The sequence below is a fragment of the Artemia sp. Qi Xiang Cuo genome, chromosome 9, assembly GCF_049724085.1.
Source record: "Artemia sp. Qi Xiang Cuo chromosome 9, ASM4972408v1, whole genome shotgun sequence".
NCBI classification, from domain to species: Eukaryota; Metazoa; Arthropoda; class Branchiopoda; order Anostraca; family Artemiidae; genus Artemia; species Artemia sp. Qi Xiang Cuo.
In genome coordinates, this window is record NC_142802.1 from 49,069,404 (window position 1) to 49,206,525 (window position 137,122).

General features: G+C 34.7%; 3 protein-coding genes across 3 annotated transcripts; 2 read left to right on the forward strand and 1 right to left on the reverse strand.

Moving 5' to 3' along the window:
• Positions 1-2,953: 2,953 nt before the first annotated feature.
• On the forward strand, positions 2,954-7,455 carry LOC148948743 (glutamate receptor ionotropic, kainate 5-like). Its single transcript, XM_089094072.1, has 2 exons — positions 2,954-3,089; positions 6,908-7,455. The coding sequence occupies exons 1-2, from the start codon at positions 2,994-2,996 to the stop codon at positions 7,205-7,207; spliced, it is 396 nt and encodes a 131-aa protein (XP_088950198.1). The 5' UTR covers positions 2,954-2,993; the 3' UTR covers positions 7,208-7,455.
• Positions 7,456-17,390: 9,935 nt separating this feature from the next.
• Positions 17,391-63,191, forward strand: LOC148948744 (aspartate--tRNA ligase, cytoplasmic-like). The gene is made up of 10 exons (XM_089094073.1): positions 17,391-17,619; positions 29,465-29,567; positions 37,450-37,633; positions 41,358-41,550; positions 45,702-45,855; positions 48,501-48,617; positions 50,028-50,217; positions 58,549-58,629; positions 61,301-61,412; positions 62,953-63,191. The coding sequence occupies exons 1-10, from the start codon at positions 17,457-17,459 to the stop codon at positions 63,114-63,116; spliced, it is 1,461 nt and encodes a 486-aa protein (XP_088950199.1). The 5' UTR covers positions 17,391-17,456; the 3' UTR covers positions 63,117-63,191.
• Positions 63,192-63,678: 487 nt separating this feature from the next.
• On the reverse strand, positions 63,679-109,076 carry pont (RuvB-like helicase pontin). The gene is made up of 8 exons (XM_089094074.1): positions 108,945-109,076; positions 98,794-99,067; positions 94,317-94,491; positions 78,556-78,758; positions 73,901-74,069; positions 70,899-71,097; positions 68,697-68,891; positions 63,679-63,920 (listed from the first exon to the last, which is right to left on the reverse strand). Exons 2-8 carry the CDS (start codon positions 99,061-99,063, stop codon positions 63,761-63,763), a joined length of 1,371 nt encoding a protein of 456 aa, XP_088950200.1. The 5' UTR covers positions 99,064-99,067; positions 108,945-109,076; the 3' UTR covers positions 63,679-63,760.
• Positions 109,077-137,122: the final 28,046 nt, after the last annotated feature.

Below are 137,122 nucleotides of genomic sequence, written 5' to 3' on the forward strand. Positions count from 1 at the left end.
CCTAAATTTAGGAAAATTACCCCACCCTAAGTCTACCCTTCTCATTGAGTTAATCATGTGTTTTATTCAAGCGAAAGCTATATCTTACTACCTTTTATTCAAATGTTATAGCTAAAATCACTAAATGACGAAGAAGCAATTAAGGTAAGAAACAATTATCTTTTCTATTTTGTCACTATTAAAAGTGCTAACCCCTCCCCCAGCAAAAAATCCTGGATTCACGCTCCCCTCCCGAGAATATAAAAGAAACTTTATCGAAAGAAAGCTTGAAAATAATCTGTTTCTCTTCTCCAAAAGAGCACATTGCGTCTGCGCCTAATTATTACAATTGCCTCAAAGTGTTTTAATTTTGACGGAGAAACAGTTCCTTTTGACTGTGGCTGCTGCGTTCGTAAACACAGAGGGCAAAGGGTGACAGCTAATTATAGGCCTCGCACTGGAGCTTTGTGTCAAAACCAGAGCGGGTTAATAACAACAGTGACGGAAGTCAATGGTCGCTTTTAGCTAGGATATAGAACACTTAAAATTGCATAAATTTAACGAAAAGATTATTATTTCTTTTTGCGAGAGTTTGGGGTTGTAAAACAATGGTGGGGGGGGGGGTTAGGTTTTGAGGGTAAAAGAAAATATTTTATGTATTTAATTTTGACGGAGAAACAGGTCCTTGGGACGTTGGCTGCCGCGTTCGTAAACACATAGGAAAAGAGGTGACATCTAATTTTAACCTCGCGTAGAGCATTATGTCAAAACCATTTGAGGATAATAACGAAATTGACTTAAGTCCATTCAATATTTGTTAGATGACATATACGAATAAAATTTCATAAATTTAAATAAATTAATTTATTTATTTTTTATAGGATTATTGTCATAAAAAAAGGGGGTAGGTATGATGGGGGGTTCGTAACGAAAAACTAGCATATTTTCCATTTTTTATCGAGTATAAACATCATATAGTGACGTTTGTATAGGGGGGGGCCCCTGGAACCGAATAGTTTAGAGGGTTACCACCGAAAACAATTTTATTTTTAAAAAAAAAAATGAAAACACAACTTACATTGCTAATTGTGGCTGCCAAGGCTTCAAGTTCATCAATAATTTCATGTGTTCTATCCATTGTGCTCTGGAACTTTCTGATAATTTAATCACGTTGCATGTCCGTTATATATGAAATCTCATGGGTGAATTTTAATGTAACGGGGAAAATCATATACAAGCAGGTCTCTGATTGGCTGGGAAGGAGGATGTATCCGACTCGCTGATTGGCTGAGAAGGAAACACGTGATCTAACTGTTTCCGGGAAAGTCATAACATTGCCGAGAGCAACAACAACAAATACTATTTCTGGACACCATGACATTCATCCCTCGCATGCACTTGTCCAAAACAACAATAATAAATAAATCCCTCGGGCCTAAAGATTAAAGAAACCATAATGTTTCTTAATTCCCCCACTCGTGAATTAATAATTTCCCCTAGTGATTATGTAAATCGTGTTTACAGGCTAGGCTCACCTAAAGATCAAAGAAGACATATTTGTTTATTAATTCCCTCCTCGAGAATCAATAATTTACCCTCGCTATACTGTAAATCTAAGTGAGAAAATTCCTGTTTTTTCATTCTCACTGAAAAAACCATATAACAGACATGAATTGCTGTTGACATCCATAAATGTGACAAAGTTCCTGTTTTTCAAATTCTCACTGACAAAAACCATTAAACATCCATGAAAAACATCAAATAAATCGACCAACACACATAACCCTCCAAGAAAACAACCATAAATGTGACAAAACTCATGTTTTTCCAAGTGAGAAAATTCCTGTTTTTTCATTCTCACTGAGAAAACCATAAACCACGTGGTACGTTCTGTAGTCAATAAGGCCATTCTACTATAAATTCGTATAATAGCCCTGTATTGGGATAAATCCTAATATGTAGGTTTATAAATAACTCATTAATCTATATATTATAATTTCCAAGCATAATGTGTATGCTCTTGGGATAGTATCCCCATAGGACGCTTCGTGGGTGCCAGAGGACCATTGGAATTCCACAAGCTTACTATGAGCTAGGCTACAAACAGCATTTCTGGGGTCCATGGACTTCCCGTTGTGTTTATTGAAAATAAAAATCACACATTTGTTTTATACCACCTTGCTGCGGATCAATAATAAAATTGGAAAAAAAGTAGCCAACATTTTGAAAAGTAATGCTACTTAGTAAAAGGTTATTATTTAAAATTAACACAAAAGAATGACTTCGGATATGATTTTGCTTCACTGGAAGTACTAAATCGGACGTAAAGTCACTTTGATGGGCACAAAAAAGCTTTAATTAATGCTGATTCGTATTTTGAATTTACAATACAATTTAAAAGCAAAATCGAAATAAAATATGTGCAAACCTGTAGAATCTTTTGGCCTAAATCAGACTGGACAAAATGAGGAGCATTAATTTTACTTACTTGATGCAAGACCTGAAGTGCTTCAAGAAAAAATTCCCTTACCGATTCTTACTTATTTTTGGCCTTTAAGTTTTAGATAAGGTATTTGAATTTGTAAGTTGGTTAAGGGTTTTACTATTAATAAATTCATCATTTAATGCCTTTTTTAGTAACAATGTCGATACTCTTGACTTTTTCTGAAACCAGAGTCTTACTCCCTCAATCCGTGACCCTGCCTAAAAGTACAAAGGCCCGTTTAAAATTATATAAGGTTATTTTTGGTCACACTAAGTTAACTCTGTGTACTATAATGCTCAGGTTTTTAATATTGTAATGAAAAGACCCTCATCTAAACATCACCCAAAGTAACATGACACCATCGTTTTATTCTTTTTTAGAAGTTGATGACTAATTTTGTTGTAAGAAAAGAATTTATAATTTGGGTTGCTGGCCCGAATGCCGAAACAGGTTGTTTTAAGTTTGTAATTTGATTATTTTCGTATTTACTCTTTTATTTTATTTTAAAGGTTCTCCCTATCGAAGCATAATGAATGAAGCAATATTAAAGCTCCAAGAAACAAACAGACTCTTGATTTTGAAGAATCGATGGTGGAAAGAAAAAAGAGGAGGGGGTCGATGTAAGGTAAATATTGATTTAAATAAGTATAAAATAATGATTGGTAAAATAAAAACCTTAGATGCTGTTTCAGTTTTATTTTGAAAGATGGAAGTTTTCTAAGAGTGGGGAAGGGGGCGAGACTGAAGAAATTCCTTTCTTTAGCTAGAGTTTCAAGATGTTCCTCGCCTTATTTTCCATTATCCTAGAAATTTCTGAGCCTTAGGGGTCTTAGTATTCTTTCAGGACTTAGTTTTAAGAGTCTTTGCTACCTAAACAAGATTTGCTTCGATTGACGAAAAAATGACACGTTTAATGTAAACTATTTTGGCTGCAGAGATCAATGGAAGCTTCTTCGCTATAACAAATAGCCATAGAGTACTATTAAATAAAAAAAAGAAGTTTTTTTAACTGAAAGTAAGGAACGACGTTAAAACTTAAAACGAACAGAAATTATTCCATATAAGAAAGGGGCTGTCCCCTCCTCAACGCCTCGCTCTTTACGCGAAAGTTTTTTATTGTTTAAAAAAAAATAAGAGTTTTGTGAAAGTCAAACTTTAGCGTAAAGAGGGAGGCTTTGAGGAGGGGACAGCCCCTTTCATATACGGAATAATTTCTGTTCGTTTTCAGTTTTAACTTCGTTCCTTACTATCAGTTAAAAAAACTTATCTTTTTTTATTTAATTTTTGAATGTTTTTGAGTTAATGCAGGTTTTGATTTTGGCTCACCGTATATGAATAATTAAAACAAAATTTGCATATTAATTTTACTTTTATTTGGTTAAATGGCTTTCTCGAAACTTGTTTAATTTTATTTACAAACTATTTTATTAGTAATAAATATACGTAACTTACGAATTAACTTAAGTAACGAACTTTTATATTCATAAATTTTTAACACGTATATTAGGGGGCTCACCCCCTAGTCAATACCTCGCTCTTTACGCTAAAGTTCGAATTTTTGTTCAAGTCTTTAAAAATGACCGCATAATCACAAATGCCGTTAATTAGAACATATTGCTAGTATTCAAGCAGTAAAAAATCGTTGGCTTTAAAGGCGTAACATCACCTTTATGGTGAAGTGGTGAACCCAATCATGTACGTAATTTTGTCGGTTCGTTTTAAGTTTTGATGTTACTCCTTATTCTCAGTTGGAAAACTTGTTTTTTTTTATATTTATTTTCTGATCTTTTTTTTTAAATAATGCTGGGAAATCCCTTCCCCATGAAAACTTCCTTCATGGAAAGATCTTCCCACATAACCCCCGACCCACCCAACCCCCTACTACCAGAAAAATTCCCCCCTGAAAATGTCTGTATACTTCCTAATAACCAATACTATATGTTAACATTCGGTAAAGTTCATAACTTTCAGCCCCCCCCCCCGGGGACTTTGGGGGATTAATTTATCCTAAAGGACATAGTTATCATAGTTTTTCATATTTTTATCATATTTATCATAGTTATCATAACTATGTCCTAAAGGACATAGTTACAATGCTGAACAAAATGGCTATCTCAAAATTTTGATCAGGTGAATTTGGGAAAAAAATGAGCGTGGGAGGGGGCCTAGTTGCCCTCCATTTTTGTTCACTTAAAAAGGGCACTAGAACTTTTAATTTCCGTTCCAATGAGTCCTCCCACGATATTCTAGGACCACTGGGTTAATACGATTACCCATGGAAAAAAACAAAACAAAAAATACAAATTAACACACATACGTGATCTTTCTTCTGGCAAAAAATGCAAAATTCCACATTTTTGTAGACAGGAGCTTGAAACCTCTACAGTAGGGTTCTCTGATACGCGGAATATGATGGTGGGATTTTCATTAAGGTTCTACAACTTTTAGGTGGTCTTTCCCCCTGTTTTTAAAAATCAGTCAAATTTTCTCAGGCGCGTAACTTTTGATGGGTAGGGTTAAACTTGATGAAAATTATATATTTGAAATCAGCATTAAAATCTGATTCTTTTGATGTATCTATTGGTATCAAAAAACCGTTTTCTAGAGTTTCGGTTACCATTGAGCCGGGTCGCTCCTTACTTACAGTTCGTTACCACGAACTGTTTGAAAGCTGTATCATTTCTGTTGTACAGTTGTGCTGTGGTGCTTAGAAACTAATAAGTAGCAATCCTAGTCCTTGAATAATCGAGAACTAAAGAATGTAGTAATTTTTAATGGAAGGAGATGGATGTGCCTCAAACTTATTCAAAAATGGCATTTCTTATTGCTCCGAGAATCATTGTTAGTCTTCTGCGACAGTTTTAAAAATTTCATTTGTGTTTTAAAAAAAGACCTGGAATTCAATTAAAAAGGATGTCAACTTCCACAATTACAGCCAAATACTCTTCGCAGCCGAAAGCAGCCTGAAAAAACACAATTCAGTGGATTTATTGGTTTTAATAGCGTTTTTTGTTTTCTTTCTTGACAAGTAGTGCCACTCTCAGTTGCCCTTAACAGATCACTGAATAAATTATCTGCTTGTAGGCTATTCATAGATTTAAGCTTTAACCTAGAAGTATTTTTTCGGGGGGGGGGGAGGGGGTGACAGGAAGGTACAGACACTCATAAAAAAGCGTAGAAGTTAATGCCTAAGGATTGTGCCAAAATTTGGTGAAACTATTTTTGACCCCACATAGATAATTCTAGTTCCGACTTTTGAAAGAGCTTCATTGCATCTGTAAAAAGCTCAATGCTAATAAAATGGTTAGATCCTCCTCATTTTTTGTTTACTTTTCATCATATGTAAGCAAAAGGTTTAGTTAAGGGCCATAGAAGCAATCAGCAATAATTTGGTGGCAGTAGTCTCTTTGACGCCTGGTGTGTCGTCTGTGTGTGTGTGTCGTCTCTGTGTGTGTGTCGTCTCTATGTTTGTGTCGTCTCTATGTGAGTGTCGTCTCTGTGTGTGTGTCACCTTTGTGTATGTGTTGTCTGCGTTTTTTGTCGTCTCTGTTTGTGTGTCGTCTCTGTGCGTGTGTCGTCTCTATGTGTGCTTCGTCTCTGTGTGTGTGTCATCTCTATGTGTGTGTTGTCTCTGTGCGTGTCGTCTCTGTGTGTGTGTCGTCTCTGTGTGTGTGTCGTCTCTGTGTGTTTGTCGTCTCTGCGTGTCGTCTCTGTATGTGTGTCATGTAGTAAAATTGTAGTAAAATTACCTATGTGACCCCACATAGATAATTCTAGTTCCGACTTTTGCAAGAGCTTCATTGCATCTGTAGCAAGCTCCATTCTAATAAAATGGTTAGATCCTCCTCATTTTTTTGTTTACTTTTCATCATATGTAAGCAAAAGGTTTAGTTAAGGGCCATAGAAGCAATCAGCAATAATTTGGTGGAAGCAGTCTCTTTGACGCCTGGCAATTATTATAAGACTTGTAATGTGTTAACTCCTGTGTACAGGTAAAACCTCGTTTTCTGTTTTCAGTATTGTTCAAAAGGGTAGTAGACCAAATCCAGAAATGGATTTAAGATATTTAATATACCAGGGTTGGTCTAACAACAATCTTGAAGGTGTACTAATTACCTGTTGTAATTTAGTAATTATTCTTTGGCGAGAAAAATATCTTTAAGCTGGTTTTAAATATCTTTAAGCTGGTTTTAAAGACTGCAGTAATGCAACTAAAAAAAAATGATAAAAAATGTGCAGATGCGCTGTTTTCCCTGCTCACCGGCGCTATAACACATAATATTGGTGATAGTTTATACTGGTGAATTTTTTTGCATGAAAAATATAAATTCGTTGTTTATTTTTTGTAATTGTATTACCCTTCTTCTCCAAGTCCCAGTGACCTAATCAAGTCTTTAGGCTACCTTTAATTTCTACAAATAATGACTTCTGTTTTGTCCTCAGGACGAAGCTAGTGGAAGTGGTGCAGCAAGTGAGCTAGCCCTTGCCAATGTTGGTGGTGTTTTCTTAGTTCTTGTGTGTGGCATGTCTGTTGGTGCAATAGTCGCTATTCTGGAGTCACTGTTCAAGATATGGAGAAACTGCTCTAATGACAAAACGATTGACTTCAAACGAGAATTGAAAGAGGAAATGAAGTTTGTTCTCAAATGTGCAGGAAACACTAAGCCTGTTCGTAGACGAATGAATGATACGGATTCTAAAAAGTATTATAGAGCCAGTAGCAGTACAATTGACCGAATTTAATACTCTTCCCCATGTGCCATATCCATCGGCACGTTTGTAGTAAGCTTTAAACTGATAATTTAAATAATATTGGATGCTCACTTAGTAAATTTTTTTTCATAAGAATGCTGATTGTTTCATGCATGGGCTTTAAGACTGTAAGAAAAGAATCAGAGACAGTTACCAACATGTAAATACAAGCTTCTAAGGTTTTGTTTTTAATCACCATTTTGTTGATAGTAACAATGTGTTTGAAATAAATGAAATCTATCGTATCGTCCGGTGTTTCTTTTTTTCTATACTTATTTTCGTTTATAGGTTAACTACATCTATAAGCCAAAAAACTACAAAAAAAAACTCTACAGATTGCGTAGGTTTTATTGAACATTTCTATAATTAACCCCTAATCTATAACTGCTGCTGCGCTACGTGAAATTTATAAAAACTGAACTTGATGTGATAAAAGAACAGAAGGAGTTAAATACTTTGATATCCTTTGAGCAATTAGTTTGGACCTTAGCATGCAAATATTATTTTCCTATCATCTTTTGTTGGGGAAGGTGAGGAGCAATAAGACTGAGAGATTGTTCATTGGAGGTCTGCCTGTATAGTAAATGTTTTTTCAAGGAGAAGTAGAGAGCAATATTGAAACTTAAAATCAGCAGAAGTTGTTATAAATGAAGAGCCTTCAAGTAAGCTCCTAAATATCTTTCTACAATTTCCCAGTCAATTACTAGCCCTGGTGAAAAAAAAATAAAATGAATGACAAAACTCAAACTTTAAAAGAACAGAAATTACCACAGATAAAAGAGGAAATGTTTCACTTTTCAAACACTCCATAAGGCTTGATGAATATTTTACTGTGCTCAAAACATGCTACCTGTAAACCAGATAAATTAAACACAAATTAAAGTGAACTACTACTACTACCAACAACTCACCGCAGCACCAAGCCGCCTGAGGACAACACAGCTACGCACGCTCCTCCTCCACCCCAATCTACTCAAAGCCTCCCTTTTTACACCCGCCCACGAAGTTCCTATTTCCTTTAAATCTTTTTTTATAACGTCCTCTCACCCCAGACGAGGACAACATGCTTTCCGTTTAGCCCTAGACGGTTGGCCGGAAAGAACAATCTTTGGCAATCTGTCATCCTTCTTCCGCACAACTTGCCCTAGCCACCTCAACCTTCCTTTCATTATAGCCCTAGAGAGCGTTATTGAACCACATTTTTCGTATAGCCTATTGTTTGAAATACGGTCAGTCAGCCGGGTACCCAGAACAATCCTTAAGCAATTTATCTGGAAAACATCTAGCAAATCTTCATCCGCTTTTCGGAGCGTCCATGCTTCAGAGCCATATTTGACCGCTGTCATCACTGTAGCTTCTAATATTCTAGTCTTTGTTTGCAGACTTATTTTCCTATTCTTCCATACTTTTTTTTTAACTGTGAACATAACACCCTGAGCCTTGTTTATTCTACCTTTAACATCTTCACTGTTCCCACCATCTTTGCTAATAATACTACCAAGGTAAGTGAAGCTGCCCACCTGATCAGTCTTTTCATTACCCAACGTCACCTTTTCATCTTCACTTATTCCTAGCCTTAGTGACTTAGTCTTCTTAACATTAATTTTCAAACCTATTCTAGCACCTTGAACTCGCAAAACCTCTAAAAGTTCATTCAATTTGCATAATCCAAGTTCAGGGGACTTTTTCCTCCCCATTTGATTCCGTGGTCTCCCATTGCCTTTCCTGTGCTTCTTAATAAAAAGTCCATCAAAATAATCCGTATAAAGAGGGATAGAACACAACCCTGCTTAACTCCTGATTTTACACAAAACCAGCTGCTAACCCCATTTCCTACCTTAACCGCAGCAGTGGTATTCTCGTACATAGCACTAATCACTTTAATGTATTCGTCTGGTATACGATACAAGGATAAAACCTTTACTAAAGCTCTTCTATCAACAGAATCGAACGCTTGGTCATAATCTATAAAACTAAGGACCAAAGATGTTTGACAACTCAGGCACTTCTCAATTATTAACCTAAGACTGAAAATTTGGTCGACTCATCTACTCCCCTTCCCAAAACTGCGCTGTTCTTCTCTTAAAACTTTATCTGCAGCACCTCTCAGTCTAAAAAGTATCATATTACTAAGTAATTTGCTACCTGCAGAAACCAGACTAATGCCTCAATAGTTATCATATTCACTTTTATCACCTTTCTTATAAAGTGGCTTAATTAAGGTTTTCCTAAAATCGATAGGTACTTCCCCTTTTTCAAAAATCATATTCATAATCTGCAGTAACTTATTTCTAACCTCATAACCACTATATTTAAGAAACTCATTTACCACCCTATTAGCACCTGGAGCCTTATTATTTTTTAATCCTTATAGTACACACGCTAATTCTTCCTCACAAAACAAATCTTCCTTCACATCCATCAAGTTTACCTTAAAAGGAAAAGAAAATACGAAAAAACAGGAGTCGGGCTACTGCCTCAAAACCTCCTAAGTACCAGAGCGTCCTTTGTGCTCTACTGAAAGGAAAATATACTATAAATTTTTCTTTTATTATTGTAACATGGAAAAATTCAAAGGCGCATTTTTTAATATATTACCGTATACTAAGCTATTGGCCTATTTTCATTAGTTCTTTCTAGTTGTCTTGATCACTACAGATTAGATAGATAAGATAGCCTACTTATTTAAAAAAAAATTCGCTATCACAACTTTAAAGGGCGAATTTAAATTTAACAGAAAACAAGTAAACAAAACGAGGCCAATCAACAAAAACGGGACAAAAAAATAAAAACAACTTAAAAACCAACGATACAAGTAAAACTGGTACAAAATGAAAAACTTAAACTGCCAGAATGAATAAATCAAATTCATAATCATTACTTCACATTGTCATTTTTATCAAATTTGTCGAAAAAGTATAAAAGTTTAAATGGGTCATGACATAATAAAAACAAGTAGAGGACATTAAAAGGGAAAACGTGTAAACGTTTGGGCAACTCCTGTACACAAAACATGGGCAACGTCTCTGTATGTAATAAAACATGCACAGATTTTTATTGTGCACTTTGTTAGTCTATTGTAAAAACACAAGTAAAAAAAAGTTGAAAATCTAGAAACGTCCCTTATTCCCTTAAGGCAAAATTGGTTTCTTATAGCTGGTCGAATGCCTCTTTTACAGGGGAATTTCCGTTTCTGAAGCATTGTTATACAAAAGGTAATCTTCACCGTAAAGAGTGGGGTTTTAGGGGCAGCTCTCCTCGCATTTAGGATAACTATGAATATGATATAAAACGCAGACAGAACTTACTTTTTTAAACAAGTCTATTAAAAAAGTAGAGAGTGACACTGAAGTTAAAAAAAATACAAAGTTTATACTGCAGACCTAAAGAAGAAGGGATGCTCCCCATTTCCAAAGATTTCCTGTCTGAAAGCTTAAGTTTATCGTATATCTTACAGAGAGAATGGATAGTATCTTTAATATTTTAAAACTTTAATTGAAAGAGAGAAGGTCTAGGGGGATGGCATTTCTCCTTATACCATAATGGTTTATATTTTGTTTTCAGTTTTAACTTCACTCTTTTAAGTTTATTTTTAGTTTTTATTTAATATTTAATTAAACTTACAAAGACTAGGAAAAAGACTAAGAAGGTCTAGGGGGATGGCATTTCTCCTTGTACCATAATGGTTTCTATTTGTTTTCAGTTTTAACTTCACACTTTTAAGTTTATTTTTAGTTTTTATTTAACAATTAATTAAACTTACAAAGACTAGGAATTTGACTGAAAAAGATAGATTGTTTTTGATTCATGTAGACCTTTTAACTAGCATTGCGAATATCCAAATGCATCCCAAGGAAGAAAAAAAATCTCACTGTTGAAATTTGTATTCAGAATAATTTATTATAATCATGGATTTTACTGTTAATCTATTCACAAAGAAAGCCTTGTAGTGGATTCTTATTGGCTTGAGGAACCTTTAAAGAACAGACGGATGTGAACCTGGAGAATTTGTAATTATATAACGTATTTGTATTCTATGATCATCTATATTCTTGTTAATTCCATCGAAAAAATTTTCCAGTGGTTTTTCATTGGGTTGAGGAGCTTTCCAAGAATTGTTGGATATGAAACTGGAGATTTTAGACTTTGATAACGTAAGAGCTAAATGAAATAATTTTATAAATATAGTTTGCTAAGTAGTGGAACATCTCTTACGGAAAACAGACCTACAAGGAACCGGGAATATTATTAAAAATATTTTAAGCTAAACTTAAGCAAAGGTAGATGAGAAAAGAGTTTGCGCTAGAAGTTTCCAAGAGATTTTACGAGAATTTTAGCAAACTAAGGGAAGTAAAAAAAGGCTGTAAAGTGTGAATTAATCAGATTTGAAATAGAGAATCTGGATAAAATTGCTTAGGTTCTGGAAGAAGAAGCCAGACAGCACAATAGTAAGATAGGGGACTGGAATGTTAAGATATTGTCCCAGTAGATAGTAGAATGGAGTCTCTATTAGTTCTAAGGAAAGTTATAAGGAGACATAGGCAGAGTATTTTGAGAACGTCTTAAACAGCGTTATAATTGAAGGAAATGGAGAACTTTTAAACCGCGTTAGAATTGAAGGAAATGTATAAATGAATTATATATATATATATATATATATATATATATATATATATATATATATATATATATATATATATATATATATATATATATATATATATATATATATATATATATATATATATATATATATATATATATATATATATATATATATATATATATATATATATATATATATATATATATATATATATATATATATTTATATATTGTGTTTGAAGTCAAAGCACAAAAACATGGATAAGCCTATAGTAAAACACAAAGGCTAGAGCTATTCTTGTATTTCCTCTTAAAACGCTTATAATAAAAGCCCCTGCCCATTTTAGCCTTACTTAATGTAAGCCATGAAATAAAATGGTGTTGTTTGATATTGTAATAATAATGTTAATATGTATAAAAATGTTGTATTTTGCTTAAATGTATGTAAGTTATTTACATTAAAATGTTTATATACCAATGTTATACATACAGCATGCAATTTACTTTTCCTGTCACTCCTTAATTTAAATTAAATAAAAAAAATAAGTTTTTTCAACTGAAAGTAAGGAACGACATTAAAACTTAAAACGAACAGAAATTATTCTGTATATGAAAGGGGTTGTCCTCTCCTCAACGCCTCACTCTTTACGCTAAAGTTTTTTTATTGTTTAAAAAAATGGAGATGTGGGAAAGTCAAACTTTAGCGTAAAGAGCGAGGCGTTGAGGAGGGGGCAGCCCCTTTCATATATGGAATAATTTCTGTTCGTTTTAAGTTTTAACGTCGCTCCTTACTTTCAGTTAAAAAACTTGTTTTTTTATTTATTTTTGAACGTTTTTGAATTAATGCAGGTTTTGATTTTGGCTCACCGTACATGAATAATCAACACCAAATTCATATATATATATATTATCTGTTCGTCTTAAGTTTTGATGTTGCTCCTTACTTTCAGTTGAAAAACTTTTTTTTATTTAATTTCTGATCTTTTTTTTAAATAATACTGGGAAATCCGGCGCCTCCTTCATAGCAATGTCCCTTCCCACATGAAAACTTCCTTCATGTAAGGATCCTCCCACATAGCCCAGACCCATCCCCCCCCCACTACCAGAAAAAATCCCCTTGAAAACGTCTGTATACTTCCCAATAACCAATACAATATGTTAACAATGGGTAAAGTTCATAACTTTCAGCCCTCCCCCCGGGGACTTTGGGGGATAAAGTCATCCTAAAATACATGGTTATCATATTAACGACCATGCTGAGGAAAATGACTATCTCAAAATTTTGATCGGGTGACTTTGGGAAAAAATCGGCGTGGGAGGGGGCCTAGGTGCCCTCCATTTTTTTTCACTTAAAAAGGGAACTAGAACTTTTAATTTCCGTTCCATTGAGCCCTCCCACGATTTTCTAGGACAACTGGGTCGATACGATCACCCTTGGAAAAAAAAAATACAGGCATCCGTGACCTTTCTTCTGGCAAAAAATACAAAATTCCACATTTTTAGAGTTTACCGTTATTTAGAGTTTCGGCTACTATTGAGCTAGGTCGCTCCTTACTTACAGTTCGTTACCACGAACTGTTTGATACTTCAAATATCTTTTTCAATTGTATGTTTCCACCATAAACAAATATAACTCAGCAATGTTTCAATGCTTTTTGTTTGTTTTTTTTTGGGGGGGGGACAAGTTGAAATTTCTGGTCCGGATGTCACAAGACCTTGCTACGCCACTGGACAGTACTATAAGGATTAAAATCAGTAACAGGGGCAGAAAGCATGTTAAACGAACTTTCGAAATATGGCGTCAACAATGTTACATATAAGATACAGAAGATAATAAAAAAATATTTTTGATAAGCGTGAAGTATCCAGTGATTTTAGTAAAACGGAAATTCAACCTTTTTAAATGAAAGAGGATAATGGTGATTCTGTTAATTACGGAGGTATTAACTTGATCTCTGTTACCATGATGGTACTTGGTACACCAAGAGATTATGTGGGTAAAATTTTAAAGAGAAAAACAATGTGTTTTAGGAAGGAGGAGGAATGCATTGACCAAATTAGACTACTAACAACTTTGATTAAGAGTTGTCTCTTTGATAAAGGGGCATTTGATTTAGTTGATGGAAAACGTTAAATAAAGGCTCTATCTTTGTATGGTATACTATATAAGTGTATTAAAGGGATCGATGTTATATAAGAGAAAATATTGCTGCAATTAAGATAGAAATGGAGGTTAGCAGTTGAATTGGCGTTGAATCATTATTTAGTCAAGGTTGGTTCCTATTTCCGTTTACGCGGATTATCTTTATGCACTCCGTCCTACTGAAAACACCAAAGGCTAGCATGATTTCACTTTCTTGGGTTGTATCAAAATAGAAGTTAAGATGGTTAAGTTACATTTTACCGATGAATGATGATAGATTGCTGAAAATTGTGGTTTTTGGCCATTAATCTTGCGTCAGACAAAATCTGGTCGTCCCCAATTAAGTATAATGAAAAGAGGTCATAAAAAGGGATTTTAAAAAATAGGAACTTCATGAGAATAAATAAAAAATGAAGATTTGAACGAGATGGGAGTGGATGAAGAACTTATACAGTTGTGCTATCCTCAGGTGCCTTAGTGTTGTAGTAAGTTAGTAGCACTGGTAGCAATAGTAGGAAGTTGGCCTATCACCAATTTCTATTCTTCTCCCACGATGCGTAACTTCTGTTACGGAAAGACAATGCGTAGCTGCGACTAAAGCATTTTATTGTATTCCTATAAACCGGACATAACAGGAACTGACAACAAAAGTTATGCCTTGTTAAAAAATAGTGAGCTCGTATTTTTATTCGTCATTTTGGTCGATCAGTTTTCCTGGTGGTCATAGAACACAAAATGAAAATTAAGCTGTAAAAACCCATATTTTGATGAGAAAAATTATAGAGTGTGGCGCTGGCTCGTGTACCCATTTACTGAAGAAGTCTCATTTTTTCGATTTCTGATGATATTTGGACAGTGTTACCACATTCAATTATGTTACGCCAAACTAGTTCGTTTTGATATCCACTAGTGTAAAAAAAAATAATTGCAACTGACCTGTGGCTTAAAATTTGGTCATTTTTATGTTGATCTGGCTATTTTATTTGGCATGACTTGCTTTTTCAGGTATTTTATTTAGCGATCTATTTGAATCCAATACTTCTCATGGGATAAACCCATGGTGTGATGTCTATGCGCATGAAAGGTCAAAATCACATTAACGTTTCTACCCAAACTCTGTTGCCAAACATCGTCCAACTATATGGAGCAGGGTTTTCGAATTTTCGTAGACATGTGATTCGACCTCATTGTCTTTCACTGACAATACAGTGAGAAATTTTCTCATGAGCTGAATTATACTGTTATAACTGAAGGCACAATGTAATAGCTGTTATCATGGTTGCAAACGAAGTCCAGTCCATAGCAAGCAAAAATTTAAAAACGTGTTTTGAAAAAAAAACTGTCAAGTAAGGAAAAATTGCCGTCTGAAGCTGATTCAGGAATGGTAACGGTTATATTGGCAAACTTTAATTGTAAAATTTAAATTTAATAGCATATTCAATGAGCGGGGAATTCGAAAAATAGCCTGAAACCTTTCAAAATGGTGTAAAACTATAATGGAAACTGCACTGCGAGAATTACAATAGCAAAAAAAACAAACAAAAAGAATTAAAATCCCCCACCTTGATTAGACAGGAAGGTCTCTTTTTTGCATGGAAGGTAGTGATTTTTCTCTTTCCTTCTTTTTTTTCACCGGGGGTGATCGTACCTTAACAGTGGGCGTGGAATAGGAGAAGAAGTTCATTTGAAAAAGAATTGTCATATTTAGTGCCTTTTGTAAGCAACGCAAGATAATATAAAAATAAACACAATGTTTTACAAAACCCTCTTTTAAAAAATTAGAATATGATATCATGTTTGAGTATGTTTGAGTATTACTGTCAAGGCTTATTAAAACTAAAAGAAAAAGAGAAACGAACGCATTAACCACTGTAACAAAAAAAACAGAGCATGAGAACGAAGCAATATATGAAAAAAGGGGCAAAGAAAAAACTCAGGAAAGAACACAAGAACAAATACAGAAAAAAAGAATATAATTCACATAACACGATAAGACGGAGTAGAAGAAAAAGAAAAGAAGAAAAAAAACACATGAACAAGAAACAAATTCCTGCAAAAACTCTTGTCATAAGAATGAGATTTAACGATAAAAATATAACATGAAATAGAAACAAATTTAAATATTAATGCACTAAATATGGTCATGACGCCCAAATACAAAATTATAAAACACTATTGAATTAGAGCATGACACCAATCATTCTGTGAAGAATTAATTTTTTGTTATGTTTGACAATTAATTCAGAAATTGCAAGATCAAGGTCAGCGAGTTTAAATAAGACTTTGCAAAGGGGAATCAAAACCGTAATAGGTCGAAATGACAAATATTCTGGACTCGGTGTTCCTTATTTTGGGAATTGGGATAAGGTCTTCAATACAAAGAGTACATGGTACAACTCGTTGTGTAAAAATAACATACATTAAAAGTGCTAAGTGCTGAACTAAATGTCTCCTCACCAACTTTTAAATGTAAAGCATTGATGTTGTCCACAAAATTGGATGACTTGGCTTTAAATGCCTAGTGACATCTTAATTGATTGCGCGGTAATGACGATCTCTCTATTAGGACCAGGAGCGAATATTCAGCATTTTTATTGGGGGGGGGGGGGCAAGAAGGGTCCATATCTGGATAGTCAAAGGTAATGGGATGTATAATATTTTTTTTCTCCACATTATTGGGGGGGGGGGAGCAACTGCACCCCCCTTGCCACCCCTAAACGAAGCCCCTGGTTAGACTGATACCCTCTTTTGTCCTAACATTGCTAGAGTTTACAATGTTTGATCATTGCTGTTGTAAATCTTTTTAATATTTATGATAAAGTGATGTGAGTTACTTTTATGAAGAAAGTAGAGTTAATTTATATATTAAGACCATGAGATATCTAAAAGATAAATATACCATTTTGCACATCATTCAATTTCCTATTTAAAATTAAACAATGCAAATTCAGTTGGTAAAGTTAGACAATCCTAAAATTTCTAAATTCAGAAATTTAAAAGACATAGATTTGACTTAGTTTTTGATTATTTTGGGATCTAGAATAGAATATAAGGTCTTAAAATCTCAATATACGAAATCGGAACGTCAAGTACATGAGTTAAATGTTGTGCTCTATGACAAAGAGTGTGGGAAACTATTCTCTAGTTTTTAGTTTCCCATACTCTTTCATGGGCGCCCATATGGGGGGGGCAGGGGGGGGCTCTCCCCCCTGGCTGAATGATGCTGCCTTATTTTTATATTTTTGTTCTGAGATTTCTATTATATAGCATTAAAAGTAGCAATTAGACGAAGTTTGCCCCCCCCTGGAATTCAGCTTATGGGCGCCCATGTACTCTTTGCTCTGTGATGTAGAAGCATTGACGGGTTCATTTTTCGCTTGTTTTTCATATGGTCTAGTTTACTTTTCGGTTGACGTTTCGGTAACACTGCCTTTACGCAGAAGATTTGAAGAATTAAGCCTGAAGTGGATTGAAAACTAATATTAACAGGCTATGGATGATCCTGATATTTCCTCTGGCCACTATGGAGAATTGCCATTAAATCAAAGCCAATTGAAGACCCTAAGGAAATATTCAAATGTTAAGGATTTAAATAAGATGGTAAAAGACACTCTTGTGTGGGTGCGAGGACGCTTGCATACTTGTAGAGGCAAAGGTACATTTATTTATTTTAAATAAAAATGGAGTGAGCCATAGGCTTGCCTTGTTACAATAGACAAAAAACAACAGTTGGATCCCTGGGTATTTATTGGTACCAGAATAACAAATAATTTCTATAGACTGAATACATTATGGAGGTAAAAATAGAACAAAATTATGATCAGCCTATACTTCTTAAGATCACTGAATAAAACAGCTTTTACAAATTCCATAAATATGGACATCCACCACATGGCTAATGTGGGAGTAAAGTTCATTTGTGATGCAAATGGATGTTAGGCTAGCCTATATTTAGATTGGGGGTGCAATTCTTGGTATATATTAACACATTAGGGGGGTGGGGGCATATATTCTGTAAATATATAGGCTCTTAGAAATTCATGAATTTCTTAGAAAAACTAAAAAAAAAACAAGCAAAGAAGTGAAAATAAAGGCTCTCCCCTGTAAAATGTGTTAACTAGGATTACTCCACATAATATGGAGTAAGAATTGTTTTCTTAATAGATTTCCTTTTATCCAACTGGACTCCTACGCTTAAAATACTGGTTGGCTAATTTAAAGATTTGTATAGGATAGATATAGCCTATACACTGTCAAATTAGCCATCTGGTGGTTTCCCCATAAATATTATGGTTCAATATACTGCCTTTCATAAAAGAGGTTCCAACCAAAGCTGGGTAAAATTTTTACCAAATCACATTATTGACTTAGGACTAAAGTGAATATACCACTCAATCCCCTTTTTATGCTCTTTACAAATATAATAATCATTTTTGTCAGAAATGAATTTTACCCCCCCCCCCTATATATACCAATTTGGGTGTATAGCCTATTTGCACATTAGGGGTGGTGGTGGTTAAAGTTTAAACTTACCTCCCATTTACATCAGAAATAATATATACCTCCATACCCCTAATATGCAAATATATACTCTGAATTGGTATATATAAGGGTAGGGGTAAAATTCATTTCTGACAAAAATGATTATTATATTTGTAAAGAGCATAAAAAAAGGCATTGAGTGGTATATTCACTTTAGTCATAAGTCAATAATATTATTTGGTAAAAATTTACCATACTGCCTTTCATAAAAAGAGGTTCCAACCAAAGCTGTAATGTCTGGGCTAGGCTATTCTTGAAATAATATGGTCAGGTAACATGTTCCATGATTTAATGGATTTATTTACAAAAGAATCCTTTCCAACCTTTCTTAAAGGCCTTTTCTGGTAGGCTACAATTCTAAAGAGTTATGCCATATGGGGAAATAATGGCTGAACTGAAAGAAATAACTCAAATATAAATTATCAATACCTTTAACAATTCCAAATGTATAAACTAGTTCTAATCTATTGCTCCTGAACTGCAGAGATGGTAGTCCCAAACACCATAGCCTACATTCATAAGGTAAATACTTCAAATAAGGAACAAATTTTTTGCACTTTTTCAATAAGCTATGAATCAGATTTTTCTTGTTGGATACCAAACAGATATACAGTTTTCAACTATTGGTCATGTCATTGTTTTTCAGCATACTGCACAGTAAAGCTTTGCAGGCTAAGCCTTCTAAACATTCTTTTGATATCAAGCAAACTATAGTTTGTCTAATGTGATACAACTAATGCCCGTTTATCAAAACTCAATTGGTTATCAAAGATAATACCAAGGTCCCTAATAGAATCAACCAAACTTATCACTATATCACCAATGGAATACTGGTATGCTACTGCATTCACTACATAGCATTTTTCCTGATTAGTAAACATTGAATTGAATTTAAATTGCACCAATTAACCAAATCATCCTGTAGAAGAGCCACTTCAACTAGGGAAGGTAAGCCTCTATAAAGCTTTACATCATCTGCAAACATTTTGATTCTACTATGTTGAATTACCTGTGGCAAATTGTTTATAAATATAAAAAATGAAACTGGTCCTAAGCAACTACCCTGAGGGACTCAACTCAAAACACTACACTGGTTAGACAATGAAGTCATTAATTACTTCCATAAATTGAGTATTACAAGACCTATTTTTCCCAAAACCATGGTGTGCTATATGCCAAAGGTTATTTTTTTTTTTTAAAAATAATTCTGGACCATGTCAAAAATCAGCTTTTCCATAATCATAGAAAACAATTTAAGTGTTTGAAATAGGATGATAATTATTGAATTCTGACCTTAATCCACCCTTATGAAGATGTTTTATTACTGCTTTTTTCCATGCAACAGGGCATTTACCAAACTCTAAACAAAGGTTAGAAAGAGATGCAAGAGGACTGGCTAAGCAAGAAACCATTTCATGCACAACATTTGAAACATTATCAATGATTTCATTTGGTTATATCCCTGCTATTAATATTAGTACTTGTATTATGAGGACATTGTTGAAATGTCTGGATAACCTATTTTCAAATTATATGTCTGGTAATCCAAGTGTTCTTATAAGTGATACTTCTGATCATTTTGATGTATTTGCAAGTTACTCAGTAAGTGTTGATAATGAAAAGTCTGCAAAAAGATGAAAAATCTCAAGCTGATGATGGTCCTTGATAAAGATGCACTTCTGGAATGTAAAAATGAGCTAGCCAATAAGGAATAGATTATGGAGTTTTCAGTCTTGCAGATATTGACTCTTAGGTTTAGGTGTCTTTTAATTTAGAGAATATTCACTCCTTCAAAATTTAGATTCTGGCAAGATTGCACTACTGAGCAAGCAAATATATATTTGACAAACATTATTAATATTGTTTTAGATAATGGATATAAAGTGGCAACTGTATTTTTAAATGTTGCAAAGGCTTTTGATATGGTCAGTCATGATATTCTGTTAATGAAGTGTGAAAATTTTGAGGTTAGGGGCCCAACTCTTTCGTTTTTATGTTCTTTTTGTCTTGTAGAAAACAATATGTTCAAATTGGTAATATGGATTCTGATGAAAATTGTATTGAGTGTGGAGTACAACAGGGTTTAGTACTTGGACCCTTTTGATTTTTATGAATGATTTTCCACAGTCTGTAAGTAAACTGAAAACAAGAATGAGTGAGATTGTCAAAAAGGATAGTGTGGCTACAGTACCTATGTTTGATGATGATACTTTTTTAGTGGGGATTGCAAAGTCAGAGAGGTTGCTCCTAGAGAGTTTAAGAGAATTGCTAAATGAAGTTTCAAGATGGCTGAGGGTGAATTAGCTAAAGGTTAACCCCACTAAGAGCACTTTTCTTGTATTTTCAAGAACATCATATTTTTATATATGATGAATATCAATAATGTTTGTCAAATATATATTTGCTTGCTCAATGATGCAATTGTGCCAGAATCCAAATTGTGTAGGAGTGAATATTCTCTGGTATTCCAGTTACTGATAAATTCTGAGCAAAAAGCATTTTTCTAGTATCCTAGACATAAAGGGTAAGACCAAAACTGGTTTATAATTTTCAAAACCACCAGCATTCCCTCCTTTATGTATTGGTAAAACTTTTGCTTATTTAAAGCAACTCGGAAACACTCTCTCTTTTAGACACTGATTAATTATTGAAAAAAAAAGTTGGAGCAGTCACCATCATATATATTCATCATATATAATAATATGATGTTCTTGAAAATACAAGAAAAATGCTCTTAGTGGGGTTAACCTTTAGCTAATTCACCCTCAGCCATCTTGAAACTTCATTTAGCAATTCACTTACACTCTCTAGGAGCAACCTCTCTGACTTTGAAATCCCCACTAAAGAAGTATCATCAGCAAACATAGGTACTGTAGCCACACTATCCTTTTTGACAATCTCACTCATTCTTGTTTTCAGTTTACTTACAGACTGTGGAAAATCATTCATAAAAATCAAAAGGGTCCAAGTACTAAACCCTGTTGTACTCCACACTCAATACAATTTTCATCAGAATCCATATTACCAATTTGAACATATTGTTTTCTACAAGACAAAAAGAACATAAAAACGAAAGAGTTGGGCCCCTAACCCCATAATTTTCACACTTCATTAACAGAATATCATGACTGACCATATCAAAAGCCTTTACAACATTTAAAAATACAGTTGCCACTTTATATCCATTATCTAAAACAATATTGGTAATGTTTGTCAAATATATATTTGCTTGCTCAGTAGTGCAATCTTGCCAGAATCCAAATTTTGTAGGAGTGAATATTCCCTAAATTAAAAGACATAAAAGACACCTAAACCTAAGAGTCAATATCTGCAAAGACTGAAAACTCCATAATCTATTCCTTATTGGCTAGCTCATTTTTACATTCCAGAAGTGCATCTTTATCAAGGACCATACTCAGCTTGAGACTGCTCATCTTTTTGCAGACTTTTCATTATCAATACTTACTGAGTAACTTACATCAAAATGATCAGAAGTATCACTTATAAGAACACTTTGATTACCAGACATATAATTTGAAAATAGGTTATCCAGACATTTCAACAATGTCCTCATAATACAAGTACCAATATTAATAGCAGGGATATAACCAAATGAAATCATTGATAGTGTTTCAAATGTTGTGCATGAAATGGCTTCTTGCTTAGCCAGTCCTCTTGCTTCTCTTTCTAAACTTTGTTTAGAGTTTGGTAAATGCCCTGTTGCATGGAAGAAAGCAGTAAAAAAACATCTTCATAAGGGTGGATTAAGGTCAGAATTCAATAATTATCATCCTATTTCAAACACTTAAATTGTTTTCTATGATTATGGAAAAGCTAATTTTTGTCCAGGTCCAGAATTATTTTGAAAAAAAAAAACCTTTGGCATATAGCACACCATGGTTTTAGGAAAAATAGGTCTTGTAATACTCAATTTATGGAAGTAATCAAGGACTTCATTGTCTAATAAGTGTAGTGTTTTGAGTTGAGTCCTTCAGGGTAGTTGCTTAGGACCAGTTTTATTTTTTATATTTATAAATAATTTGCCACAGGTAATTCAACATAGTAGAATCAAAATGTTTGCAGATGATGTAAAGCTTTATAGAGGCTTACCTTCCCTAGTTGAAGTGGCTCTTCTACAGGATGATTTGGTTAATTGGTGCAATTTAAATTCAATTCAATGTTTATTAATAAGGAAAATTCCTATGTAGTGAATGCAGTAGCATACCAGTATTCCATTGGTGACATAGTGATAAGTTTGGTTGATTCTATTAGGGACCTTGTTATTGTTTTTGATAATCAATTGAGTTTTGATAAACAGGCATTAGTTGTATCACATTAGACAAACTATAGTTTGCTTGATATCAAAAGAATGTTTAGAAGGCTTAGCCTGCAAAGCTTCTCAGAACCTGAAGTCACAAAAAAGTGAGTGTAGAACAAATACTAATTCCTTACCATCATAAACTGGCAACATTGCGGATTACTGAGGATCCACAGGACAAATTATGAGCTGATTATTTGGGATTGAAAACTAAATATTTGCATTTATCAACATTCAAAAACAGATCAACATCCCAAAACATCATAGAAATATGTTGCACAGATAATGCCAAAATAGACTTGGTCTTGCTTAAAACTAGCAGGTCATCCTCATATGCAATATAGGACACATCAGAAAAATTACCAAAATACAAAGGCTTGACTCCTTATAACACATTTTGAATGCAAGCATTAAATAAGGTGATAGCACTCCACCCTGTCGTACTCTAGACTGAACTGGTATATTACCGTAGTACCCTGTGCCAGATTTTAAACAAAGAAACGAATTACTATGCCAAAATTTAAGCACATGTATGACAGAAGGGTTCACTCCAAACTCTGACAAAGAGTGCCACACTTGTGCATGCCAAATACTATCAAAAGCTTTAAATAAATCCAAAGCGCAAAGATGTAATTCATAACCTTTAGACTGAGCATCATAAAGAATTGAAGCTAAACCCTTATGCGCGTGTTTGCACCCAATACGAGGTTGAAACCCAAATTGGTTTGAGTCTTTTGCAGTTTGTTCAATGATATATGGGAGCAGAACATATTCAAAAATCTTACTAATATTGCGAGCAACAGTGATGGACCTATATGAACTGTAATCAAAAGGGTCTCTTCCATGTTTAAGAATCAAAGTTACCATTGTGCAAAGGAAGGAATCAGGCACCATTGACAAACATAAGTGGAACTGAAAAAGTTACTGAAGCTGAGCAACTAATGTCAGACAATCACAACATAAATGGTGAGCACTAATCCCATCAAGACCACTCGATTTAGACTTAAGTTTAAGCATACAATTGACAATACTTTTAGTTGATATAGTAATAACATGACGTTGCAAAAGTTTAGGTGGCAAAAATTTAGAAGCTAAGCACTGAAAATGATAATGAACACTGTACTCAGTCTTACAAAAAAAAAAAATTATAATGCCTAAGCCAAGACGAATCTGGGATAACATCACTGGTCCCTAATGAATCAAATTTAGATGCATTAATGACTTCTTTCCATTGTACTGCACTTTTAGGGAACTCAGCACCATTAGGCCATATCAAACCAAACGAAAATACTATTTAAACTCCACTTTTGTCTTATTTACATCAAACACTTGGCCTTGCAAGGGCCACCCACACACAATCCAGATGTGAAGCCAGAGTTTAGCACGATTTTTGACTGCTTTAAGACCTAGGTCTTCTTTCTAAATTGAACTTCGAGTTTTGAGTTTGACCTGGACAAGGGGGACAGCCACATTTTCAGCTTGTTTTACGCACTCATCTAAGGGGAGGTAATAAATATTCAGTTGCACTCTGGCTTGTGGCGAATAAAAACTCGTGCACAGTAGATTAAAAGGGATCTTGATGCAGGACAACAGAGCTGTTAGGGTAGAAGTATATAAAGGCGAATTGGCTTTGCTCCTCTCTCGTTTCATACACCATTTTTTATAAGTAGTAGCACAAGGATAATTAGATGGATCAGCAGTTAATGTCACAACAAGGGAAAGGGGAAGGTGGTCAAAATCACGGTTGTCTTTGAACAGCACAACGCTATACCTTATTTTTTCAGTTTATTTTTCTCTGGTTATAGTTTTGAAAATGCAATTCCCATTATTTGAGTAGAATTTTAAGCAATATTAATGGTTTTTTTTCTAAATTTAGGAAATTTGTTTGTAGATATTTGAAACCACATAAATTGGGATCAAGCAAAGTTTGTGAAGCTTTCTTGTGCTTCATTTAAGCAGAAGATCTATTTTTCAAGGTTTCACTTTTATAACACAAATATATTTAAAGTTCATCAAAGGTCAGTGTTTCGCCTAGAGGGAGAAGGAGTAGAGATAGGTATTTCAAAATACCTTCCTGGGACATACTTTAGTCTATAGATCTGTCCTGGAAAGTTTCATTTTCCTTATCTAATTCCTTTCCAAAATTGCAAAAAATAGCTTGTCTAGAATTTTACCAATCTCGTCAAAACTAAGATAAGCCTGTTTAATTCAAGCATCTACAGAAACAGGTCAGTTTTCTTTAGTATATCTTAACCTGTTTTCTCTGTCATTTTCACTTTATTTGGGAAAATTGGTGGTAAATTTCTACCAAATCATATTATTGAGTTAGGAATAAAGTGAATACACCATTCGATGCATTTTTTTATGCTGATTACGAATATAATAATCATTTCTATCGGAAATTAATTTCAGCCCCCCCCCCTATATATGCCAATTCAGGGTAAATATTTCTACATTAGGGGGTGGGGGGGTGGGGGTAAAGTTTAAACTTACCTCCCATTTACATCAGAAACAAAATTTGCCCCCCCTAATGTAGAAATATATACCCTGAATTGGCATATATATAGGGGGGGACTGAAATTCATTTCCGATAGAAATGATTATTATATTCGTAATCAGCATAAAAAAAGGCATCGAGTGGTATATTCACTTTATGCGTAAGTCAATAATATGATTTGGTAGAAATTTGCCAAATTGGCTCCAACTTTGCCCTCCCCCCCTCCAGGATTTTGAAAAAAATTATGTCCCTATAGGCTATAGGGGTGGAACCCCCAGCACTTTTACAATGCCAAACCTCTTAAAACTAAATACTATGATTCAAATTTATGGTAAATATTTAGTGACTGACATCTTCCAAAGGAAATATTCTATACAAATAAAAGTATTGTCATTAGACTCTTTATTTCATGCTATTTCCAAATATCATGCTTTTTTTTACAGTATATCCCCCCTCCCAAATGGTCCCGATATTGCCTTGGGAATGCAAAAAAAGAAACACAGTAAAGGTCCAGAGAAGTGGCTCTCCAGAAGTAAACATATTAATAAAATAAAAGTTGAAGCCCACTGTTTGATTCCTTATTCTGTCGCTCCTTTTCAACACAATGGTCATTCCAGGACTCTAATAATATACCCCCCCCCCCCTCGCCTGATGGACCCATATGTAGCCCTAATAGTATCTGTCTTTGCTGTTGTATCCATTGTTTGATCTGCTGTATAATGTATATCTGCTATGTCAACTTTAATATATCCAGTTTAGCCTGATTGAATTTTAGATTAAAAAATACTTTTTGTAATGAGTTAAAAATGTAAACAATAATGGAATCAAACAAGATAATTTGATCAATATGAATATGCTACATATTACAAAATAAGAATTCTATTGTTATCTTTTAATGGGTATATACCCTAAGGCTATATATGGGACCATTGGGGGAGGGAGGAAATTGTCATAAACATCTATAAAAAAGAGCACAAGATTAGCAATATGAAAACTCCTCTCTTTTTGTTTTAGCATGTCTCTTTCTGGAGAGCTGTTGCCCTGCACCTTTACTAGAAGCACTAGAACAACAAAATTCTTACTTTATGATATATAATATGTTTCTATTCTTCATATTATCATATCTCCATCCACTATTATCCACTTTTTAAGTCATTTCAAATAATTTTTACATTCAGAGTTCTATTGCTCTGCTCAGGCAAAATAAATTTCATTAAGTCAGGAACACAGAAACTCAGTTTTTCGAAGAAGAAGGTTGTCAAACAGTTCGTGGTAACGAACTGTAAGTAAGGAGCGACCCGGCTCAATGGTAACCAAAACTCTAGAAAACGTTTTTTAAAATAAATGCAGGTTTTGATCTTGGCTCACCGTAAATGAATAATTAAACAAAATTTTCATATTAATTTACTTTTATTTAGTTAAATGGCTTTCTCGAAACTTGTTTAATTTTATTTACGAACGTTTTTATTAGTAATAAATATACGTAACTTACGAATTAACTTACGTAACGAACTTCTATATTCATATATTTTTAATACGTTTATTAGGGGGTTCGTCCCCTAGTCAATACCTTGCTCTTTAAGCGAAAGTTCAAATTTTGTTCCAATTCTTTAGAAATGACCGCTTAACCACAAAGGCCGTTAATTAGAATAAATAGCTCTTATGAAAGTACTAAAAAATCTTTGGCTTAAAGAGCGAGGCATTGACTACGGGGTGAACCCAATTATATATGTAATACTTTCTGTTCGTTTAATGTTTCGATTTTGCTGCTATTGCAGTTGAAATACTTGTTTTTTATTCTAAATATATTATCTTTTTTTAAATAATGCTGGGAAGTCCGGCGTCCCCTTCATAGCAATGTCCCTTCCCCCATTAACACTTCCTTCATGGAAAGATCCTCCCACATAACCCCCGACCCCCCACCCCCCCTACCCGGAAAAATATCTCCTCAAAACGTCTGTGTACTACCAAATAACCCGTACGTGGTGTTAACATTGGTTAGAGCTAAAAACTTACAGCCCTCCCCCCCGGGAACGTCGGGGAATTAAGTCATCTTAAAGAATATACTTGCAATATTTTTAAACATGTTGAACGAAATGGCTCCCTAAAAATTTTGATAGGGTGACTTTGGGGAAAAATTTAGCGTGGGAGGGGGCCTAGTTGCTCTCCATTTTTTTGGTCACTTAAAAAGGGCACTAGAACTTTCAATTTCCATTCCAATGAGCCCTTCCACGATATTCTAGGAAAACTGGTTCGATACGATCACCCCTGGGAAAAAAAAAAAAAAAATAAACACGCACCCGTGATCTTTCTTCTGGTAAAAAATGCAAAATTCCACATTTTTGTAGATGGGAGCTTGAAGCCTCTACAGCAGAGTTCTCTTATACACGAAATTTGATGGTGTGATTTTCATTAAGGTTCTATAACTTTTAGGGGGTCTTTCCTCCTTTTTTCGAAAATCAGCCAAATTTTCTCAGGCGCCTAACTTTTGATGGGTAGGATTAAACTTGATGAAACCAGCTGCAATACTGAGTTCAGCTCAAGATAAATATTAAGGTCTAGTGGCCACTTCTGAAGGGAACATGCTAAACAAATAAAATAGTACTGTTACATTCCTAATTTATGCTCTCTCCAAATACCATGGTTACTTTTCTGGCAATACACCTTACCCTTTGATGGTCCCAGATATAGCCCTAAAGATATATTCTCTGTTGTGTTGAATCTTGTGATAATTAAATAAAAAAAAACAAGTTTTTTAAACTGAAAGTAAGGAGCGACATTAAAACTTAAAACGAACAGAAATTATTCTGTATATGAAAGAGACTGTCCCCTCTTCAACGCCTCGCTCTTTACGCTAAAGTTTGACTCTGTCTCACAACTTTATTTTTTAAAACAATACAAAACTTTAGCGTAAAGACGAGGCGTTGAGGAGGGGACAGTCTCTTTCATATACAGAATAATTTCTGTTCGTTTTAAGTTTTAATGTCGCTCCTTACTTTCAGTTTAAAAAACTTGTATTTTTTATTTAATTATCACAAGATTCAACACAACAGAGAATATGTCTTTAGGGCTATATCTGGGACCATCAAAGGGTAAGGTGTATTGCCAGAAAAGTAACCATGGTATTTGGAGAGAGCATAAATTAGGAATGTAACAGTACTATTTTATTTGTTTAGCATGTTTCCTTCAGAAGTGGCCACTAGACCTTAATATTTATCTTGAGCTGAACTCAGTATTGCAGCTGATTATACATTTAACAGTCAATGCTGCCAGAAAACAAGACTTTAATGTCTTCTTGTGAAGTTTTTTTTATGTAGCCTAGGGCTATATCTGGAGCATATTAGGCGGTGGAAAGGGTTGTAATTGTCATGGTAACAACCATGATATTTGGAACAGATTCTGTGTATTATAAAGTAAGAAATTTCACTGTTTTAGTTTCTTCTTTCATTTTATATATTCCAAGGGCTATATCAGGAACCTTCAGGGGGAGAGGGGAGTGTACAGTGCCAGAAAAGTGACCCTGATATTTAGAAATATCATAGAATAAGGAATCTAATAGTACTAAGTCTATTTATATAGCCTAAAATGTATCCTTCAAAAGGAACAAGCCACCAAATATGTACCACATGTTTCTTTCATAAGGATAAATTATCTAGGAAACTATCAAACTAATCAAAACAGTGAATATTTAGTGGTTGACCACTTCCGAAAGAATCATGCTAAACTAATAACATTAGTACCATAAGTAACCCCAAATAGTCCTGGTGTTATGTCTCTCAAAAATGAAACAATACCCATCCATCCCCTCTGCACAATAGTCAACTTGTTGCTGATCCTGAACTGAAAGTTGAAATTCTCTACCAACAATTCTCCCCTGTTTTTTCCTCTGATTGCAGTAACTCCTCCCTCCATCCCTAAATAAAGTAGAACTTGAGATTGAACCAATTTCAATTACCGTTTCTTGTGTAAAGAGCTCATTAACTTATATATACATACAATAAGCACAAATGCTGTTTTTTCTTCTTTTTTTTTATGTGTAGGGCTCCTGCTGCACATTTTCATTGAATTTTATTCAGTATTGAATGCTTCCAAAAAGAGTTGCATTATTCTAGTATAGTGAAGCTGATACCATTTCACTTTCAGGCAAACAATGTTTTATATTAATCCGTCAGCAAGCTTATTCAATTCAAGGAGTTTTGGCTGTTGGAGAAGGTGTTAGCAAGCAAATGGTCAAATTCACTACTGGGTAAGTTTTATTATTAGTATTTTTTTTCTTTGGATTCACACATAATTTATGGTAATTAACAGTGAAGACTTTGGAACAGTTATTTATACCCTCTTTGAACACCTTTTGACTTGGACAAACTATGATTATACATATTATAAATGCTATAATGTTATTTAAAGTATCAAATAGAAGCTTATTTTTAATGATAGATAAACAACACAGTTAACACATCATCTTTTCATATTTGGAAAATGCAGAAAATAACAACGAGGGAAAAGAAGAAAGGTGAAGGAAAGAAAAACATAATATAGTTATAAATTAACAATGATTTGCATCTTTGTTATATTGACCTTTAGTGCACAATAGCATGAAAGATCAAAGCACGAATATAGAAAGAAACTGAGAAAGACTTGCAAGTTTCCATATCATGGTTATCATGTACACTTCATATGCTAAAAAATGTAAACCTTCTAAAAGGGAAAAAATCATTTTTGCAATAGTCTTTTCTTATGGGTAATAAATAATATAAAATAAGTTGCCTGGGAAATTTTCATAGATACATCAGTGTAAACCTTAAAATGAAAAGTGGAAAATCTGGAATGAGCATGACCAAATTGTTGCGGAATCAGATTTATAAGGATATTAAAGAAAAAAGAGCTTTTATGATATCTTTTTAACAAAATCTTTGAGATCTGTATTTCATGGAAATGTAGGGGTGGATGAAATTTTTTTTTCAAAATCTTTTTTCTCATGAAAAAAGGGCATTTTTCAATGAAAATACCCCAAAAAGGGTTTCCCAAATCTAAAGGAAGGGAGAAGGGAACTAGGGGGTCAATTGCCCCTATTGACACCCCTGAGACAAGTACATATATTTTATTAATACAGGTGCTCAAACTGATTGCTATTAGAGTTTTAACAGCTTTGTAGTCTGCCTTTTGTACTCCAACAAACCTCTCCAATTATTAATTTCTTAAAATTTAGCCTACAAACAAATACAAACACCAGGGCTGCCACTGAAAAATGAGGTATTACCTAATAATAATTTGACACACAGTTTGTGTATAGCTGTCCTTTTGTAACTTTGTCTTGTATCCGTTTTTATCTGTTCGTGTGGCTGTGTGTGTATATCTGAGCGTGCACGTGTGTGTTTACACTTTTGGTCCTTGGGATTTTTCCAGAGTCTTGGTATTTAGTCCTGAGCATGGGATCTTGTAATTTTTTTCCTAATTGCTTACTATCTTGGGATTTTTCTATATTATATATTTGGCTACGTAAGAATAAATGTAGCATATTCCTGTTGCAACCAAGAAGAATCAACATAGATATATTTGAACTAAACAAATTGTTAATTATAATATCAAAAGTTCTTGATGTACTTCCATCTTCTTCAACGTAATCCATAACCGTTCGAAATAAGATGTGGAGACAAGACACCTTCCTGAGCTATACTTTTAGCTGCTGAAGCCTCTGACAATCTTCCTCTCGTTTAACAGTTATATACTGAGAACTATCAAAATGGAACCAGTAAAACATGTAAGCATTTAAACTGATCATTCCGTAATTGCACACGGGGGGGGGGGCGGCATTCGCCCATGAAATTGGTCCACAAGGGCTCATTAAAAAAAAAAGAGTCACCAAAAACTGCACCATTTCAAGAATAATTTCATTTTCTCAGGTGCACAGTTTACTGGTCTTAATTTGTCACTATGCTGACCATTTTGATTGGCTGACAAGATGTCTTTGAGTGGGAATCAATGCTTTGTCAAATTCAGTATTTGTGGCTTTGATTGTTTGTGATTCGATTTTCAACTTCAGCTTCGGACATCTCAAATTTATCTCAACTCCTCCTTATTACTAACGCAAATAACTCTCAAATGCATGCTTATTTTCAAAGTTCGTTGCTTATATTTCTGGAATCCCCGTACCTGGGTTAATATTTCTCTTTGTGCGCATATAATAAAGTTACAACCGTCGATTTAGAATGGAACTACTGCCAGCAATAAAAAAATGTAGGCGGTATAACCAAATTTTGAACAATGCTTGGGTAAATGATCCAAAATTTAAAGATTAGCTTACTCAGAACAAAGAAAGCAAAGATGGAATTTATTGCGAATGTTTCTGCTTCATGCTTAAAAAAGCTAACTGGTTTCATCCCACGAAAAATCAAAATAGCGTTAAACATAAAGACAAAAGGAAAAGGTCAACAACAACTATAAACATGACTTCTTGGCAAAAGTATATATATATATATACACCAAACATTGCCCTAAAGAAAGTATATGAAGTATATATGTTTTTGTGTATTATTTTAGGACTATTTGTTTTATTCAAACCTTGGGATATCTTGCAAGTAAATCTTCAATATTGTTTAGTTCTCAGTGGTAGCCTGGATGTGTGTGTATCTTTACGTCTCGAAGTCGAGAGATTAATAATCAAAGTTTGGTTGGAGTGCAGGAGGCAGACTTTAAAGCTGTGTAAATTTTGATAGGTACCAGTTGGAGCACCTGCATTGTTATAATAAATGAACATTTAAGAGTTCTATTTCTTTTTCGCTTAGTTGAGCTGGCGTGGACCTCAACACCAACTTGGCAATAATTTGCATCAGTTTCACTTTTGATTGCTAGAAGAATTGAGTTGAGTCTTTAATTAAATGTACAATCTCAAATACATGAGTCTTATAAAATATGAAACAAAATGTCTATGGGGACTATTATCTCTAAAACAATTATCCCGTCTGTTGGTGTAAATTCAAAAATCTTGGGGTGGTGGGGCAAAACTGACTTCCCAATAAAAGCCAAATGATGATTGTGATAAATGATGGAAATCATTTTCACCGAGTGTCATTTCACCATCGTTTTTATATGCTACAGCATTTCCAATTGCTTTTAAGGTATCTGAATTTGGATAATTTTCGTGATCTCTTTAAAGAGTGGAGCAGCTGACCTAACTTTCTTTAGGGTAAATTCTGGAATGCTATTTTTTCGCTTAGGTAAGTTGGCGTGTACCTCAGTGCTGATTTCGCAATGTGTTGCATCAGTTTTGCTTTTGATTGCTAGAGGAATTAAATTAAGTCCTTGATCAAATATGCAAATATTAAATATAATTTATCTCAAATCCCAGAGTCTTTGGGACAGCTATCTCTAAAAGAATTGCTCAATTCATTGGAATAAGTTAAAAAAAAATGGGTTAAGGTAAAGGTACAAGACACACTAACATGCTATAAGATGTTTTGCTATTTAAATACTAACTCATGGACAATAAACAAAAAAAGAAAAAGGGAGAGAGAGAGAAAGGGAAGGAGACAGAGAGAAATATTGGGAATTATTTCAGCAAATAATAAGAATTTAAATGGATCACTTGGGAACTATCCCCAACAATTAATAATGATATTATAGAAAAAAAAACTTATACAATACTACTAAAGATGGTGGATGCAATCAAGAAGTAATTAGTAGAGCAGCCGAGACCCATAGTGTTTCTCAGTTGGTAAACTTAGAAATGGTGGATTTCAAGCAATTGGGTGATGCAGGCTCAGTCTGTATAAATTACTGACTATCATCCTAAAATTAAAGTTCTTGCAAATTATAGAGTGGTCCCTTCACACTGCGTGATAAAAAGTCGAAAGCAAGTTTTGATAGTCACAGGGGATAAACGGATAGAAAGGAAAACACATAGACGGACAAATAGATACTTCGGCAGATTGACATATAGTGAGGGAGGGATCCTACAAGAGACCAAGTAGAAGCCCACAGTAATGCTGTCCTAAAGAAGATTGATCCTGATGACACTAAAGCTATCAAAATAAAGGCAAAAGGTCGGCTGGTTGAAGCTTTGCGAAGTGTTGCCAAGGCTGATATGAGTGAATTTGTCTCAAATGACGCAAATAAAACTGGAGGCTTGCCGCAATAGGTTAAATATATTTCAAGGTACAAAAGTTATGCTTGGATCAAATATCATTGCAAGAAGGGTTTAGTTAACGGTGCAAGTGAAACAATAACAGAAATAATTTGTCCGGGTTTTCATAGAGCACAAGTGTAAGAAAATGATATACCGAGTGTTTGCATATATTTTGGAAAGGATGGAATTCGACTAATAGAACCGTAGTTTGTTTTTTTCCTGCAAAAAGAAACTATAAAACCCTTGGGAGAAGACGACTTCCATCAAATCTCTGTCAGACCTGTTCAGTGCATAAAATGCAAGGATTTGCAATAAAAAAAAAAAAAAAAAAAATGGAAAGAATGTGGAAAAGTAAAAACGGAAACAAGCGTATCAACCAAAACCGTAGTTCTGGACTCCCTACAGTTTGGCTGGATTTTTCACGATGATATGGTCAAACCAGTAGTGGACGACCTTCAAGAGGTTCTCAGAGAGTATGACACCTGGGTACTGTTTGTACTATGAAATCAGAAGACAAAAAGTCAAAAATACTTAATGGAAGTTGTCTTCTCTCAACGGTTCCATATTTAAACTAACTTGCGAAGGATTTTTTGCAAATAGCCAAGCATATGTCACCTTGGGCAGATAGCGATGTTTAAACCGATTGCGAGTTCAAGAGCTAGACTGTAGCGAGCTTTCAGAAAGATGCCTTGAAACGAGGAAGCCATAAAAGCGATTTAATTATTCAAGATCGCCCACCTTTTTGGGGGAACTTTATTCTTATTTCTAAAATTGTGAAAATTGCATGTGCTAATAGATTTTAGTGAGCAACTTTGAAATTAATACATTTTGCATATTAAGAATCAGCATGAATAATAGATATCATTGTTGCCTATGCTATTTTTAAATTTTGATTTTTGGAAATTCGGTTTCTATTGGCAAGGGGGGTCCTTACTTATAGTTTATTACTGCCAGGTGTTTGATCCAAGACTTTCTTAAATGTAAAAGAGCGTTAATACGTCTTCCTTCAATCCTTTCTTTTATCACATTCAAGTTTAATCCCTGGGATTCAATCCTTAGTAATTGACCATTATCCGTGGAAAAAAATGCAACCCTCCATATAGTTATTTGGATGGACAGTCTGAAATATAAAAAAAAATAATTGTAGGTTCATCATTTACGCGGTTTGAAAAGAAAATTCTTCGAACAAATCTTTGCCCAGAAAACAAGAAGCTAATAAATATTGTATATAAGTAGAAAAATTAAACATAGTACTGTTCACTTCTCAGTTGGAACAAGCTCCTGGTAGGGCCTCGTAATCTACTATAATCTGTTATATTATAAGTACCAGGAGACCAAGCATCGCTCGTTCCCAGGTACTGGTACGTGGCAGGCTTGTATATATTTGATTCTGGCTGTCGCTTGTCCTCTAACGGCAGATTTCGTTATGCTTCCTTTTCAATTGTGATTCGTTGTGATGCTCCTTGTCGCATGTGTTTAAAATTTCTTTGGGATTGGGGTTCATTAAGTATCATCATTATCTCAGATATTTTTTCCATGACTTTTGCTTTAGCTATCCAGACCAGTCTTGTCGAGTTGGATGGTCAAAGTTGTTGGACAAAATTAATTCTGTTGGATTTGATGTATTCACATTGAATTCGATATTGACTGTCCAATTGAATTATGGACATTATTCTTTTTATTTTATTTTTTTTAGTTGTGTGACGCTATTTGCTCTTTCTCCAAAGTTATCATGATGCAAATTAGCCATTGTTATAACTCCCAAAACCCTGTAAAGAATGACGAAATCCGTTCAAAGAAGCCTTCTCCGGATCTTAGAGGACCATTGGTTCGATATGATCACCCCTCAGAAAAAAGGAAGCTTTCCTAAGTCTTGACCTATCTAGTCAGATCGTTTTTTCAGGTCAGAAAATGTTAGTACGCCTATTTTCAAAAAAGAATTTCGAGTCTTTTCTGAGAAATATATATATATATATATATATATATATATATATATATATATATATATATATATATATATATATATATATATATATATATATATATATATATATATATATATATATATATATATATTATATATATATATATATATATATATATATATATATATATATATATATATATATATATATATATATATATATATATATATATATATATATATATATATATGTATACTTATATACATAGACGCCTTGGCAACTCAAGGAATTACTTCTGTCTTGTTTTAAAGTCGGTGGCCAAAAAGTGCCACATGTCATTGTATTTTCCAATAGATACTATTGGGAAAGTGATTGGAGACGCTGGGCATCCGTGAACAAGTGCTAAATTGAGAGAGGAATTTGGGACAATATTTGGGGGCGCCCACCCGGCCAGAGTCTCAGGCAAGTAACCCAAAAATTTTAAAAATTTGTGAAAAATTCAAATTTTTTCAGAATGTTGGGCTAAGCTTAGGCAACGAATATGTACTATTTAAAAGACAAAGATGGCTTTAAATGATTGTTTGCCTGTTATTTCAAGCAAATTTATGGTCCTATGTCAGTTTTAAATTCTTAGTCAACCTTCTTAAGACCATAGGCGGGTGAGCCTTGTTTGCCTCTTTTTGAAGTCTTGATCAGCATGCCTAAGACTCTAGGCAGGCATGCCTTTCCAAAAACTAACCTGACAAGTATGTGTCCAATAAGAGAGTCATGCATACTCCTGTCATTTACTCCTGCCCCAGCCATTTAAAGATTTGCCTCTCAATTACTTGGACTATCTGTCTTGACTTTTCTCTGTCCTACAGTTACCCAGCGTCTTGCTGCAACCTATACAACCTATTGTAAAATACTTGATAACTTCAATTCAATATATATATATATATATATATATATATATATATATATATATATATATATATATATATATATATATATATATATATATATATATGCATACTTATATACATAGACGCCTTATATATTAGTAACATAGACGCCTTGGCAACTCAAGGAATTACTTCTGTCTTGTTTTAAAGTTGGTGGCCAAAAAGTGCCACATGTCATTGTATTTCCCAATAGATACTATTGGGAAAGTGATTGGAGACTCGTATATATATATATATATATATATATATATATATATATATATATATATATATATATATATATATATATATATATATATATATATATATATATATATATATATATATATATATATATATATATATATATATATATATATATATATATATATATATATATATATATATATATATATATATATATATATATATATATATATATATATATATATATATATATATATATTTGATACTATATACAGACGCCTTATATATTAGTAACATAGACGCCTTGGAAACTCAAGGAATTACTTCTGTCTTGTTTTAAAGTCGGTGGCCAAAAAGTGCCACATGTCATTGTATATGTTGCAAAATATCCAATCTAAGAACGTCACATATCCAAATTTTTTAAAACCGCTTTTCAGGAGTATCTGGGAAAACCTCGAACCTGAAATTTAACTTATATGTATCTTTTAATTGCGCTCGAATTTTTAAAGGAAAAGGATGATTCATCTTTGTTTGTATATTCTTTTGTTTTTGTATATTTTTTTAGAAAGAGAAAAAAAATTAGAAGTGTTATTATTCTATATTTTTCAACTTGGCACCAAATATCCTTAGACAGACATGCAGTAGTATTGAATTAATTGCACTGATGTTTAGCATCTTTTAGTTGAGAAATGTTTTGACTTTGCTCTCGTATTTGTATGATTGCTTTTTATTATTCTCAATGATTGAAGCGTAATTTTTTATTCAGTTTACACTTTAAATTATAATTAAAACTAAGTTGTGTTTCAATTGTAAAATGATAAATTGAATTTGTACAAGAAAGTATCCCCTTCGTGGTCTATTATATTTGGCAGCACCTGCATTCTTGTAAGTTTTTCATTAATCAGTTGTTAGGCTATTCCACATTTTGATTGGGGTTTCATGTTTTAGGATCACAAAAGAATCGATTATTGATGTTCAAGGGTATGTAAGAGCAACTGAGCGAAAAATTGAAAGTTCTTCCCAAACTGATGTTGAACTTCATATCACTGATATCTTCGTAGTTAATAAAGCTGAACCAAGACTGCCATTGCAAATAGATGATGCTGCCAGACCAGTAACAACTGTTGACGAAGTAAGTGATTTTAATTGCAATTATAGAACATCCCCCCTTCCTATCATACTCATGAAGTTGAGTTGGATATCCATAATGTTGCTTTTCGCTATTGAAGAGGAAATGTCTAACCAGTAACAACTGTTGACGAAGTAAGTGATTTTAATTGCAATTATAGAACATCCCCCCTTCCTATCATACTCATGAAGTTGAGTTGGATATCCATAATGTTGCTTTTCGCTATTGAAGAGGAAATTTCTAAGCTATAATTCCGATGAAGTTAGATGAGTGCCCTCGATTGGTAAAAATCGCAAGGCATGCTTATTGGGAAGTGATTTTTGAGCTTGCTAGCTAAAAGGTCCAACTGTCTCTGGTCTATGGTGATAAGCTGTGGCAATAAAAAAAATTGTTAATTGCATTCTCAGGCGCAAAATTTGGTAATGAATTGGCTATAATCAATTCTATAGTTGGTATCTGCGTACAGGAGACAACTCTGAAATTTTTCATTATAGTCACAATAGTTTTACAAGAGATGTCCAGAATAAACATTTTCAGCAGGTGGTCAACATGCTCGAGAATTTTGGTATCAGCTAAAAATATTCCTGTTGATGCTGAAAGGGAATCCAGTGAATCCAAATGTGATAATGTGATTAAAGGTAAGAGAGAAATTCTGAAAGGTGATCAATAATAACTGTTTTGTTCAATTGGGAAAGACTTTTTGGTGACTTGTGTGTAATGTCTGCTTAAAATTGATGCCATAATTGCATGATAAAGGCTCCACCCTCTAGCTCAAAAACCAAAAATATTATTATTTATCCTAGATACACTTCACGTTGAATTAATAAACTCGCTTCTTATGGTATCCAAACATATTTCCAATGCATTCCAAGCAACGTGGGTATCTTTGTCAATCATCATGCTGATGAAATTGCAAAATATGCTCTCAAATGTGACCATATGAGGGGGTGGCCTACCCCTCAGGAAGATATTACTCACTGGAGGATGCTGGTTTCCTCTAAAATGGAAATCCTCCGAAATCGTCGTTTTTCCGCTCCACAATCCATCTGGATCTGGATTGGATCTAGTTTAAACTTCCGTGCTTTTTATTTTTTAATTCCCCGTTCCATATGCTTTTCTCTCTCATTCTTGTACTGCTAAATTGTGCAGGATGACCAACGAAATTATTGAATAATGCTAGTTTGAGTGTAGTATTCAACACAACATGAATAGGATAAATTCAAGCTACTAAACCGCTTTCAAATATTGCAAGCTAACACTTGCTTAGAGCTTGGTGGATCAGACCATTTCAAAGAGCTCTAAATTAGGAATTCGTTGTCATGTTTAAATGTCAGGAGGGAAAGGGGATATCTCAACGCCTCTAGATCTGTAGTTAGATCATACATCTGTACTGCAGCAAGACCAGGGGTATAATGAGAGGGCTAAATAGAGTTAGCTCGAAATTGGACAGAAGAAGAAGAAGACGTAGGATCATTAAATTCAGTTTCAAATCGAGTCCAAAATCAATGGAACTTTCTGGGTGGTGGTTCCTGGTCTCAGCTGATTTTAAACCATCACCAACATTAAGAGCTATTCAAGGCTTTTTTTAAGTAAGTAGTATGAAACAATACTCACCAAGCTTTTTTTCCTTTGGTGTGTTTGTTCTTGCAAACTTTGATAAATTAGCTTTTGCTTATTGAAACTGATTCGAAGGTTCTTGTTCGATATTAGTAGCCCATTTTGTGAAGAGCTTCGAAAAAGAGCTACTTGAACCAAGTGGATCCGTAACATAGAGTAAGGGAGCCGCCAAAGAAAGGAGCAAAATTTTTTAATGTTCGGAAGGAAATGGCACAGCAAAGTGCCACTTTATAATGCTATTTTGGTACATAGACACAAATATTTTCAATATACATTAATTTGCATAATCCAACAGAGAGCTTTTTGGTTTGGGTATTCGGTGATTCCAGTAGCCGCAAGAGCCGCTCCAGTCAACTGTTCCATTTTAGAATCACTTTAGACAGAAGAAGTTTCCTAGCTCCTCTTCATCTATGATCTCCTAATGACTTTTAGAGATAGAAAACAGTAGGGGGAAATGTTTTGTTGCGGTCATCGAGTACCCCGTTATTAGTTTTCTGTCATTAGTTTTCTGATTGCGCAAAATGTTCACACTATCAATATTTTTGGGAATTGAAACGTTTATTGTGGCAGTGTAATGAATAAGGCCACAGTAAGGACATCTTGCTCAATACATAATGTTATAAATTAATAAAGTTATAGCTATATAAGTCCAGTGCATTCTGTCACTCGTCACTTATCTTTATGGCTAAGAAACCGGTTTTCTCAGATCTTAAATTCAGAACAAAATTCTTGAGTGTCTTCTGAATAATTAGCAAGTGCCTTATATGCTCCGTGGGTTATGGGCTGATGATTTGAACTGGTGTTGATGAGTTGCAACGGATGGGAGCTGCTCTTTTTTCCTTTTTTTTTCTTTTTTGTTCTAAATAAAAAAAACGACGGTGACAAATTTGATGATATATATATATATATATATATATATATATATATATATATATATATATATATATATATATATATATATATATATATATATATATATATATATATATATATATATATATATATATATATATATATATATATATATATATATATATATATTGAAGTTTTAAAACACCATCCAACGGTAGAAACAAGGAATGTTTTAGGCAAAGAGGGTTTTGATTTATAACAATTCGTGACTTGGTGCATCAGCACAAACACCTTCTTTCACCCTGACCTGCCACGAAGGGACTTCCTCCTATATCCAAATATACAAAAATATTCGGATTGAAAGTATTTAGAGAATGATAAAGACGTCAAACAAACTGTGGCACAAACTGTTTAAAAAAAGAGGCATAAGCTGAGTGGTATTACGTTTTAAAGCTTAAAGTTTTCTCAAATTCAAGCTAAAGCTTCTAACAGTCACAAATAAATAAATAAAAATTACGCTTTCGCGCCGGCGAAAAACCTATGACGTGTTACCGTCACGCGAAACTCCATGTAAATACTTGCCTATTATATCAAGTATTTAATTAAAACTATCATAAATAAATCAAATTGAATAACTAGAATAAATATCATGTAAACTCAATAATAAAAAAAAGAAATAAAATAACAGAATTCAATCTGATAACAGATAAATATAAAAGAAAAATAACAATAACAAATCCAGTCTCTATTACACATCAATACCCAACTCCCCGCCAATAATCAAATCTTTGATGGTAGAAAAGAAAAAATATTGAAGTCCGAAAATCGGTTGCATGTTACCATCTCAATATGTTTGACAGCTTTGGTGACTGCATTGAAAACAGAGTTAGGTAATCGAACTTTTTAAATAAATTAATGTTTTTATTAGTTGTATTGAAATACTCAATGTTGTCGAGACGACCGTCTAATTTTATGACAATTTTTTTTTATCTTTTGAAATAACGGATGGTGCTGTGGCATTGGCTATCTAATTTTTGCACCGTAATGGTATGCTCCCAACTGTGGTAAGCCGACCTGTGTTTTGATTTTGCAGCTAGCTGAGTATTAGCGCTTTCTTCTATTTGTCATCATTAACACGTAATATTAACTTTAAACACGAAATAGGCGACGCATTGTCATAGAAAATTATTTTAGTTTCCATAATCCATAGTTACTATATCATCATAATTATATGTAACCCATGGGCCTTTTATTTCAGGACAAAGAAGCTCTCTCGATAGTTGTAAATCAGGACACGAGACTGGATAACCGTGTGCTTGATTTAAGAACACCAACAAACCAAGCCATTTTCAGATTGCAAGCTGGCATTTGCAAGTTGTTTAGGGAAGCACTTGATGGAAGGGGTTTTGTCGAAATTCACACCCCGAAGATTATTTCAGCAGCTAGTGAAGGTACACTATTTTTTCTATCTTCCTTTTCCATGTGACATATTTTCATTTGCGCGCATCAATGTTATGTTTAGGTTGGTCGGGTCAAAGCTTTATTTGTCTTAATGAAACTATCGTAGCTTTAGCAAAACTAACAAAAGCTGTAGCACTTCGTATTTAAGATATAACAGAAATGTAATATAAAGAAAGCCATCAAATTTGTCATCAGAGGGGTACCTTAAGGTTCATTTTTTAAAAGAAAGGCTTTTAAGGAAGCAGTGTTGTTATGGAAACGATTGTTTGCTATTTTATTGGATCTATTCAAAGGAAGAAAATATACAAGTTACTGCCTCTACATATTCCGAGATTCTATAGGAAAAACACATGGCTTACGGTGTTTGGACATGGAAAATTGATTGGCTGGTTGGAAACAAGATAATTAAGTGTTTCTTATTTAATCATAATGTTTTCGGTACTAAAATTTCAACACCAGGCTTTCAGCTAAAATATAATAAGAAAATTTTATAGATATATACATTAATGTAGATATTATCATCGTTAAATCCAACCCCGCCTAAGTTGACCAATTTGATAGCATCCCCAGTTTGTCTCAGACTTTAGGATAACCAAAAGAAACTTAGTACACATATAACGCAACAATGTTTTGCACGGTTTACTTCTTTTTGTTTGATGCTGCATTACATCTAATACTCGATGTAAAAAAAAGTTTTTTTTTCACAATCTATTGGTTTCACAATCTATTGGCTTGGCTCCCTCAAGCTTGCTTAAAGTCTAGCAGCCCTAGCTCATTTATATTTTTCTTTCTTTTTTCTCTCTTGGTTATTATTAAAACCAATAAATTCTCTCACGAACATCAATTAATTGTGTGGCGGGCAAACGCTTCTTTTTTTTTTTTTTTTAATCTTGATTAGCTGTCTGTTGGATCATTCTATTTTTCTAGTTTATTAAACAGCACAACCAAGAAGCAAAATGAAACTGTTTCAGGTCCGAAATTCAACTTCTTAGGGGTCTTGGGATGTCAGATACATATGGAGCATTGAACTGTCTCCTTGAGGCATGAGGCCATAATTTTTGTATCTCTTTTAAATTTCCAGGAAGTAATAGAACAGTCAACCTGGAAACCCCAAGCTACGAACTTTTTACATTTTCCTGGCATTTTAAGTTTTTTGCAAAAACTTACTGAAGTTGTGAAAGCATATAAAGCTCGGGTCCAGAAGTAGATTAAAACAAGTCCAGCTGTGATCAAAAATATAGTTGGGGAAGGAAAGGCTGGTTTTTGGAATCCAGTGATTTGGATAGCTACCTGAAGGTGTTTCGGATCTCAACCGATCTTGATTAGGAGTCAAACCTTTTATCCTAGCTGTGCCTTAGGTGTCTCCCGACACAATCTGATCCCTGTGGGAGGAGAAAGTCGATGCCTAAATTCTTTTCATCAGGACCAAGGCCGTATCCAGGGGGGTTAGGGACCAACCCCCCCCCCCCCGAAATGTTTGTCCGACTCGTAAAAATCGTAAAAAAAAGGAATATAACTAAATTTTTGATGAGTTTTTTTTAATTTTCTTTTTGTAACCCTCCCCCCCTCTCCGAAAAAAATTCTGGATACGGCCCTGATCAGGACATTTACCGGAAGGGATTTTTGAATCTCGATTAGCCGTAGTAGGAAGTCAAAGCTGGTGTCGTAGCTATGCTTTTACGCAATGAAAACCTCACCTCTTTAGGTGATGGAAGGGGTGGGAAACGTAAATTCTTATTGTTAGGACATCTAACAGAATTCGTTTTTGGATCTCAGCGAGACGTCTTATTTGAATTTTGGGTGGTGCTAAGTATCCTATTTGTATGCTTGGCCCTGTTTCTTTTGGTGAGGTAGGGAGTTTTTTTTTACCGTAGTATCTACCCGAAAAGATTTTTGGATATAAACGCAATAAGAAATAAATGTAAATGTTCAAGTTGGGTTAAATTGTATCATCAGTTTACTACAAGAAGGTATAGAATTTTAACTAAACTTGGTGGAAAGAAAGAGCTAATGTCTTGGTTTTCTTTTTGGGATGAGTGCCAGATCCAATTTTTGTAAAAAATTCTTGTTATGGGGACATCTAGCGAGAAAGAGTTATGAGATCTTAACCAAACTCGGTCTGGGGTAAGATTAACTGACGCAGTTATGCCTTCTCAATGTCCAGGGTTGATTCAACCCCACGAGTGGATAAAGAAGAATGTCCTAAAGTTCTTGCCATGTGCGTCTTTTCTAGAAGGGAACATAATATTAAATCTAAGTCCTTTGGAAGTAACAGGCATAATTGTGATTTTTATGGTCTTTTCTGCGGGGGAGAAAGGGGAGAGATATCAGATTTTTTTTTTTTCAGCCTAATTAATATGAGGGCATGCAAAATTCATTAAACCAAATTTTGTCAGCAGCTACAGTTACGGAAAAGTGGTGTCTGTGCTCCATTGAAGATCTTGTGTTAAAATGGCTACATTCTTGTCATTCTCATCCAGATGATTGGCTTATTGGGTCTGAATTAATTTTGCTTGGGATTAGCAGCTACAATTTTTGCTGCACCTTTAGAATCTAATCAGTTCTATTAGAAGGCAATGGTGATTGTGCTGCTCGGCAACTTTTGAAACTTGGGTCATCTTTGCTGCAACACTTCACGGGGCCTTGGCATTGGAGGTCTAGTTTTCAACCAAGCAGTAGTAAAAAAAAATATGATAAGTCGACATCCGGTGAATTCCGAAATAGGGATATTTAACAAATATTTCGGACACACACCAAGCGACTATGTGTTTTTTGATCAGTCAGCTTTGTCAATCTTATGCAAGGTTTGATGGTGACAGGCTTGGTTAGGTTATAAATCTCAGAAATGGGTTAGAAATTAGGTTAGAATCACAGAAATGCTCAACAAGCATCATAAAGTGTATGGTGAATGTCAACGAACACATAGTCGCTTGATTCATGTCTGATATATTTGTTAACTATCCCTATTTCGGACTTTCGCCGGTGAATGTTGACATTCATCAGATTTCGATCTTTCACCGTAACATATACATAATATTTTTAAAAGTTTTTTATGAGAAAGTGAACCAAGTCCATCTTACCAACCTGCATTGATTTTTTAAGTTTCGCCAACTAGCACGACATTGCACTGTAGAACCGCACGTCAATTTCACTTTATGCTAATAGGGATTTCACCTATGAGCATAAAGTTAATGCCATATAAAATTATTTCTAATATTATTATTTACCGGCAGCAACAGGTTTAATTGAACTGATGTAATTATTGAACAATTTTTGTTCGTTTTAAGTAGATTATCCATCTGTGTGGTTTGTGACTGTTGTTTAAATTAGATCTCTTGCTTGTTCATCCACTTGTAATAATTCATACAAAGCTACAGATTTTTATATTATTTGTAGTAATATTTTTTGACTGGCTCGCCTGCTGCTTCTACATTACTCTATTATTATTTTTACTTTTGCATGGGCTGGTTTGTGGAGCTAGCCTCTTCAAAGGTCTAGTGAGATGTATGTGGGATAATAAATGGTTGATCTCGAAGACATGACAATATGTAGAAAATATATATATGCTTCACTTAAATCTTACATATATCGCGTCTATGACTCTTAATGTAATGTACCAGTTACCGGTATCTTTACTTAAAATACAGATCTTTTGATTTACTGTCCATCCAAATTCTATAAGTAAACACCAAGGTTTATTGCTCGCCCTCGTGGGTTTGCAAATTCATAACTTTTAAATAAACAATACTACCAGCTAATTTTAAATGACCCAACGTAGATGGTATTAATGAACCATTAACCACCACCCACACAAACTGCTGAAAACTTGATCATTTACTAAAGGCCCATTCATAACGAAAATTTTACTACTACCGAAACTTAGCTATCGCTAATTTTAGCCAATCAGAAATTTGAGCAGATTTTTCTTACCAAAACAGAAAATCTTTTGAAAAATCTGGTTGGCTCGAATCAGTGCTTGCTAAATCTCGGTATTAGTAAATTAGTGGTAGATAGCATGCCAATAAGATAGCGTGAGAGACAGTACGAAGGTAGAAGATGCGTTGCCTCACAACAAGGAGAGAATAAATGTAAATGATTTTTGCTAATAGGTAATTCTGAATTTTGAACCATTTATTTGTAGGCGGTGCCAACGTATTTGAGGTGTCTTATTTCAAACAGAAAGCTTATTTAGCGCAATCTCCTCAGTTCTACAAGCAGATGGCAATTGCTGCAGACTTCGATAAAGTTTACACAATTGGAGCTGTATTCAGAGCTGAAGATAGTAACACCCACAGGTTTGTTCAAGTTGCAAATTATTACTGATCTAGAAGACGATTTCTATAAATCAGTGGGATTTCGTGGTATTGCTACTACTGAGTTCATGGTCAGGTGCTTAATGTTACGAAAATAGATTGAAAGTATACGTATGCTGCGGGGGGGGGGGCATTTCTTGTCTTGTGTCTGAAATCTTAGACTGTATTTTTTTTACTGATTTTTACATAAAATCCTTGATTTGTATTTTTTTTTATTTAAGTTACACATAAATTGCTTCTTTTGGCTCTTTTGATAAATAAGCTTGGCTGAGTTGTAATTCATACATTGATGTAGTATTTGAAAAAATTAAGTTTAAAAGCAAGAGTGCGGCCAAAGACCCTACTTTGATCTTAGATCCCTGCCATGCCTTGAGATACACGGCATCGACAAAATTAAGATAACAGGGCATTGACAAAGAAGAGTCAAGCGTCCCTCAAATATGCTTTTGCGATAAATCCCTTCCACCCTTGGGGACTAGATGCACGTGTTTGTGTTTATTAGGGCATTGTGGCATATTCAATGGTGTGTATTTTATCTTCGTCTTTGCCGCGTTCCAACTATTTGCTAATAGATTAAGAACATGGGTATTACGTTGTATTTCATTTGTGCTACATGCCCCAGATCCTTCTATCTTTTAGGTCGTGATCATACTGATGACTAGAGGTTGCCCGGTCATTTAGCTTCTTGTCTGGTTAGATGCGTGTTCGTCAATATTATTGGCCATTGCTCAGCTGCGTGCAATGTTCCTTGTTCTCATAAAGGGCCTTAATTAGTTTCCCGATTTTTTCCCGGATTCCATTTTAAGATTTCCAGAGTGTATCTCTATGACCATAGTCGACCGCTTTTCGAATTATGAGAACCAGGTATGGAAAAAGTTTCGAAGCTGCCAGTAGCAGAATTCGACAGAATTCTAAAAGCTGCTAAATCTGCCAACAAATTTCCCCAGGCTATGAAAACTGCCAAGTAGCATTGCTACTACGCTACCCCACTTTTTCCTTGGCGGATAAGAACACCAGGTGCATTTTCTGGTCCCATTTGCTTGGCCCTTCTAGTATCATTTGTATGGCAGAAATGAGATCTGCACAGGACCGACTTAGACGACTGTTGGCTGGATGTGGCTTTGGATGGCAAGTGACGCGAGTTTTCTGGAAAAAAAACTTTCAGAACGTCCTCAAGAGTCTAGATCCGGATGAGCAGCGCAATCCTGGCCTTGATACCAGCTGTAATTGGAAATTTTAGTATTTCAGCAGAAAAAAGGTTTCATTCGGCCTTATTCCTGAAAAAAAAGCAAGGGTATGCTCAGTTAATCTAGTAGTCGCATAAATGTGAGAAATTGAGCGTTTTTAATTAAATTGTTATCAAATTATAATCGATTTTAGCTGATAAAAATAGTCGTAGTCGAATCGTAACTGCCTGCTAGTTTGATGGGTTGCTTTTAACTTGTTAAATTTTAGCATTTAGGATCGCCATGTTAAGAGGTTTTGTCGATGTATATATTGTTATTAAAATATATTTTTTTAGAATTTTCTTACTCTTGACAAGGGTTGCTCTTTACTTAAGTTCGTTACCACGAACTGTTTTAAAGAAGCCATGTCTTTTTTGTTTGAAATGACTTAACACAGTAATAAAAGATGAAACACCTCAAGTAGGTCCTCTTGAAAATTATTTTCTTTTTTCTCTTTTCTCTGTAGGTTGGTCTCGTGCTTAGGATCATAGAATGTGCGCTTTCTTTCTAAAGAAAAATATAGGTCATTTTGAACAAAGTAAGTTGAAAGGACCTTGTTAGGAGTATTATTTTACTAAACTCTTTTTAAAAGGGCATTGAAAACGAGCTGACTAATGGATAATTTTGCTGATTTTGGTAGAAGAAAGGCATATTACCCAATAGGCTAGTATGCATTTTTTTTTATTTGCACTTGAAATTTGTTATATATTTTATGTACATACGTTATTTTTTTTTAGCATTTTGATTTTTTTTTCTTTATTATTTTTTTTTTTTGGAAGAAACAAAATATTAAAAAAAATTAATAATCAAATATTTCGCTTAGTAATGTATAAATATCTTACTTCAGATAAGGAAATACAAAAGGCTGAGAATCTAATGAAGAATTTCGGCCCTAATTTTAGGTTTCCTCGTGTGCTTATTTTTATAATTTATTACAGTTTCAAAAGAAATCTAAGTAATTAGTCATTTCATCATAACAAGGACAGTAACTTCGAAGAAAAGAATACTAATAGTAAACACAAAAATATGAATTATTTTTTGTCAATTGCTTGGTAGCTTACAATCAAAAAGGGAATACATCTGTTTTCTCCATTTCGTTTTTAGTTTTTTTTTTATAAAATGAACCACCTGCGGTGTCAATTGGGGATAATTTTGTTTTCCTCCCCCCTTCAGATTTTGAAATGTAATTTTTTGTTGGGGGGGGGGGGTCATTGAAAAAAATTGAAAAAACGAGACATTTGCACCATCCCCCTTAAATAAAAAATACATTTTGCCTCTCTCCCACCCACATTGATTAAATTTAGCTGAAACGACGCTGCTGGGAGCCTCGCATTTTTGCCTTTGTCAGTTATACGAATAAGGTTGGTGTATAAAGCTGTAAGAGTTTTTTGTTGTTTTCAGGCATCTAACCGAATTTGTGGGCCTTGATCTAGAAATGGCATTTAAACAGCATTACCACGAAGTTCTTGATGAAATTGGGGCCCTCTTCATTGGAATTTTTAGAGGATTGCAAGAGCTGTAAGTATTTTGTTTTTAGTCGATTTTTAAGAGTATATGAGCGCTTTACTTTTTACTACGGGTCTATGCGTTTATACCCCCCCCCTCCCGTGGAAAATACTCCAGAAATTTCCCCCGCAGAAAATACCCCTCCCCTCCTGTGGAAAATGCCCCCTGATAATTTCCCCCTCCATGGTAAATAAGTACCCCATGGAAAAAATAAGTACTCCAAAACGTCGATCAGATGTCCTAAGGGATAGGAAAATTTCCGGGGGGGATTTCAGGTGCGGTAAGGGTATTTTCCAGGGGTGAAGCCAAGGCTCCATTTTACTACTGGTCAAATGAATCGAGAAACTGATTAGAAGCAAATATTTTGCTATTTGGTACGGACGGACTTATGTCCGTACCAAATAGCACTAACAGTGTGCTAAACTACAAGTGCCACTAACAGTGCAATGTTGCCCATCAGAATTGGAAATTTTCAAAAGAAGCTTAAATAGAGTTTATTTTATCTATCAAGTTAAAGGTTTATGTTCTTAAAATCCTACCGGAAGTTTTCTGAAATTAGGCATATCCTTTGGTTTTTAAACTTTATTTTTGATTGTACAAAACTTAGAGGTAAATTTATCTTTCGAACATATGCTAGTTTAAAAGATCTGTTTAAGTTTCACAATTGCACTTTTTTGGTAAAAGTGAATTTTTTTTTTTATCTTGAGCGGTGTAACGCAAAATGAAAAAGAGGAATGATGTCAATATAATAGTTAACTAATATCTGTACTTTGATTTAGTTTTATTCTTTTTTGTGTAGTGCTAGATGGGGTTGGTTGTTTTTTCTCTTTTTTTTAGACCAACATAGAGTTTCCTATCTTATCAGTTTTTAATAATTTTTGCTCCTAACATACTTCGTTTGTGAGTATTGAAGTCATCACTGCATTACAATATTACTAGGAGATCAGAAGAACTGATTATCTTTAACCTTAACTGAAGCAATTGTTCTGAACTATGTGGTAGAAAATGCATACGGAACAGATAATTCACTAAGTATCAAGGAAGACCATCCATAGTCATGTCTGCACAAAGGAGGGAGGTAGATCCCCCCTTTTTTTTAACAGAATGAGTAGATTGACGTAATAAATATAAATTTGTTAAGAGTTAGACTAAAAACAGAACCCTGTATGTTGTCAACACTGTTGAAATCATTTTGATTCAGTGCAATTCAGTTCATGCCTAGGTAATCCTGAAGAGGAAGAAAACTCCCTGTACTGAGAAGAAAGAGGCTCCTTGGTATCCAAGAACTTCTACAAAGATACGTGAAACTATGTCATCACGCTCAATAAACCTTCGATTTCTTGACTCGACCTCCAAAACGAAAAACGCTGAATATTGGTAAAAAAAAAAAGTCGTAACTTATCCATTTATTTGTTGTTTCAGGTACAAGGATGAAATTGCGGCCATCTATCGTCAATTTCCAGCCGAGCCATTTGAGTTTTGTGATCCCCCTCTTAGACTTGAATATAGAGAGGCGGTGGAAATTCTGAGGGATGCTGGCGAAGAGATGAATGATGAGGACGATTTATCGACCCCTCAAGAGAAACTCCTAGGCAGGCTTATCAAATCGAAGGTAAGTTGATTCAAAGACAGAATAGGAAGAACCGATGCCCTAATCCAAGAAATTTTATATTTTGCATTATGATAAATAAAAGTTCAAATAGGGATAAAATCCTTTTAATAGACCTTTTTTCACAAACAGTGATAGAAATTGACAAAAAAATACCAGATATCTCGGTCACATATGCAGTGACCGTCATCAGTTGTAAAACTAAACTAAAACAATTTAAAACAGAGGTTTATATTCGATCGTATATAAACTTTTGTTTTAAATTTATTTTAGTTTACTTTTGCTACTGATGACGGTCACTGCATATGTGACCGAAATATCTGGTATTTTTTTGTCAATTTCTATCACTGTTTGTGAAAAAAGGTCTATTAAAAGGATTTTATCCCTATTTGAACTTTTATTTTACGTCATGGAAAGGCAGTGGGGTCTCCGAAATTATCTTTGCATTATAGTCTGATTGATTTCACTGCTATAGCAAGAGTTTCCTCTTTTTCGGTTTTTTCCTCTTGCCCCTCGTTTAGTGTTGTAACCAATAAAATTGGTCCCGGTAAAATTGGGTATTTTACCGTAATTTTACGGACCCCCGTAAAATTGGTATTTTACGTATTTTACCGGTATCTTACGTATTTTACTGACATTGTAAAAGGGCTTGCAATTTTGACAGCACAAAAGCGTAAAGAGGTTGGCAGAAACAGACTTGGATAAGATTTTGTTTTGTGTATAGCTGCATCACACGGTTTAAAAGGAGGTCTGTCTGATTTCAGTCTCTTGTTATCAGAACAATAAAGTGTATTATAGTACAAGTAATTATAATTTTAAAATGGAGAACTACTAGCTGAAATAGAATTACATCAGTTCTGTGAGCTGTTTAAGACAGACAGGGCTACAAGTAGGATTGACATATGACAAACAAGAAGAAAATAATACGATTAAACAGCCGTGGAAAACGAGGGTAATGTCAGCCAGTGGACAGAAAAGAAGCGAAAATGACAGAAGCAGATATTTTGTCAGGGACTTCTGCCCTAATGTCTTCAGTGCTAAAAAGAAAAGAAGGAAAACTAACCTTTTAAGGTAACTCGTAACAGAGCAGAAGAAAGACTGAATAAACAAACCAAGCCAGAATAAATGAAAGACTACATGCCAATTAGATTGGGCAACAAATCTCTGCTTAGTGATTGACTTACCTTTTCTTCTTACCTAATTTTTATTAAAAGTGTGATCAGATGATCTTAGTTGAAACTGAAGAAAAAATGATATCTGAATCCTTTAATTTTGAGTTATTGTAAATTGAGTTTATAGGAATATCTCCATTAAAGCAAGGTCTGTATTTATAAATTTTTAAGTTCAATTGTCTTCCTAAAAGAATGTGGAAAGCCTTTTGCTACAGATATTGAAGTTGCCTCAATAAAAAGAACTAAATTATCTGGATTTTCAACGATGTAGAGGGCTAAAGCAGGATCAATATCCTCATTTTTATATTAAATTTCACATTTCACAGAAACCTTGTGTTCATGCCTTCGTTCTCCCGGGAGCCGGTGTCTACCCCCCCCCCTCCACCGAATAATACCCTCGCGGAGAATCTCCCTCTATTTCCCCCTGGATAATTCCGGATCTTCATTAGAAGGGAAATTGAATTCTACCCTCTTATTTAGGTCAAAGGCAATCGAATAGCATTGCCTACAGTGAAGACCCACAAGGGTTCAAAGTTATTTTATTTTTTCCCAGAGGCACTTCATGTGGAAGGAGTGGTCGAATAAACTTTGGAGGGGGCTTAGTCAATTGGAAATTGAATGTTCCAGTGCCCTTTTCTAAGACTTAGCCTAGTTTTCAACAGATTACTATCGAATGAGTTGTTACTGACTACAGTGTCTTTAAGAAATTCTTATTCTAGTTTAACGACTCATGTGTTTCAGCAATTGTTTTGAAAAAATCTTAAGATAAATACAGAATTAGTTCTAAGGGAGAGACAAGGGAAGGGTGGCGGTAGAAATTGATGCATCATCATCAGGCATGTATCCAGGACTTGTGTTGAGGGGGCCTTTGGACCAGACACAGTCACCTAGATCAGAATCTGAGTATGAAGGAGAGGAGGTAAATTTGCCAGCAGATCCTCTTGAAGATGGTCTTCAATGACTCTGAAAATGACTGAATGTCTGCTATCATGATCTGAGTATCTCTTGAAGATACTCAGCAGATCCTCTTGAAGATGGTCTTCAATGACTGTGAAAATGACTGAATGTCTGCTATCATGATACAGCGCTTAGTTCATCAAAGTTACCGAAGTGTTACAACCACTTTATTACTTGTATTCGGTGCTTTTATAACTAAATGAAAAACAACATGTATATGAAATGAGAAATGTGGCTGAATGTGGCTATTTAAATATGCAAGGCTGTTAGGGTAACATTTATTAAGTTTAAATGTGGAAAAAATTCCGAATATGATTTTCCTCCCAATAATTTTTTTTTTTTTTTTTTTTTTTTTTTTTAATGGTGTCCGAAATCAGGCACTGTCCAAGTGCTGTGGTATTACCCTCGGCACAAGATTACCAAAGGGATAAACTAGACTTTTAATTAAATTGATGATGGGGCATCACCTTTATTAAGCCCAAGAAAGAAAAAAAATCCAAGTACGTGCCTGTGTTATGTACGCACCAATATTAGCTTCCTTATTTAGCTAACTAATTTTGATAAGATTTTACTTTTCCTATTTTAGTTTAGCTTTTTTCTTTGTAAACTTTTTTTTATATAAACTTTCCATTCTTTTGGTAGTCTCAAAATTACGCAATGTGTAATTGTATTTTTTTTTTCAGGGAAACTCTTGGTTTAAAAAAAAAAAAAAATTCCGGGCTTCGCAGGAACTTTTCCATTTTTAGTGGACGGTAACCGCACCGGTCGTGCTTCCATTGCACCATTGAGGCCCGATGATTGATTTGCTCTAAATGATATTTTGTATGCAGCTCTTGTGTTCATATATGATAATCTGTATGCAAATGATAATGTGTTTGCTGTTGCCCTTACTCCTCGTAATTTTTGCCCTATTGATCAATGACGTTAATTCACGAAAATTAGGGGGCAAGGCCGTTTCTTTGGGGATAGAGGGCTTAACCCCCTCCCCCCCCAAAAAAAAGTCCGACTCGTAAAAACGTAACAAAAAACCATGTAAACAAATTTTTCATGAATTTTTTTAAGTTTTGTGCCCCCCCCCAAAAAAAAATCTTGGATACTGCCCTGGAAGGGGGGGATATTTCTTAGAAGAAAGGAAAGGGAATTTCGTTGCGTTGTCAATCTCTTTGGCGAAAATTCAAAACGAAAACAAGCATCATATCAATGGAAACACCCCGAAAAGATTTGTTTTAATTTAGGGGGGTGCAAGAAAAATCCCTCCTCCTCCAATTGAAGCCACTGCCATTGATGTATGCTACTTCGTTATAATGAAACTTATATTTGACTATATTAGATTTGCTCCAAATGTGGACACAAAACCTGGACTTTTAAACATACACATCATCAAAACGACGACACTTTATCGGGTAAATGATTGCTTACTTTAATTCTATTAGTATTTATCCTTTTCATTCTTCATTTTGAATTAAATAAAAAACAAGTTTTTATTAGCTAAAAGTAAGGAGTGACATTAAAACCTAAAACGAACCGAAATTATTCCGTATATAAAACGGGCTGTCCCCTGCTCAACGCCCCACTCTTTACGCTAAAGTTTTTTTATTGTTTTCTAAGCAGAGTTTTGAGAGATTCAAACTTCAGCGTAAAGAGTGGGGCGTTGAGGAGGGGACAGTCCCTTTCATATATGGAATACTTTCTGTTCGTTTAAGTTCTAATGTCGCTCCTTACTTTCAGTTAAAAAAAAACTTGATTTTTTTTATTTAATTTCTGAACGTTTTTGAATCAATGCAGGTTTTGATTTTGGCTTACCGTACAGAATAATTAAAAGAAATTTGCATATTAATTTTACTTTTTTTTGGTTAAATGGCTTTCTCCAAAGTTGTTTAATTTTATTTACGAACGTTTTTATTAGTAATAAATGTACGTAACTTATGAATTAACTTACGTAACGAACTTCTATATTCATATATTTCTAATACGTATATTATGGGGCTTGCCCCATAGTTAATACCTCGCTGTTTACGCTAAAGTTTGAATTTTGTTCCAATTCTTTGAAAATGACCCCTTAATCACAAAGGCCGTTAATTAGAATAAATAGCTGTTATGGAAGTATTAAAAAATTTAGCGTAAAGAGCGAGGTATTGACTGGGGGGTAAACCCAATCATATACATAATAGTTTCTGTTCGTTTTAAGTTTTGATGTTGCTCCTTACTTTTAGTTGGAAAACTTGTTTCTTTTTTTAATTTAATTTCTGATCGTTTTTTTAAATAATGCTGGGAAATCTGGCACCCCTTCATAGTAATGTCCCTTCCTCCACAGACACTTACTCCATGGAAAGATCTTTCGACGTAACCCCCGATCCCCCCACCCTCCACCACTAGAAAATACCCCCCCCCCCTGAAAACGTCTGTATAGTTCCCAATAGCCAATGCTATATGTAAACATTGGGCAAAGTTCATAACTTGCAGCCCTTCCCCCCGGGAATGTGGGGGATTAAGTCATCCTCAAAGATATAGGTATTATATTTTTGACCATGCTGAACAAAATGGCTATCTCGAAATTTTTATCGGATGACTTTGGGAAAAAAATGAGCGTGGGAGGGGGCCTAGTTGCCCTCCATTTTTTTGGTCACTTAAAAAGGTCACTTTGGTCACTATAACTTTTAATTTCCGTTCGAATGAGCCCTCCCGCGATATTCTAGGACTACTGGGTCAATATGATCACCCCTGGGGAAAAGAAAAAAAAACAACAAAAAAACAAATAAACATGCAGCCGTGATCTTTCTTCTGGCAAAAAATACCAATTTCCACATTTTTGCAGATAGGAGCTTGAAACTTCTACATAGGGGTTCTCTGATACGCTGAATCTGATGGTGTGATTTTCATTGATGGTGTAAATTTTGATGGATAAGTCTGAACCTGATATACCTTATATATTTGAAATCAGCATAAAAATCCAATTCTTTTGATGTATCTATTGGTATCAAAATTCCGTTTTTTAGAGTTTCGGTTACTATTGAGCCAGGTCGCTCCTTACTCACAGTTCGTTACCACGAACTGTTTGATAATTATATATTTACACCATATAGTTTAGCCAGAAGACTGCATTGAAGAATAGATGACCTTTACGTATAATTCCAGAGATTATGGTAGAAATTGAGAATAAACCTATCAAAGTACTTTCTGTTGGAGGCGGGGGCGGGGGGGTTACAAAAGAACTGAAAAAGTGCATAATTTTTTATATGATTTTTTTTTACGTTTTTTCGATTCGGAAAAAGATTTGGGGGGGGGGGGTTGATGTTTAAAAGAACGCACTTTAATCATCAACTAAGTGAATTCATTCTTCATTGACAGATTCGTTAATACAAAATGGTGTCCGAAATCAGGTACTGTCCAAGTGCTGAGGTATTACTCTTGGCACAAGATTAACAAAGGGATAAACTAGACTGTTAATTAAATTCATTAAGAGGCATTACATTTTTTAAGCCCAAGAAAATTAGAATCATTAAAAAAATTCATTAAAAGCTGAACCTGATGCTTCAACATGAAACGTTCAACAGGTCTTGTAGCTACAGGGCAACTCTAAAACACCAATTTTACCCTATATTTCCTAGGGAATACCTTATTTCACCTTCTTTTACCAATTTTACCTTATTTTACCAATTTCATCAATTCTACTAACCGAGTTTTTATTTTACAGTCATTTTACAACATTATCCTCGTTTACAAATATCTTCTTTCTATCTCTTTCCTTCTCCCTCTTCTCGTGTTTTAGCTCTGCTTTCACTTCTCCTCTCACAAGCTAGGTTCTAGGATGTTACATTCTCTTGTTTTATTTATTTTATTACTGTTCTAGTATATTAGAATAGAACAGAACATGAATTATTGGCTAAAATAGCACAAAAGCTATCATAAGCACGTCAGAACAATTACAATAATAAAACAGATGTTAGGGGATAAAAATAAAAATAAAATCAATTATTAAAATGGAAATCAAAATGTGCTAAAATAGCACAAAAGCTACCATAAGCATGTCAAAACAAATACAATAATAAAACAGATGTTAGGGGATAAACATAAAATAAAAAGTTAAATCAATTATTAAAATGAGAAACAAAATAGGGGACAAAAGAGTTTTTGTACCCCATGGTCAACATTTGGGGACACAGGTCCAGTTGGGTCTTTGGAGCTTCACGAGCATTGAGTCTTGTATTAGGAAGGATTGGGGGATTTCTTTAAAGGGTGGGATAAAACGTCGATGATAGTCAGAACTAAGGCACTTGTCACCAAAGTTCATGGTAAGGATGTGACGTCGTGATTCCAATGTAGTAAGTTCAAGTCTAGCCAAGCCTTCATCGTATGTAATATAGGACATCCCCAGTATAATTTTTATTGCTCTTTTTTGAATACTTTCAATTTTAGAACATTGGTCTTCGGACTGATTTTTTATTAAAGGGGTGAAATTTTTGTTGTATTTAGGTTAGAAGACGACCATTAATGTGACTTTGGGGATGGCTATCAAACCAGTTATTATTTATTCACTCGAGATTAACGTCACTTGTAAATATTGTTCCAGCCAGTCGGATTTCCGCTTATTTACTCCTACTCGAATTTATTCTTCGATAAAAGATACATTGTCATTGCCTCGTGTCAAGGCTCTTTTTCAGTGCACTGTTATTATTATGACCATAGAAATGAATAATGAGAATTCGAATAAATGCATCCATTTTTTGTTTTTCGCTAAATGCAAACGATAGTTATATCAAAAATTACAGTTAAATATAAAATATGGATGTCAATATATTAATAAAGGTATATAATTAACAACTATATGGTGTTAATTAACTCCTTATTAACATATTAACAAATTTTTCATGAATTGTTTAAAGTTTTGTGCCCCCCCCCCAAAAAAAAATCTTGGATACTGCCCTGGGAGGGGGCGGGGGTATTTCTTAGAAAAAAGGAAAGGGAATTTCGTTGCGTTGTCAATTCCTTTAGCGAAAATGCAAAACGAAAACAAGCATCATTTCAATGAAAACACCACGAAAAGATTTGTTTGAATTTAGGGGGGTGCAAGAAAAATCTCCCTCCTTCTCTAATTGAACTAATTTTAACTATTTTTAACCTAATTTTAACTTGTTAATAAATCTAATATATATATAGATAATAAATCTAATTTTAACTCCTTATTAACATAATTAACTCCTTATGGTGTTAATCATAACACCATACAACTGTCGAACAGTTGTCGACAGTTTTTTGTGTGTAGAGGGGGGGGAGGGAGGCTACTAGGTGCTTCAATTGGAACATCTACATTAGGACAGATAAAAACTAGACGGCAATTTTCGTTTGTGTAGAAATTTGGAATTTTCAAAATTCTTAGCGTGTGCAGTTTACAACAGTCATTCTTGAATTCTAACGGACTGTAAACCAAACCATCTTTATTCGAAGTAAAAATAGTGTTTTTAGGTAATCATATTATGATAACGAATATTGAACGGAGTATAGAACACTAATTTGTTGCTTTTGTTTCTAGTTTAGAAGGAGAGTGATTGCCAAAACTTTGTAATGGTAATAAAACTAATGGAGCTTAAAAAAAAAAAAAAATTTAGCTTGCATGTTGCTCAATTTTATTGAAAATAAGATATTCTTTGAAAATTCCTTTCATTTGTCATCAACTTGATTCCCACTGAAGTATTGAAATGAAAATTGTCTGTCTAGAATAGGTTCATTAAAGAAACTCTCTTTTTCAACCATTCAGACTCTCTTTTTTTCAAGCTTTTTCAAACTCTTTTTCAAGAATTTCATTTTATTGAAAATAAAGTGTTCTTGAAAATTCTTTTCATTTGTCATCAACTTGATTCCGACTGAAGCATTGAAAAGAACATTTCCGTCTAGAATAGGTTTATTAAAGAAACTCTTCTTTTCAAGCATTCAGATGAGCCTATTGGAAGAACGTTGCTTTATTTTGACAGGCGATAAAAAAAAAAAAAATAATAGAAACGTTTGAATTGCAAAATCGTGTTTTAGGTATATCGTCCTATTTTAAAAAAAAAATGACTTTAAACGCTTAACATAGGCATTTTACTGTAAAAATTGATTCCATAGCGTTTTTTAGGAGAAATTGTGTTCAAAGAACACAAGTTGTTTAAAAAAAACGTATATTTTAACCTTGGAACATATTATTTATCTTTTTTTTCCTTTTTTTTAGTACGGGACAGATTTCTATATTTTGGACAAATTTCCATTGGCAGTGAGGCCTTTTTATACAATGCCAGATCCTAACCATCAGGTAATTGTAATTTTATTATTTTAATTCTACTCCTTGTTTTTCTTACTTTTTTTTGGAAAATACGTTACAGCTTGTACAGAATTATCAAAAAAGGGAATTGGCTTATAAACTGGTATTACGAGATAGATTCTTCATTGTTAGCTCTTATGGGTATATCCAGAAAGGGTTCAGGTCTTCGGACCCTGGTACCAGTCATGTATGCAGGCCTTTCAACAAAATCCTCTGATTTTACAGCGTTTGCCTTTATTTCCCTGTGATTCTCGTGTTTTTAAGATTCTGTTGAACTCCCCCCCCTTCCTCTCCAGTGTGCTGCTAACTGGTACATTTCGTTATTACCGTTTTTTCACCTTTTAGACAATAAAAGACAGTTTGATCTATGTAGCAATCTTGAATAAGTGAAAGATGCAGTTTAAAGAAACTGGTGGTATGTCAAAAATAGAAATTCGCTGGTGATCAGGGACATGGAGGAAATATGGGAAATATAAGGCAATTTTTACCTTCGATTCCAAAGAAATCAATATTCTGTAATGTTTAGCCATAAGGGATTTGGAGATATACCTTCAGAAAGTTCTGGGCAAGCGCTTAAAACTCGCAGTAAAAAATGAACTTAGGCCAGATAAAGCATGTTCAGTTTACTAATTTTAACGTTAAGAGAATTAATGACGATGGAAGTGTCATAATGAGTGATGGTGTAAACCTGTGTCCTTCCAGACGAGGATTAGAGTCTTGGTGTAGCAAATCTTTGGGATGGGAATGAGTGGCGTAACTATTCAAGCTCAGCCGCCGTGAATCAGTGGAGCTTAAGGTTAAAAAAATTCCGACGTAGCATCTGAATTTCAGATGCTAGGTGAGTTAGAAAACGCCTGGCTCGGCTGAAAGCGATCAGAAGAATAAGTTGTCCCAGTGATGAAATTAACTGTGGTGAGGAGGCGCGCAAAGGGGCCCAACTATGTTAAATTGAGCCTTAGACGTTTGCACTACCAGTTCGAAACAGCAATCTTGTCGAAAATCGAACTAAATGTGAAACCTTTAAAGAAGCATGGGGGGCAATGGAAAGAAAGTCAACCTGATTGTTTTAATTGGCTAAGTGGAAACTTACAAAAGTATAGCGGGTCTGCATGGAAAATGTTTTTGGTACAACTATTCTGCATATTAGATAGATAGATAAATAAGTGCATTTTAAAGCCAAATATACGGCCATGAACACAGTAAAATAACATAAATGAAAGGCACAAATAATATAAACTTTGATCAGCGATCGTCATAAACCACTACATTAGGCTAGTAATAATTATCCAGAATTTCGCGATACCTCGCTATTCTTCTGTAAATTTTTAGTGACCATATGCCTAGAAAGAATTGTTTTCTGGCTTCAATATGTCCAAACACTTAACCCCATCCCCCTTATATGCAAATATATAGCCCAACTTATATGTTTCCCATATATTCTGTCACTTGTCTCGCGCTAAGCTGAAAAAAACTAACGAAGAAACCGGTTTGTTCTCGAGTTTTATACAGCGTAAACTTGAGTGAGTGGCCCATAATACAAAGTACAAAAACTCTTTCCCCCTACGAAAATTAAAAAATAAAACTTAAATAAAATTCTCAAATTTGGAACACCTTATTTTTCACCGGGGGGGGGGGGGCTAAAGGCCGGCCACCCATAAACAGTACATTAGCACAGTATATGGCGTCGAGATAAATTATTGGTGGCAATAAGCATTGTTTGAATATTTTAAATATTCTCTTTGAATAAATTTAAGTTAAACCTCTTGAAAAATGTTCCAGTAAAGCTTTTGATAGATAAATCAGTTTGATTGGAAAAAAAATACAGTAGGAAGAATTGCAAGAATAATCGATTTTCTATATCCTTACTTTAGGCCTTAGTTCCTCATGTGCCTTCAGAGGCACCTAGAGCATCAAGGAGTGCCGCTAGTCTGACTCATGTGAGCTGACACCAACACGTCATCTTACTCGGATTCCACAGATGCATGGAGATTTCGGTGGTCGGTGATGTAGTTACGTTTGAGGGTATGAACACCATAGGTATCCCTCCTTTAAGAGGCCGACTTTCCGGCATCCGAATGGCATAATCTATGTACCTCCATTTGTGGTATTTGCTGACGTATGTAATTAATGGTTGTGACGTAAGTTCTCTGATAGTCGCGTCACTGTCTCTAGTCAAGTTTTTCTTCTTCTTTTTTTTAATGGAAATGAAGGTTCGGGTTTTTCAGTGAAAGTTTTCGAACCTGATTCTATAAGCCGATACGAATTGAATAAAAACAAAAATAATTTTGTAACAAAAAAATAATTAATGAGTCAATCTTAGGTTATATTTACGACAAAACTCTCAACTACTCCCGTCCTTTTAGGTAGCTGTGGCCAACTTTCAGGAACATATCAATAAATCATTGCTCTACCACATGTTGGCGGCAAAGCTTTAGAGCTAATTTTTTGGTAGTTGGTTGTGGCGATAGTAAATCATAAATTGCATTGGTTAAAATTAACAAAAAAATAGCTTGACTGGATTAGAAATACTTAAATATTTTTAATTTAGGGATATCACATTGTATTTCATGGGTTTGTGTACAACGAGCTTTAAAGATATAAGAAGGTGACGTATTAAAATAATCAATCAGTTTTCTCTCTTTTTTTATTTTTACTTTTTCAGAAATGGTCCAATTCCTATGATATTTTGATGAGAGGAGAGGAGATAATGTCTGGAGCTCAAAGAATACATGATTCACCAATGCTTATAGAAAGAGCTAGACATCATTCTGTTGGTATGACATCTTTCTTCTTTTTTTTTTAATGGAAGTATAATGACTTAATGGAAATGTTCTCCTCAACTCATTATCATTTAATGAAACTTATAAGGAGTAGTTGAAGATAGAGGCATAGTAAATTGTGACTATGTTGACTGTATCAAGGTAGTCGTCATATGATAATTTTTCGGCCTATTGGATGTTCTACGTTTCCTAGTTAAGATTTAAATTTATTTGTATATTCAGTTGAGCCTTTGAATTATCAGCCCTTCCATTTCAAGTTTCAAAACGAACGGCTTCTAAGAAGTTTACTCATTAAAATTTTTGTTTCTACATTCTCAGGTAAGGATACAAAATGAAAGGGTCAATAGGCTGGTATCATTTAAGACTGTAGACTCATTTTCAAAGATTTTTTTTGTTCGAGAAGAACCAAATTAATATTAACGCTCCTCCAAAGTTGAAGCAAATTTCATCAATTTTCAAGTTAGACTTGAAATACTGTTCGTACTTGCTAAAAATCTTAAGTAGTAGGTATGTTACTATGAATGTCCGAAATCTTGTTAATGTCGACATTCACCAGTGAATATCCCATATTTCCTTTCCTCTTCTTGGATTTGATTAGCTTTTCCAACCAGCTTTTTCAGTCTTATGCAAGTTTCGATGGTAGAAGTTTGGTTAGGTTAAATTAGATTATAAATCTCAGAAACGGGTAAAAAACCTAACCTATCACCATCAAACCTTGCATAAAACTGAAAAAGTTGACTGGTAACGCTGACTAAATCCAAGGAGAAAAAGAAAGTATTTCGAACATTCGCCAATTTCGGACATTCACGCTAACAGTTATACTTGCAGAATAAATGAAGATACTATTACAACTAGTAACAACTCTGAAGCACCAAGCCGCCTCAGGCCAACACAGCTACGCACGCTCCTTCTCCATCCCAATCTATTCAAAACCTCCCTATTTACACCCTCTCAACAAGTTCCCATTTTCCTTAAATCATTCCTTAGGACATCCACCCCCCTCCATTCAGGGACAACCTGCTTTTCATTTGACCCTAGAATAAAAAATTTGCTCATTGCTTTGTTGCCTCATACACATATTGTTGGTCTAGCTCTCTTTGGCTGAGTATTTGCTATAGTATTCTTCGTCTCATAACTAAGTGACCTGGTTTGGTTTTGTTTTAGTAAAGTTTTTTATCTTTGTTTTATGTAATATCTGCATGATGTAAACTAAAGAGTTGGTCAGGTGATTTGACACTAAAACCTAGAAAAATAAGGAGGTGGACTTATTCAGATTGGCATCGGAACGCTTGAATAATGCCCATATTTTAAAATTTACCAGGAAATATAATTTCTCCGTCTCTTTTTCTCGCTTATTCGAGCTCGATCCTAATATTTACTAATCAGTGAATAAAAATATGTCTGTTTCTTGATTAAAAGAGTATCATTCACAGCAAAGTAAAAATATCTTCAGGGCCCATAACATATGATTCTACTAGACTGATCTGAAGAAAAGCACAGAATGAATTGTGAAACAAATTTATTCTCGTTTCAGATTTGGAAAAGGTGAAGGGTTACATTGATGCTTTTCGATATGGCTGCCCCCCTCATGCTGGCGGAGGAATTGGCTTAGAAAGAGTGGCAATGCTCTTTCTTGGACTGGACAACATCAGAAAGACGTCAATGTTTCCTCGTGATCCTAAAAGGCTCACTCCTTAAATATGTTGTTTGTTTGTTGGGATGCCATTTTATGCAAGTCACTTACACTGAATAAAAAATGTGTACCAGACCTTATATTTGTTTCTATAATTTCAGATAAGGACTGATGGTATCGCTATACTTCCCTCTGAAGTGCAAAGATATGTCTCAACAAACCCCAAAGTTTCCCACGAGTTTTAGTGAACTCGCCTACTGATTACTGCACCAGTATAGATTTTGAAACAAATTTATTTTAGTTTAAGATTTGGAAATGATCAAGGATTATGAGGTTTTCCGATATGGCTGCCATCCTCATGCTGATGAAGGAATTGGCTTAGAAAGTCTTTCTTTTGGGGAGGAATCCCATTACGATAATATTAGGAAATACACATACTGTGACAAGCGAAATTAATTAATGCAAAACACCTTATACAAGTTCTTTTGACTCTGTTCAGGAAAATAGACAGACGTCTACAACATGTTGAGGGCTGAGCAGAAATAAGTTCACCTAGTTGAGACATACTGACGTAAATTCTACCAAGGAATGAGGTCATCTAACTTCTCACCTCAGCTTCACCCGTACAACATCTTGAAAGGATTAGTTCGTTGTTTTTTTTTGTGTATAGGTACAAAAAACTTCTTTACAAAAATTGTAACTTTTAAAACTATTTCATGTATTTGTCGGATGACTCGGATAGGATCTTGGCCGATGCTTTGGCGTCCAAAAACATACCGGACACTTCTTTAACGTCATCCAGTGATATATCTATTCTTCCATTAATTTTTGAAGTCAGTGCAGCAGGTGTTAGCAACTGCACCGCATACCTAAAATAAAATAAATTACCCAGTCTTTTTAAGAAATATACATAAATTGGAAAGGTGAAGAAGGCTGTAAGTTTCAGTTTAACGAAATATATAGAGAGAAAGTTACACCCTTTCCTCCTTTTCAATTATCTATTAATTTTATTTTGTAGATCTTTTTCTTTTTTCAAATTAGCTGTAAAAAATTATACTTCAATTTCGGACTCTCTTGCAACCAAAGGATTTAATAGCATTTTTTTCAATCAACTTTCTGTGAAAGACTTAGACCCCGGCGCCGCGCCGGCGGATCGACCAGACGCCGCCAACGAGAGGCCTGGTTGACCGCCGCCGAAGTGTCACTACGCCGCCGGCAGAGGTGGCAGCATTCGGCTGACTGAATCAATTTTGCGGCAATTCTTGATGCGTTAACCGCAAAGTCAGAGCTTTTCTTTCTCGTGTGGTTTAATATTTTGATTTTCCTGATTAGAAATCAAGCAGGGCTTGCACTATCCCCGAATATTCGGGTATTTCCCCGAAAATCTATGCGTCACCCCGAATAAATTTGGTTCCCCGAATCTCCAAAAATCACTCAATCACGGTGCCACCCCTAGCGATTTATCACCAGTGACTTTCCCTGCCAAATATTACTTTGTATACCATAATTCTTTACTACTCTCTTGTTCGTTAATTTTCGTCTCTTTTGTTACTTTGCATTAAAAACCAGACAGATGCAATTGCAATATACACGGTTCTTCAAAAAAAGTGTCGGTGACAAAAAAAAGTATCGTCTTTATGAAATAAGATTAAATCATTTCGAATGGAGTTTCCCAATTGCTATTTCTTACATGAATCGTAGTCAAGAATTTTACTTTTAAGTTGAATAGATTGTATTCACTATAGTACAGCTTCAGTTGGATTCTGAGATTAATAATCGGTCGGCTAGTCATGCTGTTGAAACGCAGATGGGCTGAATTTTGTTTTATGCCGCACATATAAGATATGATTTCCTAGACGCTTGTTGCGCAACTGTTAGGCACTCGACTGATTAAGGGCAATGCGAATTCTTTTCTGAAATATAGTTACTCTCCCCCCCCCACCAAAAAAAAATCTTCTATTGAGACAAAATTTAGCTATAGACTAAGCTATGTACAAGGTTGGGGAATTAAGATTGAGACGGAAGTTACCCTAAAAATATCATTCATAAAAAAATGTAAATTATTGCCTATAGGGGGGGGGGGGAACCGGGCTATCATTTTTAAATGATAATACCTCATTTTTTTTAATTGAAGGCAGGGATGCCAAAAAGATAATTATTTTTTTCATTTAAAGTGGAGACGGAAGAAAATGATAGCAAATTCCCGGGGAAACCATTGAAATATTCTGATAGACCCAGGGCCCCATAATGGGACTTGTTCATTGTCTTGGGTATTTTGCGATTTCTCATAGGCTACAGGCCAAATTTGGCTTTTGTGTGTGCTCCCTTTTAATTAGATTCTTTGGATCTTATTCAATGCCACTGCGAATCTATGACTCAGTTTTCCAATAATTTGAGGTATATCTGAATAATTTCGCCATTTTTGTTGTTGTCATTGTACTCTTACTCATAACCTCAATTTTTATTTTCAATTAACACTAAGCTGTTTAAACGTTATTTCGCGTGTTTGTTTGAACCATATAAGTCACCTAGTTAATTATTAAGTACATTAATTTTTAAATGTAGAGTTGAGACGGTATCCTATCAAGGTGGTATCCAGAGGGGGGGGGTATTACATTTAAATGATAATATCTCGATTTTATTTTTATTGAAAGCAGGGATACCAAAAAAATATTTTTTTTAATTTAAAGCAGAGACGGTATCCTATCAAGGTGGTAATTTTTGTGAACATTTGGAAATCAAAGCTTAAACTCAATAACTGATACTAAGTCTCCTAACATTTTGCTTGGATTAAAAGTGACAAACTAGGAAGAAAATCTCAACATCTTCCTGGAGCTACTTCAGTCTGCGTATTATTTCATTTAATTACATTTAAAACGGATGACCTTTTCATTTTTGCCTGAGAAAATAGCTGGCACTTCATTTTTCTTCATACCGAATAAACCATTGAGTGTTTTTTGTTTTATTGTATTGAAGTCTCAATTTGATCTTTTAGATGCAGTTTATAATTTAGCTGATATTAGCTATTTATGAGTTTACAATTTGGAATGAATACTCAAAAGAAAAAATGAATAATATCCAAAAGAGCAGCCAAAAGCAATAAAAAAGCAGCAGTTCAGCATTAGCCTACATGATATATATTCTATAAAGAAGACAAAAAAACTTAAGAATGTATTTTTTTTAAATTGTTATGAAAAACCAGTTTTTAATACAAGGAAGGCTTTTTAGGAATCCAAAAAAAAAAACAATCAATGTCAATGTCGCCCATTTCAACTGTTTTAAAGGTGACAAAACAGATATTGGCAAAGGGTATTATGAAAAAATTAAGGTTCTAAGTTCAAACTTATATTCAAAGTTTTAACCAGATAACTGACGTATTTTGTGATATGGTATTTGAAGTTTTGTATGCAGTAATGCTCGATGAAAAAAAAAACTACTAATTTTGATAATTGTTTATGTTAATTATACATAGCTAATAGATACTTCAACTATTATGCAGGGGTTCTGCAACGCCACAGCCATTGTGTTTCTAACAGATGTCTACTTCTCTTGATGAATAACGAAGAAGACCAGTTTCCAGCCAGCGACTTGCGAAGTTTTAAACTCATAAATATGCTCGAATCTGTTGTAAATTTAAGCTGTGATTTGAGAAAGACTGATGAAAACATTAATGTTTGCGGTCAACATTGATCGCGCCGGCGGCGCGCCGCCGCTCCTGTTTTTGGCCCCGCCGCCACCGGTCTTCCCTCATCGGCGCGGCGCCGGGGTCTAGAAAGACTGAAGGTTGGAAATTATTTAAGAACATTGTTTATCAAAAGGGGGCTCTTCTATTAAGTTCAGTTAAAATGAGGAGAGGATTAAGTGAGGATTTTATTTCAGAACCGAATATTTATATATTGAAAACTTATCATTCGAAAACCCCTCAATAACAGAAATTTGACATGAAGAACAGAACAGTGTTAAAATTATTTTCTTAAATTAATATTGTATTCTTAAAAATGTATTATGTAAGCAATCGCTTTCTCGAAAAACTTCCTTTAATGTTTTAAGGACAGTTACTTAAATTACGGTTAATATTTTAATTTAATTAAAGATAATTTAAACAGCTTGGTGAAAGAAACTTGAGAGATTTACAGTATTCAATTATTTTAGTTGACTCCTGAAAGATCTATGACTTGCTTTAAAATTGACAATCTTTCCAAAAGGCGATATTTTATAATACGTCAATGTTTTCGGTCTTACACCAGGGGGTAAAGTTATTTAGAAAGACCACAACTTGAGCATATTTCTATTTTCTCTGTATCAAAAGTACACTTCCAGAGTAAAATATTTAAAAACCAATAGCTCCAACCACGCAGGTATTTTAACTTCAGATTTTCATTAATCCACACAAACTTGACAAAACTAACCATTACTTTTTTCGCCAACTTGCTCTATCAGTACACGTTTTGTTGCAAATAAAAATAGTCTTTATCGTAATTTTCCATTAAGTACATTAAGTCTAAAAACAATTTCATCTTTTCTATTTCGTCGTGAACTCACCGAAAAATTTAACTCTATATACGAATGTAAGGCAAGGCTTACTGTCTTCCAAGTTTCTTTGGTAATTCTTTTTGCCTCTAGTAGATAGTTTCCTAAACATAAATTAAAAAATTAGCACAAATATCATTCTAAATTTACTGGTGGTTGTTTTTAAAAGATGTCAACCGTCTATATTTTTGGTACAGTGAAACAATTTAAGACGAACTATGCTTACTTTAGTTCCTAAGACAAGTTTTCCATAAAAGATTCATAATTCCCTTATGTTTTGTTCCTGTTTTCAACCTAATTTGACTTTTCTGTCTTTTGAAGCTATTATAGCGAAGAAATCAAAATTTTCTTATGGAACCTCCCCTCCCTCTCTTTGATTTTAACAGGATATACATTGGTTCTTTAAAAAACAACACATTTTTCTTTTATAGCCCAAAATTCGTCGAAATCTAACGTTCCAATATAAGGGATATGTAATATTGTAGCATAGATAGAAAAAGGTCGCACACACATGAAAATATCCCTAATTTTCAGCAAGGAACGTGCCCTTTCAAAACTAACAGCGGCTAGGTTACTAGGAGTACAAAATGTCACAACACCAGTTTCGCCAAAAATAAAGATCATTCTTATGTTTATATAGATATTTTGATTCTAATGTATTCCAAGGAATTTTGTCTGCACAATCATTAAAGACAACACCTTCATTCAAGCATATTTTAAAAAATATCGGTAACCAAGCTGTTTTTCCTCTCACTCCGCACTGACTCTTCACTATGAAAGTTGCCAAACTCTTTTTGGCATACTTCTCAATTTTATCTTCTTTTCTACTACATAGTATAGGCCGAAAAACGTGTGCTACAATTAGATTTTTCTTTTCATCGATTCCCCATAGTTACTTTTAATATAAAAAAATATGAGTATCCGACTGTTTGGTATAAAGAAGAGTTCATGAAGGAGGGGGGCGTATATACTTTGAAATTTTATTTTCCTACCTAACGTTAACTTTTTTGCGCTTTGTGGTGTTCCAAAATTTCCCTGGGTGGAGGTCCACCCCTTATATTCCTCATGCACCGATGTAGCGACATATTGTAATTAGTTATGGATTAATAACTCACCTTAGGGTGGAATCCACGCCAATTTGACCAAGGTATTGAATGGCATCTTCCGTAATGGCCAGACCTTCCGTTTTGGCGCGAATAATAATAATCTCAATAATTTCTTCAATTGTATATGGCATAGTTCGAAGGATTAGGAGTCGGTCCAATAAATCACGCGGGACTCCATGTGGAGCAAGTATATCTTCCGTTCCCCTAAACGAATAATTAGAGGATTGTAAGATATTTCTTTTTTTTATTAAAAGAAATCACCAATCTAACCACAGGGAACTATGTACCTTGTTACGCTAGAGAGTTGCAGTAAAAGCATTTTAAATCAGGTGCTTGGATAATCGTGCCTTTCAGCCCATCTAGCTAAAAAGTATAAGGCTTAATATAGATTTTTAAGCTTTGACAGTAGGTTTAGAGACGCAGATCTTGTGTTTTCAAATTTTCAGCTGCCCCCATGGAATATTATGTCGAAGAAGAAGGATAACATATCGTAGTAAAAATACTTTAGAAGAAAGACGTGCTAAAGTTATTTTTTTAAGCTCTGACATTTACTTTATTCCGATACTGTGCCTTAATCAGGATAAATTAAAGTCGCAAAATTTTTACAGAACAGTACCGAAAAGTTGCCTCTCCTTTTTTCTCTTGATTATTAAGCTCTTCCTTTTTCCTTTGATAAAAAATGTATCAAAAATCGACTTTGAACGTCTGAGCTACGAAAAGGATAGGAAAGGTGTGTTATCAAGTAGAAAAAGGCTCTGAGCTAACTGCTTCTATACTTTGCATAGACGAGATTTAGCCATACTTCTAGGTATAGCTTCTTAAAGAATATAGCAAAAGAATGATAATTTACGCATTTATTTAATTTGTTTGAAAATTAATTTACAGAAAATATAAAAAGGATGTAACAACAAATGAAAAAAATGGAACGACGAGCGAGAAGAACATGTAAGTATAGCGTAATATGCGAGAGAAAAAAATAACCGAAACCTCAATTATAATTCAAACATAGATACTAAAACACAGGTGACCGGCTTTTTTTATGTTTTTCACTAAGTTTTGGAGCTGCCATTTCTTGTTCTACCATGCTATGTTTATTAATCAATAGTGAAATGCGTGTCCACAATGGTATACGCAGAAAATAGTTGGTAAAATCGAAAAAGTGGAACAAAATTTTGACTTTGCCAGCATAGCATATAGGATTTTGTTACAAATGCCCGGCTGGAAACGACAGATTTAATGAGTTTTTCAATCCCAACTTCTCTCCTCTCGATGGTACTAATTCCTTTGCTTTCCTAAATTAATAACTATATTTACGTATCCCCTACTCTTGCAAAGAAAGATTGGCCCCTTTTAGCGAGATACCGTAATCTCTTTATTTCGTCCCGCTTTAACGGTTTCTACAACTTTAATTGTTTGAATGACAGATTCAAAACCTGCCTGTTTCCATATCATCCTTTTGTAAGTAGATATTGTACAAAATCAAAGAGTATAAAAAAAAGAAACAGAGATAAAATGTTTGTACAAACACAATCATCTTTTTTTTTCGTTTCCGCCGGTATTTCAAACCAGTTATTTAGACGTTAGTATCCAGTCTAGTTATTATCTGTCATCAAAGTTTTAAACAATTACTGAATTTTTTCGGCTCAATGAAATTTTTCTTTTCACCAAACTCATTTTTTATAAAGCCTGAGAAGCAAGTAGTATCGTAGATATTATCAAAGCCTTCACTATTTTAGGCAGTTTTAAATTCACATCTGAAATAGTAAAGGTAAAGAATACGGCACTGAAAAGGACAGGGTTAAAAAATAACTCTTGAAATAGGTCAACTATACGAAAATTATACGGAAAGTCTGAAGAATCTGGGAGCAGGGAGCAAAATCTCCCATTTCTCTCTCCTGCGCAGATACCCATTCAATTCTGCCAACAAATTTGTTGGTTACTGATAACTCCTTTTGGTATTTTGTGGGTGATGAAAAGCAAAGATTCGCGTCGAATTCAATTAGCTAACGTCGCTTCACAGCCCCTCCGTCCCAACCTTTCAACGCTATCAAAAATATTCCCAAAATGAAACACGCCTATGTATAATTGCTAGGCCTACACCCTAAGATATATTTTAGGATATATAAAATACAAGTCTCCATTAATCTTTGTCACTTTCTAGAATTAGACCTTAATCCCCGTAGCGGTGAAAAAACTACTAAGGAGCCTTACCGAACAGTACAAACTCCTCTATTAGTTGCAAAAATGACAATTGGAGCGATTGTGCTTTCTAAAGCTCTTTGAAGATAGGTAAAACATTCTATATCCAGCATGTGAACTTCATCAATGAAGAGAACACCAGGTACCAGTTCAGCAATACCCTGCTCAATGTACTTATTCACAACTTTGTTGATTTCTCGCCTCAGTTTATCTGAAAAGTTGAACAAGAACAAATTTAAAGCTCAAATAGATTAGGAGTGACATCTCAGAAATCTGTCCTTGATTACAAAGTTTACAGAGATTATACAGATACAGGAATTTGTGGGCTTCAGCGTAAGAAAATTTTGATAGGTTGCTATAACTGACCCTCTCAGGGTAGAAGGGGGAAGTAATAGGTCCACATTCCCTCCCCTCTATAGAAATACGAGAAAAGTTAAAAATCAAAGTTGTCGGTTATTTTACAACTAAAATTATTGTTTCCACAAAAGTGTCCTTCCAAAAATCTGCTTTATTTCATGGAAGATATCCGAAACTGGCGTGAAAACATTGGGAAGAGAACCTTGAGTTTATTCTCTCCTTTTTATACCCAATATTTCAGAAATTCAGGGAAGTAAAGTATGGTTCACCTAGGGATCAGAAAATATTCATAAATCAGGAAAAAGCCCAATGTGCAATTGGTATCACAAAGTCAGGTTGACAGTCCAGAGCATCTCAACCAAGACTTTGGCTACTACAGCAAACTCTTGACATATCTCCATAAAGTGTCTGAATGTTCCTCCACACTTTTATTGGAGACTAAAGACTACAGCACCAAAGCCCACTCTAAGGGCGATGTGTGTAAAATCTCGGCTTTTCAGGCCCTGCAGCTCCTGTGCTAGCCAGGTTACCAAAAGCCGTATTTTCCAAGACTGTGACATTGTTTTTCAAAGATTATGATATCAGTTTCAATTGATTGTCTTGGATATATAGTGCATTATAAGGGAAACTCTTTTAGAAAAGAGTAGTATACTTCGGGTCCAAATGATATTTACACTCCATTCCATAAACTGAGCAGAACAACCCACGGTTAACGTTCTTTTTCAACTATATCAAGAATCTATACAGGCGTCTTTTACTTTAAATAAATTGCCTTTTGTTCTTGCTTTCAGAAATAAGTAGACAATGAAGCTTTTCCTATCGAAATTTCTCATGCCAAGTTCCGAAAAGCTACTATAAATCTCCGTTTTAAATAAACAACACAAATTTATCAGTATTACTAACAGTAAAACAACCAGAAAGTCATAACTCACTTTTGTTCTCCATTGTGAAGTCATACTTCGCAATTTAACTTCTTTCATATCCATTACAACACCTTTTACAACCGAATCCAATTACATAATTTTCCCGTGATCATATTTTATTGATGAAAACGGAAAAATTGATAACACAACAGATAGTACATTTTTGACGTCAGGAAACGAGGGTTAGGCATTATCCACTGAAAAAGCCAGTGTGATAATGGGCTTTAAATCTAAATAACAAAGCTAGAACAAAATTGACGGGAAAATACCGCGGAAAACGCTTGTTTGCAATTCAGAATATTACGCAAGAACGAACAACAACAAAAAATATTCATTTACTCATGAATCTGATATTTGAATTTATGGCGAAAAAAATTTTTCCCACCAATGTCCACACTATAAACCCTATTATCAATATTGAATATTGCAATTTAAGTTGTAAAAACCACCGACACTTGTCCAGATAATTAGTTTTGCACACCCATTTTGCAAAGTCTTTTCCTTGGTTATCTTAAAAGGGAAAGATATATCAGAAATATTTGATATTCACAATATAAAAAAAAATTATATTTTTTAAAAATAAATAAATATTAGATTTCTAATAAAATATTACAAAAATATATATTAGAAATACAAAGAAAAACTAGAAAAAATAATGCAATGTTGCTCTCGCCCCTGTGACCCCTGTGACCAAGAAAGTTTCTCCGTATTCCCACATGTTAGACTTAAGACAACAATGGTTTCTTTCCGAAATACGAAGGCAAGTATGTATCAAGTATGTATCAAAACCATCAAAAGCCGATACCAAAAGAAGGTAATCTGAAATGAAAAGAAAATTACATTAGAATAGCAGAAAATTAAATTTTCATATTCTTAATATAATCAGAAACAATCTTCTTCCGTTTTTATAGTTGGATATCTCAGCCTCTAGAGCCCTTCCGTTGCTTTGTTTGGTCTTATGACGAATTGCCATGTTTTCTGCAGGAAACTTTCTATCGACGAAATTCGGAGTCAAATCATTTTCTGGTTTGTTCTAAGTCAAATCATTTTAGTACTAAGTCAATAGCAAGTTGGCGATATCACATCTCAAAGGTCGTTAGATTCAGTTGGCCTAGTCCTTCTTCATAAGTGGAATAGAGAGGTTTGAGGAGAACTTTAATAGCTCTTTCTTTGACGGTTTTAAGCTTATAGCATTGGTGTTAGGTTAAAACAGGGTGCCACGCAGGACAAGCATGTTCAAGACCAGGTCAAACATATAAATATAAGTTATCAAATGATATGCCTGATTTAGGAGCTGAGATCAACTTTTAAGCAACAGGCAACGTGCTTAAAGGGTCTCTACCTTAGATCAGTATCAAACCATGCAACAATGATTTTAGAATTACTTTTGGATCTTAAATTTTTCAGCAATACGAGAAGGAAGTCTAGATCATTTTAAGGGGTTGTCATTCACTAGAGGTTAAAAACAATCACGTCAGTGAACTTCAATCCCACTTGGGTTGAATAAAAATCCCTAGTCAAATTAACACAGATATGTATCTAATAGACGCTTAATCATACTGATACGGTTACCTTAGATACTATAAGGCTAAGCTTCTATTAGAAAGTGACAGCTAAACCATTTCACACTCACAAGAATTACCGAAGTTTTTGACCGAGACAGAGAGAGACAGAGAGAGAGAGAGAGGGAGAGACAGGGGTGGGGGAATAGGTCAGAGAGAAAGGCTATTATACCAGTAATTTCTGTTTTCTTAGGCTTCATAAGCTGGCCCATCATTGAAAGAATGTCCTGGCCTCCTTGGGGTCTTGCGTTGGCAGAATCCAGATCATGCAAAGTAACATCTTGAACAACTTCTTTCTTTTTGTGCGCATCTCCTTTTGGTAAGGGAACATACTCTTCTGCCTATAATAAATTCAAGAAGAATAAGTTAATATCTAGGCGAATAAATGGCTATTCGATTTACAATTTTCAAATGCGAGAGCCCATTGTTGTGCATAAAATAACATCAGGGGGCTTATAGGTACTGAGCACCTGAGAGAAAATGTTTCCATTACTAATTTTTGCCTTCTCAATGATTGATAATCAAAGAAACTTGTATAGGGCAAGCAATATTATAAGTAGTTGAGCAGAGAAGTTGCTGAGCTAGGTCGATGAAGCTTTCAGAGATTTTCAGGATTTGGTACTTTAGCTAATTCCTGAAAAATTTATTCGCCTGGCTCCCCTACCGTCTTCAAAATGCAAATGAAATTTTCTCCAGAAAGCAACTGTTAACCCTACTTCGAAAAAACAACAGTGATTTTTTTCCAATTTTTACAGTAGAATTATTTTTCCAGCATAAACTGGCGAATCTAATTTTTAACAAGAAAAATAGAAATAGAAAAGGAAACTTGATTGTAAAATCTCATGAGACAAAACATTAAAAATGATTCGTTTTAACTTAGACGCGTTGAATTAAACCTACACCAACCGTAAGCTTAATGTTCAGAGGCCAATGTAGCCAAGTTCATAATAAACAGTAACAAAATTCAAAGCAAAGATTAATGGTTGGTCTTGATTTCATTGGGTCAATTATCTGGTAGAAAAAAAAAATCCTTTGGTGTTTCAATATATCCTTGAGTAAGAAATATTTTTAGGCATATTTAAAATGGATTAAGGCCAATTGGTTTCTCAAAAATTCTGTATCTATGATACAAAATAGGGAAGAATGTTCCTATACCGATGAACATCAGCATTTTTTCCTGATTTACTTGTACTATAATTTTTCACGGAATATCCTCGTGACTGGATATAGTCATGAGCCTCAAAAATACTTAGCACTGAAACCTTATACAAATGACCCCTGAATGGCTGATTTTTCGCCCTATGCTATACGGCAACACTTTTGAGTCCAATACAAATAAAGCCATCTGGTTAACAGATTGTACTACACTTAGATTTATCCAGATTCCTCGTAGAAAACTTCTGCTTAACCATTAGTTGCAAGAAAGTTCTTAAAATCTCTCCAATCTACGAATTAAGCCCCCCCCCCCAAAAAAATGTCTTTGACAAGTTATCTTATAATTTTTTTATATTTTCCGTATAATTCATCTACTTTTGCTTTTTTTTTTAACTTGGTACTTCCTTCCTTTTTCTTGTTAAGCCTAAATATTGAGATATTAATAACTCGCTAATAATTAATTAATAATTTGTCTAATATCCAATATTAAGAAAGTAAACAAAATTATAATTGCTTCATATTGTAAAGGAGAAAATAAAAATATTCCCCGTGTAGAATGAGGGAAGAGTTATTTCGATTCAGGGGTCGGGGGGATGGAGTTGGGTTGTTTGGGAAGTATGAGAAGGGTCGAGTTACCATTTGGGGAAAGAAATAAGTACATGGATGAGACAAGGCTGCAAAAGGGCCTTATCCTAGCCCAATGTATTAGCCCAGGACCGAGAGAAAAGGAGATTAAGAGTTGCTGCCTTATGCGTCTCAAGGCATGAAAGGACTTAAGTCTAAGTATGTAAATGTAAGTAATGTGGGGTGGTATTGGGGAAAACCTCTTCATTTAAAAGGGTCAATCTTTACCTGTATTGATACAAACAGAATCAACAAAATTTCCCTCTAGCCAACGGAGAGCAGATCTCAATGCGTCAACGTAAGACTTAAGTAACTGGACAGAAACACAAAGTAGCACAAATATATTTCGACAAAAATAAGACATATCACTGAAACAAGCTGAAAAAAAGAGAAAGAACAGAGAAAAAGTACAGATATCGTCCATGTTTGAGTATAAAAAAAATCCAAAATAGAAAACTAAATCTATCATTCGTATGTCCCCAGACCCCAACAAGGAATGATCTTCAAAACACATTTTCTCACTGGCAAACGATCCTTTAGAACTATTTCGGCAATATCAAATATATTTGCAACGGAAGGGATGTGGTATGAAAACATTTGGGAATTTAAAGAAATCGGTAGAATTGAAGAAAGATTTTTTTGGAAAGTTTTATCGATAAAAATGCATTGAAGAATAATGAGGAAGGATGACTTTGAGGAAATTCTACAGCTGGGGGAATTCCTGAGCTCAGGACTGAACCATAGAGCTCTATTTCTACACGTTGATGATGGATTGTACTTGCCTATTTATATATTTGATTTTAAGTACTTTCAAATGTTGGTTTCTTCTTTCTTCGTTTTGACACAGCCTTTGTTGGCTTTTGCACAAACAAATTATCATTATTTAGAATTATTATGATTAATATCCTTGAATATATTTTACTTCCTCATTCAAATATTAGCATAAGTTTTGGATCTACAAATTTGGTTTTCCATCTGGTATTGGTTGTCAGCATACACACTGGATACTTTCTTCTGCAATAAAAAATAGTCTAGCTGAGGGATCTCCACTCAGTGCCCGCCTTGGTCCTATCAATAACCTTCGACAGTGTGGTCCATAGTCAGATATTTTATTTATCTTATTAACAATGGTGTAAGTCCTCATTCATTTTTCTTCTTCGTTTTTTAGGCGAGAATTCCATTCTCTGTATTTATAAATTCATCCATGTTCCCTACTTCGTCCGCTGTTCGTTGTGGGTTGAGACAGGAAGGGATTTTGACTCTTCACTCGACAGAGGACAAGCGAGTTCATCACGTTCCTTTACCACAAACACCAAAAAGATATATCAAATTGCATAATAAGAGTCATTTATAGCCCACAGAAAAGATTTAGACATTTCCTTTCCTTTTTTGGGCGGGAGGGGGGGGAGAATTGCTTCCCTCGCTGTACCTGACTGTCACCCTTTTTTTCCAAATCAAGACCACACGATTCTCCCTTAATAAGTTCCTGCAGCTGTTTAAAGCAATTTGAGAGAATATCTACAGCTAACTCTTCTTTTTAGATAACTAAGTTACGTTGAACGGGGAAATTGGCGGGCGTTATAACTCATAATGAAAACAACTTCATTTTTTTCTCAAAAACTAAATGCAAGATTTTTAGCTTTTAAGCAAAATACCTTTACTGGCATTATAAGCTCTTTTGAGTCAAATGGTAATGCCTTAAAGATCCTTCGACGTCTGGCTTTCAAATTTTGAATCTTTGTTTAATCAGACATAGTACAGACTCTTCTGCATTCCGAATACACAAATTTTAGGTTTCCATGCCTTTATCGTTCACGATACTCATATCAAAGTTGACAAAAACAAGAACACCGAACATGGTTGAGTGATATCGGAACAAAAAAAGCTATCTGCTGTACAGCATCATCCTTCCCTACTAAATTATTAGAGCAACAAACTAAGGGTACATTCCGCGTCACGATCTCAATGAATGATGATTAGTTTTGTTTATATGCTGAAATGTTTTCCGCGTCACCAAACTTAAAAAAAATAGGCCCTACCTATTAGTAATTTCTGTTCCGCATTTGTAAAATAATTAGTTATTTTTAATCCTAGTCGGGAGTGGATTAAAAACGGGCGGGACAAAATAAGTCTTAACCAAATAGAGAGCTGATATAATTCTGTGCATAAAACATTACAATTAACACAGAATCTTGAGATTAATGTGTAAGAATATAATTTCTTATAGATTGTGTTTTATATTCCTTACTCAAGAAGTCTAATTGAAATGTTATACTTTTATAGGGATATCTACAGTGCAAATCACACTACTTGACTCAAAATGAGTTTGTTATTGTACCTCACCCAACATCTTCTGACATTAGCCAACTTGTGACTAAAATTCGACTGAACCAAAAGGATTTTCATTGATTAGGGTAACCACCAAATTTTTGGGAATGCCATTTAAAACATTTTAAATGAGGGACTTTTTGCTACGCCTAGGCTTATCTTGGAAAGAGGAAGTTAGGTGAAGGTAGGCTCTTTGGTAAACCTAATATGGTAAATCTCGAGTTTTTTTTTACATTACTTGACTTGGTACAAGGTTAACATAGTACTCAATATGTGAGGTCCCCTTTCGTCTTCAAGGACCTTGTGAACTGTTACCAATGTTTTATTCTTTCAAAATACAGTCCAAAATGGGCTGTTTGCCGTTCGGACCGTAATTAAAGATGACTAAATAAGGAAAAACGTCACGAAGCCCAGCCTCTTATCATCATTAATTATGACCACTCAAAGTGGAATACGCCATAAGTAGTAGCGAGGATGGAAAAAGTAAAGTACTAAAAAACATTCAATAACGGTATTTTACCAACCTTTACTTTTTATTGAATCAAAAATAGCCGTAAAAATTTTCATGATAATTTTTTGCGATCACAAAACGTGTTTAATGTTACAATTGACAAGTTCTGACAAATTTCTGTTGTTACAAGTTGTGAAAACCGAAACTAAGTATAAGGCTGGGAGTTACTGAAATGCCGAACTATATTGGCAGATAATCTTTAATCCTACCTCCAAGTCAAATTCCGTGGAAAAGGCATCCGACCTTCCTTGTCGTTTAACTGCTCCACTATTAGCTTCAATATAGATAACATCTCCGGTGTCAACTCTTTCCTTTTGTAGAGCTTCGTATATAGAAGGGTCTAATTTCAATTGTTTTGTTCCCTTAGCAGTCTTTAATCCCACTATTACGTGAGCGATCGTCTTTCCATAGCCTGAAAGGACAAAAAAGTAAAAAGAGTTTATCACTAAATAAAACATGAGAAACAACAAGATAAAACATAAAAGAAACAAAAAGATACAGAAAATGAGCAAAATAATACATTATTTTGCTACGACCAAAACAGTGTTGTAACTGTAACAGGAAAAACAATGCAACTGAAACAAAATCAATCGCGCTTTGACGAGTTTCTCCCTATGACACCTTTCCCCAGCTTGATATTTTTTTCTACTCTACATGTTTTTCCTGAATGTCCATGAACAATGATTTCGTGTTTACTTTTAGAAACTTCTTTTTAAAAACCCTAAGCACTCTATTATGAGTCTGAGTATCTCTCAATAAATTTTTTTCATGACCAAATTCCATTTTTTTTTCTTTAAGGAAATATAGCAGACAAAAAAATAATTTAATTAACCGCACCTATAATAGCTTATTGAATTATGTTTATTGTTACTACTTTCTTGAGGAGTATAGTAAATAGCCTCTAAATATGGTACCAATCAAAATCTTTTTGTCTACAGGGCAGGGTGACATATTTGTCCAGTGGACAATTTTTTGCATTTCACTGGGATTGTTTTGCATATTTACGCCCGGCTTGGTGCAACGCAATTCAGCAATCCCACGTTGAATATCCTCAAACTATTTTAGGAATATTTACAAACAACAGACAATATTTCGACGCAACAGTTATTAAAGTGCGTGTACATGAAACTAAATCCAAATCCTTTCTGTTTACGGGGATTTGATACCATAAACAGCCTATCTTGTCCCTTAAAAAAATTTTTGTTTGTGTGGCCGGACTATTTAGAATTGACTAGGCAGTCTAGCCATAACTAGTAGATATTGGATAAGAGATCCGAATAAAGGACAGAAAAATTAAAGTCGACACCTACTTTCCCGGAAATCTTAGAAAAATCATTTAACTTCTCTCCTTTTTTAGCCGGAGGTAGAGATGATCACATTTAACCAATCTTACATCACTAGAAATTGTTGATTTTGTTTTTTCGACTGAATGTTGCAGAATTTTCTTTAATTTCAGGAAAGGGCAGTCCCTAGAATTATTCCAACACACCTGTTTGGAAAACACCAAAAATCAGCTCAAAGGAAGTATCATTTGAGTAATTTGACAGCTTTGGGAGTTTCATATTGTGCTACCTGCCTTGATAGAAGACCTTGCAAACACAAGATGCATATTATTTACGCTATATGTACATTGAATAGACAGCGCTTCGCTTGAAAATTAGTAAAAAAAACTATAAGTTTGTTTATTTTGAACTAGCCCCTCGTTAGCTTTTCAAACTGCTGCCAAATTTAACATCTACAATCAATTTTTACCAAACTACATTGGGAGTTTCCCGTGGTGCTGGAAAATTCACTAATGATCCCTTTGTCTTTGAGACGGTTAGCCGTCGTTGAGACTCACAAATTTATTTTGAAGGTATCGAATGGCCTTAATACACTGCTTTGAGAATTGAAGATCTTCATGTTAAGCAAAAACTAGTGTCCTAGTTGTGCCTTTAGAATTTGTTGAACACAGTAGGAATTATGATTGAGAACTGGATGGTGTAAGTAGTCCCTAAATGCTCCTCACCTGGGCATGATTGTCCGGAATTGTCAGATATTGACAAAAATTGGCGGGTAGTGAGAGCTGTTGTTTTAATTGTTCCTTTGGGGAATCAGAATCTGACCTGACCCCTGATGGAGTTGGTGACCCCTCGGAAACCTTGGGTCCCCTAGATGTAATCAGACTCACACGATGTCAGACCAAAGCGTCATGCCAGGCAACAATACTCTAAAGAGACCCTTATTAATTTTGTAGAATTGGAGATGTGGGCAAGCAATCCTGTACCTTAAAAGAGATGTCAATAACTGAAGTCCCAAATTTACCCTTTTTAGCATTGGAGGAACTTGTTTTTCCTACCAAAGGAAAGAAATAACATAAATCCGAGGACATTTGTTGAAGCCAATCTTTGAGACACCAAAGCAGGTGAGCCAGGATCGTATCCAGTATTTTTCTTAGACGGGGGTGGGGGGTACAAAAGAGTTTTTTTAGGTGGGGGGAGGGGGTTTACAAAAAAACTTTAAAAAATACATCAAAAAGTTTTTTATATTCATTTTTGTTGCGTTTTTACGAGTCAGATAAACATTTCGGGGGGGGGGGGGGTCAAATCCCCCCGGGATACAACCGTTAGGTGAGCTGAAATCTACACTATGTTTCAGAAAGGAGAATCTTAGTATAACAAACCTGTCCATAGTAACATATATTTTTGCTTTATTAACTTCCTCACAAATGTTATTAAGTAAATCTCCTGCTTTGCTAATGATACCTCTAGAGTATTATTTGGCCAAGACAGATCATCCAAATATCTTGAATGATTTGAATATCCTAGTGAGGAGCGAGAAATAAAATTAGCCCCAAAAGAATAAATTGTGGCACACCACAGTTAATCAGTAGGTTATCAGAAAATTTGCCCAGGTACATGGTTTTTTGCTTCCTAACGGTGAGGAAGTTAGCAAAAATTTTTATTAGAAAGGTCTACTACAGAAATTCATCACATAGTTTTGTCAGAAGCATACTGTGTCTAAAAAGGTCAGACGCTTTTCGCAAGTCAATTGCAATAATGGGTAAAGATATTACCGGTAAGTCTAGTCCTTTTAGAATCTTGACAAGTACAATCGCCAGATAATGCGATGCAGGGGTGCGGGGGAGGCTCCAAACTGGGCGTTCTCCATACGAGGGGGTATTCTAACTGTTCATACTCTTCACAAAAAGCTGGGGTCACTGTTCTAGAACAGAGTACATTGTCAAGCTTTAATTGACTAGCTTGTGCATATTGTAAAAATGATATTCGGTTTCCTTAGTTTTTTAGAAGTCGTTTAGCAAAAAAATGAGAAGAACCCTCTGATATATAATAGGAAACGTGGAAAAATTGGCAAAAATACACCCTTACCACGTTTTATAATACAATATTAGTACTAATATAATAAAATACATTAATTAATAAAGTGAATTTTTAATTTATTAAAATTTGGATTTTATTTATAGATCTAAGTTTTGTTGGATCTAACCTGAAATTTTTTGAAATTAAGTACATTATTTTGTTTTTATACTATTTATTGTTGATTGCAAAATACGTAGGGCTAGGTTAGTAGCCAGAAGATAGGCTAGTTAAAAAGAAATATAGACAATAAACTAAAATCATTTGGAGATCTTTTTCGGCATTTGGGTTATAAATCCGGCTTTTTATTGATTTGTAAAAGTGTAAAAGGAACTAATGCATTACACAAAACAAAAACACATTTCTCGACGAATTCTTAATTCGCTTAGATTCCCAAGATGTGCGCAATAGGGAGTACATGTAAAGGAGAAAAATGCCTTTGAAAAAAAAAAAAAACATTTTTCGAAGCAATCGTAATCCTCTTAGCCTCCCAATAAGTGCGCAATAGGGATTACATGTAAGAGACTAATGCCTTAAACAAAACCAAAATCTTCCCAAAATCGTAACCAACCACAAATCGTTCTAGACAAAACACGTTTTTCGACACATTCGTAATTCACTTAACTTTCAGATAAGTGGGCAATAGGGGTTAAATGTAAAAGAAACTAATGCCTAAAACAAAACAAAAACATATTTTTCGACGAATTCGTTAATTGATTAGATTCCCAATACGTGTGCAATATGGATAATATGTAAAAGAGACAAATGCCTTAAACAAAACCAAAATCTTTAAAAAATCGTAACCAACCACAAATCGTTCTAGACAAAACACGTTTTTCGACACATTCGAAATTCTCTTATCTTCCCAATAAGTGCGCAATAGGGATTACATGTAAAAGAAACTAATGCCACAAACAAAACAAAAACACATTTTTCGACTAATTCGTAATTTGCTTAGATTCCCAATAATTGTGCAATAGGGATTATATGTAAAAGAGACTAATGCCTTTAACAAAACAAAAATAGATCAAAAATCGTAACCAACCACAAATCGTTCTAGACAAAACACGTTTTTCGACAAATTCGTACTTCACTTAACTTTCAAATAGGTGTGCAATAGGGTTTACATTTAAAAGAGACTAATGCCTTAAACAAAACAAAAACACTTTTCTCGACGCATTCATAATTCGCTTAGATTCCCAATAAGTGCGCAACCGGGATAACATGTAAAAGAGACTAATGCCTTAAACAAAACAAAAATCGTTCAAAAATCGTAACCAACCACAAATCATTCTAGACAAAACACGTTTTCCGACAAATTCGTAATTCACTTAACTTTCAGATAGGTGTGCAATAGGGGTTAAACTTAAAAGAGACTAATGCCTTAAAAAAAACAAAAACACATTTTTCGACACATTCGTAATTCGCTTAGATTCCCAATAAGTACGCAATAGGGATTACATGTAAAGGGACTAATGCCTTAAACAAAACAAAAACACATTTTTCGACTCATTAGTAATTCTCTTAGATTCCCAAGAAGTGCGCAATAGGGATTACATGCAAAAGAGACTAATGCCTTACACAAAACAAAAACACATTTTTCGGCGCATTCGTTAATTGCTTAGATTCCCAATAATTGGGCAATATGAATTACATGTAAAAGAGACTAATGCCTTAAACAAAACCAAAATCTTTCAAAAATCGTAACCAACCACAAATCAATCTAGACAAAACACGTTTTTCGACACATTCGAAATTCACTTAACTTCCCAATAAGTGTGCAATAGGGATTACATGTAAAAGAAACTAATGCCTTAAACAAAACAAAAACACATTTTTCGACAGATTCGTAATTCGCTTATATTCCCAATAAGTGTGCAATAGTAACAACATGTAAAAGAAACTACTGTCATAAATAAAACAAACCCATTTAGAACATCCTTACAAATCGCAAATCAATCATTAAAAAACACTTCTTCCGAAAAATTCTAACTTCACTTATCCTTCAGATAATTGCGTAATAGGGATAATATTTAAAAAAGACTAATGCAACTAACAAAACAAAAACACATTTTCGACACATTCATAATTCGCTTAGATTCCCAATAAGTGTGCAATAGGGATTACATGTAAAAGAGACTAATGACTTAAACAAAACCAAAATCGTTCAAAAATCGTAACCAATCACTAATCGTTCTAGACAAAACACGTTTTTCGACACATTCGTAATTCGCTTAACTTCCCAATAAGTGTGCAATAGGGATTATATGTAAAAGAGACTAATACCTTAAACAAAACCAAAATCGTTCAAAAATCGTAACCAACCGCAAATCGTTCTAGACAAAACACGGTTTTCGACACATTCGTAATTCGCTTAACTTCCAAATACGTGTGCAAGAGGGACAAGACGTAAAAGAGACTAATACCTTAAACAAAACCAAAACCTACCAAAAATCGTAACCAACCACTAATCAATATAGACAAAACACGTTTTTCGACACATTCGTAATTCGCTTAACTTCCAAATAGGTGTGCAATAGGGATTACATGTAAAAGAAACTAATGCCTTAAACAAAACCAAAATCGTTCAAAAATCGTAACCAACCACAAATCGTTCTAGACAAAACAAGTTTTTCGACACATTCGTAATTCTCTTAAATTCCCAATAAGTGTGCAATAGGGATTATATGTAAAAGAGACTAATGCCTTAAACACAACAAAAACACATTTCTCGACACATTCGTAATTTGCTTAGATTCCCAATACGTGTGCAATAGGGATAACATGTAAAAGAGAAAAATACCTTAAACAAAACAAAAATCGTTCAAAAATCTTAACCCAACGCTAATCATTCTAGACAAAACAAAATTTCCGACAAATTCGTAATTCACTTAACTTCCAGATAAGTGTGCAATAGGGATTACATGTAAAAGAAACTAATGCCTTAAACAAAACAAAAACACATTTTTCGACACATTCGTAATTCGCTTAGATTCCCAATAAGTGTGCAATAGGGATTATATGTAAAAGAGACTAATGCCTTAAAGACAAAACACGTTTTTCGACACATTCGTAATTCGCTTAACTACCCAATAAGTGCGCAATAGGGATTACATGTAAAAGAGACTAATGCCTTAAACAAAACAAAAACACATTTTTCGACGCATTCGTAATTCGCTTAGATTCCCAATAAGTGTGCAATAGGGATTACATGTAAAAGAGACTAATGCCTTAAACAAAACCAAAATCTTTCAAAAATCGTAACCAACCAAAAAAATCGTTCTAGACAAAACACGTTTTTCGACATATTCGTAATTCCCTTAACTTCCCAATAAGTGTGCAATAGGGATTACATGTAAAAGAAACTAATGCCTTAAACAAATCAAAAACACATTTTTCGACACATTCGTAATTCGCTTAGATTCCCAATAAGTGTGCAATAGGGATTACATGTAAAAGAGACTAATGCCTTAAAAAAACCAAAATCGTTCAAAAATCGTAACCAGTCACAAATCGTTCTAGACAAAACACGTTTTTCGACACATTCGTAAGTCGCTTAACTTCCCAATAAGTGCGCAATAGGGATTATCTGTAAAAGAGACTAATGCCTTAAAAAAAACAAAAACACATTTTTCGACACATTCGTAATTCACTTGGATTCCCAATAAGTCTGCATTAGGGATTACATGTAAAAGAGACTAATTCCTTAAACAAAACAAAAACACATTTTTCGACACATTCGTAAGCTGCTTAGATTCCCAATATGTATTCAATATTAGTTACATGTAAAGGAAAAAAATGCCTTACACAAAACAAAAACACATTTCTTGAAACATTCGTTAATCTCTCATATTAACAATACGTGCGAAATATGAACAACACTTAAAAAAGACTAATATTTTTGACAAAACCAACATCTTTAAAAATTATTAAAAAACCACTAATCAATCTTGACAAAACACGATTTTCGAACCATTCATACTTCACTTAACTTCCAGAGAGGTGTTCAATAGGGATTACATGTAAAAGAAACTAATGCCTTAAACAAAACAAAAACACATTTTTCGACAGATTCGTAATTCGCTTAGATTCACAATAATTGTGCAATAGGGATTATATGTACAAGAGATTAATGCCTTAAACAAAACCAACATCGTTCAAAAATCGTAACAAATCACAAATCGATATAGAAAAAACAAATCTTCCGAAAAATTAAAACGTCACTTAAACTTCCGATAGGTGCGTAATAGGGGTTACATTTAAAAGAGAATAATGCCTTAAACAAAACAAAAACACACATTTCGACAGATTCGTAATTCGCTTAGATTCCCAACAAGTGCGCAATAGGGATTACATGTAAAAGAAACTAATGCCTTAAACAAAACAAAAACACATTTTTTGAAACATTCGTTAATTGCTTATATTCCCAACACGTGCGCAATATGGATAACATGTAAAAGAGACAAATGCCTTAAACAAAACAAAAATCGTTCAAAAATCGTAACCAATCACTAATCGTTCTAGACAAAACATGTTTTTCGACACATTCGTAATTCACTTAGCTTCCCAATAAGTGTGCAACAGGGATTACATGTAAAAGAAACTAATGCCTTAAACAAAACAAAAACACATTTTTCGAAACATTCGTAATTCGCTTAGATTCCCAATAAGTGTGCAATAGGGATTATATGTAAAAGAGATTAATGCCTTAAACAAAACCAAAATCGTTCAAAAATCCTAACCAACCACTAATCGTTCTAGACAAAACAAGTTTTTCGACACATTCGTAATTCACTTAACTTCCAAATAGGTGCGCAATAGGGATTACATGTAAAAGAGACTAATGCCTTAAACGAAACAAAAACACATTTTCGACATATTCGTAATTCGCTTAGATTCCCAATAAGTGTGCAATAGGAATTATATGTAAAAGAGACTAATGCCTTAAACAAAACCAAAATCGTTCAAAAATCGTAACCAACCACTAATCGTTCTAGACAAAACACGTTTTTCGACACATTCGTAATTCGCTTAACTTCTCAATAAGTGTGCAATAGGGATTATATGTAAAAGAGACTAATGCCTTAAACAAAACAAAAACACATTTTTCGACACATTCGTAATTCGCTTAGATTCCCAATAAGTGTGCAATAGGAAATATATGTAAAAGAGACTAATGCCTTAAACAAAACCAACATCGTTCAAAAATCGTAACCAACCACTAATCGTTCTAGACAAAACATTTTTTTCGAAACATTCGTAATTCTCTTATCCTCCCAATAAGTACGCAATAGGGATTATATGTAAAATAAACTAATGCCTCTAAAGAAAAAAAAACACATTTTTCGACACATTCGTAATTCGCTTAGATTCCCAATAAGTGTGCAATAGGGATTACATGTAAAAGAAACTAATGCCTTAAAAAAAACAAAAACACATTTTTTGACACATTCGTAATTCGCTTAGATTCCCAATACGTGTGCAATAGGGATAATATGTAAAAGAGACTAATGCCTTAAACAAAACCAAAATCGTTCAAAAATCGTAACCAATCACTAATCGTTCTAGACAAAACACTTCTTTCGAAACATTCGTAATTCGCTTAACCTCCAAATAAGTACGCACTAGGGATTACATGTAAAAAAGACTAATGCCTTTAACAAAACAAAAACACATTTTTCGACACATTCGTAATTCGCTTAGATTCCCAATAAGTGTGCAATAGGGATTACATGTAAAAGAAACTAATGCCTTAAACAAAACAAAAACATATTTTTCGACACATTCGTAATTCGCTTAACTTCCCAATAAGTGTGCAATAGGGATTACATGTAAAAGAGACTAATGCCTTAAACAAAACAAAAATAGATCAAAAATCGTAACCAACCACAAATCATTCTAGACAAAACACGTTTTCCGACAAATTCGTAATTCACTTAACTTCCCAATAAGTGGGCAATAGGGATTAAATGTAAAAGAAACTAATGCCTTAAACAAAACAAAAACACATTTTTCGACACATTCGTAATTCGCTTAGATTCCCAATAAGTGTGCAATAGGGATTATATGTAAAAGAGACTAATGCCTTAAACAAAACCAAAATCTTTCAAAATTCGTAACCAACCACTGATCGTTCTAGACAAAACACGTTTTTCGACACATTCGTAATTCGCTTAACTTCCCAATAAGTGCGAAATAGGGATTACATGTAAAAGAGACTAATGCCTTAAACAAAACAAAAACACATTTTTCGACGCATTCGTAATTCGCTTAGATTCCCAATAAGTGTGCAATAGGGATTACATGTAAAAGAGACTAATGCCTTAAACAAAACCAAAATCTTTCAAAAATCGTAACCAACCAAAAAAATCGTTCTAGAAAAAACACGTTTTTCGACATATTCGTAAGTCGCTTAACCTCACAAAAAGTGTGCAATAGGGATTACACTTAAAAGAAAATAATACCTTACAAAAAACAAAAACACATTTTTCGACGCATTCGTAATTCGCTTGGATTCCCAACAAGTCCGCATTAGGGATTGTATGTAAAAGAAACTAATGCCTTAAAGCAAAACCAAAAACACAGTTTTTCGACACATTCGTAATTCGCTTAACTACCCAATAAGTGCGCAATAGGAATTACATGTAAAAAAAACAAATGCCTTAAACAAAACAAAAACACATTTTTCGGCAAATTCGTAATTCGCTTAGATTCCCAAGAAGTGTGCAATAGGAATTACATGTAAAAGATACAAATTAGTTACACAAAACAAAAACACATTTTTCGACGCATTCGTAATTCGCTTAGATTCCCAATAAGTGTGCAATAGGGATTACATGTAAAAGAGACTAATGCTTTTAACAAAACAAAAACACGTTTTTCGACACATTCGTAGTTCGCTTAACTTCCCAATAAGTGCGCAATAGGGATTACATGTAAAAGAGACTAATGCCTTTAAAAAAACAAAAACACTTTTCTAGACAAATTCTTAATTCAATTGGATTCCCAAGATGTCCGCATTAGTTATTGCATGTAAAAAAAAAAAATTAATTAAAAAAAACAAAAAAATATTTTCCGATGCATTCGTATGTCGCTTAAACTTCCAATCAGTAAGCAATAGGTGTTATATGTAAAAGAAACTAATACCTTAAACGAAACAAAAACACATTTTTCGAAAAATTCCTAATTCGCTTAGATTCCCAATAAGTGTGCAATAGGGATTACACATAAAAGAGACTAATGCCTTAAACAAAACCAAAATCGTTCAAAAATCGTAACCAGTCACAAATCGTTCTAGACAAAACACGTTTTTCGACCCATTCGTAATTCACTTAACTTCCCAATAAGTGCGCAATAGGGGTTACATGTAAAAGAGACTAATGCCTTAAACAAAACAAAAACACATTTTTCGACACATTCGTAATTCGCTTAGATTCCCAATAAGTGTGCAATAGTATTTATATGTAAAGGAGAATAATGCGTTAAAAAAAACAAAAACATACTTTTCGAAAAATTCGTAATTCACTTGGATTCCCAAGAAGTCTGCAATAGGGATTGCATGTAAAGGAGAATAATTCGTTAAAAAAAAAAAAACACATTTTTCGGCGAAGTCGTAATTCGCTTAGATTCCCAATAAGTGCGCAATAGGAACTATATGTAAAAGAGACTAATGCATTACACAAAACAAAAAAAAATTGTTCTGCGAAATCGTAAGTAGATTAGATTCCCAATAAGTGTGCACTAGTGATTACATTTAATGGAGAATAATGCCTTAAAAAAAACAAAATCATATTTTTCGACAAATTCCTAATTCACTTGGATTCCCAATAAGTGTGCAATAGGGATTACATGTAAAAGAGACTAATGCCTTAAACAAAACCAAAATCTTTCCAAAATCGTAACCAACCACTAATCAATCTAGACAAACAAATTGTCCTGAGAATTAATAAGTTGATTAGACTATCAGATAAGTTCTAATGATTGGGTATTCTTAAAAGAAAAAAATGACTTACACAAAACAAAAACAAGTATCACGAAGCTTACGTTAACCGATAGGATAACCCCTATGACCGCTATCTGGACAATATCTAAAGGAGAAAAATGCCTTAAACAAAACAAAAACAAGTAATAATGCGAATTCGTACGTCGATTAGATTCCCAATAAGTGTGAAATAGGGATTATATGTAAAAGACACTAATGCCTTAAACAAAACAAAAACACATTTTTCAACACATTCGTAATTCGCTTAGATTCCCAATAAGTGTGCAATAGGGATTACATGTAAAAGAGACTAATGCCTTAAAAAAAACAAAAACACATTTTTCGACGCATTCGTAATTCGCTGTGATTCCCAATAAGTCAGCAATAGGGATTGCATTTAAAAGAGACTAATGCCTTAAAAAAACCAAAATCTTTCAAAAATCGTAACCAGTCACAAATCGTTCAAGACAAAACACGTTTTTCGACACATTCGTAAGTCGCTTAACTTCCCAAAAAGTCCGCATTAGGGATTGCCTGTAAAAAAAACTAATGCCTTAAACAAAACAAAAACACATTTTTCGACACATTCGTAATTCGCTTAACTTCCCAATAAGTGCGCAATAGGGATTATATGTAAAAGAGACTAATGCCTTAAACGAAAAAAAAACACATTTTTCGACACATTCGTAATCCGCTTAGATTCCCAATAAGTGTGCAACAGGGATAACATATAAAAGAGACTAATGCCTTAAACAAAACCAAAATCGTTCAAAAATCGTAACCAGCCACAAATCGTTCAAGACAAAACACATTTTTCGACCCATTCGTAAGTCAATTATATTTCCGATCAGTGTTAAATAGTGGTTACCTGTAAAAACAACTAATACAATTAACAAAACAAAAACCCAGTGTTCGACGCATTCGTAGTTCACTTATATTCACCATATATGTGCAATCGAGATAATATATAAAAAAAACTAATGAGTTTGACAAAACCAAAATCTTTCAAAAATTGTAACCAACCACAAATCGTTCTAGACAAAACACGTTTTTTGACACATTGGTAATTCGCTTAACTTCCCAATAAGTGTGCAATAGGGACTACATGTAAAAGAGACTAATGCCTTAAATAAAACAAAAATCGTTCAAAAATCGTAATCAACCACATCGTTCTAGACAAAAACACGTGTTCAAATAGATGGTTAGTATTTGAACAACGAATTATCTAATACCTTGAATATTATAGGTTCCAAATGCGATTCTTAATAACAATGTGATTCTACCCTAATGTAGCCGCTTGAGTAGCTTGGGTATAGCCTCTGGATGGTCAAAAACCTTACACCTACAACAGTTGTGGATCATTCATTTATAACCAACCAAGAATTACATTTTATCAGTCGTAATTTTCCTTACAAAGATATAACCAACCATAGACACTTTTTTCACACCTTCTTAAGTTTTAGCAGTACAGTAATTACAATTTTGACTTCTTCGCATCAGGGAAGACAAATACCAAAGTTGTGTCACTTCGAAAAATAACCTACATTTTCCTTTTTAAGGGCTAATTTAAAGAACTTGTTTTTAGCAGTGTATGAGTGGTTGAAGGAGAAAACAGGTGGCTGTTCATACAGAACCACTGCCACTTCTATTAGGGTTTTTTCCGTTTTCGTCATTTCTGCTTTTCTTAAGCTCCGTTTTCTTACTTTTCTTTTAATTTCCTTATCTGTTTTTCTTACTGAGCATTTACTTGAACTCTTACTGAATAATCTGGACAATCAAATTTGTATGCAGCGGTTGCATGGATAGTGCAACCGCTTAAGTAGTACTGCTGCATCTAAGAAGCATGAAAGGGCTTATAATGATACAAGTCAGTCCCCTTGCAACTTTGGCATTTAACGTCCACTAAACTTTTATTTGAAATAATTTGATCTGAAACAAAAGTGAAATAAAAGCTGTTTTAGGTCACCATTTTTTAAATGTTCAGGAAAAATGTCCACCAAAAGAATCTCACAGAGGGACCTCCCCCCCCCTGTGGACAGTTATTAACATAACAAAAAGGATTATTCTCTTTTCCAAACTATTTCTTTTCCCTTTTAATATCAAACCGAACCAAATTTTCAACACAGACACAACGTTTCAAATAAAATATTCTCTTAAAGATTAGATAAAAGAACACAGAAACAGGGTCGATTCAGCATTTAATATTTTCAAAACCGTCTGATAATTTAACTTCTACCCTTTGATAGCATATTTCAGAAAATGTTCCAATTCACATTTCAGCAAGATATAATACAATTATCCTCCTTAAAGCTTGTAACTTTACTTATAGTCTGTACTTAAGTTTTCTTAGTGGTTGGGTATTTTCTGTAAAGCCAGAAATGTAACTCATACTGGGTTCCATAACAAACTTTTATAAGAATTTTTTTTTTTCCTATGACTAGTCAAGAAAGCTTCCTTTTCTTAATCCATCAATAATATAATTTCAATTTTGCAGTAATACTTTTTAACTGAATTGATTTTTTTTTTGCATTTTTACTAAATTTCCATAACAAATGCCAGAAACATTTGCAAGATTTAGGTTGGAAAGGGGTAGGTTCACGAAGGAGACGAAACTTGTGGAAAATATAGGATGTTGATTGAACGGAACATTGCAGAAATCTCAAGACTCTACGAGGTAATGGCCGATATAGTTTAGAAATTGAACAAAATTGATTGGCTACAAGTAAAGCCGTATTTTTCAGGTCTCCGGGTTTTAATATGAAACAACCTTCTAGGAGAGAGGGGGATTCATAAGCAAAGCCGTTCAAAAGTGGGGAGGACAAACGGATCAACTTCCCCGGGCGCCGCAGCGGGGAGGTTGCCTACTTTGATAAAATTTTTCACTTTGATTCGGCTTTCTTTGCTTCAGTTTGAATCAAGAGAGGGGCGCTGTAATTAGTTTTGCCTCGGGCATCATCAACCCTAGGAACAACTCTCTTCAAAAGTTGGTGTTACTAGCAAATTTGCCAAAATGACTATCAGATTCCAGTGAAATTTGTTAGATTCTTTCAGATTGGATCATTAACTCCTAAGCAGTGGAGAGAGTTCAGACAAAATTCTGGCAGCACAACTTGACAATTTTTAACCATCTTATGACTATAAATTATACAAAATTGTCATTAAAAAGTGCAATTTCCCCACGTGGACATCTCAGAAACAAATGATCGATATATATGGAGAGTCAGCTCATCATTCCGTCTCTTCGCATCTCCGGCGATTCATGAGCAAACAACACTCGAAGTACAAACAACTCAAATTCAACTGAACCTCATATCTTTCCTATTGACATCACTCCTGCGAGGCAGGGACACTACTCCTACCAAGACATGGAGTAGCCAAAATGAATCACCCAAGACTCTTAATAAAGAGCACAACTGGTTTTCAATTTTTTTGACACAACTGGACGGTTTTTATCTCAGTTTCAGCTTTTGTCTAATTATTTTTTGCTTTTTTTACCGTTTCTCTTTTAGACAAAAACGGAAATGATGTCGATCCACTACTGCGAATGTCGTTAAGAAATAACGATCTCCAGCTGTTGTAAATGCGTTAGTCTTCATGTTACTATGAACAAATAGTAATGAAAAATTAGGGCATTTGCTTCTTGTATTAATGCGTCACAGTACCTTCACTAGAATATAAATTACTTTGTTTTAAGTAAAACCATGAGCATAGCTCCAGCATTTATATTGGAGGGAGGGTCAAGAGGGGTCCGCATCCGGAGAATCAAGGGGCATGGCCTATCGGGAAGAGCGGGGGCACGTTTAAGATTTGTTCGAAAAGAGCTTTCCAATGAAGCGCTAATCTTCTGAATTCAAATGCAAAAAAAAAATTATGTTAAACATAAAATGGCGATATGGGGGTAAATGATTACTTTACCCCCCACCCCCCCCTCGTTCCAAAACAATTAATCAAAATCATCGTTTTGTTTTTTGTTTTGTTTTTCTTCTGGGTGATATATTCTGAAAGTTTGAGAATTGAACCAAGTCTCAAACTATATTTTAGGGGAGGCATCTTCCACACCTTTCCCAATGGGGTAGCTCTAAAAATATATTTTTACGCCTTGCTTGTAATTCAACAATAGGGCTCAAAATTTACAAGCATTCTTCAACACTGAAAGTTAGGTAAAAGAACTAAATCAGGTGTCTTCGAAAATTTCTAGTATATCTAAGCCAAAAAAAGAGACGAGAGTTTGTGGCTTCGTCATGAGACCACAGGTGTCATGTCCTGGATGCTCTTATACTGAACGATCTCTCTACTAAATATCCCAAAAGGGGATTTTTCTGAGGCTGCGCGACCCAAATTGGGGATGAAATTGTGAAAAGAGAATAAGATCTACAGGTTTTTCTGAGGAGGTGGCAAAACAAGAGGTTTCAAATATAGTTGGATATAGGAAGGGGGAAGGGGGCGCATGAGTCTCAACCTCGTTTTTCTACCTAAATCATAAAAATAGCAGCTGTGAATGCGTGAACGATTTCATAAAAAAAAGTAATATTTTTGTGTGACACTAAAAACTTACAAAGTTTGAGAGAACGAATCAAAACAAAGAATTCTTACCTCATTAATAAGAATACAAAAGTTCCTAAGAAAAACTAACCTCCCATTGGGCTCTCCGTCTCCACCGGTGTAATTTCTGTTACTTCACCTTCATACACCTCCTTAGTCTCTTTGATACGAAGTCCAATAGCACGTCTAAAATTCTCCATTAGAACTTCAGTCTTCTTAATTTCTGAGCTATAGACCTCTGAGCCTACCATGGGGCAAAAGGGAACCTAAAAAAGAGAAAAGTAAAGATTCATTTTAATTTTCCCGACTGCTTTGCTATTGGTTCATGTTTATTTTGCAATTATCTATGATATTTTTTTCTTACTAATTTATACAGTAAACCCTTGGGGGTTGTAGTTGTGATTCGATAACAATAATTAATCATAAAGCAGAAAACAAAAATTCTAAATAGCATTAAGGTTTTGACAATTTAAATAGTAGAAATATCCGAAAAAAAAGAACTATTCACTTTACTAATTTTGTTACAAACATGTACGTACTTCAACAAGGGTAGTCCAGGCATGTTCTTATATTAAGGAAAACAGCAAAAGATAGCAAAACGCTTCCACAGTAACCAAAATCAGACATGGTTGTGAATAATAAGCGTAAATCGTTAAAAAGAAAGAATATTGTACCCATACAACGTAATTTTCCGATTGAAAAACACAAATTACTTATAAAATAAAAACAGGTAAATGGCCAACCATTATCAACTACGACTCATAAGAAGGTACAACTAGCCTATTTAGTGGAATGCTAAAGATCCCATTTCATCGTCCTCTTTCAACCTCACTCACAATGCACTAGCGCCATTAGTCAACGTTCAACTGTTTAACTGTCATGACCAGGTTCAACTGTTGATTTACATTCTAAAATCCACCCATAGACTAATTTCGAGTAGTAATTATGAAGATGTTAGCCAATTAAAATTTACAAATAAATTTAAATGGTAAGCCTTAACTAATTTCGAAAGAAGTGAACTTCAGTTTGGCTATGTCTAGCTTTAGATACTAGCTACAACTCAACTGTGAATGGGTTGAGATTTGCATGATTCCAAGATTAGTATAAATTGTATCTCATTGTGAATCTTCTTTTATACATAGTAACTGAGAAGGAAGGACAAATGATCTGCAAAACAAGGAATCTCTCCTTGATCAGCATTTTCTTTTTAGCAAACTCTAGAGATTTTATTTACTTTGTATCTTTTGCACTTCTTATAATATACACTTAGACCATCTTCATCAATGTTCAAAAATAAAAAATGCAAGTGATCCCTGCAAGAACCAAATAATACAAAAATAAATATAATGATTTGAATAGGAATAGGTATATCACTGAAGAAAAAAGGCAACTAAATGACTAACACAAGTAAGACAGAAAAGAGAAAATTGCTTCCTTTTTTGCTTTTTTTGGTAAGGTTTTATAAATAAAGATTAGAAAAAAGATACGAAAGTGATCACAAAACCAGGGTAAACTAAAGTTATATTGTCTAGCCAACGTTAAATTCTGCAGCAGCCTATGCCGTGAAGTATTGTGTGAAAAATTCTCCAGGTTTGTTTATCTGTAATTTATTAAACTTGGTAATAGTCAACCATCAAAACTTTTAAAAGGGTTGGTTCCAAGAACAATTTTCTTCAATAAAAAAAGAAAAATTATAACTCGAGACAGTGGAAAATATACTGCTTCTGCTTAAAACCAACGTTAGTCACTATTTGCTGCCACTCAATCAATGTTCTTAGTGTTAAAACACACCCTACATATATGTTAATTTTGTGTTACTTTGGACCAAAACTTCAACCTAACCAAATACCTGTGATTATTTCCAAAAACATAGCATACTCAAACTAAGGGTGCATTAATTTTGTCTCAAAACATAGCACCTATTATTTATTGCTATTATACATAGCAACAATTATACCCGTTACTGTCTCAGACCCCAGCCCACCTCTTCTCCGTTCCGAGGTCGAGGATGCCATCCAAGCGCTGAAGACTAACAAGGCCCCAGGCCCGGACAGAATACAGGCAGAACTGCTGAAAGTCCGGTGTGAACCACTTATAGATCTTTTCCACAAGATTGTATCCGCTGCCTGGCAAAAGAGTCATTTCCCAACTTCTTGGTGCGAAGCCACAATTGTTCCGCTACACAAGAAGGGGTCAAAGGCGATATGTGATAATTACCGTCCTATTAGCCTAACAAGTCAAACTGCCAAGATCTTCACCCGAAATATACTCCAACGGATCAAAGCCGTGTTATCCTTAGTCATCCAAGAATACCAAGCCGGTTTTCACCCTGGGAGATCGACCGTTGACCAAATTTTTATTTGTTCGCCAAATTTTAGAGAAATATCTGGAATTCGGTCGCGACCTGTATCAGCTCTTCATCGACTTTAGGCAAGCATTTGACCTTATTTGGAGAAATGGCCTATGGCACATCCTCCTCAATTACGGAATCCCATGAAACCTAGTAGATCTTATCAAAGATATGTACTCCAAATTTGGTAGTCGCGTCATGACTAGTGAAGGTCTCACTGACAGTTTCCAGACTTCCGCAGGTGTCCTTCAAGGATGCCTCTTGTCTCCAGAGCTCTTCAACCTTTTCCTCACAGCAGTCTTATCCCTGGTGGAAACAACTTGCGGCGCCCATATAGGGGGGGGGGGGGTTCAGACAGATAAGCTAGCCTACGCCGACGATATCGACGAAATGGCTGAAACACCCGAGGATCTACAAGCCGTTCCTAACGACGTCCTCGAAGCCACTAGTTCTTTTGGAATGATCATAAATGTATCAAAATCAAAGGCTATGTGTTGCTCACGAAAGCCGCAGGATACAGTTAAGCCAGACCTGAAACTTAATGGAGAGAGTATCCAGTGGGTCGACGAGTTCCCTTACCTCGGTAGTCTGATCACCAGCGACAACAGTCTATCAACAGACATTAAAAGACGTCTCGCCCTCGCGAGTTCCAGTTTCAAGACCCTTATGTCCATATGGCGAAGCAAGGATTTTTCTCTGCGGCTTAAGACACGACTTTTCGATACCCTGATCATCCCTATCGCAATCTACTCATGTGAAACATGGACGCTGAAGGTAAATGACAATCGTCGACTCACAGCATTTGAAACTAAGTGCCTCCGCCGCATCGCCGGGACCACTTACCTTGATAGAATCTCAAATGTCGAACTTCTCGAGCGCTTTAAAGTACAACAAACAATTCTCATGAAGATCCAGCTCCAGCAACTTTAATAGCTCGGTCACGTACAACAGATGAGTCGGTCCTGTCTCCCGAAAATCACCTTCGAAGGCCAAATTCACGGTTTCTCATCCTCGTTGTCGTCCCCCAAAAAGGTGGAAGGAAAACTTTGCACCTCACCGCCTCTCGGACCTTCTTCGCCTAGCAGAAGACCGTTAAGCATACAGAAGGCACATTCACGCCATTAAGAAGAAAGAGGCCCCAAGACGACCTTCAAGGACGGATGGGAATTAAGTCAAGTAAGTCAAGTTAAATAGCGATAATTTTGTTCTGCGTCTATCACCACTATTCTCACAAAAACACTACACTAATAATTACGAAACTACGCACTGCTTCTCAAATTCTTTAAAATCGTTGCATAGCCGCTTAAATGAAGATGATTTTCCTTAACGTTCATGAATTGGGAACAAAAAGTACTCTAGCTAGTCGAAGTATATGACCCCCCCCCCCCACACACAAAAAAAAGGTGAACATGGTACCAATATTTTTTTTATCATAAGTCTTCCTCTGTGATAGAGATGGAAAATGATTAGTGCGCCCTCAAATGCATATAAAAACCAATAATAGACACTTAGCATCAGCATCTAGCTCTTGCTTTGATAATGAATATGTTTTAAGGATTCTTGCTTTTGGGCAACCCTCTGTGATGGAGACAATCTTTGAACTAAGAAACTGTGAAGCATGCTATGAGCTGAACAATAAAGTTCAATGGTCTAAAATTTTTGGGCAAAGGTAGATGGGTTGATAATTAGCATCCACTTCTGTATCCTAGGGCCAAGATGCTTGACCCAGAAGTTTCAAGCTAATCAGTAAACAAACCTGCTTACCATTCTGATAAAATGGTAATGGTGTGGTGTTGGAGCAATCATAGGTCTATCAAGTGCCAGCAATCATCCAGATTGACAATCACAGTGCTTTTCCTGATTAGACACCTGCTACTTATGTATCTTTCTTCTAAAAAGTTGACAGAGGGGAGGAGGAACTGCAGCTTGGACTTACCTTGTTTTTTTTTCATTGAGTCAGGACTTAACTAATTATTGAAAAGAATAAAAACTTAGCTCTTCTCGTAACAATTCAGGACCTATCTCGTTTTCAGTCATTATGTGATTGTTTTTTTTCGAAATGTACAATGACAAATGAAGATGTCAACCCCTAAAAACTTCCAAAGAATGTCTCAAGTAAGAAAGCAGCAAAGAGTAACCAAGTAATGCCCATATTCTATCTTTCTATCTACTTTCTATCTAAAAACAGCATTTCTGCAAAAGCTCTGATTTACTATACCTTGTTTCCAAGCTCTTGGGAAACTGCTAAAGCTATAGCTGTTTTTCCTGTTCCAGGTGGTCCAGCAAAAAGAACAGCTCTCCCTGACATTCTTTTAGCTTTAATTAGGTCAACCACAATTCCAGCTGCTTCTCGGGCCTGTTGTTGTCCTACTAAACCTGCTGCATTTTGAATAGCCAGTCCATTTTCATCCAGTCCTAAGCCCTTAACATGGGAATGAGTAGAAATTCTCTGTGCTTTGACTGTTGATTTCACTTCTTCAATTTTCATTTTCCTGAAATGAAAAATTCTTGTGTCATAATGATTGTCACAGTTAGCATCATCAAACTGACCAAAGCCAAAAATCTTTGGAGACATACATTTCATCCAACAGGATTTGGCTTTCCTTCTTTTTGATTTTAATTATATTAACATTGGAAATATGAGCTTGCTGAAGGCATATTTTTTTATGTTTCTGGTAGCTATTTTAACTGTCAACACAGAGAATGAACATTTGAAAACTAAAAAATTACAAAATTTTCGTTGGAAATTTTTCAAAAAAAAAAAAAAAAAAAAAAAAGTATTATGTGTTTCATTTATGTGTTTTTTCCAAGTGTTAAGTGTTTTTTTTTTTCAATGACTGCTTTTCTAAGTATTAAGTACTATTATTGTATTAATCTTTTATTTCAATGATACGTTTTATGATGATTGCTATTAGTATCTTATGTTATTTGTGCCTTTCATTTATATCATTTTACTGTGTTAATGGTCGTATATTTGGCTTTGAAATGCAATCCTTTGTCTATCTATCTAATATACAGAATTATTGTAACAACACATTTTGTATGCAGACCCGCTATACTTTACCTCCGCCCCCCCCCCCTAATTTGCAAATATATAGCCCAAATTTATTTCTAAAGTAACGAAAAAACTGGTATGTCCTCGAATTTTAGTACTAAAATTCGTCCCCTATGGAAATAAAAAAATAAAACTCAAATAAAATTCTCAAATTTGGAAAGCCTTAATTTCAACAGGGGGGTATTTTCCGGGGAGGGGGGGGGGGCAAACGCCAAGAACCATTGAAAAGTAGCCCCTGCTAAAACCAATTCTGCATAGTTACCGTTTTATGTCTAACCATATTGACTATCCAACCTTTACTGAGGTTACATACATCAAGATATATTTTGCTTGAATTCAATGGGAATTCGCTTGACGACAGGTCCTAGTTGATAGGCAATCCATTTATTGGACCAATTTTCTTATTGTCAAATAGGCACTAATATGGAGATTCTAAGGGTATATTAGACAACATACCATTGGTACTCTGCCCTATAACATCCTTAATCTTCTTTGGTCTTTAGATCTAACTCTTGAAGTTTCACTTTTAGACCACAAAACTTATTCAAGCTCATCAGAAATCAGTGAGCTTGGAGGAGGTTTAGGTAAATAGGTAAGGGCATATTATACAACAGAAATCATTGATAGTGATGTTGAAAATATGATCTCCTCACTTAAACACTTCCAATAATTGATAGTGCTTTGGCTAAAATAAAAGCTTGTCTAATTCTTTGGTTAACTGAGGGCTTATGAAGCTTTTTGGAGTGACCTTGTTTTTGTCCTTCATTGGGTACCTGAGTAAAGACCTTCTTTGGTGTTGGTTAACATATTTGTGCGTCTGTAGAATATTGCTGCACCTACATTAAAAAGCCAAAAATGGTAGCTTGATAGCCTTCCACTACATGGTTTCTTTCCAAGTCTAGAGATAAATTTTGTGATCCTCCTTTGCATGCTTTATATATCATTTTTGTAAAAGGGACCAGCAAGGGAGGTTCCAAAATACAAAACTGGCCTCACAATTGCCTTATACAGCTTCAGAAAGATTATACATGACTTGCTTGTGCTAGTTCTTTTAATAAGTTCAAGGCTAAAGTTTGCTCTTGAGGTGGTTAATGCAGAGTGTTTGAAAAGCTTTAGGAATTTAACTATAGTGACTATAAGGTCTTTACCATGGGTGCAAATTGAGAGATGAATGGGGGAGGATGTCTTGTTATCTGTCATAGTGCATTAGTGCTGATGATTATTATGGCCAAATGAATGGTGACACCTTTGGATATATTTATTCTAACCCATCATACAATACAAAAGTACACAAAGATGGGGTGTATAGAGAACACAAGAAAAAAACAGGAATAAAAGAAAGAAAAAAAAATAGACAACACAACAATCAGTACAATTAATAAAGAACATCTAAAAAACACTGAACAACTTTTACAGACATACAACTTTAAATATCACTGTATAAGAAGGGGATACCATGGATGGAAACTGATTTTGCAATTGTTTCGAAATAGGTTTTGATAGAGCTATTGCTGGGCTGGCTATTTTATAATTACGGATTGATACTGAATTTTGGGTCCACAGCGGTAAATGAAGTAAATATTTTGCAAATTTGAAATATACTGAATGGAGTTTATGCTTATATGTTTTTGTCAAAATCTTCCAAAATGGTGCTGTGTATAGAAAATGTGGTAGTGAATTATATAATTTAGCAAGGATTATTGGGTTAAAACAATTTTTATTTTGGACAACTGAATCATAAGATGCATAAGATGGGAAATCAACAGCAGATGGGTTGGCTTTATGGATGGGCCAATTGGTAGACAAAGATAAACAAGTTTTTCAACTGGCTTTCCTAAAGATAGCCCCAGTTGGACTGATGGTGTGGGACCCGAATTACCACAATTAAATAGAAGAACATCAGATTTCTCAGAATTAAATTCCAGTCCCAATTTGGAATATTCACTCTCAGGTATGCTGAAATTTTTTTTTCAATATGCTCTAACGACCTGCTAAGATTAAGGACATCATCTGCATAACAGATAAGTCTCATGTTTGTTGCTGCCTCAATGCATGAGCATAAGCATTTTTATTGAACATCTAGGGCACCATTGTTAAAAAGAGTAGGCAAAGTGATAGCACCTTGAAGCATACCTTTATAAACAGAAACATAACTATTCAGATCATTTGGTGGGCTACTGGACAAGAAAGTCAATTTCCTGGAGCACATGTTAGATTAGGTTGAACTGGAAACTGGCAAGTTAAATGGATTTGTAATTTTGATGTGTACTTTAAGCTGCAAATATAAATTTTTCAAGGTATGAATAATAGAGGCATGAACACCTGTTTTTGCCAGATTGAGGAGCATGGCTCTGTGTACCAATGAGTCAAATGCATGCCTAGTATTGTGTACTGCTAGAACAAGACTTTCTTGGGCCAGTTCAGCCTCTATTAGGACATTAGCTACAACACTAAGGGCATCAACGCACCCTATTTTATTCTGAAGACCAAACTGGTGTGGCAGAATGCTACATTTCTCCTTTAACTCATCAACAAAAAGCAGCTCAAACAGTTTACCAAATGTAGTAAATAGGTCTAAAGGTCAAATAAACAGGCGGAGGCCTTGTTATAGGCCTAAAGGTCAAACACTGAATTTTAGATTTGCCTTTCTTGGGGATAGGAGTGAGATCCCTAATGCAAAAAGACAACAGTAATGTAAAAGTATCAAAATCATCTGCACGAGCAATCCTAGGTGTGACATGAGCACTGATATTATCTATACTGAACAAAGTTTTCCATTTGAGCTTGAAGACTGCCATTATTATGGCTTGCATTTTAACAACATAGTGAGACTCCAGGTAAACTGACAGAAATTCATCAAGTTCAGATTCATATTTATACTCTAAAGTTGGATCTGGTGCAGCAAATTCATTTGAAAAATTTGTTTTCCACTCAGATAGGGGATATCAGAAGCTTTGGGAGTGTTTGAGGATATGGTATTTGGGGGAGCAAGGGATTTCCAAATGGAATTGGGCAAAAACTCTAAGCAAATACGAATCAACAAGGCCTGCACAGTGACAAACTAGCTCACTAGCAAAAATACTTTTTTGTATAAAGCCAAATATCATTCAAAACACCCAACCTAAGACAATCATTATCTTTCCAAACAGAAAACCAAAGCTTTGCACAGGAGCACACTTTGGAGATTAACTTAAAGAAATGAGTAGTATGTGGACACCCTACAGAATCTTGAAATCAAAACATGGCTTGTCTTGAGTTCTTTAATTTGACTGGGAAGCAATGCACTTTCAATGGTGCTGGTAGTTATTAATTCTTAGCAGGCCCATATGAAAGCATAAGCCATGTTGCTTGTTGGAGATGATACCATTATTAACAAGGTGTTGAAGAAGCATGTTATAAACAATCCTCTCAAGGATTTTCATGGCAGTAGATGTGAGGTGGATAGATCTATAGTTTTCAGCTTTGGATCTATCCCGCTTTTTTAAAATTAGGCTAGTTCTCATCAGGAGGGGACTTTCATATGATCAAGTGAATGTTGGAAAAGTATAGCCACTTGATTGATCTTTGGGTTACTGAACATCACCTCTTTAGCTTCACTTATTCCCAGACTATGCAACTTAGTCCTCTTAAAATTGATTTTCAAGCCTATTCTTGTGCCTTGAGCTCTCAAAATATCTAAAACCATTCATTTTGGTATCATTTTTATCTAGGACACTCAAATCATCAGCATAATCTAAGTCTTAGAGGGTTTTACTTTCCCATTTGATTCCATGCTTTTGCATATCCTATGCTGTGTCTTTTAGGACAAAGTCCATCAAAATGATATCATAATCAGTCAGGTTAAACTGAATGTCTTTAAGTCTATATACCCGATAGGCCTACCCATTATACACTGGGTCAAACCATGGAAACAACAACAAAGAAAGACATTATTAAGGCTATATATGCGCCCATCAGAGGTGGGTGAGGTGTATTGTCAGAGGAGATTAAGAGGGGAGTAAAATAAGGATCTTAGTGGTAAGCCTAGGGTAAAAGACCTTTTTTGGGAAAGATCACCTTTCTTGAGCATTCTGGAAAAATAGAAATAGGTTCTTGGACCACCCCTATTTACTACAGCATGATGCAATGTAAGGGTAGTAACAAGAGCCTTGTCTTCTTGTTGAAATTTATACCAATAATTGTTCAGCATAAATTAAAAATGTGGTTTCTGTTTTGACAAGCAATTAAAAAGAAAAAAAAAACATATTTAATATTTTTGATTTATAGAATAAATATCAAGCAATAAAAGTTACATTTTTAGAATCAGAAGAAAATCAGCTTTCTGTTAATATGTGAATAAAACTAAAACACTGTATATACATCAAAAAAGGATAAATGGTATTTCCGAAAATATGCCCTTCTAGGTAAGGTCATCAAAGGTCAGGACACTCTAGAGGGAGAAGGAGTAGAGGTAGGTAGCCTACTTCAAAACACATTCCTGGGACATACCCTAGCCTATAGACTCATCCCTGAAAGTTTTATTTTCATAACCTAACCCCTTTCCAAGATAGCCAAAAGTAGGTTAAGTGGAATTTTACCATTATTTTTATATCCTACAGAATGCAGGCCAAGTCTATAGGGTAAAAATTTACAATTGTGACTCCTGATAAGGAGACATGTTAAAAAAAAAAACAATTCTTAGTTTCAAATATGTATAATGATCCTGGTTAACATATTATCCAAGGGGAGAAGCTTTATTCTCAAATCTTTCCTCTTTCTCCAACTTAAAAGAAAAAAATATAAATTTTCACCATGCTTTGAGAAAATGTGTAGATCTTTTGAAATTATTGCTATAAGGGCTACTTTCCCATTATATGGGCACTTCTAAAAAGTTAAGTTTGGTTAATGTTAATGAAATGAAATAAAATAGGATGTATATATAATAGTTTATAAACAAATTTGGGCTATATATTTGGACATTCGGGGGGGGGGAGGAGGTTAAAGCATTGCATATATTAAATACATAACCTAACCTAGGTACCTTTTTCTCCCCCTAAACCCCCAAAAACAACAGTTTAAATATTGTAAATTCAATGAGAAACCACACTCTTCATGGGCGCCCAAAAACTGAATTTTAGGGGGGGGCTTACCTGGTCTAATCAGCATTTACTTAGGCAGCGTGATAGCACTGCCTAAGTAAAGAGGGATGTGGGCACAATATATTGTTTATTTTTAGACCAGGGCACTTCTTATAGAAAGAAATGTCATAGGAACTCCAAAAGACCTCACTGAGGGCAGCCATCTCCCCCTCTCCCACGTCAATCACTTCCCCAAACACATCCAATCAAAATTTTGAGATAGACATTTTGTTCAGTGTAGTTTTAAGGTCTGGAAATTATGACTTTGAAAATGACCCCCCCCCACAAACCTCAGAGCAAGGGTTGTAAGTTATGGCCTGTGGGGATATAAGGTTTTTTATAGGAAGGGGGCTCATTTGGTTGGTAATCAGAAGTTCTACTGGCCTTTTTAACAGTTGAAAGTGATTGGAGGTCATCCAGCCCCCTCCTCATACACCAATCATTTCCCCAAACAAATTCAATCATAATTTAATAGATAGCCATTTTGTTCAGTGTAGTTGAAAGGTACAGAAATGATGTTTTTGAGGATAACTCCCCCCCCCATATAGCCCTCAGGTCAAGGGTTGTAAGTTATGCCATGGGGAGATATAAGGTTTTTATAGAAATTGTTGTTGTTTTAACTTCAAGAGGGCTCATTGGATTGGTAATCAGAAGTTATACTGCTCTTTTTAAGAGTTAAGTGATCAGAAGTCAAATACCCCCCCCCCCCCACACACACACACATTGTATTTTCCAAAAACGCATCTGATAGAGATTTTAAGATGGCCATTTGTTGTTGTAGAAACTTTAAAGTGCTCAGTTGGTTGGTAACTGAAAGGACTAGTACCTTCTTTAATAGTCAAAAGTGATTGGAGGGCAAACCCCCCCGCCCTATGGTCATCGTTTCCCCAAACACTTCCAGTCAAAATCTTGATATAGTTATTTTGTTTGACATAGTTTAAAAGTCCAGAAATTATGTCTTTCAGGACGAGAACCTCCTCATGGTCCTCAGGGCAAGGATTGTAAGGTATGCCCTGAGGGCATTTAAGAGTGCCCTGAGGGACACTTTGGAGGGGGCTCACTGGATTGGAAATTGGAGGTTGAAGAGCCATTTTTAAGAGTCAAATTTATTGGAGGTTAGCTATACCCCATCCCATGTTCTATTTTCCCCGAACGCATCCAATAGAAACTTTAAGATAGCCCTTTTTTCAAAATTAGACCAAAGATCTCATAGCACGGCCTTTGGGGTTGACACAACACCCCAAAGTATGGGGATAAGGGTTTTATGTTATACTCCTGGGGGATGTAAGGTTTTTATGAAGTGGTGGTATTGTGAACTTTAGAGGAGTCTCATTTGATTGGAAATGCATACTTCTAGTTTCATTTTAAGAGTCAAGCATAATGGAGCAAAAATAGCCCCCCCCCCCTCTCCTTGATATCCTCTTCTCCCAAACACATTTGATCAAACTTGCAAGACAGCCATGTTGTAGCCAATAGCCCAAAGAGAATATAACAATATCTTCAGTAATCAAATATAAGAAATATTTAGGTGGATGTTGAACTAAATCAAAACAAACTATGAGCATGTGAACTTTCAAAAAGGTGACAAAGCAATATCCCAAGAACAATTTATATTATTAAGTTAAATATTTAAGAGTAAGTTGTGGGGGATTGTGAACTAGCCAGAAAGCACTATGTGTATACTTTTAATACTACAACTACAGTTACTGTAACTTAATGATGCTTAGAGTATTAAGGTGAAACTTCTAGGAAGTGTTTAGGGGGCATTCCAATTAAACAAAAAAATTGTATACATGCAGGTTTTCAAAAAGGTGTATAAGCCATATCATAGGCAGCACCACTCTAAAATAGCTAAAAATATCATTGAAACATTTAAAGAAGCTAATTCAATTCAAAATTAAAAGTTCTAGGATCATTTCTAAGAGTAAAAAAGAGATTGGAGGGAAATCAGCCCATCTCTTAAGCCGATTTATTTCCCAAATATATATAGTCAAAATTTTGAGACAACTATTTTGTTCAGCATAGTAGAATGGTCCAGCAACTATACCTTTAGGAATATTGGGCATGTAAACCCCCACAATTATGCCAAACTATGGATTTGTATAGAAAAAAAAAAGATACAAAATATTATTTTTTTTCATGAAAATGACTTTTTCAATAAAAAATGAATTCATCTAAAAAAAAAACTTTTTCCACAAAACAAGCTTTTCAAAGAAAAGTACAGAGCTCCATTAAGCCAAAAATGAAGTCAAGTAATCATCCAAGATTAAAACTAACACAAATGACTATCAACAAATAAATGAAACTCAAAAGGAACAGAAATTAGAATGAATAGCCAAGTCAAACTCAAAACAAGCAAAAATTAACATTAGTAGGGCTGATAACCCCCATGCCTTCTCAAGACCAGAACATAATTTGCACTTTACTGAAAACAAAATACATATAAATGTTTTCACTTTTTCTTACTTAAATAAGTAAAAAACTTTTTTTCTCACCTTTTTTACCCATTTTTTATTTAAAGGAATAAATATCAGTATAGGAAAATTAAACTGACAATCCTTGGTCATTTTACGTTTTTTCAGTAAAACCTAAGTTATGTTCTGGTTTTGAGAAGGCATAGGGCTCATCAGCCCTAGTAATGTTAATTTTTGCTCATTTTGAGTTTGACTTGGCTATTTATTATAATTTCTGTTTTTTTTTTAGTTTCATTTAATTGTTGATAGTGATTTGTGGTAGTTTTACACTTGGAACATTATTAGACTTTATTTCTGCCCATTTTTGGCTTAAAAAAGCTCTTTACTTTTCTTTGAAAACTTATTCTGTGGAAAATTCTTTAAATTAATACAAATTTATGACACAGTGATTCAGCCAGGGGGGGCAGCCCTTGCCCCCCCCCCCGTATGGGCACCCATGACACTCTTTGGTCAACTTAGATAAGAATTACCCACTTTATGAGTCTCCATTACTGCATTCATTTGACTGTCTATAGCTGAAGTGCCCATATAATGAGAAAGCAGCCTATAAGTTTGTTTTTATAGATGGTGTTCAATCCCCATATTGAGTTCTGTTTTTTTAAACCAAATTTTAAAATACAGTTCTAAGACATTGCTGAATATCTTAGAACCTATATATTAACAGAATATATACCCCCACCCCCATTGTGTGCAAATATATACTCAAAATTGCATTTTGAGTCTAAATATAACCTTCATATGCATCACAGACAAATTCTATCCCTACCCCCATGATGTGAAAATATATACCCTGATTTGGATATATTTAGGGGTTAAGTTAAAGTTCATTTTGTTATATTTAAATTCAGAATGCAAATTTCAGTATATATTTGCCCATTAGGGGGGTAAGGATATATAATCTGTTAGTAGATAGGTTCTAAAATATTCATCAATGTCTTAGAACTGTATTTTTAAATTTTGTTTAAAAAAATGGAACTTAAGAAGGAGATTCATGCCAGTTAAATGTCATCTAAAAAACAAATTTATAGCAACAATTTCAAAAGATTTACATATTGCATTGAAAGCATGCAAAAATATAAATTTTGTTTCTTTTAAGTTGGAAAACAAAAGAAAAAAGAGGAAAGACTTGGAGATAAAGGTTCTCCCCTTGAATAATATGTTAACAAGGATCATTATACATATTTGAAAGTAAGAATTGTTTTTTTTTAACATCTCTCCTTATCAAGAGTCACAATTGTAAATTTTTACCCTTGTGATAGCCTCAGGTCTATCACCAATGGGATACCACCAGATGGCTAATTTGACAGTGTATAGGCTATATAGCCTATACAAATCTTTGAATTAGCCAACTGACCAGCCAGTAGGCTATTTTCAGCCTAGGAGCCCAGCTGGACATAAGGAAACATAGCCTATTATACTCCATAACATGCAGAATAATCCTAGGCTAGTTAGCACATTTTGCAGGGGGAGAGCCTTTATCTTCACTTCTTGCCTAAGAAATTCATGAATTTCTTAGAACCTGTAGGCTAGCTATATCCACAGAATATGTACCCCCCCCCTAATGTGCAAATACAGGCTATACCTAGAATTGCATCCTCAAACTAAATATAACATCCCTTTGCATTACAAATGAACTTTACTCCCGTATTAGCCATGTGGTGGATGTCCATTACGTAATTAATTTAATAGACGGAAAACATTCTTATTTCAAGTTACTCTAAACCTTTGACTTGATTGATTTATCAAGTATTCTGATCTGAGAGATTTGAGTCTCCTCTTGACAGCAATGTCAGTTGAGACTTCTTTCAATATGACTAATTTTCTTCCTTCTCAGCACAACGCCATTAGCTGCAAATACTTTCAATACAACTTAATACAACTCAGCTTCAATTAATACAACTCAGCTTCAATCTAAAAAGAAAAGACAATCTTCCTAATAGTAGATTGTACTTCCTTTATAGTAGGATTTTTTTTTTTTTTTCTTTTTTTTTTTTTTTAATGGTGTCCGAAATCAGGCACTGTCCAAGTGCTGCGGTATTACCCGCGGCACAAGATTACCAAAGGGATAAACTATACTTTTAATTAAATTGATGATGGGGCATCACCTTTATTAAGCCCAAGAAAGAAAAAAAAATCCAAGTACGTGCCTGTGTTATGTACGCACCAATATTAGCTTCCTTATTTAGCTAACTAATTTTGATAAGATTTTACTTTTCCTATTTTAGTTTAGCTTTTTTCTTAGTTTAACCGTGATAGTTTAACACGGACATATATCATTGCTAAAACCATCAATCAAACCTATTATACATACAAGATCAATCCCTTTTTCAACACTGACAATACAGCAATTACATTACTATCAGCATCAGATAAAATCATTTTCTCTACCACTTTCCTGTATAAACTTAATAAACAGGTCTGTCATCCTATACTTCAAAGAATCATCATCAATCAAAATTCCTAATGCAAGTACTACTGAAAATTCTCCTAAATTTTCCTTTTTGCACAAATTCATCATTTCTTTTCTCAAATTTTCATACTCCTTACATTCAACAACATAATGGAAAATACTTTCTATCTCACTACAATTATCACACTGAGGACTATCAGTTTTGCCTATGATAAACAACCTATGCTTAATACCTACATGGGTCGACCAAAAACGGGAAATTAAGCAACCATATTTTCTTTTTAATCTACTATAATTTTTCATATCAAAGCCAGGCTTCTTTTTCTGGGTAAGAGCTATATTACTACTATTATCCCTCATTTCCTCAAAATGTTTTTGGTAAATCTTTCTAACCATCTCTCTAATCTGTTTATATGTTTCTGTAGGGGGTGTAAGGGTCATATTTTGTGCTGTCAGTTTGGCATATTTGTCTGCTTTTTCATTCCCTGCCACCCCCACATGGGCTGGACACCACAAAAATTGTATCACTATTCCTTTTCCAACAATCTTCAGAATTGAACTATAGCACCTATGGACTTCATCATTTTGTTAATTTGGAAAATTCTTTAGGGACTGGAGGGCAGATTTTGAGTCACTGCATATGAGGAACTTAGATTGGTTTTCATCACTTTCACTAGTTTTCCTCAATACCCATTCTAGTGGACTTTCAATTGCTTTTATTTCTGCCAATAAAACCGTTGATTCTTTACTTAGTGACTTTGTTATCACTGTATTTAATTCTGGAACCACTGCTGAACAACACACTCCTAAACCATTTATTTTTGAACCATCTGTATATATTTTATTATATTCTTGGTACTGGCTATTCAAAACTGAGAGGACTTCATCTCTCAGTATTTTGGGGTTCTTTTCCACTTTTTCCAAGTAATCAATCTGACACTCAATCTGAACCCAATCCCAGGGGGAATTTTTGGTGGTTTTTCATAACGTAGCATTTGGGTAATAGGTACTTCTATACTTTCCTGGGTTAGTAGTTATTTAAATTTTTCAAAAACAATTAGACGTTTCCTTATTGTATGGTGATTTCTAGTGGGGGTCCCACCAGGTTCAACTATCAGTTTCTTAACTGGGTGATTAAAATCTGCTTTCCATAGCTGGTTCATGTATCCTATAAGCATTTTCTCCCGTATTGTGTTGAGTTTCTCCACTCCAGACTCACCCACGAGAAAAGGAATTGGGGTGCTCTGTTGAGCTCCAAATACTAATTTCAGGGATGTATTCTTTATTGTATCAAGTTCTCTGAGAGTAGATTCTAGGGCAATGCTGTACATCATACTCCCATTATCAATTTTAGGTCTTATGTATTTGATATAAAATTGTCCTGCTGTAACTTTGTTTACATCATGCTTCCCACATGAAAGCATCTTCATCAAATTCAGTTGCTTTGCAGAGGATTCTTTTAGATATTTGACATGTTGACTGAATTGAAGTTTATCATCAATGTGTATGCCACTTTATAACAATTGGTTACAAACAGTTCCTCTCCAAATAGAGTATGTAGTGGAGGCCTTATATTCTTCTTAGATGTGAACACCATAACTTTGGCTTTAGATGGTTCAAAATCAAGATCTATTCCTAGGGACCATAACTCTATTTGGTCTAATGTTTCTTGGACAACTTTTTCTGCTTCTTCCACTGTGTTTTGGATTGTCCATGTATTATTATCATCTGCATAAATTCCTCCTTTGCAGTTATTGTCTTCTAGAGGGATATCCAACTCTCCAACATTATAATAGTCTGGTCCAAGAAGACTTCCTTGCGGAACACCTCTTTCCACCTCAATTTCCTTTGATCTTTTTTGTCCTACAGTCACAGCAATTTTTCTATCTGACAGGTACCTCAGTGTGAATTTCATCAAATTTCCATTAATTTTTGCTTTAGATAAACCTTGTAGTATCTGTCTGTGAACCAAATTATCAAAAGCTCCTTTAACATCCAAGAACACTGCAATCATTACTTTGCCATCATCAAATGCATCAACGATGTCTCTCTGCATCATGACCAGGTTATCTACTGTATTTCTCTATCTGCAAAAACCTGTCGGAATATCCTGCAGCAAGCTAGCTTCATCTATTACAAATCGCAGTCTTCCCTTTTATAGCTTTTCATACATCTTACCTTCAACTGGGAGCAGAGTTATAAAACGATGATTTTCTGCTTTGTGTGGTTTATTTGGTTTTGGGATCATCATAGATATGCCATTTTTTCAAATTGTAGGGAAATTCCCCTCCTTCCACAATCTTTTGATGAGCTGTAGCATAGCATCCTTCTATTTGTCAGTCAACCTTTTACAGAATACAGGGTATATGTTGTCACCGCCAGATGAAGTCTCTGGTAGTGTCTTTAGAACAAGTTCAAATTCTAATTTTGAGAAGGGTTTGTTGAAATTTGATACTGATTGTTGCATAGAAAGTTTTCTTGCTTTAGTGAAAGTTGTTGAATGTGGGCTGGTTCCTTCAAATTGATCTTTCTTACCTATTGTCTGGTGGAGATGACTTGCTCCTGCCTCAGCTTTTGTTTTGTTATCAGCAATCACTTGTCCTTGGTATGTTGTTGGCCCCTGCAGATGGTGGTACAATTCTCTCCTATTCATCTTTCTTATGAAGTTATACACTTTTCCAAATGGATCCCTGAAGTTGAGATTTGAAACAAAATGCTTCCAAGATTCTGCTTTAGCTTGATTTATTGTTTTTCTAAATTCAGCCTGTGCCAATATTTTTTTTCCATAATTTTCAATTGTCAGAATCTTGTTCTAATTGTTTGAAGCTTGGTTTAGTTTCTTCTTATTTAAGCTACACTGTTCATCCCACCATATTGGCTTATTCCTAGTCTAGTTGCCCAATGTCTTGATGGGGATAGTCTTCTTAGCCACTTCCATGAGTAGATCTTGTAATCTTTCAATTTTTTTCTCTGTTGTCATAACTGTTGCCAGTTCTTCTTCAAGACTTATCCTTGTAAGTTCTTCCTGGAAGTAATCCCAGTTAACTTTCTTCAATTTAAAGGTAGGGTGTGTTGGTGGGGTTTGACTTCTTAGTATAGATTCTTTATACTCAATTATCACTGGCTCATGATCACTGGTTAAGGTTGGTTCAGGAGTTTAACTTATACTTAGTTGATTGATTATTGCTACTACAGAGAATGTCAGAACAATGGTAAAGTATACTCCTGTAATTGGGTTTCTTCTAGTTTGAAGTGCAAGTGGGGTCACTAGGCCAATGTCGTCATTCTTATCCAGAGCACTTGGGATACCTATACCACAACGGTTATGAGATCCACATAAACACCAGGCATCTGAATGGGCATTAAAGTTACCAGTAATAATAAAAGGCTCTTTTGCTTTAATCACTTTTTTCACTTTATTGAAAATGTCCTCTGTTTGTGGCTCATTTCCATTGGGGTTATATATATTAACAATAACTATTGTATTCCTCTTACCCAGGAATACTCAGCAAGCTACCATCTCAATTTTAGAACTTGGGATGTCTTCAATATCTAGTTTTTGAAACATTAAGGACTTTTTAAGGCATACTAATATTCCTCCTCTTGACTGTTCTGCTCCATCTTTTCTTATTACTTCATAATTTCTAAGTCTCCATGAATTCTGGGGTTGTGGCCATGTTTCTTGAAAGCATCCAACATCAATTTTTTCTTTTTCTAAATAGCACTCTAATAAATCCTTTTTGCCTTTCAGAATAGATTGGATGTTAAAAGATAGCAACTTCATTCTGGTTTATTTACTAGATTCCAAACTTCTTCTACATTGATTTCAACTTTGAAAAGTGAGTGTATAAGTTGACATAACTTCACTATCCTATCTTTCATTTCTAATTCCTTGATGTCTATCACTTCTGGCACTTTGGATACAAATAACACTAGCTGTTGAAGGGTGTTTTTTGGTTCAAGGGGGGGTGGCTCTTTCACAGCCTTCTTATTCAGTGCATCTGCATAACTCCAGTATGCATTAGCTGCTCTTTTCATTGGTATGTTTTGCGCAACTGCAATTTTTATGATTTCATGGTTTTGTTGGTGGGCTGGGCAGCTACCAGATGTCGTTGAACGTCTTTTCCCACATTTAGCACAGACATACTTTTGGTATTTTCCTGACTCTTTGGTTTCTAGTTTTAAGAGACAATAATAAGAAGTATGTTTGTTTGCGCATCTGAAGCATACAGTATATGGCGACCTACACTGTTCTTGAGTGTGGCCATACTTTTGGCATTTAAAGCACTGAATAATGGGTCGGTTGTATCTCTCAATACTTCTTTTTCTTCTATATAGCCAAATAGACTGGGGAAGAGAGTTACTCTCAAATGCTACACAAATACTCAGGCTATCTTCTAATTTTTTGGTCTCTCGGTTGTATCTTTTCAACCTCTTTAATTCCTTAATCTCAATATTAGTTTCTACCCTGAGTTCTGTCAGCAGTTCTTCCTTTGAATAATCTAGTGCTATTTGTTTAATGACACCATAGCTGACCTGTCTTTTCTCTTCAGGTGCTACATCAACAACATCTAGCTTCTGAATTTTCATTAAAGTCTCCAATGCAGTCTGTGATTGAACATATACTGATAGTCTATTTCTATCATAGTTTGAGTAAAAGTCAAATTTTTCTGCTTGGAGAGTTTTCTTAAGTTCTAGAGTGATTGCTCTGTTTGATGGAAGTTTTACCTGTGAGGTGAAAACCACTGTTAGATTAGTCCCTGATTCACTGCTTATAAACTAACTAGCTGCCTCTATTGTGTTATTTTTAGCTCTGAATTTCTCTGGAAATCTTTCAACTATAGGAGGTTTAACAGTTTTAGAAGTTTCTTGCTTAAGAGGTGAGCCACTTCTCTTACCATTTCTTTTCAGTAAATCACTGATCCCTTCAGCCTCCATAGGATTTACAACATTTGTGATGTCCTCCTCTTCTTCCTGGGGGAGGGGAGGATAATCAACTGACAACCCTGAAAATCTATTATGGACACTTACTGAGGGTACAAATTGTAAATTTTGGGTTTGAGGTGCATGATATAAATGACCTTGATGACTTGAATATGGCAGAGGTGCATAGTAAACTGTAGGGGGACCTTGAGTATCTTGAAATGTTGAGTGAGGAAATTGTATAGGTGTTTCATGGGGCTGTCCAGAGTATATTGGAAATGACTGGGTGTGAGATGGTGAGTATGCTATGTATGGTGCTGATAATGATGTTTGTGTAGGAAACAGTCCTTCTAGGGCTGATATTTATCCTGTTTGTATATGGGTTGTCTCTTGTGAATGGCTGGGTCTAATTTTGACACTTCCCCCAGGGTAATCCCCCATTAGAAGGTGTGAATTCCTTAATCAATCTTGATCCAAATATTGTAAAGGCTCTTGCCCGACATCAATACTTTAAGAATACGAAATAGTCTAGCAAATAAGCCTGGACAACAATTTTTTAATTTTACCACGTTGTCCATTTTTCTCGATCCCCAATCTATCAAGTATTTTGAGCACAAGCTGTCTAAATTTAAATTATTATTGCTTTTAAGGACTACCAGGGTTGCCAGTCAGAAGGTTTTTTGGTCCCACTTTGGGTGGTAAAATATTGTCAATTTCGTATAAAAAGTGTGATTTCCCAAATATCTGCCGCTCGCGATGCTTCACATCGCTCGCACTCCTACCAATAAGCTCTTCAATTTGAAAATATTAACCAATCCACATGGGATCCCTTCCACGCAGTTTTCCACATATTTTAAGTTTAAACATCAAAATTCCGCTCTAATGCCATCCATAAACTACAAAATACTAATATTGATTTTACTTAGACCGTGCTGATTCTCTTCTTTGCGCAGCACTTCCACTCTTATCAACTTTCCATCTCTCCCCTAAAAACCCGCTAAACCGCAAATGGTGCTTACTGTATAAAATGGGAATTGGTCCCACAGAGTACTTATTTCTCCGTTTTGTTCTAAGTAGTCTTTGCTCATAGCGCGAAAAAGGAAAGAAAAGAGAAAAGGCTGTTCAAGCTTTTTTTCTTTTGAGAAAACGGAAAAAAGGGACAGCAATACTTGTCTACATTGAGAGTTGTTCATCCAGTTTTTCTACACAGTGGACTATTTAGATAATTACAGTATGTTTGGGTACTTAAAACTTTTCTCTGAAAATACTGAACAGAATGCCACGAAAATGGATCACAAATATTGATGACCCTATGATAAATTAAATAAATAAAAAACAAGTTTTTTCAACTGAAAGTAAGTGGCCACATTAAAATTTAAAATGACCAGAAATTATTACGTATATGAGTTTTTTTTCCAAAATTTGTTTTAGTACTTTCAAAAGAGCTACCTATTCTAGTTAAATGGCCATTGCGATTCAGGAGTCATTCTTAAATATTTGGAAAACAATTCGAACTTTAACGTAAAGAGCGAGGTATTGACTAAGGGGGGAACCCCCTCATAAACGTAATAATTTCTGTTCGTTTTAAGTTTTAATGTTGCTCTATGCTTTCCAATAACCAATACTAAATGTAATATGTAAACAATGGGTAAAGTTCATAACGAGTAGCCCTTCTCCCGGGGACTGAGGGGGGTTAAGTCATCCTCAAAGACACATTTATTAGATTTTCGACTATATTGAACAAAATGGCTATCTAAAAATTTTGATTAGGTGACTTTGGGGAAAAATGAGCCTGGGAGGGGGCGTAGTTGCCCTCCAATTTTTTTGTAACTTAAAAAGGGGACTAGAACTTTCAATTTCGGTTGAAATAAGCCCTCTCGTGATATTCTGGGACCACTGGATCGATACTACCACCTCTAGAAAAAAAAACAAATAAACATGCATCCGTGATCTTTCTTATGGCAAAAAATTCAAATTCCACATTTTTGCAGACCGGAGCTTGAAACCTGTTCAAATGGGTTTTCTAATACGCTGAATTTGATGGTTTGATTTTCATGAGATTCTCTCGCTTTTAGGGGATGTTTCCCCCTTTTTTGAAAATAAGGCAATTTTTTAGGCTCGTAACTTTTGATGGGTGAATTTAAACTTGATGAAAATTCTTTGAAAAAATAAACTAAAACTGATGAAAATTACATATTCGAAATCAGCGTAAATATCCGATACTTTTGAAGTATCTACTGGTATCAAAATTCTGTTTTTTAGAGTATCGGCTACCAGGGGCGTCACGTATTGGGGGGGGTACGCCCCCTCCTCCCAATATTTTCGGTGACTCGGTAAAAAAATTGAGTCGGTAAAACCGCGGCGCGAAGCGCTGCGGTTTTACGGACTCAATTTTTGAAATAAATAAATGAGATGAATGAAATTACTGAAAGAAGATGAAAACACTGACGTGACATCCACTGAAATCTAGATCCTCCCTAAGTCTCGAAAACCTCAGGGTCAGTCGGTAAATGAGACGATTTTACCTACTCAATTTTTAGATTTGATTGAAAGGGGCCGCTATCTCGATCTCATTCGGTAATAGGAGCGGCAAAATCGACCAGAAACAGTGGATGACTCAATGAAAATTTATTCGGTAGCAACTTGTTGAGAACTTCCGGATTGTGAATCATCGGGGTTCAGTTCAGTTTCAAGATTGATTTCAATTGCAAAGACCATATTAACAATAAAAAAAAGTATGTCAAGTTTAAGGACAAATCGGGTGAAAATAAAGTGCTTGGCGTGTAAAAATATTTTCGATAAGGATTACCGTAAGCGTCATAACGCCAGTTTTCATAAAAATGAACCTGAGCCGAAATGGATCCTAGCGACCGAGCAGGTAGTGACTAACGCATTTGCTGCATCAGCTCCTAAGAAAATGAAATTGGCAGTTCATTCCAACAGAGGAAAAGGTAAGACATAGCCTATACAATTAAATTGTTCACTGCGAATTGACCAGTGGGAGTAGTAATCTATATAAAGGTTTGAACCCTACAAGAAAACCTACGCCTGAGGCAGTGTGGTTTGACGATTACATTGCAAAAAGCGAGCAGTACGAGCGGGGATTCCCCACTGGTTCCTGAAGTCTATCTTGTTACACAAGTTTGCTTCAACTCCACGTTTTCAACCAGATGGGGTTTTTGAGACACATTCAGCATGGCGTGTTTTATCTTTTTTTTTTTTTTATTTTGGCAATTGACATTTTTTTCTGATAACAAGTACCATTCATTGCGATCATAGCTCTAAAAAAGGGTTTAGCATTTGCGATTTGAATCGTATGAAGGTGGAGAAAACAAAGGGTTTAGCATTTGCGAATTGGACTATACGAACGATATTAATTGAATAATAGGGAAAAAACAGAGCTAGAATAGCATTTGCGAATTGGATCGTATGAAGGTGGAGAAAAAAAGGGTATATCATTTGCGAATTGGTGGTTATCAGTTAAGGTAACCCCGTATGAAGGTGGAGAAAAAAAGGGATAAGGGATTCGCGAGTTGGACTATACGAACGATATTATTTGAATAATAGGGAAAAAACAGAGCTAGATAGCATTTGTGAATTGGATCGTATGAAGATGGAGAAAAAGAGTTAAAGTGATTAGCAGTTAAGGTAACCTCAATGGCGTTTGAACAGTGTTGTCAGTTTAAAATAGAGTCTAACGTTATAGTATACTAAAAAGTTGATACTAAGAGAGATTTAGATGGCGAGAAAAGAATTTTAATAATGGATAGCTTTACTTCTTCGATGTGTTCCGTATAATACACAAGTGGCGTTTGAACAGTGTTGTCAGTTTAAAATATAGTCTAACGTTATAGTATACTAAAAAGTTGATAACAAGAGAGATTTAGATGGCAAGAAAATAATTTTAATAATGAAATTCAGAACAAACCTTAGAAATCCTTGCAAATCAAGTAGTAAGGTGTATGTGATTACGAACCATCAAGGATCATATGCACCAACGACCCTAACCAGCAGAGACATCAACCCCCCCCCCCCCGAGGTCCCCTATCCCCAAACTCGAAGGGCGCCCCCTCCCCTCCAACTTTTTGGCCCCCTCCACCATTTTTTTTAATTTTTTTTTAATTTTTTTTTTATATATTTTTTTAATTTTTTTAACATGATATATTTTTTAACTTTTTCTTTTTTAAATGTCTTCAAATAAGATGAAACATACTTAAAACAAAACAAAAAAAAATCATAGTTACATTCTATTGATTTTCAAAGTTCATTTTGAATTTCTTTCGTTGAAATGCAAGAGTTGGAATATTTCAGTAGTGTTTTGTCGTGGTTTACATTGTCACACTTACATTCTCTTTGAGTTTAAGATTAAACTCAAAGAGAGTTTAAGTTTAAGATTAAACTTATTTAGATTAAAGTTTAAAGATAAAACACTTTGAGTTTAAGATTAAATTCCTCATATATTTTTTGTCCGTATTTTTACACTTAATGTCCAACAAAGTTAGCACATCCCTTGACAAATACAGCTTGCAGTAGTCAAACCCATTTTTACACCCTCCCTCTGCCCACACTTTTTTGGAAAAACTGTATTAAGCAGGAGTACACCAACGATGGTGTAGACTATCTTGACATGAATCGATTGAGGGAATTGCTTCCTCGGCAAATCTCGACATGGAGTTGTAATAATCATAAGGATAAGCGCCCTCGACCGTCAACAAATCATATAAATAATTTGGAAATTGTTGCTTGAGAAGGGGGAAAGTAGTGCAGCCGTCATCGTTTTCCTGCACTTGAATTAATTCGCTCAAAGATTTGGGGAAAAAACTGAAGGAATCTAAAAAGTGAATTTTATTCGTGTACTCAACGTTGTCTTCGACACATTTCCACATAATTCCAAAACAAGCAACTTTTCCGCTAATTTAGGAATGTGTTTGTAGGACAAGCTGTCTATCACCCATGCATCATCCACAACCCCATTTCTTTGATGTGCCATTGCTGGTAGCACATACTTCAGATCGTAGTTAGAGTTATGTATAAAAACCGTAAGAAAAAGTTGTTGTTTAATTTTTAAATTAAATGAATTGTGAGCCCATCCCCGAAAGTTACTTTTCCCCGTTGAACTGGGGTCAATAAGGTGGTTATAATCCTGAACCGCGTCTTTTGGAGCAAGATCACCCCTACAAACCCAGCAAATTGTCCCCTTTTCTAGTGCCAGTTGCTCCTTATCTGATTAAATAAAAAAACTAGTTTTTTAAACTGAAAGTAAGGAGCGACATTAAAACTTAAAACGAACAGAAATTATTCCGTTTATGAAAAGGGCTGTCCCCTCCTAAACGCCTCACTCTTTACGCTGAAGTTTGACTTTCTCATAACTCTATTTTTTTTAAACAATGAAAAACTTTAGCGTAAAGAGCGAGGCGTTGAGGAGGGGACAGCCATTTTCATATACGGAATAATTTCTGTTCGTTTTAAGTTTCAATGTCGCTCCTTACTTTCAGTTTAAAAAACTTGTTTTTTTATTTAATTTCTGATCGGTTTTTAGTTAATGCAGCTTTTATTTTGGCTCACCGTCAATGAATAAGTAAACAAAATTTGCATAAAAATTTTACTTTTCTTTTGCTAAATGGCTGTCTCTAAATTTGGTTCTGACGTAATTTACAAATTAACTTACATAACGAACTTCTATATTCGTATATTTTTCTTCTGGCAAAAATGCAAAGTTGCAAATTTTTGCAGATATGAGCTTGAAACCTATGTAATAGGGTTTTTTGATACGCTGAATCTGACGATTTGATTTTCATTAAAATTCTTTCACTTGTAGGGGATATTTCCCCCCTCTTTAAAAAATCAGGTAAATTTTCTCAGGTAGCCTTTGATGAGTAATACTAAACTTAATAAAATTTATATATTTAGAATCAGCATTATAAGCCCATTCTTTTGATACATTTATTGACATCAAAATCGTTTGACGTTTATTGACATTTATTGACATCCGTTTTTAAAAGTTTCGATTACTATTGAGCCGTATCGCTTGTTTTTTTATTTTTTTTATTACGTATATGTTATTACGCATATGATGGGTTTCTCCCCTTAGTCAGTACCACGCTCTTTACGTTAAAAATTAAAAAAAAATTTAATTCGCAAACCCCTGAATCAGAAAGGCCGCTTAATTAGAAGAGATAGCTCTTTTGAAAGTACTAAAAAAACTGTAGCGTAAAGAGCGAGGTATTGACTTGAGGGAGACCCCCCTCATATACTCAATAATTTCTGTTCGTTTAAATTTTTCATGTTGGTCCTTAGTTTTAGTTGAAAAGACTTGTTTTTTTTTAATTTAATTTCTGATCGTTTTTTAAATAATGCTTGTAGATCCGGCGCCCCCTTCATAGAAATGTCCCTTACCCCAAAGAAACATCCTCCACGGAAAGATTCTCCCGAGTAACCCCCTTCTCCAGCCCCCCCCCCCACCAGAAAAAAATCCTTCCTGAAAATGTCTGTATACTTCCCAATAACCAATACAATAACCAATACATGTAAGAAATGGGCAAAATTCATAACTTGCAGCCCTTCCCCTGGGAACTTTGGGGGATTAAATCATCCTAAAAGATATATTTATTAAATTTTCGACTATGCTGAACAAAATGGTTATCTCAAATTTTTAATTTGGTGACTTTGAGAAAAAATGAGCGTGGGAGGGGGCCAAGTTGCCCTCCATTTTTTGGTTACTTAAAAAGAGCACTAGAACTTTTAATTTTCGTTCCAAAGAGCCCTCCTACGATATTGTAGGACTACTGAGTCAATACGATTACCCCTGGAAAAAAAAACAAATAAACACGCATCCGTGATCTTTCTTCTGGCAAAAAAGGAAAATACCACTTTTTTGTCAATAGGGGCTTGAAACCTCTACAGTAGGGTTCTCTGATACGCTGAATATGATGATGTGATTTTCATTAAGGTTCTTTAACTTTTAGGGGGTCTTTCTACCTTTTTTAGAAAATCAGCCAAATTTTCTAAGGCACTTAACTTTTGATGGGTAAGATTAAACTTGATGAAACTTATATATTTGAAATCAGAATTAAAATCTGATTTTTTTGATGGAGCTATTGGTATCAAAATTCCGTTTTTTAGAGTTTCGGTTGCCATTGAGCCGGCTCACTCCTTTCTTACAGTTCGTTACCACAAACTGTTTGAACAGTTCGTTACCACGAACTGTTTGAACAGTTCGTTACAATGAACTGTTTGAAAATCCCAAAGGCCATTTAATTAGAATAAAAAGCTCTTTTGAAAGTACTAAGGAAAACTTTAGCGTAAAGAACGAGGTATTGACGACAGGGTGAACCCCTAATATATGTAATAATTTCTGTTAGCATAAGTTTTTCATGTTCTTCCTTACTTTCAGTTGCAGAAGCGTTTTTTTTTAATTTAATTTCGGATCGTTTTTTAAATAATGCTGGAAAATCCGGTACCTCCTTCATGAAAAATCCCCTTCCCCATGCGAAATTCCTCTATGCAAAGATCCTCCCATGTAAACCCCACCCTAAGCCCCCCCCCCCAACCCGAAAAAAAAACCCCCGGAAAATGTCTGTATAATTCGTAATAACCTATACTATATGTAAAAAATGGGCAAATTTCGAAAATTGCAGCCCTTCCCTTTGGGACTGTGGGGAGGGGGGGGGGGTTAAGTCATCCTTAGAGACATAGTTTTTACATTTTTCGACTATGCTGAACCAAATGGCTATCTCAAAATATCGATCAAGTGACTTTGGGAAAAAAATGAGCGTGGGAGGGGGTCTAGGTGCCCTCCAGTTTTTTGGTCACTTAAAAAGGGCACTAGAACTTTTTATTTCCTTTCGAATGAGCCTTCTCAAAATATTCTATGACCACTGGGTCGAAACAATTACCCCTGAAAAAAAACACGCATCGTGATCTTGTTTCGAGCAAAAAATCTAAATTTCAAAATTTTTGCAGATAGGAGCGTGAAACTTCTTTAATAGGGTTCTCTGATAAACTGAATGTGATGGTGTGATTTTCGTTAAAGTTAATTAAAAATGCAAAATTCCACATTTTTGCAGATAGGAGTTTGAAACTTCTTTAAAAGTGTTCTTTGATAAGCTGAATGTGATGGTATCATTTTCATTAAAGTTAATAAAAATTAATGTCTCAAAATATTGATCAGGTGACTTTGGGAAAAAATGAGCGTGGGAGGGGGCCTAGTTGCCCTCCATTTTTAAGTGGAGTTAATGTTAATTCAATTTAGTTAAGACAAAATTTGCAATTAAAACAAAATTTTATTGTTAAAAAAAAATTGATTTATGAGACAGTTAAAGTTTGGCGTAAAGAGCGAGGCGTTGAGGAGGAGACAGGCCCCTTTCATATACGGAATAATTTCTGTTAATTATAAGTTTTAACGTCGTTTCTTAATTTGAGTTAAAAATAACTTGTTTTTTTATTTAATTTCTGAACGTTTTTGAATTAATGCACGTTTTGATTTTGCTCACCGTACATGAATAATTAAAACAAAATTTGCATATTAATTTTACTTTTATTTTGTCAAATGGCTTTCTCAAAACTTGTTTAATTTTATTTGCGAACGTTTTTATTAGTAATAAATATACGTAACTTACGAATTAACTTACGTAACGAACATCTATATTCATATATATTTAATACGTATATTAGGGGGTTCACCCCCTAGTCAATACCTTGCTCTGTAAGCTAAAGTTTGAATTTTGTTCCAATTCTTTAAAAATGACCTCTTAATCACAAAGGCCGAATAATTAAAACAAAGTTTGCATATTAATTTTACTTTTATTTGGTTAAATGGCTTTCTCGAAACTTGTTTAATTTTATTTAAGAACGTTTTTATTAGTAATAAATATACGTAACTTACGAATTAACTTGCGTAACGAACTTCTATGTTCATATATTTTTAATACGTATATTAGGGGGCTCGCCCCCTAGTCAATACCTCGCTCTTTAAGGTAAAGTTAGAATTTTGTTCCAATTTTTTTAAAATGACCCTTAATCACAAAGGCCGTTAATTAGAATAAATAGCTCTTATGAAAGTAATAAAAATTCTTTGGCTTAAAGAGCGAGATATTGACTAGGGGGTTAACCCAATCATACAAGTAATATTTTCTGTTTGTTTTAAGTTTTGATGTTGCTCCTTACTTTCAGTTGAAAAACTTGTTTTTTTTTACTTAATTTCTGATCTTTTTTAAAAAATGCTTGGAAATCCGGCGCCCCCTTCATAGCGATTTCCCTTCCCCCATGAAAACTTCAGTCATGGAAAGATCCTCCCATATAACCCCCGACCCACCCGCTCCCCTACTACCAGAAAAAAATCCCCCCTGAAAACGTCTGTATACTTCCTAATAACCATTACTATATGTTAGCATTGGGTAAAGTTAATAACTTTCAGCCCTCCCCCGGGGACTTCGGGGGATTAAGTAATCCTAAAGGACATAGTTCTCATATTTTCAACCATGCTGAACAAAATGGCTATCTCAAAATTTTTATCAGATGACTTTGGGAAAAAAATGAACGTGGGAGGGGGCCTAGTTGCCCTCCATTTTTTGTTCACTTAAAAAGGACACTTGAACTTTTAATTTCCATTCCAATGAGTCCTCCCACAATATTCTAGGACCACTGGGTCGTAACGATCACCCCTGAAAAAAAAACGCATCCGTGATCTTTTTTCTGGCAAAAAATGCAAAATTCCACGTTTTTGTAGATAGGAGCTTGAAACCTCTACAGTAGAGTTCTCTGATTCGCTGAATATGATGGTGTGATTTTCATTAAGATTCTATAAATTTTAGGGGGTCTTTCACCCTTTTTTTGAAAATCAGCCAAATTTTCTCAGTCGCGTAACTTTATGAAAATTACGCGCATGGGTAGAACTGATGATGGGTAGCACTAAACTTGATGAAAGTTATATATTTGAATTCAGCATTGAAATCTGATTCTTTTGATGTATCTATTGGTATCAAAAACCCGTTTTCTAGAGTTTCGGTTACCATTGAGCCGGGTCACTCCTTAATTACAGTTCGTTACCACGAACCGTTTGATACTGATATTGGGTAGTTTGTGTGACGCAATCGCGAAATAGATTTATTTGCTGTTTTTATTAAACGCACCAATAATTTCTCCATGCTATCCTTCTCATCCATAGTTGCAAAAAACTCTTCCTATTGCATTTTATTGTTGGAATCGCGTCGGGCATGGGCATAGGAACATATTACGAGTTTGTGTTCCTTGACTATATTTGGCCTTGATGGGCCCAATACCTCCAATAGTCTTGCTTCACAATCCCAAGATACTTTATCAATCTGTAACAGGGAATTTTGGAAATTTTTAAATTGAAAAGTAGCTTTGTCTCCTGCCGGCATTTCTATCCTTTCATTGCCATGAAGTTTGCAATATCTCATATGATCCGTGAATGTTCTTTCAGTTCTAAATAGGGAAAGAGACATGGGACAATAGTGACGTTTCCCTTTCCGAACGCCTTGAGACAAGAGTCAACTTATTGTCGTAACGGGGAAAAAATGACCGTAGGAGTTTACATCTTTGGGAGGCTCATAGACAATCCAAAACCCAATTTTTAAAATTATCTACCAACGGTGTCCTAACTGAATATAAAACTCCTTTTTTATTTGGCTTCTTTCCCCCATTTACAAATTCTGTATCATACTGAAGAACAACCACCCACAACCGAGATTTTCATTTGCTTTTTCAAATATGGTTATTTCTTTTAAGGACACTGGATACTTTCTCTCTAAACAATCAAAATTTACTTTAGGGAAGTTGTCTCCACCATTACGTGCAAGTCTGTCGAGATTTTTCATTGTTGAATCATTTTTCAATGTTTTATGAGCTGTTGCTAAAAATGAGTACTTAAAGCATTGCAGCTTTGTTTCAAAATTGAAGCTTTGAACTCCATTCGTAGCCGAAAAATCCGGGTGGCATTCTATTCGTCAACTACCTGTCCCTGCCTCCCTTAAAATTAAGTTTTTTTTAATCTATTGAGATTCAGATCCATATATTCAATGTATAGAGTTGCGGAACCGCTTCCCTGCTCGTTAAATGTGTCCAAAGTTGATATCAATCCATTGACCCAATTGAAAAAGCTACCATCAAAATCAATGAGGCCAGGATAGGAAGTATGGTTGCCGGTTGAAAAAATGAAAATAAAAAATGTCTTCTAACGTCCCTTTTTGTAAGTAAACCTTTTGATTGACTGATGCCTTAATCACCCCCTGACCGCCCCACTTTTGAATCTGAATCTCAATAAGTGCTCGAATTCGGTCGATGTTGGTATGAAGAACATTGAGAGGGTCTGTTAAAATAACACCCCCGTCAACCAAGTTTTCCCCAGGACGATTAAAATCTACCCTGATGTGTTTGTAAGTGTCCTAGAGCAGAGTCTAACAAATAAAATTCACGTAATTCCGGGGACGCGACACTATTTTCATGTCCTGCACCTATTTGCACAGGACCTAATTCACTAATAATAAAATCATCGTCAAAAATGTCCCCGGAAACATCAGATCCAACAATTTCTATAAGGCTGTTTATCTCTTCCGTTGTAAACTGGAACTCCGGGGAATACTAAACGACGTACCTTCACTAATATCATCTGATTGTTTCGGTGAGAGTGGACAATTATGCATGATATTCAGAAGTCCTGGGCCAGGGAAGGTAGTTGTTTTTGTAGCTTTCCCCTGAAACTAAAATGAATGGATTGAGTTTTTTTTCTTTGAGGAAAGTTTTATCACAATTATAACAAGCTATTTTTTTTCTTAGTTGGATCTGTTTTCATATTATTTATCAAACAAATGTTTTTTTTCCTAATTAGATTTGTATTTTTTTTATTTTTCTTTTTTTTCTTAATTGGATTTGTATTCGTATTATTATTTATCAAACAAATGCATAATAAATTAAAGATTGTGCTTATAGCATTATTTATAAAACAAGTGCATAATAAATTACGAATTTTGCTAATAGCACACACAAACACACACACACACAAATACACACACACACACACACACGCAAAAACACAGACACACACGCACACACACACACACACACATTCTCACACGCACAAAAACACTCACACACACACACACGCACATACACACATGAGGAGAAAGATAAATTTAATTTTTTCTTGCGTTTCCAACAGAAGAGCTGGCCAATGTTTTTACAACGGACCCATTTTTATCAAGGGGATAGAAATGGATTCTCAAGGATTTTGAATACTGTCAACCTTATCCAGTAAATCACCTAATATTGACGTATCCAAATCACCAGGAGACTGTGTGCCACCTTCCTCTAAAATAGCTTCAAAATTGAACTCTTCATTCCTTGCTCTTTTTTCTGATGAATGTACATTGTCCTAGAATATGGACCCAGTTATATTGATTGTGATAATGCATGTATTAATTTCTACAACTTACACAAAAAAACAGGAGGTCATAATCCCGGGTGTAAAAGGTACCCACTACTGATATTCTTCACAATTGTAGAAAGAACGATTGTATAAATTTCGAGGGGGGACTCTTTGGATTGGTAATCGGAATTTCTAATGTCTTTTTTAAGATTCAGTGATTGGAGAGTAAACCCCCCTCCCACCTGCTTCCTGCCCCATTAATTTCCTAAATTTATCTAATCAAAATTTTGAGATAGCCCTATTTTCAGTTAGAAGGTGAGGAAATTTTATGTCTTTTGAGAACCCCCCCCATACTTTGGAAGTTGTTTTCTCCATAATTTGAGGGGGGGGGGTGTATTACTCATATGCATAATAATTTCTGTTTTTTAGTGTTGTCATAGGAACTTCAAAAAAATATTCATTTGACTTGAAATTGAAAGGGCTTTCAAGTTGCCAAAAGTGATTTGAGGGTAAACCCCCCTACCCCTGCCTCCTGCCCCATTAATTCCCTAAATATATCTAATCAAAATTTTGAGATAGACCTATTTTCAGTCAGAAGGTGAGGAAATTTTGTGTCTTTTTCACAACCCTTCCCCCATACTTTGGAAGTTGTTGTCTCTATATGTTGAGGGGGGGGGGGTTATTACTCATATGCATAATAATTTCTGTTTGTTTTTTTAAATCTACATAAAGTTGACATGGAAAAAACGAACTTAGCGTTTGTGCTTGATCAAGTATTAGTTTGAAGATTCTGAGCACAACCGTGGCATGAATTGGTTGAACAATTGCAGTTTTTTCACACATTTTGGGCATAAAATGATAAATTATGTAGTAACTTTCGAAAATGATTGATTTGTAATGGAGTAAACAACTCAATTAGACATTTTCACGCGTAGATAGATAATATGTTACACTCTGACAAATATACTATTTTGTTTTTACATAATTCTTTGTAACTGTTTACTGAAGTGTCAATGTGCCGCAATTGAACAAAAAAGCATATATATATATATATATTCAGATGAAGATTTAGAAAATATACTAGTAACACAATGAACAAATTGGAAGCGACTTCTTTGGAACTGTCTTCATCAATTGAGCAAATAGTAAGTTCTCTCTTTCTCTCTCCCTCTCTCGCGTCTATTTTTGTCTAAATGAAATTTAAAAGATAAAAAAATTCGCTAAAAATTATCTTTATTCTGTTTGTATATAATAGTAACACTGACATATTTATTGGAAAATCGGGAAAATTGATATCTACAATTGACATTCTTTATAAGCAAAAATAGGAATACTTCTAGGTTTTGTTTGTATATGGTTCTCACATATACTTATCAAATAGAAGTCAATGTGTGATCAAATAGTAATTTCTATTTCTCTCTCTCTCTCTCTCTCTCTCTCTCTCTCTCTCTCTCTCTCTCTTTCTTTCTCTCTCTCTCACGTCTATTTTTGTCTGGATGAAATTTAAAAGATAAAAAAATGCACTAAAAATTCTCTTTTTTCTTTTTGTATATTAATAGTAACACTGACAGATTTATTGGAAAATCCGAAAAATTCATTTGTCAATTGACATTGTTTATAAGCAAAAATAGGAATACTTCTAGGTTTGGTTTGTATATGGTTCTCACATATACTTATCGAGTAGAAGTCAATGTGATGTTTTGCAATTAAACAAGAAAATCTCTTTCTCTCTCTGATGTCTACTTTGTCCTTATGAAACTTAAAAGCAAAATAATGTTTTCCCCCTAGACTCTAAAAAAATAATCAGATCATTCCAAACATAGTGAAAATATTGTATTCTATTATAGGAACAAAAATGGACTGATGGGCAGGATAATCTGGCCGAGTTCGGAATGACAGAGGCCGATGACGAAACTCTGTTGATGGCCGTTGAAGAACTTGAAGAAGAACTTGAAGAAGGTCAAATTGTGGAAGAAGACGATGAGGTTGTTTACATCAAAACCGTGTTTAAATGCAACAATGATGTAAAGCCGGAAGAAGATGATGATGATTTGGTATACTTAAAAACAATTATACATTTAGTTTTAGAGTAATAGATTTTTTTGTTTTGTTTTTATTAAAATGGCGGAATAAAACAAACCTAGAATATTGACAGATAAAACATGTTGATAGAACAAGTTTCGTTGAATCTATGGGAAAATATGATAAAAACTCAATGATAGCTCACGTCATTATCATCAGCAGTTAAATCATCAATATTCCTTTTGTCTGACATAATTGTTTCTTTACTGAACACAGTTGAGCTTATGACGTTACAAAATCTTACAAGACTATTTATATCTATACTCAAGGTCAAAGAAATCTGTTATGTAAGAGTTAAGGGACTCAAGAGCGCTCCCTAACGTTCAAAACCAGATTATACAAGAGTGCCTTAGGGGTAGAGAATGACCTAGATAATGGTCATTCAATCTCAAGAGTGCCCTAGGGATGACTACGATAAAGTTCGTTCAAGCTACATACTCGATACTCACTCTCTTTCAAAGGTGTATAGGTCTAAGCAAATCCATACAACATTGCGAGGGGATACTCACTCTCTTTAAAAGGTGTAGAGGTTTAAGCAAATACATACGACGTTGTGAGGGGATACTCACTATCTTTAAAAGGTGTAATAGGTCTATGCAAATCCATACGACAATGCGAGGGGATACTCACTCTCTTTAAAAGGTGTAGAGCTGCTATAGAAGTATTACCTATATAAGAGGGGCTACTTACTCTCTTTGAAAAGGTGTAGAGCTGCTATAGAAATATTACTTATATGAGAGGGGATAATCACTCTCTTTAAAAGGTGTAGAGGGCCCTAGGGTATGATCTAGATAAAGTTCATTCAACCTGATATGCTTCAGTGGTTCCTATGGCCTCTATAGAAGTATAATAGAGAATGACCTTGATAAATTTCTTTCAACCTCAAGAGTGTCCTAGGGAATGACCTAGATAAAGTTCATTCAACTTGATAAGCTTCAGTGTTTCCTATGACCTCTATAGAAGTATAATAGTGAATGACCTCGATAAAGTTCATTAAACCTCAAGAGTGAACTATGGAATGACCTAGATAAAGTTCATTCAATTTGATACGTTTCAGTGGTTCCTATGGCTTGTATAGAATTATAATAGAGAATAATCTTGATAAAGTTCATTCAACCTCAAGAGTGCCCTAGGGAATGACCAAGATAAAGTTCATTCAACTTGATACGCTTCAGTGGTTCCTATGGCCTCTATAGAAGTATAATAGAGAATTAACTTGATAAGGTTTATTCAACCTCAAGAGTCCCCTAGGGAATGACCTAGATAAAGTTCATTCAACTCTATACGCTTCAGTGGTTCCTATGGCCTCTATAGAAGTATAATAGAGAATGACCTTGATAAAGTTCATTCAACCTCAAGAGTACCCTAGGGAATGACCTAGTTAAAGTTCATTCAACTTGATACGCTTCAGTGGTTCCTATTGCCTCTATAGAAATGGAACATAGATCCCTACTGATATGTGCATTTTCCATGGGGTTTTCTCTCAATTTCGATATTTCCAGTATCTAAATTCGTATCTTCCCCTTATGTTTAAATAATATCATCTGGTTGAAAAGATGGATCTTCACTAAAAGCTTTTCTTATTGTGGTTGTTCCTATGACATTTTGGTAAATTGTTTCACAGAATCAATGAGGTCCATTGGCAGTAAAATACCAGGAAAAGAGGTTCTTATTCTGTCACTCCATGGTGCTTAAAAATTCTTCAGGATGTGAATATTTACCTTTTGGCTCCTCTTTCACTATAGTTTCTACCGAAGGGTTTGTATTTATTATCTTTTTTAATTCAGAGACGGCAATCCTCACTCCCTCTGTTATGTTTGTCTCTGTGAACAGAGTTTCTGAATATTTTCATCATCTAATTAAGGACTGCAGCGAATGCTGCTGCATCACTCTCATACAACTGAATACCACAAACTCTGAAATCAAAGATTTTGAATGTGCTGCGGCACAGAACGTTCGTATAAATTTTATCATATCAGCTCCGCGGATAATCAATTTTTATTTTCCTTTTCCTGTGTTCCCAGAAGTTACCATAACGAAAGACCAATCTAAATATTGGTCCAAGCTATGATCATTAAAAACTCAAAGAACCGCATATATTAGTACCCAAAAAGTAAAATTACTATTGTATGGAATCCTTATTTGCGTTTTTTGGCGGATAGCATAGTTACCGTCTTCCAAAAAATTTGAAATCGAGCCTGTATCGTGTCGTTCCGAGACTGCTTCAAAATTTGAATACGGAGACATTCCTTTCTTACCACTGGGAGAAACTAACGCATTTAGGTATTTCCTTTTGTTGGGATTATCTATTTTGCATATAATACCCCCAGCAGCATCAAAATGAAGGGTCAATTTTGTTTTATCTCTGAAGCAGCTAAACTAATCTGGAATTCTGTAAATAAGACAAAGCAAAAAGGAAGCCAAAATTGTCTTTGCATGTAGTCAATGCAATTGGGCTTTTTCGTCTTCGAGAAAAATAATTGCACTTTTGCTGTTGCTACATTATAAGTTTTTATTTTTGCTTCTAGCTCCAAGAAAAGATGAAAATGTAACTGCATTGATTTAGTGTTCTCGGAAAGAGCCTTTTGTAGAACACTCAAGGAATACAGGAGGAGAAATATTTTGTCTTCTAGACGAATAGTATACGCCTTGGAAGTCTCTTTGATATGTCTGAAATGTACTCTTATTATTCTTTATTTCTTGAACTTTAGCATCACTTTTTTTACCTGAAGGTTTACCTTGTTATGATCTGGATGTTATGAATGATTTTTTTTGGGATGGGAGTAGTTTCAATCCCTTGACCCGTCTTTTGGCCTTTCTTTAAGTCACAATACATTTTAAAAATAAGGTAATTTATTCTTCATTACTGAGGCTTTCCAAAATTATACAAGTATATAAAATTTTCAAATCATGGTCACCAGTTCATGTCAGTGATTATGATTATTTAAATATTTATTTTCTTTTTTGTAAATAATTTGTATGCAAAATAAAAACCGCTTTAAATTTAGATTATTTTTACTGTAGAGAAAACAGCTTTTTTGTTGTTAGAAAGCAAAAGGGGACTAGCCCAACTTGTTTTGTAGTAGTATCTGTTCGTTGTTAAGTTTGACTGGATTGGTTAGCTTAATTCATGTTCGTTTTTATTCATTTTTTGATAGCTAATTAATTAGTGATAGCATGTGAATTTTGAATTATGATTTAGCTTTACTTCTGTTTGGGTTCCATATAGTGAATAACTTTAAATTCAATTAAAACTATTATTATGTTTGTTTTATGATTTATAAAAAACCAGAAAATATGATAAATATTTTTGAATTGTCGAATTTGATATTTTCTCGTTTTTTCGGGAAGTCTGATCCTTAAGAGAGAAATTTGTATTTTTTTTCTTGTCTGATGAGCTAGTTTAAGGTGTTTTTGTCACCGTTGTGAATTATCTGCCACGCTGAAAGATGCAACCAGGTATTGACCCTATGTGTAAACTGCCAAGCTTGTGTATTTACTTTTGTGTTTGAATAAAAATCTTACGTTCCCTTCTTTAATTTGTTTTTATACCTTAAATCGATACTTGGAAACAGATGCAAGTCGTGATTCCAACTTTCTAACCTATAAACTTGATATATAATGCTCTTTGTTTGAGTATCACTTTTGTCATTCTGTCATTCTAACAAAGATTTTGTTAGCTTCAAATTTTGCACATTCAAGAGGCTAATTTATGACGGGTGGGAAATATCTCGTAGCCACAAATTTCCAGCTTTTATTGTTCCTAAAGCAAAGACATTAGATATCGAGTTTGAGTCGCATTTAACTTTGGACACTTCCAAATCAGGCGATACTGAATATTAGATAGAATAAAATTTAATTCTAAATAGAAAATTAAATTATGAAGGATGGGATGTGAAATAAAACCGGACTCAACGATTTGAATAATCAAATACAGGAGACGAATTTGGTTCACAAGTTTCACTAGCACAAAAAATTATCTATTTTGTTTCACTACACCATAACACTTGTCAATAAGCTTGTGGATGTAAAATTCCATGGAACATCTTTCTTTTGAATACCTTCTTTTAATTTTTAATTTCATTCCCCCTCATCTCCTCTTAGTCGCACCAATAATAATAATAATAATCTTTAAGCATTTAAAAAAAACTAAGTGCAAACTACAATTTAATTCACATAAAAGTAGTAGCCGAAGAATGGTCTTCACATGATTAAAGCCCTACTTCAATACCAAGTTGAAAAATGCTCTCTCCCATAAGACATCCTCCTGCTGCAAGAAGTCCCCGCTTACGGTGGCCAATTTAAATTATCAAATAAAAAACTTTTTTTTAATTCAAATTCTACGAAAAATCCATAAATATAAAATATTCAATTCCCCCCCCCCCAATAATAAAAACTCACAGTATTGTAAACTTCTGTCTACTCCTTTTTTTTTTACATTTTTTTCTAGGTTATTTAACGTTTTAAGCAACTTCTCAACTATATTCAATACACGATAGTTTATATTATTTGTTTAATAACGTGAGAATACATATACAGAGAAAATAAGGTAGCAGAAGAACAATCAAATAAGACGAAGGTGAAATATTGACTGCCTTTTAAAAGTATGCACTTGGCACCAACTTTCTAGAATCGGAAGTCGCAGCTATTGCCTCCTCAACCGGCCTGGGAACAAACCCTTTCTCACAACTACCTTTATTCCCGAATGCCCCCCCCCCTGGACCGAGCTCTGGTTGGAATATATATAACAAACTCTGCTAACATGAGACCCGGAAAAGGCGTCTCAAATTTATCCCAAATACTTTACAGTATAACTTCAGCTTAATTTTACATTGCATAAAATAAATATACTTTTATATATGAATCAAATAAGCTGAAATGACGGAACTACCACATTTTAAATTTTCATTCTTTTCTTTTTATTTCCTTTTCCCCCCTTCCGGATTAATCGGAAGGGAGGAGTTTTTTTAATCTTGCGTCTTGAATATCCTTTAAATCTTACGCTAACTGAAAGGCAATTAGCCCTGAGCTGCATCCACTAAGTTAAATATCTAGCTGGTATATTCAGCTTAGGAAGATTCTTTACTTGGAGTCTTTACGAATTTTCATTTATCTTGGTGTGAAGGAGTGATTGAGAGGAAAGCGGATGTGGAAGGCTAAATAACTTTTGTGTGGCCCTTTAAGGTGTGATTTAGAAAATAATGCTATAAATAAATTTAGAACGAGAGCTTTCTAATGATGTGCTGTTTGAAAACTTGACACTAAAAAAAACTTGTTTGGGCTAAATCTAAGCTGGGCTAAATACAATAATGGGATTTTTTAGTTTTTAAATAGCCACGTGACAACTCATTTGAAAACTCCTGACATATTTCCTTCCCGGGACATGCTTTGAAAAATGAGCCTAGAAAATGACTGAAAATATAACACAGGATACCGATATGACCGATACGATGTATGTGATACCAATATGCCCAATACCGATACTTCGATACCGATACGACCGATACCACGTACTGCCCTTCCCCAGGGACTATGGAGGGTCATATCATCATCAAAACCATATCTATTGGACTTCTGAACTATGTTTAACAAATTTTTATAGGACGACTTTGGGATGAGGCGCTAGTTGCCCTCCAATGTTTTCGGTCACTTAAATAAGGCACTAGCATATTTAATCTACGTTTTAATGAGCCATTAAACATCTCTCTGATGATAGTCATGTGACACCTCCTTTGAAAGCTCCTGACAAAAGAAATTTTAAATATCCAAGTCTTATCCAATAGTTTTTGAACCAAATTTGAGTTTGCAATGTTTTTCTTTGGAAGGTACTTACATTCAGAGGTAGGAGGGATTATAGAGCTAATACATTCCTAGGCAAGGAAAGCTTCTCAATTTAAGATATGTATTACTAAAAAGAATCTTTTTACATGTTTTCATTTTTCTTGTTTTAACATTGAGGGTTTGAGAGGAAAGGGGAGATTGGAGGCAAAAGAGGATTTGTGTGGCCCTTTTAGGTTTGATGCAGAAAATAACACTCGAGAAATGTTCAAGAGAAAGATATCTTTCAAATGATCTGCTGTTTGATAAGCTTTGACAGAAAATGAAAAACCTCATTTGGGCTACCTCTAGACTACCTTCATAACAGTAAAAATAAAATATAATTGAATACAGTCATGCAAAACCTAATTTGAAAGCTCCTGACATAAAGATTTTAAATATCTAAGTCTTATGCAATAATTTTTGAACCAAATTTGAATTTGCCATGTTTTTCTTTGGGAGGTACTTATATTCAGGGGAAGGGGGTTGATGGGGCTAGGGAATTCCTGGGCAATGAAAACTTCTCTATTTAAGATATCAAACAGTTCGTGGTAACGAACTGTAAGTAAGGAGCGACCCGGTTCAATGGTATCCGAAACTCTAAAAAACGGAATTTTGATACCAATAGATACATCAAAAGAATCAGATTTTAATTTTGATTTCAAATATATAAGTTTCATCAACTTTAATTTTACCCATCAAAAGTTACGCGCCTGAGAAAATTTGGCTGATTTTTGAAAAAAGGGGTAAAGACCCCCTAAAAGTTATAGAACCTTAATGAAAATCACACCATCATATTCAGCGTATCATAGAACCCTACTACAGAGGTTCAAGCTCCTATCTACAAAAATGTGGAGTTTTCATTTTTTGCCAGAAGAAAGATCACGGATGCGTGTTTATTTGTTTTTTTCCACCAGGGGTAATCGTATTGACCCAGTGGTCCTAGAATATCGTAGGAGGGTTCATTGGAACAGAAATTAAAAGTTTTAGTGACATTTTTAAGTGACCAAAAAAATGGAGGGCAGCTAGGCTCTCTCCCACGCTCATTTTTTTCTCAATGTCACCCAATTAAAATTTCGCGATAGACATTTTGTTCAGCATACTCGAAAATCTAATAAATATGTCTTCTAGGATGACTTAATCCCCACAGTTCCCAGGGGAAGGGGTGCAAGTTATGAACTTTGCCCATTGCTTACACATTGTATTGGTTATTGGGAAGTCTACAGACATTTTCAGGAAGGATTTTTTTCTGGTGGGGGGGGAGGGGGGTGGAGGCGGGGGGGACTCGGGAGAGTCTTTCCGTGGAGGATGTTTCTTTGGGGTAAGGGACATTTCTATGACGGGGGCGCCGGCTTTCCAAGCATTATTTAAAAAAAGATCAGAAATTAAATTTAAAAAAACCAGTTTTTTTCAACTGAAAGTAAGAAGCAACAATAGAACTTCAAACGAACAGAAATTATTACGTATATGAGGGGGTTCTCCCCAAGTCAATACCTCGCTCTTTACGCTACAGGTTTTTTAGTGCTTTCAAAAGATCTATCTATTCCAATTAAACGGCCTTCGTGATTCAGGGGTTTGTGAATTAAAATTTTTTTAACTTTTAACGTAAAGAGCGTGGTATTGACTAAGGGGAGAACCTCCTCATATACGTAATAACATATACGTAATAAAAAAAGCAATAAAAAAAACAAGTGATACAGCTCAATAGTAATCAAAACTTTTAAAAACGGAATTTTGGTGTAAATAAATGTATCAAAAGAATGGGCTTATAATGTTGATTCTAAATATATAAATTTTATTAAGTTTAGTATTACTCATCAAAGGCTACGAGCCTGAGAAAATTTGCCTGATTTTTAAAGAGGGAGAAACATCCCCTACAAGTGAAAGAATTTTAATGAAAATCACACCGTCAGATTCAGCGTATCAGAAAACCCTATTACATAAGTAGATACCTATCTTATAGTCCCATCCCTCACCCCTGCTGCCATCTACAAATTAGTCTAACTCTGTACGAACACCAAATATGGGCATGGAATCCCCAGGGAGAACACATTTCTGAGAACGTGATTGCGTAATCGATTGGGAATTGTTGTTGTTGTTTGGCCAAGTGCACGCTAGGGGAGAATGTTATGATCCAGGAATAGGAAACAGGATCACGTGTCTCCTTCTAGACCAATCAGCGAGTCGGTTACATCTCCTTCTAGACCAATCAGAGGCTCGCTTACATATTAGCGGCGGAGGATTGCAGAGAATATGAGGAAAGATTTTTGCTAAAGTTTTATTA

What these genes read in the sequence shown, in the direction of transcription:
- LOC148948744 (XM_089094073.1), top strand. Translation starts at nt 17,457, where the DNA reads ATGGATGATCCTGATATTTCCTCTGGCCACTATGGAGAATTGCCATTA. An exon ending in ATGGTCAAATTCACTACTGG is followed by an intron (nt 29,568 to 37,449) that starts GTAAGTTTTATT and finishes TTCATGTTTTAG; the next exon opens with GATCACAAAAGAATCGATTA. An exon ending in AGCTAGACATCATTCTGTTG is followed by an intron (nt 61,413 to 62,952) that starts GTATGACATCTT and finishes TTCTCGTTTCAG; the next exon opens with ATTTGGAAAAGGTGAAGGGT.
- LOC148948743 (XM_089094072.1), top strand. Translation starts at nt 2,994, where the DNA reads ATGAATGAAGCAATATTAAAGCTCCAAGAAACAAACAGACTCTTGATT. An exon ending in GAGGAGGGGGTCGATGTAAG is followed by an intron (nt 3,090 to 6,907) that starts GTAAATATTGAT and finishes TTTTGTCCTCAG; the next exon opens with GACGAAGCTAGTGGAAGTGG.
- pont (XM_089094074.1), bottom strand. Translation starts at nt 99,063, where the DNA reads ATGAAAATTGAAGAAGTGAAATCAACAGTCAAAGCACAGAGAATTTCT. An exon ending in AGAGGAGTTTGTACTGTTCG is followed by an intron (nt 68,892 to 70,898) that starts GTAAGGCTCCTT and finishes TTATTCGTTTAG; the next exon opens with GGGAACGGAAGATATACTTG. An exon ending in GGCGTGGATTCCACCCTAAG is followed by an intron (nt 63,921 to 68,696) that starts GTGAGTTATTAA and finishes ATTTTATTTTAG; the next exon opens with GTATGCGGTGCAGTTGCTAA.